This window comes from Canis lupus, chromosome 15 (genome assembly GCF_003254725.2).
Source record: "Canis lupus dingo isolate Sandy chromosome 15, ASM325472v2, whole genome shotgun sequence".
Lineage (NCBI taxonomy): Eukaryota > Metazoa > Chordata > Mammalia > Carnivora > Canidae > Canis > Canis lupus.
Window position 1 is genome coordinate 52716380 of NC_064257.1, and position 144179 is coordinate 52860558.

Consider the following 144179-nt stretch of genomic DNA (forward strand, 5'->3'; position numbering starts at 1 on the left):
CTCTCCCCAGTAACACTCACTGAGGCAGAGAGAAGCATTTGACAAGAGAGCTGCCACCAGGCATTTGGGGGGTTGGGGGGATACATGGTAAAGGGTGAAGGAGCTGCTTCATCTTGAACTTCGCACTGCAGTCACCTGGGCAGTGGCTGGAACAGGCACCTGAATTCAATGAAGAGTTTGTTGTCATAAAGTCTCCACCTTATGAAATTGTAGCCTGAGACTGAAGGGTCTTTGAGATTTGGATTTCTTTCCTAACCCAAGGGAAGGGTCCAATCCCACACACTGCTGAGTAGGTTATAAAAGGATACAGAATACAAGAAGCCCAGATAAGAACAGGAGAATGACATTTCTGTCAGCTAAGGCCACATTTTAATCATATCTTAGAAATTTAAAATATTTAATAGAGGATCATACTATACCTGCAGCCATGTTGTGTGTATGTGTGTTTTTTTTTTTTCTTTTACAGTTGGCTATATTTATTTGTCCTTACATCAGCATTTTTACCTCAAAGTAATGTGATACAGTTTAAATGTAGGTAAATGGATGTCATTCATTAAATTCCACGTCAAGAAATGCTTTCTAGGGACACCTGGGTGGCTCAGCAGTGAGCGTCTGCCTTTGGCTCAGGGCGTGATCCCAGAGTCCTGGGGTGGAGTCCCACATCGGGCTCCCCGTGGGGAGCCTGCTTCTCTCTGCCTCTCTCTCTCCTTCTCTGTGTCTCTATGAATAAATAAATAAAATATTTAAAATGCTTTCTATATTTATCCCCAGCATTAATTTATTCCACACAGAAGGTGTTTGAAGAGGGCTAGAGCACCGCATAGTCATGGCTCTGTGCCAGAGCCTATAGCAGTGCCTGGCATTAAACAAGCACCTCATAATTGTGGAATGAATGAATAAGGTAGGTACTGTTAAGGAGAGAATCTCAAACCGGGTGGCCCTAACTGATATTTATGGACAGCATGTTGGTTTCCGCAGTGGGCATAAGAGATGAGGATGAAATCCCTTAAGGCTGTTTGGACAAGCTCTGTTGTACCTAGAGGTTTAGGGTAGAAAGAAATGTGAGTTTCAGTGTCATAGACCTGCCCTTTAATTCTGTGACTTTGGTAAAGTTATTTAATCTTCCCGAGCCACATGATTTTAATTTGAAAACAGGGAACCAATTTGGTGGCTTCTTGTAAGGATTACATGACACGGTACAGTGACTGACCCACGCCAGCAGCTGATATTCAACAGTATAGTTGGAGCAAAGAATTGCGAAGTCATCCTCTTCTGATTTGTAAGCTGTGTTGGTTTCCAATGTCACAGTTTTATACTGGGGCTGCTTCATTATCAAGCAATTTAATAACACAGCTCCATTCCTCCTCCTTCGCCTCGACCCCCCCCCAATCTCCCCTTCAGAAGCTTTGACCATACTCATTCCTTCCCCAGACCCACAATCTTTGCATTTGCTTCTGAGCCCTGCTCAAGCCACTTCTCTAGTTGAAATGTCCCCCTTCTCTTCTCCATCTAGTTGCTCACTATGTGTGATGGCTCATTTTATGCACCACCCTGACTGGCCATGGGGTGCCCAGATTAGACATTATTTCTGGGCAGGTCTGAATGAGATTAGCATTTGAATCAGTGAATTCAGCCAAACAGATTGCTCTCCCAGTTGTGTATGGGCATCATCCAATCCATTGAGGTCCTGAATAGAAAAAAAGGCAGAGGAAGGAGGAATTTACCCCCTTTCTCTGGCTTCATTGCTTGCGCTGGGACAGGTCATCTCATCTTGTCCAACTCTCAGGCTGGGATTTACACATCCTCAGCGCCCCTGGTTCTCAGGGCTTTCAGATTCTGACTGACTTACTTATACTACTGGCTTTCCAGCATCTCTGGCTTGCAGACTGAAGATCATAGGACTTCTCAGCCTACATAATTGTGTGAGCTAATCCTTCACAGCCTCCTCTCTATTTATAAATAAAACAAATTTTTAAGGGGATCCCTGGGTGGCTCAGTGGTTTAGGCCTGCCTTTGGCCCAAGGTGTGATCCTGGACTCCCGCATCGGGGTCCCGGCATGGAGCCTGCTTCTCCCTCTGCCTGTGTCTTTGCCTCTCTCTCTCTCTCTCCATGTCTATCATAAATAAATAGATAAATAAATAAATCTTTAATTTTTTTTAAATATATAAATATGTGTGTGTGTGTGTGTGTGTATAACCAAACTGGCTCTGCTTCTCTGGAGAACCCTGATTAATACATCATCTTTAAGATTTACCTTGTTCGGGATGCCTGGTGGCTCAGTGGTTGAGTGTCTGTCATGCTCAAGGCATGATCCTGGGGTCCTGGGAGGTTCTGCCTGGAGCCTGCTTCTCCCTCTGCCTGTGTCTCATCCTGCCTCTTTCTCTCTGTGTCTCTTTCAGACATTCATTTATTTATGAATAAATACATTAAAAAAAAAAGATTTACCTTGTTCATGAAGATTGTCTAACTACTTGTTAGGCAGGTACTTGTTTCACATTACTCTCTTCTGACTTTGGCTTTCTACATAGTGTTTCTTTTGCTCTGACACTTATTCCTCTGTTCTTTTTTTATTGTTCTCTATTTACTGAGTGTGTAAATATTTTGGCTCTGAGGGTGCAAACATTTTGGGTGCAAGGGCCATGGCTAGCATTTAGCACAGTGTCTGACACATAATAGGTGCTTAATAGATGAATATTTGAATTGATCAATTTGAATATATTGGTGATGTTTCTCCCTCAATATTCAGAACTGTTCAGGTCATGTAACAGGTGATCAGTATTCTGAAGAGCATACAAGAACCTCACCTCGGTTGGCCCACTTACATCAGCTAGTCTGGAGCAGGTTGTGTATTTGTGACCTCTCAGACAAATTCTCTATTTTCCTTCAAACTAGAATCAGATTGCAACGTGGTTTTCCTCTACTATTTCCAGCAGATTCTGGAGTGCCTTCTTTCCGTGGGTGAATGAATTGCTCTTCAGCAAAGAGAGCTGAAGCCCCCAGGAGGAGCCATTTTTCTTCTAAAGCATTTCTCTGCCTTCGGTCATCATAGGATTAGCAGAACATATTGAAAAGATTATTTTTTATTAGCACCCTGTGGTGTCTCTATTGAGACTATCATACATAAAATGACAATAGAAACTATGAAATGCTGGCCCTTTAGGACAGAATCTATTTTATTTTATTTTATTTTATTTTATTTTATTTTACACAAAAGGCAGTATAAGGATCTGACAGCAGCAGGCAACATTTTACTTTTGTGACAAGTGCTTGCTTATCCCCAAATAGGAGTGCCCCAAAGCGTGGGGACAGCCATCCAGAGAAGCTAAAGTCATCATCTTTGAAAAAAAGATTTCTTTTCATATGTATAGTTTTTATCTGGACACTGATTATAACCCTATAGTTTGATTCCATCACATCCCACTGTGTTCTGTGACATCCGTTTTTTCCTTCTGTTCTCATCTGGACCTATTTCTCCAGTTTTAAGTGTAGATTCATTGTTGTTAAGTTTCAACACAAGGAGAACTGTCAATGCCAATTAAATGATCCAAGCAATGATCCTGATGGTATACAGGTTCAAATCCCACGTCAACTCTAGTCAATTCATAAGAACTGCCGGGTGTGCTGGATTGGGAGAAATTTACAGGTGGTCTGTGGGCCCCACAGGAAAGAATGTCATGATTAATCAGAAGTATCTGCCTTGAGAGAGGGCGGGTGTATTTATCCTCTGGAAAAACATTTTTCTCTCATGCCAAAGACTTTAGTCACTAACTATTCTGACCGAAAAGCCCATTATCTTCTTTGCATCTTACAACTTTAGGTACAGTGCACCAAATGAATAAAACTGAAAGCGAGCATCTTGTCATAAAAAACCCTCATATATCCATGTGGCAAAAAAATTATAATATATAGAAAGTATAAGATGAATAGTGAAATTCTCCTTCCCTGTCCTTTCATATATTGACTTCTGGAACCTCTCTTTAATGCAAATGCTAACCACTCTTTGGATATCCTTCTAGAAAAATGCTGAAATAGGATTGAACTAGAAAAAAAAAATTAAGCCTATTCCAAGTTGCCAGGAGCTATGCTAACAAATAATCTGGTTCCTACTCTCAGGAGGCACACAATCTAGGTGGATAAAAATAACACTTGAAGGGGTGTGGAGGGAAGCCTTGAGGGAGCAGGGAAGCAGCCCTGAGCTGGAAGGAGTCTGAAATCACTCCAGGGGCCAAGCTGCTATGGCAACTCTGCCTTCACCTGTGGATGTACTGACTTCCCTAAGGAAAACTACACCGTTCACCTGCTTTCTGCCAGAGATGAATGATGGGAAGGCACGAGCATCTGGCACAGGAGGTAGGAAGCCAGGGAACACAGGGGCAGCTGGGGGAGGAGGAGCCATGTTACTGTGCTCCTGGCCTGAAGGGCAAGATGCCCTTGATTCCTCAGACATTTCTGCACAGTCTGTTTGGGAGTAATTACGTGCGATATGAGGCCCTCGGGTTTAAAATACATTTGTAGAGCCCCTGGAGTATTCATAGAAAACACCCTTTTAACCTTGACAGATGAGCACTCTGCAGAAGCCCCTTTCTCCCATCGTGTGGAGTTGGCCTCCTCCTTCCAGGGTCCAACTGCCAAGATTTCTGCCAGCTTCTGGTGGTGGCAGTTGTGCTCTGATTCTGGATTATTCTGAGAAGCCTTTAGGTGTTCACATGCTCAACTCTTCCTCTTCTGGGCAAGGCGCTTCCAGGCTTCACTCCTCTGAGCAGCTGCCCCATAGTGGAGGAGACAGTTGTTTAGCCAGTTGACACACAGTAGCCACGAGGATCTTCACTGGTTTTGTGACCCACAGGGGTATCATCACACGTGACTACCAGCAATAATGAGAACCGACTTTAGCCCCTTTTCAGGAAATTTTTTTCTCTTTCATTTTATTTCCACTTAACCACTGGACAGGTTTAAAGCTCTACCTTGTAACAACAGTCTCTTTAAATATAAGGAAGAGAAAACACCTTCTGTAAGTGCTTGTACAAGCCTGGTGTGGGCACATCCTTAGATTCCAAGGCGGACCTTTAACGCTGACTCAGCAAAACCCACCAGAGGAGGTTAACCTTACCTGGACTGGAAGAAATATTATTTCTAGGGCATCTGCTTCCTTGATTCATCAGGAAGAAATATCGCACAAGGCTTGAAATTTCTCTACCTCTTTGTTATCATATAACCAAAATCCTCAGAAGTTCCTCCATAGTGGTTTATGTCGAGTAGCCTGATCAGATGGAGGCCAGTGGTGCAGGTGGTGAAAGAATTCACCTAAGGCAGAACAAAGGAGATAGAAGTTTACTTCCTCATTAATTTTTAACATTTTATTTATTTAATTATTTGAAAGAGAAAGAGCGAGGGAGTGAGCACAAGTGGGGTGAAGGGTAGGGGTAGAGGGAGAGACATAAGCAGACTCCCCGCTCAGTGGAGAGCCCGATGTGGGGCTTGATCCCAGGAGTGAGATCATGACCTGAGCCCAAGTTGGATACTTAACGGAATGAGCCACTCAGGTGCCCCAGAAGTTTATGGAATACACTACAAGGGAGCAGCTGGCAGGACAGCAGAAGAGAGACTGTCTGCCAGGAGGTGGTAGTAGGGGGCTATAGGTTGGGGATAGGGGAAGCTAGGAGCTATGGGAAGGTATGGAATTTTAGTTTTTGGGTTCCTGTGCCTGGTTGTAAGTCACCCATTGGTCAGCAGGGCCTATGGCTATTTTGAAGTGGGTCGCCCGATGGGCCTGCTTGCATTGGTCACTGTGGACCCTCTTACTTCGCTCAGCTTTCTGTTGTTCAAGTCTGTTGCCTAAAAGCGGCCTCTACAATTTAATATAAAAAGCATACAGTGTCCTCATGTTAAATTCTATTTGCTTAGATATTTTGTTAGCATAAATGTATGTTGAAGTCCTACTATGAAACTTAATCGATAGTAAGACAGAAACATTTCTTTGTCTTACAGATCTTCTACTCTGAAGCACTAGCTTAAAACCCCCATCACTAGAAAGCTCCAGGTCTGCTCGGTAAGGTGCTGTCACCTTTCTAGATAGGTGCTTTGAAAATAGAATCCCTACTGTCTCTTCTGAGTGGAGCTGGGATTTAATGGAGGTGAAGAGCAAACCTACAAGATCAAAGTCTCCTGGACCCCCACTAGAGAACACCATGCATAGAGAGAGAGGACTACAGCATAAAAGCTTAAGAAATACTTTACACTGGAATGCTTGGGTGGCTCGGATGTTGAGTGTCTGCCTTCGGCTGGGGGTGTAATCCTCCTTCCAAGAATCGAGTCCCACATTGGGTTCCCTGCGAGGAGCCTGCTTCTCCTTAAGTCTATGTCTCTGCCTCTCTCTCTGTCCCTCATGAATAAATAAAATCTTAAAAAGTGTATATTTTACACTTATCCTCAGTATTCACAGCCATCTAGGTGCAGGTTGGTGGTGTTTATATTAGTGTGGCATTCCAGAAGTATTGGACATGCATATGTTTATGGGGTCATGACTCATACATATATCCAACCCCCTTTGCATTTTATAGGCATTTCCATTTCATATATTCAAAACTGAATTCAGGGTTTTTCCTAGGTCCTCGAATATGCCATACTCTGACTTGCCTCAGGACCTTTGCACATGGTATTTTACCTCTTTATTTCCCTCTTAGCTGGTTCTCAGACACCTCTTCAGATCTCAGACTAGAGGTCATTTCCTAAGGGAGTTTCTCTCTGACTTTAATGACGAAGCTTCCTAAGGGAGTTTCTCTCTGACTTTAATGACGAAGCCGGATCATCTTTTATATATATATATAGTATGATTATTTGATTAATGTCTGCTTGCCTCAAAAAAATAGACAGTAAATACTTTGAGGGCGGGATAATATCTGCTTCAGTTCAACAAATAATATTGGCTATCCCACTGATCAATTTCTATGATTCTTTCAAATCATGGCTTTTCTATAGGGTCAATCCTGTGCTTTGCCTCTTTCTTCGAGCCTCTTTCTTCGAGCCCCCTTTGGGGTTTCTGCATAGGATGATATATGAAGCTGAGTTTAAATGGATTTCTCTTCAAGTGAATGGATCTTTGTTATTCTTTCATAAATTTATGAAAATAAAATAGCAAAATGGTGTTTAGGTGGATTGAAACTCTATTAGTTTTTCTGTAATTTTGCCAATAACCCCCACTGGCTTGTGGTCACTTTATCTGATCCAGACACATGTATATGTCTCATCCCACGATGAACCAGATAGTTCTTTATTACATCCTGCATCTTCTGCCTCATTTAGCCATCCTGCAAGCATGAAACACGGCTCAGAAATGCAGCAGAGTGGAAATGCAACTGAAGATCAATGAAAATGTACAATCATGACTATGACATGATTTAAACTGAATATATTGCTGTCAAAAGGTCACTGTATTATTTTGGTTGATGTCATTTCTATGAAATTCAGTCTTTAGCAGCATTAAAAATTTCATAAAAGAAAAACCCGCTTAGTTTCTTTTGTAAAATGAAGGCAAGAGACAGGCATGAGCCCTTGGCTTACTCAAAATATTTGTTATTACTTCTGAGTCTAGCAAAAAAGACTGTCAATTGTTATACTTCATTTCAATTAATTACATTGCTGGAGATCACTTACCTAGATCCATGTCATTTTTTTTTAAATTACATTTCAGCTACCTGTGTAATGAGGAGAAGAACACTTAGCATTTTTCAAACTTGTCTGAGTATTATTTGTTGAATATATAAATATGTGCTTAGTCTCTTTTCTTGAGATAAAAGACTTCTGGTAGGATTACTCACCTAGTTTATGACATCCACTCCCTGATGCTGATAGTAGCTTGATTATCAAATCAGGTCATGATGCTTGGATTATTTGGGAAATAATTTTAGAAGTCATTCAGTGGAATGATTCTACAGATAAAGAAGGATCCCAACAGAGGCATGAGGTGTCAGAGAGAGGCAGACATGAAACAGCTCTAATGATTATTCATGTGTATCTTCTGAGCAACATTTATTAAATTTGCTTTTATGTGGTTCAAAGCAGTTTGAAATTTGACCTCTCATTATTGTTTTGATTTTTATTCCCAGAGTTTATCTGTGTGCAGGGGAGTTATAATGCTGAGCTATCTGTCTGAGGGTAATCACAAGCACCTGAAGAATAAGAACACAGAATGGAAAAGACTTTGGATAATGCTCTCTCACCACTCCATCCCCTCTGCAAAGCCACGTAACTCGTTTGATGTGCTATTCACAGTACATGGATTTTTTTCAGGTCCCTTGGAGATGATGTCATAGTGTAAAGCTATAATGCACTGAGAAATAAAGGAACAATAGATTTCCATGACTTTAAAAGTTTAACTTTGGGAGGAAATAAGTGAAACAAAAGGCAGTTTGCTTACTGTCCCTCCCCAAATTTGAGTTTAGCCTCACCCTGGAAGTAAAGTTCAGATCATTCAGCTTTATAGGTCTGTAGAATGCCTGATGCAGCTATGCTCAGGGTAGTAAAAATCCTGATGAGAATCATACATTTATTCCCATTAGGGCTGATAATCCATTATTCCAGGGTTCTGAGCTTTAGGCCAATGTAGCATTGGTGATCTCTTGTTCATCTCATGTACTTTTATGTATTTCTAGTTTATCGTTTGGTCAACGAAAATTGCAAAATGATTTTTTTCTTGAAATGTATTGATGGGCATACATTTCACATATGCAGGGTTCATATGCAGAAATAGGGTCCATAAGCACAAAATTTCCTAAAGAGGTCCTTTGTGGTGAATAGTTGTTGAATCCTTGAGCCAGAACATCTGCTTACTATGGTGATGAGTGATACGAATTGTTCCTGAGATCTGGCCAGTCCAAAGGGCCACAGAGTTCTGGGCAGATTTATTTTATTGAGGGTTAGCTGCAGAAAGTTGATTGTATTTCAGACTAGACTTTGAACTTGGCCTCTGTGTCAAGAGGAAGCAAACCAAGTTGTAGCACGTAGCATCATGCACAGCTGTGCATTCTGAAGGGGTTGAGGAGCAAGGCTTAGTAGGAAATGTTGAGAAGCATTTCAGAGCCAGCATGATAGCTCTAGGGCAGCATGTCTTCTCTCATCTGGAGCTCCCACAGCTCTGCAGGTCTCCCTTAGCTGAGCCCCGTTCCTCCCCACTCCCCCTCTCCTACCTACCCCCTTGCATTATTCTGAAACCTGCCCAGGATTTAGTGTGGCCACTTATTAATCCTTATACTGCAGCCAAAGACAGAGGTGATCAAGGGTGTCCTGGCAGACAATCAAGCTTACTTTTTATTTTATAGCTGATTGTATTAAAGAATATTGCCTTTAAGTTTAAATAGAATTAATCAAAGCATTAGACACTTGGTTGTAAAGCTGACAGGGATGCCAGTTGGAAGATCTGCCTTGGTGAAATTATGCTAAGAAACATTATATATCACCTGCAGTTTTTGAAATTTGCAATACTAAAGCCAACCATATGTAAATGAGGGCAAGTTGTATAACTTTCTCACTTAGGTTTCTTTTATTTTAATTTAAATATACAGAGAAGTAACAGAGAATCTTAAACATTTTGCTATATTTACTTTTGATTTTTTTAAATAAAAATATACCCATTAGAGATAAAGCTGAAGACCCTCTTTTCCTTCCTCAAACCCAATATAATCACTTTCTTCTTAAAGATAATGACTTTCAGGAATTTATAATATATTTTTCCAGTCCATTTTAAAGTCTTTTAACTATTTTTATGGAGTATTGTTTTGAATGTATTTAACGTTTTACATGAGCTATATGTATTATTTGTTCTATTTTACCACTTGCTTTTTATGTTCTGCATATGCATTCACTCAAGGAATATTTATTTTGTGTTCAATGTTCTGTGCGCTACTGTAGATGTTAAGGCTAGAGAGTAACAAAATAATAAGAAATTAACCTGCCCTAAGTGGAGTTTATGTATTATTTGGAAAAGGACAGATAAGTAAAGTATGTTGGTCAGTGAGAATATTATGGAGAAAAAAAATAGAAAGGGGAATATGCAGAGGGACGGCTCAGGCAGTCGGGGCAGAATGAGAGGAACCCTGAGGTCATCAAGGGAAACAGAAGCAGCAAGGTCTAGTGTTGCTTAGAAGTGAATGGCTGGGAAGCAGACTTACTTGGAATTCGAAGAGCTCTGGGCCTTCCTTCTGACTGGACGAGATGGAGGTGTTGTTAAGATGGAACCATTGATGTGTATTGAACCTGGTTTATAGACATGAACCACTGTGGAGCATTCCATCATGTCACTAAAGCACATTTTATTTATTTGTTCCTTTATTGATAATAATTTTGGCTATTTTTCATCATTTATTTCTATTGTTGACAGTATTGCTCTGAAAAATCTTGTTCACTTCTGGTATTCATGTGCAAGTTTCCCTGGGCCCAGAAATGGAATGACTACCATTTTTGTCATCCACACTTTCAATTTTATATACATTGCTAAATTGTTCCTCAAAGTGTCTGTTTATGTTTTTCCAAAAACATATAGGTTAGCATACAGCACATAAAGCCATTTCTTTACAACCTTGCCCACACTAGGCATTGTCTTTGGAGCCTCGAATGGGTGCAAAATGGGGGTGCATTGCTTTAATTTGATTTCTCCCCATACTAGTGAAGTTAAGCATTTTCTCATTTATATCTTGACCATTACATTGACATTTTATGAATTAGCTTTCAAATATCTTGCCTATTTTTACACTCATGCTGTTTGTCTTCTGAATGATTTATATCAATTTCTTATACATTTTGGATACGAAGCCTTGATAATACACTCTGCATGTATCTTCTCCAAGTTTGTTCATTGTTATTTATCTTTGTCTATACTGTCCTGAACTGTACCCAGGTTTTAAATTTTAATATAATCTGGTTACTAATATTTTATTGTATAATTGGAACTTTCAATGTCTTAAGAAACTTTCAATACTCCTATGTCACAAAGATATTCCTATCTATCTACCTACTTATTGTTTAACATTCAAAGTTTGATTTACTCATTTAAGGTTGTGGTGGTGCATAGCCCAGAGCCTATTTCAAGCACTGTCTTCTGACAGCTTATAGCATAGTCTGTCCCTCAAATTAATAAAGAGCTGTTTTGCTCATGATTCAGCTCCCTCTTCAGAGATAGCCCTGTATTCAATTACTAAATTCCTGTGGAAGGTCAAAAATCCGGCTCCTGGACTCAGTTTGGGACTTCTCTAAAAGGCCAGTCCCCCCCTTCCAAGCTCGTTGCGGGACTGACTGATTAAATTCTCTGCAGCAGTGCATCACAATTTAACTTCTCTACCTGCCCAAATTTGTTTCCTTTCCTCGTTATCCAATTTATTCACCTTATTATTCAGATCATGCTAGTTTCCATCTCGGAGTCTGTCTAGAAAACCTGACCTGTGACAATGGGCACAACTAGTGGTCCTAGAAAACAGATTCAAAAGTGGATTTTGGAGCTGAATCATCCATCACCTGGCTGGCAATGATGACTTATGCCATAGATGAAATAATGACAAACCCTGGCATGCAGTAAACCTTTTAAAGGTTTAAACTTTAAACTTTTAAAACTTTTAAAACTTTCACTGGGGGGAAGGGGAACTGAGGCTGGAAGAAAATACATTGGTGGGTACAACCTTTCAAGTAATTGAGAGATTCAGGAGAAGCAGTAAGGATTTACAAGGATTTGGGACTTGGATGGTGTTGAGTTTAGCTAAACCACTCCACAATAATGCCGCCCTCACGCAGAGGAGCCTTGAATTTGAACTGACAGGGGCTTCTGCTGTGTGCTCAAGCCTTAGCTAGTAGCCCACAGAGGCACAAGTAAATGTAAATTTGTGATATGACTCCTGTCAACTATCCTTGTGATAGCATTCCGCTGCCGCCTAGGGCCTTCCGCCTTGCACCCCTTAGATAAGATCCCTATGGAACTTACCAAACCCCTGCTCCTTTTGGTTTGAACTGGCTAACCCACCGTTAGTTCAGGAACCCCAAAGTGCTCCACTGGCGGACCCTAAGAAAGCCATGTGTCCAAATCCTGACACTGTGTTCTTTCTGCCTGTACCCTGCCTTGACCTCCCCGGGGCCCATTACCTCTTCTAGGACCTGTGAATAATAAACTTCTCTCTTTAATTTTTCTTTGTGGTCTTTTGTTGAAGGGTGGCTCATCATCCCAACACCACCCCCCACTCTACTTAACAAATGTTAATTTAAAAAAATCACAACAGATCACTGTTCCTTAGGGTTATTGATAAATAGAAAAAGACTAAGAAAAGCTGAAGACCTTTAATCACCAATGTAAGCCTTTGTGATAGCCAGAGGATGCCTTGGGCAGTATATAGGAGATTCTCAGCTTTTGCAGCTGGAGGTTAGAAAAAGCTAAAGATTAGGCCCCTAGTTTAATGATAGTGGAGCTCTAAAGAAAGCTGAAATCTCAGTCCTGGGAAATCTACTACACCAAGTTCAGGGCAGCAGTTGAGGAGTGGGATTCTAAGATTTCAGTTAATGCATTCAAAAATCTTGAATCCCTAGATTCTCCTAAATGTTCTAAACCTGAAGAAGTGGCCCACTCTTTGCTGAGAGTCTAGTGCTCCTTGTTTATATTAAGGTCACGCAGACGCCTCTGCATTGGTGACAACAATCACCCTCCTTAAGATCTCCCTGGTTCCCTACCCCTTTGAACTTCATCACTTGCTAGAGTTAAGTCAGAGCAGGACCTAGCAGGGAAGTACTGCACCTGCTAAGGAGAGAATTGAACTATACCTCAGACAAACCACAGGACCTACTCAATATATTTTAGCAGGAGATGAGAGAGTTTGTCTGATAACATCTTGAGAGTTCTAGATGAAAGAAGATGGAGAACAAAGTTGGATAAGGGAGACTTTAGTGATATGGGACTGGTTTTCTATGATAAAACTTTAATACTCTGACAAGGGCTTCAAGAGTCAGTACTAACAGACTGCTTAGATTATAAGCAGAAAGAGTTGAGGTTCCCCAGAAGAACAAAGGTAGATGTAGCTTTCTCGACATAAAGAAAAGTCATTTTGGGCTCCCAGCCATCTTGTGAAGAATTTAAGGACAAACAGCTGCTATCAGGCCAGGAGATAATCTAATCATATTTACAAGTGAAGCTTGACCTGATGCATATTTGCGAGTTTTCTCTGCAGGATCTAAACCCCTTTGAGCCCTCAGATACTCTACCAACTGGAGCCAGAGAATTGATGACGCTCTCCCTTGCCAGCCCCCTGACTTTGACCTGGACTGAGCCACCCTAAGGTGACCTCTGCACCAGTTCTGTGCTATATTTCCCATTGTACAAGCTCTTTCATGAATATTCATGATCCCTTAACTTAAAATTTCCCCAATTTTGTGTTCAGGGAGACACTGCTTTGGGAAAGATCCCTGGTGTTCTCCTTTACTTGTTGCAAGTAAACCCTTCCTTTTCCAATTTTCTGGCTTGGTGATCTCTTTTGGCTCAGCACCCACCAAGAGTGGAACACAGTTTCAGATAACAAGACGGGTCTTGAAAACTTAGAAAAGGTGAGGTACTGCATCAGGTGAAGCAGAATGCCAGATCCACTGGAGGCAGTGGAAGACAAGATAAGAAAAGAGGTGAGCACGCTAAGGAGAATGTACTATACATGGCTGGAAAACCCATCAGCAACTATATTCTATAGTAGGGTCCAGAGTACACTCTATTTATGGAAGCAATAAAGCATACACTTGTAGGAGGGGCCAAAGTAATATTGGGAAGCCCACTGGCAATGTCCTCTGTAGACCATGGCTGATGGTAAGACTGAGCTCTTTGACAGCAAAGGAGATTTTACGATCCTAAAGTAACGACAGGTCAGGTGCTCAAACTTTAGAAGAAAGATGGAACAATTATAATGAATAAGTGTTATAATATTTGTATTGTCTGATTATTACCATCAGAGCATATGCCTCATGTAATAGTCACTAAACAACCATGTAGACAAAATGACATAGTCATTTTTTTTGTTAGGGCATACCTTAGAACTCACTCAATGGAAGCAAAACTGGAATTATCATTATGATAGGGATAGATAATATGCATAGGCCCCAAAATATGGACTTTCTCTCACCCAGGCTGACTAAACTAATGCTATCAAGTGTCCAACTTGTCAATAGTGGAAATCAACAAAGGGCGAGCTCTCAGTGCTGGAACCATCTTTCTAGGAAACCAACCAGCTTTGGTAATGGGTTGATTATATTAGACTTTTTCCAACCTGAAGGGGTAGTAATTCATCTTAAAGGGATTGACTTGTTTTGCCTTTCCTGCTTATAGGACTTCAAGCTCCATTACCTAAAGACTTATTTTTAGTTATTTTTATTTTTTTTAAGACTTATAGACTATTTCAGTCACTGACAGATATTCTGCATACAATTGCTTCAAACTAAGGGACTAACTTTATAACAAAGGAGGTGCAGCAATAGACATGTGACCATAAGATCCAGTGGTCCTGATGAGTTTTCATAGCTGTATCCCTCCATAGGAATTATCCTTAGCCAAAAGGTGCTGCTCCCCAAAAGGTTCCTCCTCATCCTGGGGGCAGGCTGTTTTGCAGTTCAGGATGTCTCTGAAGACCCTTCATAGGTCCAAAGCTCCCAATGCAGTTAGGGGAAACCTCTGTTGCAACTGAATTAAAGTTCAATTTCTCTCTCTGTCTGCTTCTGTTTCTCTCACTCCCATGAACCCTCCCTAGTTACCCTGTGGCACGCAAATTTAGAAGTTGTTTCTGCAGAAACTGACCCACAAGATCTTCATTTAGCATTTATTTTTATGTGCTGCATTATGAGGATCTGTTATTTTATTCCTTACAGAAAGCTTAGTGCTCTAAATGTATTTACTGAAAAACTCATCAAAAGATCGAAAGGCCCACGGATATGTAGTGCCAGTACTACTGCACATCAAGTTGTGTATATATGCCTTTCCCTTGCCTTTTCTATTCTATTGATCTATTTGTTTACTTCTGTATTAATATCACATAATCTTATTTATTTATATATATATTTAAAGATTTTATTTATTTATTAATGAGAGACACAGAGATAGAGAGAGAGAGGCAGAGATGCAGGCAGAGGGAGAAGCAGACTCCCTGCGGGGAGCCTGATGTGGGACCCGATCCCAGGACTTTGGGATCACGCCCTGAGCCAAAGGCAGATGCACAACTGCTGAGCCACCCAGGCATCCCAATGTCACATAATTTTAATTCCTACATAATTATAATAAATATTATTATCTGTTAGGGCAAATCTCCTGCCCTTACTCATTTATTTTAGATTTATCTTGTATAATATGTCATTATTATGCCACATGAAATTTTAAACTCTGGTTTCAAGTTTGTGAAAACACTGTTTGGATTTAAATTAAGAATAAATGGAATTTACAAATTAATATGTTAAAAATTGACAGTTTTTCCACATTGAATCTTCTCATCTATTAACATGTTCTAAATATATAGACTTATAGTTTCCTTTTATGTCCTCCCTTTGATTCTTCATGTCTTTTCTGATATTCCTACTTACTTTAGTGTTGCTGTTTGTTAATAGTGCCATTTCTTTTCCTTTCTTTCTGGATTTTTTGTCCTCCCTTAAGAATTCTGCCCAAGATCTTCACCCTGGCAGTTTACCTTTTGAAGGTATGCATAAGGGACTTATCTAACAATTCTATATTTCTAGATATCCTTTTTTTGACCTAGTGAAGAACAAATACTGGGGGATAGTCTGGTTCATTGCAGGCTGGCAGAGTGGTGAGATATAAAAGGTAATATGAGTTAGACTCACAGAGCATGAAATGCCACATCACTAAGCATTTTTCAGCAGCTGTACTGAATGAAAAAAAATTACATTACCTTGCATCCATCTTGGTTCTTGAATATTTTGCTGTATTGATTTAATAGTGGCCCATCTTTGATTTTGTAAAAGGAAATTGCTGAGCAAAGAAAACTTACATAAAACCAGATAGGTGTCACCTGCAGTGAAATGAAAGATTTCTTCAGAGATCCTAGGTTCTGTGTAATTTTAGAGAAGCTGATATTGTTTAGAATTGATGTGTGTGGAGAAAGCCACTCCCTACCACTCTTTTTGATTTGGTGTTGAAATCTTTCAAAGAGTGAAGATTAGCACGTTAAACAGCTGAGCAGGATTTAGTGGTGGATAATACAAGAAGTGAAAAGATCATTTTTTCCTTACTATTGTAGAATTAACACATATGGTTTAGATTCTGATTAAAAATATCATATGTAGAAGGAAATCTTGAGTCAGATTTGTGCCGACTTGGAAAATATTTTGTCATCTTCCTTGAGGTGAGGAAGAAGTCGGAGGCTTTGAAATACATACATGGCTGTATAAATCCTGTCTTAAAGTTATTTGGAATTTTACTTTTGGTTATGATAGAGTATTAAGTTTATACTTATCTTACTATCAAAAATGACTAAAAAACTAGGCACTATAAGTAACAGCTGTTTTCAGACATGGAGCCAATGTCAGTTAAAGACTGTGATCTCCAGAAAGGGAAAAAAAAGATTAACCTTATCATTTTATTTTCTGAGATTTCTTCTTGGAAGAAATTACTGGTCAGTAGCACAAATAAGGAAATCAATAGTCTTGCTGAGTTGAAGAGACAAGGATAGGAATTCAAGGATTTTGAGGCGAGCTACATTTTAAAGGGATGAATGCTATAGAGGAAGGATCTATGCTGAGAAAAACCTTAAGAAATGTATACAGAAATTCCATTAAATCTTTGGATTGATACCATTTTGCACATGCATAGGGCATGAAGCCAGGTGAAGAAATCCTAAGGAAAGAATAATTATCAAGGAAATATTAATCTATTTTCAGAGCTTATACATGATTGGAAATTAAGTTTCTACTCTGCAGAATAGAGAAAACTGACTGAATACACAGGGAATTAAGTAAAGACTCCAGATGGTCACCCCTTAGTCATGGGCTAAATGGGATCTAGAGAAAAGACTATTCTGGTACCATCCTTAAATGTAATTAATAGCAAACCTCAAAAAAGCAAAAGGAGAGTTAAATAACTTAACTACCTGCCTGGAACAAAGCCCAACATTTTTTAAGGAAATACAGTTTTATCAAGCATTCAAAAATGTAAGAAAATACAATGTCTACCATACAAACAAAAATTTCTAGATATGCAAAGAACTAAGAAAACATGACCAATAAACAAGTGAAAATTTTTTTTCAGTAGAAATGGTATTTGAGCTACAAAGATGATGCAATTAGCAAAGACTTCCAAACAGCCATTATAAATGTATTCTATGCACTTAAGAATTTAAAGGAAAACAACACGACAAGAGGAGATATGAAAGATATATAGAAGATTCAACAGTAACTCTAGTGATCAAAAATGTCCTATCTAAAATGAAAAATTTTGATGGCTTAATTAGAGATTTAGAACAACTTTATTTTCTTAAATTCTCAAAGTTTGAAGTTCAAGATCAAGGTCTAATAAGGATGTTTTCTGAGATCCCTCTTCCTGGTTTGTTAGGTGGTCCCCTTCCTGTAGGTGTCCTCACATGGCCTTTTCTCCACACATTTCGGGAGAGAGGAGAGAGATTGCTGGTATCTCTTCTTCTTGAAAGGATTAGGGCCTTACCCTTATGATCTCATTTAACTTTAATTATCTCATTGAAGGTCCTATCTCCAAATACAGTCACATTGGAGGTTAGGGCTTCAACATATGAATTTGAGAGGATGGTGGACACAATTCAGTCCATAACAAGTGGGTATCTGGAGAGAGAATATTAAGGATACAATAGGTGTTTGGAGCATTTTGATACTTAAAGTAGATTTCTTAGATATTAATTGTGAAGGGAGAAGAGGCTGTCAGCTATATATAGTAACCTAGTAGATCTATAGCATACTCATAACTGTATGCCATTTGTCTTCTATTTGGAACAAAAATTAAGGTGAATTAAAGATAATTTCAGACTAACAAATATTAAATGGAGTATTTATTCTCAACTGATTTGCACTATGTTAAAGAATATTCTTTAGAGTGAGTTAAAACTTGGTTGTACCAAAGAAATGTATTTCAATGGAAATAGTAACCAAGGAAAAACATAATGACATATTTTTAAATATTAAAAAATTAATTTAAAAATTCATAGTTTAAAATATTTTTAAAGAAATAACTAGTCAGTGCAAAAATATTAACATTTTATTGTGGAGTTCATAAGGTATATACATATCTGCAAATAAAATGCATGGCCATAAGAGTAGGATGAGGAAACTGAAAACATGTAACTGTAAAGGCATTACACATTATTAGTTTAAAATTATTTAATGGTAGACTATGATAAGTCTTTATATAGTAACATTAGATCAGACATTAAAAGACAAAAAAAGAGGTAGAATGAATAAGCTGATAACTGTAATAAAATGGTATAGTAAAAAATATGCAATTTTAAAAATACAAAAAAAAAAAGTAAAGAAGGCACAAAGAAAAGAGATGAAACAAATAGAAGAGAAAGATGCTTTATTTTAAGGAACTGGTTTACATGACATTGGGGGCTGGGAAGCCCAAAGTCTGCAGAGCAAGCTGGCAGTCTAGAGACTGCTATTGTAGCTTGAGTCCAAAGGTAGTTTGGGGGTAGGATTTCCTCTTCTTCAAGAGACTTCAGTGTTTTTTTTTTCTTTTTTTTTTCCTATATCCTTCAATTGATTCGATGAGGCTTAGTCACATTATAGAAAGTATTCCGTTATGCTAAAAATTGACTGATTTAAATGCTAATCTCATTTAAAGAATACCTTCACAGAGACATCTAGACTCATGTCTAATGCTTGCTTTGGCAGCACATATACTAGACTGATGTCTAGACCAGATATCTGGATGTCATGGCCTAGCCAAATTGACACATAAAATTAGTTATCCCAGATAGATTTATGCCCAAACAAAATGATAATCACATTAAAATGTAAATTGGCTGAATACCTCAAATAAAAGGAAAACTGCCAGATTTCTGGGAAAACAACCCAGCCAAATGGTATCTATAAGACACACTTAAAGAAATGGGCTTAAAAGTTGAAAGGCGAAAAAAGGTATGCCCTACAAATACTATTTATAAGAAAGTGGAAGTAACAATATTAATATCACATAAAGTCAACTTTAGAACAGTAAATATAAATATTACCAAAGATAAAGGATATTTTATAATGACAGTTTATCAAGAAGATATAATAATCCTAAATTCACCTGTACCTAAAACAAAGCATTGGTATATATGAGGCCAAAAATTGATGGGAGAAATAGATAAATGCACAAATGTCATTAAAAATATTAATACTTTTCTATCAGTGATTGACAGAGCAAATGGACAGAAAATCAGACATAGAAGATTTGAAAAGCACTATAAATCAGCCTAAATTGAAGGATAGATGAACACTTCCGGTAACATACATAATCTTGACCAATTAAACCATGGTGCTCATATCTTAATCCTATATTTTGTGATTATCAAATGTATTGTATTAGCAGTACCATGATTACAAGGCAGAGTTGTTTACTAAGAACTTAGAATTAGGGACGCCTGGGTGGCTCAGCGTTTGAGCATCTGCCTTCAGCTCAGGACATGATCCCGGGGTACCGGGATTGAGTCCCACATCAGGCTCCTTGCATGGAGCCTGCTTCTCCCTCTGCCTGTGTCTCTGCCTCTTTCTGTCCATGTCTCTCATGAATAAATAAATAAAATCTTAAAAAAAAAAAAAAAGGACTTAGAATTTAAACCAGCAAAGTGGGAAGAAATGCCTAAGAAGATTAAAAAAATGCAAAGAAATTCAGTTAATGGCTCCCACCATTCAGCAGGGGGCATCTTATTTCATTGGTTTTGGGCAGAAATAGTTTCCCTCTGGAAGTTATCCACTGTTCTGAAAATTTAGAGCTAGCAGTTTACTAGGTCTTAAATTCTCTGGACTCTTTTCTTCTGGAGATTCTCTGAGGATTTCAGCTTATGGCTTTGAATAGTGCCATCTTCCTCATTTTTAGAGTTGGAGAAAAGTCACGTTTTTGCCCAAAGGCATTTACGCAAGGATCAATCCCTTGCTAGGTCTTCTCCAATGAGCATGTTCTCCCATACAATTTTCAAAATTCCCAATCTTTCAGTCAAAAATCATATAAAAATAATTAGATGGTTTCTTGGGAGAGCAGTTTGTATGTATGGACGATATAGCCAAATAGCACTGGCTAACTTATTATCACAATCATTAGAATGGAGGAGAGTGAGATCCTTTGCTGAGTTACTGTATACAATTAATTTGTTTTCAATTAATGACTGTTGGAAGAAGAAGTATTTTATGAAAACTGAGAGCATTAATAGAACTTTTAGATCTTTAATTTTTTATACTAGGTATATTATGGTTGGCCTTGACAGAGAAAAGTATTTTACTGAGAAACAAATCTTTTTATAGAGAGATACTTCATTAGTCTTGAATATAAATATGATTTTTTTAAATCTGAAAAGAACACAATCATTGAAACATTTTATTAACACATTTTTTTCCTGTGGTTAAACTCGGAAGGCTGAACTCTTAATTTTTCAGATTATTTTTAATCCTAAATTTCACAAATAAAAAAGGCTCACAATAGTGTTGAGATAAGTAAAATTTGGAGAGATCAAGCAAACCTAATTTTTCCTTTTGTGCTCTTTTTATAACATGAAGATACAAATCTTTGTGTTACTAATAGCCATTTAGGAAAATCAAAGACATTTTGAACACACACACACACACACACACACACACAAATTACTTTTTGTTTTAATTTGAATTTGGAGTCTGATTTAGATAGTGGCAAAATCCACAAGAATTTTTACATGAGTCAAGGTATGATCATAAGCAACAAGGATCTGAAGGCAAGAAATAGCTCCAGGTAATATCTTTTTAAAAATAAGTTATAATGATTAGTGGGAAATTTTATAAAAACGATACAACAGTATGTCAAAAAGCACAGAATATAACAAAATATTTTAGTAATAAAAAGAACCTATCTGGGCACAAAAAAAGCAAAAATTCTAGTTTGGGTCTCTTTATATATCATTTATGTAACAGTTTGTAGTAAAAGATCCATAAGCCTTTTGCCTCATGAATAAGCCCATAATATTTTATTCACCTTTGCCAAGCATTTCAACACATTTCGTTCATTGAAAAATTATTATTTGTAGGTGTTACATTGCTGGGAAAATCATGTTCACTTCCGTTCAGACGTTAAGCCATTGAAATTATTCAAAAAAAATGTTTTCCAACCACAGTGGAAAAAAATTAGAAATCAGTAACAGAAGGACATTTGGAAAATTTACAATGTATGGAATTTGAACAACACATTCCTAAATAATCAATGGGCCAAAGAAGAAATCATAATGGCAATTAAAAAATACTTTGTGATGAATGAAAATGAAAACACACTACTGAAATTTATTGGATGACATCATAGCACTGCTTAGAGCACATTTATATCTGCAAATGCCTGTAATAGAAAAGATTAAAGATCTCAAGTCAATAAGTTAACTCTCTGCCTCAATAATCTAGAAAACGGAGAGACAGCTAACCCCAAATTTTCATCTTCTGACTAATGGTAAACAAAAGGTGGTGTATAGTCATAGAATGAAATATTACTTAGCAATATAAAAAAACTATTAATATATGAGATAACATGGCTGAATCTTTAAAGTCTTATATTAAGTGAAAGAGGCCAGTCATAAAAAGCCATGTTTTATATGTATCCACTTGCATGAAATGTTGAGAATTAGATACATCTATAGAGGCAAAAAGGACATCAGCGTTTGCTGGGCTGAGAGGAGGAGAAAATGTGGAGTGACTACTGATGGATGAGCAGTTTCTTCTGGGGGTGATGAAAATGTTCTGAAATTAGACTATTGTGATGACGACACCATTCTGTGAATAAACACCACTGAACTGTATACCTTGCAAGGGTGAAGAGAGCAGTACATGAATTAGAGTTCAACACACTTGTCATTAAAAACAAAAACAACAACAAAGAAAACTCCCAAAACCCAACAGAATCTGCCCCTAGAGGCTCTGATTCAGATTTGGGGTAGACTCAGATGATTCGTGTTCTGTGGGGAGCATATGAGCTACTGGTTATGCTCTTGTGCCTTCAGAGGACTGCTGTCAAAATGCAAATACAGTGTCTGGGAAAGGTAAGATAATAAACTCCTGCTAGTCCATAGATATGAGTTAAATTATGAGGTTACTATCTGTCCTGTGGGCTCTGAGCCACTGAGATCCAACTGTGAGAATTTTAGTGGTAAGAAAATAAAATATGAAAAAAAAAAAAAAAAAGAAAATAAAATATGGTTAAGATAAATGGCAAATGATGGGAGGTGTAAAAGGGGGTCCTAGGAGATACCCTCTGCAGGGGAAAGGATTCTGGGCAAAGTCCACTATTCTTACACTAACCTGGCTCCATCTGCCTCTCAAGAATTGGGGAAAATGATAGCTAATATGTATTAAGCACTTTACTTTGTAGCGGGCGATGTTCTAAGTGCTTTTTTGTGTGCTAACTTGTTTAACTCCCTACAAAAACCCATGAGATTGATACAATTTTTATTTCAATACTACAGAAGAGGAAACTGAGGCAGCAGACTAGAGTGATTTTCATGTCACAAGTCACATAGCCAATGCACGAAAGAGCCAGGATTCAGACTTAATAGTTTTGCTCTAGAACCTTGCAACCGCCACGCTGTGTTACTGCTTTAATGCTACGTGGTCATCACCAGCCAAGAAGAGGGTAAAAGGAGAGCCTGCCAGTTACTTTATCCGTGGCTTCTAGAGGCCATAATAAGGCTGCAGGTAGTTCAGAGAGGTTGCGTGACACAATGTGGCAGTAGAAATAATCATTAAATTGGATTTGGACCATCTTGAGTTTGAGCTCTAATTCTGCTATTACTGTCGGGGACAATAGGGGCATTTGAGCTCCATAGGTCAGAATTTCTTGATATATAAAATTAAAAAAAAAACAACATCTTCTCTGCCTTCTCCACTGCCTTGTGGTGAGATTCAAACTCAGACGACAGATCTCAAAAATCTCCGTGAACCTCAGTGTTTCGTATGAAGGTGGAATGAAGGTAAAGTGGTGGATTAAAACCGCAGCAGAGATCCAACTTCTAGATTATTCCTGGAGGCATTTGGATGGATTAGCAATCTGGGAAAGAAAAAACCTATCTCTTCAGACCAATTCTTAATGTTGAGGGGTTTCTATTATAGTTTGAGGAATGCTGGCTCTCCCCCTGCTGCCTGGGAGTAGCTAGGCCCTATTTCAAATAATTGACATTTAAGACACTTCTACCTAAAAAATTCGTTTTAGGTATTTGGGAGAAACGTTGGTTTGGCATATACTCAGCCTGTGAAACTTTCACCTCCACAGAAAATCCTTCAGAAGCCTGGCAGTGGCAACAGGTGTTGCCTAGGTGAACAGACTGAAAAAAATCTACCCATCCTGACAGCTCACTCAAGTTGTAATATCTCTCTTTATTCAGGTGGGGGCTCATCTTTTATGTTTGTTACATACAGTTCAAGAGGGAAGAGGAGAAACAAGGTTTGATTTTGATTTCAACTTGCACTGATTAGGGGGCGGTGGGGGACTTTTTCTGAATGCGCTGTTAGGGCGGCTGGCAGATGTCTTCTTGACATTGGTACTGGAATTTAGAGCATTTTGGAAAGTGTTTTCAGTGGCTTTCTGGGAGCTGTGGGGTTTCACAGCTCCTGAACGTGCTACTTTAACGTTTAGTTTAGTTTGGGTAGCCTTCTTTTGAAATGGTCGCAGAGAAAGCTCCGAGGATCATTTTGAAGGAGAGTTGTTGTCGAAATGTAGTGACAGGCTCATAAAACTAAAGGTCATAACTGTGACCAGTTGATCATTAAAGTGTTTTTCTGCCTCTGGGCAGACCAGATCCTGCATATTTGCAGCAGACTTTAATGCTGATGATTTGAACAATGACCAAGTGCCTGTGCTTTTTATTCCTGTGTTCAGATGTCGTGATGTACAAAGGAAAAATTACTGAGCTGGAAGCCTGGAACTTGGGGTCTTGCCACCTTTCTGCTCTAATGGGCCCCTTTACTCATGTCTATCTTTTCAACTGTTATGATAGAAACCTCTAGATAGATTTCTGGGGCTCATTGAGGAAATTCTTTTTCCAGGTTTTTTTTTTTTAATTTAGGTTTTATATTTTCTGCCTTGGCTGCATTCATTAATTATCAGGTTGATGTAGTTTAAAATAATCTAGGGCACCTGGTGGCTCAGTGGTTGAGCGTCTACCTTTGGCTCAGGGTGCGATCCCAGGGTCCTGGGATCGAGTCCCACATCGGGCTCCCTGTGTAGAGCCTGCTTCTTCCTCTGCCTGTATCTCTGCCTCTCTATGTGTCTCTCATGAATAAATAAATAAAAGCTTAAAAAAAAAAATTAAGCTAGTGCTTGACCTCTGTGCCCAGAATCTTGCATCGCACATGTGATTGTTACTCCAGCACCACTGCTGGGAAGAGAAGTTCCCATCCTCTAAGCTCTGCTGCTTCTCCTCTGCCCGCTCCTTACTGGTCCCTCCCAAGGGATGGGAGAGTGGGTTTACTGGCTGGGATGGGTGGGTTACTGTGGCTCCAAGGTGAGTCTTGAGTGACCCTCTCCTCTGCTCTTCGAGGGAGACACAACTGGGCTACTTTCCCCTTTTCTTTTTCTTCCAAACATGTAGCTTAGCATCCATGAGGATTCATGTCCCTTTGGTTCCCGGCTCCTCATGCCACATTAGCCTGGTCCCTGGAGGCATACTCAAGGTTTACTTTTAGAAGAATGTGAGAGCCCTACTTAGGCTCCTGTCTGAGTCACATCCTCCATATGACTAGTCTTCCCTTCCCAGAGCTCCCTGGGACAGAGGGATGAGTAATAATAGCTCAGGGCTCAGATATTCCTGACTCTCTTGATATAATATTTTCAGAATAAAATCAAACATTTTTGTAACTCAGAACAGCAAGTGTTCCACACTTGCTCATCTGACTGACTTTTGCTTTTGCCTCCACTACAATGGAAAGCATACTGACCTGGCCATCCTTCATTTTATTCTCTTCCAAGCTCTACCTCTTATCCTCTGTGCCCTGGGCCCTTAATTTCCTCAATTATAGAACGAAGGGGTTGAGTTGAATCCTTTCAAGGTCATCTCCAATCTTCAACATTCTCTGCAACTGAAAATGTCCCTTTTGTGAGTTCAGAGCCCACTTAGGACATTTATTTTTATTTTTAATCTTTCCTCTGAGTTTCCTTTTGAGTCTCTGTCTCCCTTGTTCAGTCTCTGTCTTTTCCTTACACACACACACACACACACACGCTTAAATATCAGTGAATTAAATACATTTTCTGTGAATGGAGAACAAATTTTACATGACATGAAATGCTTATGGGGAAATGGAAGAAAACACCCAGAGTAATGCAGGGCTTTTAAAAAGCAGCTTCAGGCCAGATCTCCTGGTGCCAGAGGAAGTAGATCAAGCAGCCTCTAATAGGCCTCATTTATAGCCTTTTCACATAACCCAGGGTACCATATTTTGTTAAAGAATGAGCCATGCTGCACTCTGAAAAGAGCTTAATGTTTCTGTGAATGACATAATTAAAATGAAGATTCGCATCAATGACTTAATCTGGGCCATTGCTTTATGAAGAAGTTCGGCAAGGATTTAGTCAGAAGGCCTGTGGAGCGGAGAATAAAAAATGAAAATATGGCTTGGCCCTGGAGGCTTTAGAGTCATGGGAGATAGTTGCTGCATCCAAGCTGGATGAAACACTTCTGCTTGGAAACACAGAGGCCAACTGGACAGAAGAAAAACTGGATGGAGTCAAGAAGCGTAGAATCTGAGACAAGAAATGGAATATCTCAGAGCCAGTCCAGTAGGCTCCATCTCCATACCTGGATAGCCCAAGAGGAGAGCTTGCAGGAGCTCAGCATCTGTGATGTAACAGAACAACAGCAAAGCCAGTGGCAATTCAGCACTTGTTCTGTGTACGTCTCTGCCGTCAAGTCTTTGTCTCCTTTAGTCTTTGAGTCTTTGCATTTTTCAGCTAAGCTGTATGGATGCCGTCTTTCAGGCAAGGACACAGAGACTTGGGGACATTATCTGGCACACCAATGTCACAAAGTGTCTAAGGAACAGAAATGAGATTTAACATGTAGGGTCTGACCTCAAAGGCTCCTGTTTTGACATCATTTTTTGTGCGTTAGAGGGATGGCCTCCCTGGAGGAGGAAACTGCACTTCCTACCAGGCCAAGAGGAGTCTGAAAGCTTGATTCTAGAAGATCTGCTTTTGTAACAAAACACCTTTATAAAGGCTAACCATAGAGCTATCTGACAACAGGATTTGTGTATGTGTTTAATCCCAGAGCTTTCAGGGATTAGACTGATTGTATTGTTTGTGCCGATATTCCATATTATCTTCATACTCTGGGGGGGATATATTCTTTGCTCCGGCAAACCCTTATTTGATCGATCTCACACCACCTCTGTTGAGTACCTGGTGTTGGGTGTATTTTGCTATATCACATGTGGAGGAGAGGGGATAGGGCAGTGAAAAGTGGTACAGAGAAACCAAACTCATCGCCAATTTTATCATCATCCCAGAGGAGGTTCTGTTTCATGTACAAATTGTGTGGCGTCACAATGGAAACAACAAACTGTCAAAAACAAAATAATCATTTCCATTCCATGGAGCTTATCTTCCAATTCTAATTATTATCTGGAGAATTTAAGGAGCTTTGGCCCAAGTCAATAGAATGTTAGTTTTGTACTAATTTTTTCTGCACGTTTGAGAGATCATTATCCATGAGTCTCTCATGTTTCTATGTCTTATGACCGATGTGCTAACTGCCCTCTTAGTGTGAACTACCTTTTAGTGTTTGTATAGAAAACTGCCTTGAAAAAAAAATAGCATCTTTCAACAAAGCAAAGAACAGATAAACTTACTACAGAGGGGAAAAAAATCTCTGCAGAGCAAAGGACAAATATACATATTGCTGATTATAAAAGTTAGGTCTTCTTTTCTGGAATGCAAACCATTCTGTATGTAGCCATTTTGGGGGGCCGTTCGTGTCCCTTCTGTTGGACTTGGTATAAGAAGGGAAATGTAATTACGCTGATGCCCGGGCTGCCTGCTATGTCATAAGTAATGGAGTCCTTTGCTTGTGATCGAGAAATCGGGTTTCCTCTGCCAGCATCCATGAACTGCGCAACCTGTTAGCTCTTTTTTTTCAATGAACTTTTGCATTTGAAATGGGCTCTGTGTGGATGTGAAAGATCAGTTTCTTAAAAGTGGATACAGGTAGAACTACACAAATAAAGAAAAAATTGAAGTCTCAGGGAGCATCTGAGTGGTAATGTAAATAAATTAAAGAAATTCTTCAGGGCTAAACCCTCACCTAACATATGTTAGGCATATTATTGATGTTTGTTAAACTGAATTAAGTAAAAGCCATTTTGCTTAACTCAGTGCATACAAGATACTCATGGCCAGCATCTAGTTAAACATTTACAAAATTTGTCAACTGGATTGATGGAAAAAACTAGTTTCTAGATATGGAGAGACAGAAGAGAAAAAAAGAACAGTATTGTAAAAAGATTGTGAAAGGCTGGGAAAATATAATTCTGAGGAAGGGCTTCAAGCCCAAATATGATTTAACAATAGAGTAATCAATTTTCCCAAAGAACATGAAACTTCTCTGAACCATTCTTATCACTTAACAACAGGAAGAAGAGGGTGATGCTGTAAATAAACCGTCTGTGTGCATGTGGCTATACCTGCATGTCCTTCATATTTGCAGAACTAGACTCAGCCATGTTATCTAGGTCTGTGGTTGTGACTGATAAGCCAGTGCTCAGGCAGCTGGGCTTGCCAAACCTTTAGTTTATGGCTGCAGGTCCTCTTTGTGGAGGCTTGTTTTTACTTGTAAATGTGTGCCTTTGTTAGGAATCTGACCGCCTGTACCCAGAAAAGGTTCCTTCCAGCTCCATTCCCAGCACCCAGTTGATGCACCCCAAATTAGTCTCACACTTCATGGTCCTATAGGCCATCTATACAGCGTAGGACTTATAGACCTGATTTCAGCAGCTGCTGATGATTTATTATTATTATTATTTTGAGAAGAAGGGTGGGGGAGGGCAGAGGAAGAGAGAGAATCTTAAGTAGGTTCCATGCCCACTGTGGAGCCTGCCACAGGGCTCCAGCTCACAATCCAGAGATCATGACTTGAGCTGGAATCAAGAGTTGATGCTCAACCAACTAAGCCCCCCAGGCACCCCTATTATTTTTATTGTCCTTTATGCTAATGGATTTATTATTTTTTTCATTAACTTTTATGTTTATTAACTGTCCATATCCCAGGTCTCTCTTTTTTTTTTTTTTAAGATTTTATTTATTTATTTGAGTGACAGAGCAAGCATGAACAAGGTGGTAGGGGGATGGGCAGAGGGAGAGGGAGAAGCAGACTCCCCTCTGAGCAGGGAGCTGATGCGGGGCTTGATCCCAGGACCCTGGGATCATGACTTGAGCTGAAGGCAGATGCTTAACCACCTGAGCCACCCAGGTGCCCCAATATCCAGGTCTCTACTTTTTAAACTTTATCTTTTACAAAAATATAATTTTTTTTACATACACATGTATATGTAAACATATTTAACATGTTGTGTGGAGATGTATGCAATAAAAATGCCTGCAATAAAAATTCTGGAAGCTTCCTTTATACTTTCTTCCAATAAGTACCCCTCTCTTCTATCAAAGGTAGTCAGTATCTTGACCTCTAACATCAGAGAGGAGTTGGTCTTTTTTGAACATGATGTAAATGGAATGAGACAGTATGTATTCTTTTTTGTCTGGTCTCTGAATTAGAATTTTATCTGTGATGTGTACCTGTATTGTTGCATATAGCCATGTTCTAGTATGCACACACATACACACGCACACGCACACATACCCCACACCATGCTTTATAGAGTCTACTGGTGATAGACTGTTGGGTTGTTTCTAGCATTTTGCTATTATGGATTATACTGCAAGATAACTTTTAAACATCTTTTGGAGCACATGTTTATATCATTCTGTTGGAGATAGAACAAGGAGTGGAACTGGTAGATATGCTACATATATGCGCTGTTAATTTTATGTTTCAATTTGACTGACCATGGTGTGCCCTTAGTACATATTATTTCTGGGTGTGTCTATAAGGGTGTGGATGAGATTAGCATTTGAATCAGTGGACTTCGTAGAGCAGACTGCTGTCCCCAGTGTGGATGGGCATCTCCAATCCACTGAGGGCCAGAATAAAGCAAAAATGAATGGAGGAATTTACCTGGCTTTGCTACCTGTCTGCTTGAGTTGGGGCATCTCATTTCATCTTCTCTGGTCCTCAAACTGGGATTTTTTTTTAACATTTATTTATTTATTTATTTTTAGAGAGGGAGAGGGAGGGATGGAGGGAAGGAGGGAGAGCAGGAGGAGAGACAGAGGGAGAGGATCTTTTAAGCAGACTCCCTTCTGAGCACAGAGCCCTACACAGGGCTCCATCAGTATCAGGATTATGAGATCATGATCTGAGGTGAAACAGAGAGTCAGACACTCAACTGACTGAGCCACTCAAAGGCCCCCAAACTGGGATTTAAACCATCAACTTCTCTGGTTCTCAGGCCTACCTATAAACTTGGACAGAATTACCCCACTGGCTTTCCTGGGTCTCCAGTTTGCAGAAGGTGGATTTGAGGACTTCTCAGCTTCCATAACCACATGGGCCAATTCCTTATAATCTCTCTCTTTCTCTCTCTCTCTCTCTCTCTCTCTCTCTCTCTCTCTCACACACACACACACAGTTCTCTTTGTTTGGTCAAGTTGTTTAACCTCTGCTATTTCTGGTAATATTTAATTAAATATTGGAAAACAATAGAGGTAATTGAGGTTCTAGAAGATTTTAACTTCCTGCAGCAAGAATGTATTTTTTCTTCTAGAAGGTAAGTGTATATTACTGTAATGTATTTAGCATTTGACCTGATGTGTAGCTCTTTGTGAGGTCTGGCTTGTTTTTACATCATTACTACTCCAAGAGTATAGATTTTCTGAAGTCCCAGCTAAAAACCTTGGTTGTTTAGCATAGTCTTTCCTTCTGGGGCTACCAGAGTTCATAACAACAGACAAAACAATAAATAAACAGAACAAAAAGACTACCCAGTTAATTTTGAACTTTGAATTTTTAATATTATATGAGATGCACTTATCCTAAAAAGTTGTTTTTTATCTGAAACTCAAAGCTAGTTGGCATCTCATATTTTATCTGGCAACCTTACTTCCCCCTTAGTGGGCCTGTTCTTCGATATCCCATTAGCCAACCCCATGAGACTTTTGGCAGTTCTATTCAATTTCTCTTCTACCTCTTTCTTTTTTTAATATATTTTATTTATTCATGAGAGAAAATAGAGAGAGAGAGAGAGAGAGAGAGAAAGAAAGAAAGAAAGAAAGAAAGAAAGAAAGAAAGAAAGAAAGAAAAAAAGAAAGAAAGAAAGAAAGAAGCAGAGACACAGGCAGAGGGAGAAGCAGGCTCCATGCAGGGAGCCTGATGTGGGACTTGATGCCAGGACTCCAGAATCAGGCCCTGGGCCAAAGGCGGTGCTAAACCACTGAGCCACCTGGGCTGCCCTACTTCTATTTAGCTTCTGAATCATGTGTTGGAAATAGCAACTACCTCAAGGAGAAATGTGGTGCTGAATATTGGGCTCACCCCTAGACTTTGCTTAATTCTTGATCTTGATCTCTTAAGTCTTCACATAATTTTAACTGTCTGATATTTTCTAGAAAATGTGTAAACATTTTATTTTAGATATCAGCAATTGGAACAGAACTTCCATGTTGTTCAAGATTCAAATTTTAAATCTACTTATTAAAATTACTATTTCTGGGGCACCTGGGTGGCCCATTCAGTTAAGCATCTGCCTTTGGTTCAGGTCATGATCTTGGAGTCCTGGGATCAAGCCCCATGATGGGATCTGCACTCAGCAGGGGGTCTGCTTCTGCCTCTCCTTTTGCCCTTTCCCCTGCTTCTGCTCTGTCTCATATAAATAAATAAAATATTTTTTAAAAGTTACTATTTCTGATTCATGAGCATCATTAATGATAATAATAATAGAAGATAGCATATTAAGCACAAAATGTGTCTGTCAATATTTTAAGTATTTTACATGAATTGACTAATTCTCACAAAACTCTTTGAGGTAGGTACTATTACTATGTCCATTTTTCAGATAAAGTTTTTTAAAAGCCTGAATCTGATGTCTGTTAGAGATTGAGGAGTAGAGCCACAGAAAATTTAGAAAACATTTATTGCTCTCAGTTGGAGCTTGGCACAGTGCCTAAATAATCACCCCATAAATAAGAAATAATGGTCACTGGACAGTTTGCCACTCAGGTGGCACAAATCACATTAGCTAATTGAATTTAATTGGCCTTGGGAATGCCTACCTCATTTAGGATGCTGGTCTTTCAACATTATTATGCTTTTGTGTGTATTTCCTCAGACAATTTTGGAACCGTGTTTTTCAAACCCTTTATTATTATTATTTTTTTAAAAAGATTTAATGTATTTATTTGAGAGAGAGTGAATGAGAGAGAGAGAGAGAGAGAGAGAGAGTACAAACTCAGAGAAAGGCAGGCAGAGGGAGAGGGAGAAGCAGCTTCCTCATTGAGCAGGAAGCCTGGCAGGGACCTCAATCCCAGGACCCTGAGATCATGACCTGAGCTGAAGACAGATGCTGAACCAACTGAGCCACCTAGTGCCCCAAACCCTATTTTAGCAACAGTAACACAATAACCCAAACACGTCAATGGTATCTATTATGGCCGAAGAAAGTTAGAGTGACACAAGCTACGCAGTTATCTTTCTTTCTCTCCATTGTGAACTTAAAACTATCTAGAAATTTCTGAGTTCTGGAGCAGCATGACCTCTTGAAAAATGTCCACTCTGACTCCAACCAGATTGTTTGAGAAATTTCATAATAGTAAAATATGATTCCAGCTCATGGTCATTGTTGATTGATCCAGGAGTGGAAAGCTGGCACAAATTGAGCCAATTTGAACTCTTCTCTAGCATTTTAGGGACATTAGTTGAGGAAGAAGCTGAGTTTTTAGAAATAAAGAAGCCAATTCTTGGTCCCACCTCACATAACTTGGATTTTTCTCATAAATTTGGGAGTTTCCTGCTTGGAAACATTGAATATTTACTTAATTGTACTAAAAGAATTTAAGCAGAACTCTGTTATGAAGTCTTTTGATGGATTTTAAGCCTATTGAGGGCCCAGATCTTGTGCTTTTTGTACTTATACCCTGTACAGTGATGATCATAATTGCTCTCATGTTTGCTGAGGACAGAGCAAGAACTTGGAAGAGATGAAGCTGCAAGCCTTACTTATAGGAGCAATTGGTTTAAATATAGAAGGTTTTCCTTATCAATGCACTGGGTCACTGGTTCTTCAGTTAACTTCAGAGGGTGTCATGTAGTCTTTTTGGACTAAAAAAAAAAAAAACACCTTTTTTGGTATTTAAAATATAGAAGAGAGATGACAAGAGATCAAACAGAAAATAATATAGGTTCACAACTGCAGAAAAAAAATCTCATCAAAACAAAGAGAGATAAACATAAGCAGAGGTGAGAGTTTTTTTTTTTTTAAATAAGAACCATAAAAAGAGTGTGCATAGAAATCTAAATCTTCTCAGAGAAATAGAAGCTGCATCCAATAACATCCAATAGAAGCTCCAACATTTCTTCTCCAGGAAATGCTGGTGGCTAAAAAGGAAAGAAAGACAGAAGGACAAGAGGAAGAGCAGCAGAGAGGGAAAAGATGAAGAGAGGGAAGATATTTAGAAACTACAAGTCCTTCAAAACTGTCATGCAGTTTGAGAAATCCTCAAAGCAGAGGTGACTTGAAGTAACAGGTGATTCAAACAAGGTGGTTTCAACAGAACAGTGATATTATCGAAGTGGGAGAGGTAAGTAAAACTCAGGAAGAAGCTGGCAGCTCTGCTCTTCATCAGCAAGTCATCTTGGGCACGGATTCCAAAATGCTGAGGGTTGGGAACATTGCTCATGGGTCAATATGATGGAATCATTTAACCAACGACATTTATATGTGACACTTTGATGTCCATGAACACGAATTTGGAGCTGGAGAGACCTGAATTTAAAACCCAACTTTCTGCATGCCTTTTCATCTATAAAATGTAAATAATAAAGTTTTTTTTTTTCCTTCTCCATCTCCATCTTCATCTTGTGATCATGACTGAGAGTAGCCAAAGCCATGAAACTGTCTTTGAAAACAACATCTTGGGGAGCAAGGGCAGGATCTTTGATGCTTTATGTAGTGGGGTCCCATTCTCTTCGCTGATAATGGGGATGTCAAACCCAGTGTCCCCTGGTTCTTAAAGACTCCAATTCGAACAGTAATATTATGAGATTCTGACCATACAAAACATTTCACATATGAAGTGCATTTGTTCTGAGGCTTTCAAAAACGAGATATAAAGTTGACAGAATTTATCAAAATGAAATAGTGCAGACAATCTGTGCCTCCTGCTCCTTGTTTTTTACATGCTTTTCAATTTCTGGGTCCACAGAGTATTTTAAAATGAACTACATCAAACAGTACAATTTCGGGTCACAGAGGCTAAAATAACTCTCCAAATAGGGGAGTGCTAGTTCAGAAGAAGAAAAAGCTATTTGGAAGAAAGAATAATTCTACTTGAAAAATGGACTAAAACAATCAGAAACAAGGCCAAAAGAATGTATACGTATTTCCTCAGGCAGACTGTGTGGGCACATTATTTGTCTTACTTTCTCTTTCAAGAAATTAGGAAATTAGCCAAAGAAGAGATCTGCTTTTTTATGCTTGACCTTAAGAACTACATATATATTTAAAATGGGCGTACCACCATCTTCTTGGAGGAATTCTACAAACGTTTTGCTTAAAGAATAAGGCACGGAGTGTTCTGTCCACTGAATAACCTTGGTTTTTGTTTGGTTAGTTGGTTTTCCATGATTACTTCTTCCACACCCACCTACAAATTATAGTAGAAATGTTGATGCTGCCTTTGTGCCTGCAGTCTTCCCGTGACTGGAGAGAAGCACGGAAAATCAAGAATATCCACTCAAAAGGTTACACGTCTATAGTGCCTTCATTTTTCAAATGTGTTTTTGGCATGAGACAGCAACACTTTCTCCTTACTTCAGTATGTGACTGAGGAAATTGCTGTTTAGCTCAGCTCTGCTGTCCAAGATCCTTTCCCGGACTATGGTATCCAGTTTGGACTATTCTGTAAGCAGCACAAATGTTAACTAACTAATAATTAATACAATGGCATGTATTAAGATAGAGGGAAGGGAAGAAACTCTTGCCAGAGAAATAACTACAAAGGTGGTTACTGTGGTTCCTTCTTCTAACGCATCCTGGAAATATTGAAATGTAGTTTGAAGCTAATGTTCCAATAAATAAAGGGATCTTTTGATTGGCATGATTAGCTATCTTGTAATATAGTATGGACAGCACATGGATAAGCATAGCTGGGTGAAATTCTATCCAGCCAAAAGCAGAAATGGTATTGAAGGTGTCGATTTACTAGCAAAGACCAGGACAGCATGAACCTGCACCTTTTCTTCATGTGCTTTTATGTCCTTTACTTCTCTTTTCCTATCATCTGTGCATGGAATGGGCTCCCCAATCAGAGGCCTATGATTAAATAAATTTGGGAAACTGCATATGCCAGGCATACCCTCTTGGATATTTCGAAGGCAGAGCAGAATGTCAAAAGATTCTAGGAGTTCTGTGTGAAGAACATATTTAACCCAGCTTGTTTCCCAGCTATTTGACTACAAATCGCTTTTGATTGCTTTTTTCTCACATGATATTTACATGAAGAGTAGAGTGGGGATTTTTTAAAAATTAAAATAGCAGTCAGAAGCTCTGGATTTTAAACTTTTTTTCTCCTTCTACTTTGCTGGTATTATTTATTTATTTATTTATTTATTCATTTTTCTGTTGGTGAGACAAGAGCTCCAAGAGTAGTATTAAACATTGAGTCTCTGCCAAGTTCCTGCAGGTCTCAGAGCTTGTCTGTGTTGATAGCTCTCCTTCTGCTTGGGGTGTAGCCTCCTGCCCCCCCAAAGTACCTGCTAAGGCAGCAGGTGGGACACTTTATTGTTTTGTGCCTCCTCAGTGCTCTAACCCAGGGGTCAAAAGTTGGCTTTGGAGACCTAAATGTAAATATTACTCATTATTTATTAATGGCATCGTCTATACATTCACAGAAAAATTATCCAAATTTTTTTCTGTTAATTATCTTTGACCTATCTCTTTCCACTGCCTCCTGCTTTTTTCCTAAGTCACAATTTTTAAAAATTTCTGTTTATAAGTATCTGTAAGTTAAGGTAATGCTCACTGGAATAACAGGCAAACTGTCAAATCTCATCTATTACTCTCATACCAGTTTACTTCTCTGCCCATAAAATTCAAAGTAGGTCCCTTTACATTGTGGCTCCATGATCTTCTTTGTTTGGCCTCCAAAATCTTTGCAGAAAGGAAAGAGAAAGGAGGGTCACATTTGGATGTTTCACAGGCCAGGTCTGAAAGAGGCACAAATCACTTCAGCTCTCATTCCATGGGCTAGAATGCAGTCACACAGTGCACCAGCTGTAAGGAAGAAGGAAGATAGCCAAGTTATCTGCCTGTGGAAGAGGGGAATGGGCCCGCTTCATCATTGGCACCAAGCATCTCTAACCTGAGAAGTGGGGGAAGATTGCATTTCAATTATTTTGGGAGGAATTTTAAGTTGCTAGCTGAATTAAAATGAAAGATGAACCACCATCTTTAACTAATGCCCTTACATGTTTCCATGTATAGCTATTTCTTTTTTTAAAGATTTTATTCATTTTTTCATGAGAGAGACACAGATAGAGGCAGAGACATAGGCAGAGGGAGAAGCAGGCTCCCTGCAGGGAATCTGATGCAGGTCTCAATCCCAGGACTCCGAGATCAAAACCTAACCCAAAGGGAAACACTCAACCACTGAGCCACCCAGGAGCCCGAGCATTGCTATTTCTAACCCAAAGAATTTACCAAGACCAATGTGACAAGCAACACAAAGATTACTTGGTGAGCTTGATCACAGTTAGATAGGTGATGAATAATGGAGAAAAGCCAAATATTCATGAATATTCATACACAATTCTCTGAAAGAGTCATCCTTATGTAAGCAATGAGCACACTATAGTTGTGTTTCGTTAAAATTTTAATGAACAGTTTAGACTTTTAAAAGCTTTGTCTTATCATTTTTATTACAAAACCTGTATATCTAACTTCTAAACCACCTTCCTGACAGCAATAAATTTCAAAACCTTGCCAAATGTTACATTCCATTTGCTACCCTTGCCATATTGCATTCTTAAGAGGCAATTTTGTAATGAACCCCAAAGATTTAATATACTTATTAAGAGGGAAAATTTTTCAAAGTCACTACCTTTTTGAGTATCCAAAACTTTCTCTGGATTCGGAAAAATAAAAGAAAAGCAATGTTATAAATATCTTCATAAAACAAAACATAATGTTTTGAACACAGGATAATGTGTTCTCCTTCTCAATGTAATTGATAGTATTAACAATAACAATTAATAAGGAAAATTGGGGTTTTGGTTTTTAAGAATCTTTACTCAAGGTTCAGATTGATTTATTTTTATTTTTATTTTTATTTTTATTTTTATTTTTAATTTTTTTCTTTCTAGGTTTTAATATAAATTCCAGTTAGTTAACAGAGTGTTATTAGTTTCAGGGGTAAAATTTAGTGATTCATCACTTACATACAATATTCCGTGCTCATCACAAGTGCCCTCCTTAATCCCTATCACCTATTTCACACAGCCTGTCCTTCCCCTTCCCCTCCAGTAACCATCAGTTTGTTTTTATAGTTAAGAGTCTGTTTCTTGGTTTATCTCTTTCTTTCCCACTTCTACCCATATTCGATTGTTTTTTTTTTTCTTAAATTCCACATATGAGAGAAATCATTTATTTGTCTTTCTCTGACTTATTTTGCTTAGCATAATACTCTCTAGCTCCATCCACATCTTTGTAAATAGTCAGATTTCATTCTTTTTGATAGTTGAGTAATATTACATTATATAATTCATATATATATATATATATCACTTCTTATCTATTATATATATCACTTCTTTATCCATTCATCAGTTGATGGACATTTGAGCTCTTTCCATAATTTGGTTATTGTAGAAAATGTTACTATAAACATCAGGGTTCATGTATTCCTATTTTTGTATCCTTTAGGCAAATACCTTGTAGTGCAATTGCTGGATCATAGGGTAGCTCTATTTTTAACTTTCTGAGGAACCTCCACACTGTTTTCCAGAGTGGATGCAGCAGCTTGCATTCCCACTAACAGTGTAAGAGGGCTCCCCTTTCTCTACATCTTTACCAACACCTGTTGTTCCAGGTTGATTTTAATAGCTGCCAATAAAGTTGCTTTCAATAGGAGTTTAAGGTTCAATTATGCAAATTACTTTTTTAAAATAATGATGCTTAAAATTTTTTATAAAGATTTTATTTAAAAAAAAAGATTTTATTTATTTATTCATGACAGACACACACACAGAGAGAGAGAGAGAGAGAGAGAAGCAAGCTCCATGAAGGGATCCTGATGTGGGACTCGATCCCGAGTCCCTAGGACCACAGCCTGGGCTGAAGGCGACACTAAACCGCTGGGCCACCAGGGCTGCCCCTGCTTACAAAATTTTTGATTGACATTTCCCTTGGCTATTCCTTCTAGCTTCTTCTCTTCCTTCCAAATTTCTACCAATTCCTTCCAAAGTCCTTCCAAATTTCCTTTTCCTGACTTCTTGAATAAAAGACAATGATTCTTCCTCTAGGAAATATCTTCATATTTTAGGATTAAGCATAAAGATTAAAAAACCACAACAAAATGATTAGAAGAAAAGCAGAGTATATGTGATTTCTTAAGGTATATCGACTAAATTGGATTTTACTCATTCCATTGCTTTTCTGAGTTTGTTCATACATTGGCCATACAAAGGCCAAAACACTTTATTCCCAGACATCTTGGCTTATGCACTCATTATGAATATGTTTTGTCTATTTGGGTGGACAATGTTAGAGATATTACAGCCATTTTAAAGCCAAGTTGTAAGGTTGGCCCTTTTTCTGCTCCCATTAGCCACTATGTGGTTTATGCTGAAGAGAGACTGGCATTACCAATATGCTATTAATTGACCAGTGGTATTACTAAGAAACTTATTCAGAGACCTGACATTTTACTACTAGTACTACTACTATTTATTATTATTATTATTATTATTATTATTATTATTATTTTAGCCAGAATTAATTTCTCTGTGTGTTCTATGTTGAAAAAAAAAAAAAAACCCTAAATTCCTTTGGGAAGTCTAACCCTTCAAAGAAGTGGAGAAAAAAGCAGCTCAGATTTATTGTATTCTTCACTTCAACCTCAAACAAAAAGTATGTTTGTTCTATGCATTTTATATTAATGTCATCTGCTTCTTGCTAGGTAGGGTGTTCAAGACAAGACAAAAATTTGGAATTTTTTAATAATGAATTCTGAATGCAATTCTATAGTGTTAATGATCATTTATGTAATGGTAATTCTCTAAATAGACACACATTAACTAGCAATTCAGTTTTCAGATCATATTTGGCTTATCAGAATATAAGTATTGCTATTCTTAATTACCTTATCTTTTAAAATCCTAAAGGAAATGGAATTTACTAATTTAGGAACATCTCTTCATAGATAATTGGCTCAAAACTGAGAACTGACTGGTAGTTATATGTGGGAGATTTTAGGCATTGTTAATGTTTAAAAAAAGGTTATAAAGATAGAGTGTCAAAACATAGCAGGAAAATGATTGGAAGCATCTTGTGACTATAAATTATTTAGAAAGTAAAATTCTTTTTGTTATGAGCAAAATATTAAATATTCATAGTACAATGCTCATTTATCAACTATAATCAGCAGTATATAAAAGTGTTGTGAAATGATCAGAACATGTTAATTACCTAATTAAATACAAATTTGACTAAAATGAAGTGTAGCATGTTTAATTTAGACAAATTTAAATGTAATTATTTCAAGCTTAGGAGCTTTCACCAAATACAAATTTCACTACTCATTTATTCACTCATCCATTTATTATGCAAAGACTTATTTTTTTTTTTTGCATGAGATCAATGTTTTAAGTTTTCTTTGATCAATCTATGAGCACCCATCATGTACCAGGCACCGTGCCAGTGGCAGCTGTTACAGAGCAGTGCAGACAAAGGAAGGAAGGAAGGGACTAGCCCATTCTTGACCTTCAGCTTTCTGTCCAAATGTTCCCTCACAGGCTACCCCGACTTCCAATATAAATTAGGTTTCTCAGTAATTGCTATGTCAGTGCTTGTATGATTTCTTTGTAGGATTTATTATCACTTGTTAATTTGTCTACTTGTATATTGGATCTCTGTTCTCTGCAATGTAAGCTTTATGAAGGCAAGCTGCAGACATATCTTGTCCATAGCAGTATCTTCAGGACCTAAAATATATTAGATGCCCAATAAACAAGATGAATGAAAAAGAAGTGTATTAGTTGAGGTAGCATGACTTGGAGGCTTATGGTAAACAACCAGCCAGTCTATAAGAAAAAATAATGTAGACCCATCCAGCTGCAAGAATTCATATACATAAATATTATAGAGATATATTTTATATATTTTTAAAGATTTTGTTATTTATTTGAGAGAAAGAGAGTGAGAGTGTAGGGAGGTACAGAGGGGCAGAGGGAAAGGGACAAGCAGACTCTGCTGAACATGGAGCCCAATGCAGGGCTGAATCTCAGCACCCTGGGATCATGACCTGAGCTGAAGGCAGATGATTAACCGATTGAGCCACCCAGGCACCAAAAATATATTTTAGCGCATGTTATTTGTGTCCCTTCCTTCCCATTATATGTTGAAACCTAATCCTTTGGGAGATGCTTAGTTTATGAGGGTGGAACCCTCATTAATGGGATGAATGCCTTTCTAAAAGAAACCCCAGAGATCTCCCATTCTTTTTGCCATGTGAAGACACAGCAAGAAGATAGTCACCTGTGACCCAGGAAGTGAGCCCTCACCAGACACCAAATCTGCCGGCACATGATCTTGGACTTCCCAGCATTTAGACTGTAAGAAATGAATGTATGGTGTTTATAAACCATCTGGTCTATAGTACTTTCGTTATGACAGCCGCAATGGACTAAAACATAGAGGTCTACATGAACATGCGTTATGGACATACACATTAACCCACATGTGTAGGGGTAGGGTACAAACTAACATCAATCATGTTCACACATGTCATGGAGGTACATGGAGGTACATGGTAAGAGCTAAGGAAGCACAGGCATGGATCAATTAACTTTACTTAGAAGAAAGCAGTTGGCATTTAAAAATATATATATTTATTTATTTATTTATTCATGAGAGAAACACAGAGAGGCAGAGATACAGGCGGAGAGAGAAGCAGGCTCCATGCAGGGAGCCCGATGTGGGACTCGATCCCGGGTCTCCAGGATCAGGCCCTGGGCTGAAGGCAGTGCTAAACTGCTGAGCTACCCGGGCTGCCCAACAGATGGCATTTTATTTGGGTCTTCAATGACAAGTTATAATTTTTCAGGTGAAAAGCATTCAATATAGAGCACAAAACTGGGAATAATCTAGAGGGCTAAAAGTGTGATATAAACTAGAGGCCTGTAGACCTAGCATTTCAAGTCTGAAAGAGAGGCCATCAAAGCCCTGCTCCTGGGTAAGATCACTTCCAAATTGCTGTTTTTGAGTCAACTGGAAACTATTTTACATTTTGTTGCCCTTAAGAAATTTTTTTTAAAGGTCCTCCTTAAAACTATCACAATCTCTTCTTTTTGTCGACATGTGGCACAAGCCTGCAAATCTGGATCTGGTGAGAAGATTCATGGTGGAGTGGCAGAGGTAGTACGGGTCACTTTTTGGTGCCCAAGGTTTGCAGGGGAAGCACACTGACTGCCTGGGGGTACAGTAGGGGAGAGAAGGAATGTGGTGGTCACAGCATGAAGGAGGGAGTAGCAGCAATGGTAATTACAAAGCCAAGACACAAGGGTATTCTCCTGGGAGCACTGTTTCTTAAGGGTAAATAATGAAATTCCACCCAGTGGGCAGACAGCAGCTTCGCAGAATTATGTCTCTGGGAGGGTAACCTGCCCTTGCCCATTTGTGCTACATTGGCTATAAGTGAGTAAAATGAAGTGAATAAATGAGTTCCAGCACTTTGAGTGATAACTGGGATTTTCTAGAATTTATAGCTTTCTCATAGAATCCTCAAATTAAGTACATGCAGTTTTTCATAGTAAGAACACCTCAGTCTGTGTACTGGTTTCCTGTGGTGGAGTCTTACCCTGATTTAGTTGAGTCACACTTAAATAGTGACCTCAGTCCTTGTATTAGGAAAAATTCATTATGAAGCTTGCATATCTGTTAAACACAATCCCAATGACTGAAGTACTTTTAGAATAAACCATCAGCCAACCTGTAAGTATTTTTTGAATGCATGCTCTTCATTTGTTAGTTTATTCATTTAATTAGCTTTTCAAATTCTAGACAGGCCTCTTTTCTTTTTTTTTTTTTTTTCTGTTTAGCACTTTATCAGGTTTTTGTTTGGTTGTTTGTTTTAAACATAGGAAGTAGTCCTTAAAGAAGGTTCAGTGTAATGCCTTTGAGACACTTATGGACACATAGAGTTGGTAATTACATTTTTTTTTTTTTTTTTTTTTTTTAGCTAGAATGTATCTATGACCATATGGGGAATAGTGTGGAAGGCATTTCATTGTCTTTCTCAGAGAAAATAATGCACAGAGTTCCTCTAGGATGATAAGCTTCCAGGAAGGAGAGTGCACCCTGAGTAGCTTGGAAATTAATGACTAACTTGGTCTAGAAAATTTTGGATTTTGGTAGAGACATTTTTTTCAAGAAAAAAAAAAAAGAAAAGTTCTATGGAATATATATAGTAATGCTACATACTCGTATATTGTAAACCTAAACTCAGAGCAAATTGTTTTATAATTTCAAAGTGTTCCTTAAATTTATTATTAATAAATTGAATGAGTTGATTGAGGCAGACACTTGTATTACTCCTGAAATCAGGTAAAGAGAAGCACACCTGGCTATGCAGATATACCAAATACTGCAAGACTTGTTTTCTACTCTGAATTAGGTTCATTATAGAATCCCAAAATTTTAGTTGACTTTGGTATTTGATACACCTTTAACCAAACCGGAGCACAATTGCATAATGTATAGTGACATTTCCTTCATTGAGTCAGAAAATTTAAATAAAAATGATACAAAAAGATCTCATCTGTGTCTCAAACTAAATGTTAGAGCAGCTCACTCTTCACTCTTGTTTGATTTTGCCCTCCTACTTCTCAGGACACATCCAGCAACACGTGGACACGTTCGTCAGTTGTCATTCATTGCACATAATTTCAGTCAAGCATTGTAAGCTTTAGGCATTTTTGCTCTCAACTAATGTCTCTCTGTTTAATTTTGCTTTCGTTTTTGGTCAAAAAACTGAAGACAGCTTATTTGACCATGCTCGTTGGTTTCTCCAGTTTGTGATTTTTAGATTTGTCTACGAATGTGCTACTTTTGGCCATCTCAGATAAACATTCCACCTGAACTTCTCTACATCTGAGAGAACTTCTTTTTACCTGTTTCACACATTTGCCACCTGGTGAGCAGACCCTGGGCAAATTGCTTCCTCTCTGCAGGGTGTAGACATTGCCAATGTGTAGAATATTTGGTGTTTTCAATTGCTTTAGTAATTTTAGGTTTTCTAATCATGGATATAATAAAAGTTGAGTTAATTAAGTGATATCTAAATTATTTTTAAAAAGGAAAAGTACTAATGTACTTATAACCTTGAACTCTGTTAAAAAATACTTGATAAAAATGGAAGATTGCCATAATTTTTCAGGATGCAGTGGCACTGAAGTTTGTCTCTTGAAGTTCTTAGATAACTCCAGTATAAATCAACCCACTGCTTCCACATTCTTTCCCAACTACATTATAGCTGTGAGTAAATGGTCTTACACATATGAAGTAAGATTGTAAAACTGTGCCCTCTGTTTGCTAATTCTGGGAGATTTCATGTTGTCACTAAGAAAGTTTTTCAATACATACGTTAACATTGCTGGACTGAGATGAACAGGCATGAAATATTTTCTGAAGACCATGAGGGATTTACCAAAGTTTTTTTTGTGACCACAGTCTCTTGAGAAGCTTTTGTAAGTTCCTGCAGGTCAAGAGCTGGAGGCAGGAGAACTCAGAGCTGCATGGTCAGAGATAACCACAAATCCTTCCTTCCTCTGCATGTCAGCAGTCTCCTTGGCAACCCATATTCTCTCGTGCCTTTAAAAATTGTTTTTGAGTAGAAACAATTTGGGTTGTTTTAGCAATGCAGATAACTAAAGCCAAGGACAAGAAATAAGCATTTTTCTCCCTCGTAGGGAAAGACCTCTCCTATGAACCTAAGTTAGCCATTAGTTAAGCATTTCATTTACACTTACTGCATTCTATAAGATCACAGGGGCTTTCCTGCTGAAGTCTCATAAGCTAAACTTGAAAATACTGTGGAAACCCACATGACTTCTGCCAGAAAAGGACAATTCAAGGTTCATTATAGGAACTAATTCCAGGAAAAATAAACCAAGAAGTAAGTGGTGGCCCATTTTCTGCTTTGTTTTCTGTTTAGTGGAAGAAACCATAATCTTGTTAGTTACCGCTTAGAAAATGGAAGAGCATGGCATTACAATCATTTCCTTTTTTAAAAAAAGATTTATTTATTTACTTTAGAGAGAGAAAGAGAGAGAGCAGAGCAGGAAGGGCAATCTCAAACAGACTCCCCAGATTGTGGCCTGATGTGGGGCTCATGGGATCTCATGACTCTGAGATTAGGACCTGAGCTGAAACCAAGAGTCAGGCACTTAATCACCTGGGCCACTCAGGTGCCCCTATTTCACATTTTTAAGAGTATACACATTTACCAAGTCTGCAAATATTAAATTTGAAATTACTGATATAAAAAGACTGTGTCAACCAGTTTTTTTTTTTTTTTTTGTCTTCAAAGTAAAAAAAAGTCAAGTAGATAATGATTATTTACAAAATCCTTGCCAGATAAGAGTACTAACAAAGTTACATCAATATTTCCCCAGGCCCTGAATCCACCGTAGTGCAACATCTTCAGCATTACCTGAAACCTCTCGTAGAATTATGCTGAAAACTGGTGCAGCCACTCTGGAAAACAGTATGGGGTTTCCTCAAAACTTTCTTTTTAAATTTAAATTAGTTGAGTATGTTTTGTTTTTTGAGAAGCAAATAATTCTTGATGAAGACAAAATTTGATATGAATAAGGATGCTCTTAACCCACATGCTATCTTTGAGTGATTTTTTAAAAAGCACTTGTTCCTCAAATAAAATATATCTTAAGTCAGTATATTCTTTATATAATAATTATATATAATGTATAATTATAGCAATTGTGTAATTGTCATACAACAGTTACAAATGGAAAATAATTCCGAAAATACATTTTTGAACATAAAAAATTAATCACAGTGATTAGAAAGTCAATGTGTCTAGATATAATAATCTTCACCATAAAAGAGTTATTCATCTGCTTTTGTAGATAGAAAATTCCTTTTGGTAGTGCCAATGCTTAACTGCTCCATTATTGGATTTCTATGTAAGTGAATGTTAAATATAAGTCTTTCTTATGACATTGAAGTCTTCTGTACCTTCTCAATAATAATTTTGAGAAGCTATGTTCTCAACTGGGGAACAATTTTGCAAAGTTAGGTACAAATGAAAGCTTCAGAAATATTCACTAGTTTAGTGAACTATTGCAGTAAGTATGTAAAATACTTCAATGTGATCCTTACTAAAAATCAAAATAATCTGAATTTTTTAGTTCCTTATACTTTGACATATAGCAATAACATAAATTCTTTACTGTGTTCAATAATTTTTATTGTTAGTTCTTATATTATTGCACTAGCTTTACATTCATTATAATTCTATTATTTACTTGTGTCCTCTAAACAATGAGAAGACCATGATACTTTTTCAGATCATAAATGCAACCTTACAAATGATATAATTTTATCCAATACAGAAAAATAAATTGATTTTTAAATTTAGTTTTGAATTAATGATAAACTGGTCTTGGGATATATAAGTGAAGTGAAATTTCTTCTTTTTTTTTCCATAGTATTTTCTCTTTGAAAGCTAGCGAAATACTTGGTACTAATTTATTTTAGCATCAATAATATATTTTCGCAAATAATATCACTTGAAATAATTTATTACTCTCAATGTTTCCAAGGACAGCATATATAGGAAATTTTTTAGCATAAATTTGCTTAAAATATTAATTTTACTTAAAATATCATATCAAATTGGTACTAAGCCAAGAAAGTTATAAGTGGACATTTTCTAAAGATATCTTGTTTGCATCCTAGAATCGATATCTTACTATCAACAACTTCTTTAAAATAACAGGCCTAAGTATTCTACTAAGTAACTTTTAAGGACTTGATGATATCATCTTGACTTTTCCATCATACATTCTATGGTGAGTTCACATTGTCAGAAATGCCTTTCAACAAATACCTAGTGTTCCATTGGATAGCAATAAGGGATATCAATGAAGTCAAGGGTATTTTTTGCTGAAAGTTTGGAGAATGACTCAGCAAGATGGTGGATTAGAGGTCTCAGCCCTTGTACCCTTACAAAAACAATGATTTTATAACTATTCATGGGTGAAAAGAATTGTGGGAGAGCTCTGGAATGTAATTGAGAAGAGCACAAAAACTAAGAATGGCCCGGTAGAAAAGCATAGGAAGCATTATTATGTAAGTCATCTAATGTCATAGGCTAGCATAGCTCAATGTTAAAAGGAATCCCCTGAAATGAGATTCTCCTACATCCCCTGGTGGATAAGGAGAAGAGGAGGATCCCAGCAACCTTCACCATTAAGGGCTGCAAAAGGAGTGACTATACTTAGATTAGACAGGAAAGACTTTAAGTCAAAAACTGTCTCTGGAGACAAAGAAGGTAATTATACAATGACAAAAGCTCAATTCAATAGGAAGATATAATCATTATAAAATGAAATTTAAAATGATCAAAATTAATCCAACCAGAATGGAATGAAAACTGAAATCAGGAACAATAACAACAACAACAGCAACAAAAAAAAAAAAAAAAAAAAAAAAAACCAGAAAAATTCATAAATAAGTGAAAACTAAATAACACATTTTATACTAGAAATTGTAAATCATGAATAAGGAAGATTTTTAAAAAGCACAGATCAAATGGAAAGACATCCTGTATTCATGGGTTAGAATAATTAATATTATTAAATTGTCCAAACTACTCAAAGTGATCTGTAGATTCAATGAAATCCTTATTAAAACCTAAAGGCATTCTTTATAGAAATATAAAAAAAAATCCTGAAATTCATTTGTAACTACAAAAGACCCTGAATAGCCAAAACAGTCTTGAGTAAGAAGAACAAAGCTGAAGAAATCATACTTCCTGATTTAAAAATACATTATAAAGTTACGGTAATCAAAAGAGTAAGATACTGGCATGAAAATAGGCATGTACACCAATGGAACAGAACAGAGAACCCAGAAATAAATCCACACACCTACAGTCAACTAACTTGAACAAAGTGACAAGAACGCACAATGGAGAAAGGATAATATCTTTAATAAATGGCTTTGGGAAACTATCCACATGAATAAGAATTACATCAGAACTTTGTGTTAAACCATATACAAAAGTCAACTCAAAATGGATTAAAATTTTAAACATAAGATCTAGAATTGCAAAACTACTAAAAGAAAACTTAGAAAGCTTCTTGGCATTGGTCTGGGTGGTTTTTTTGAGATATGATACCAAAAACAGTCAACAAAAGCAGCAGAAACAAAAATAGACAAGTAGAACTATATCAAACTAAAAATATTTTGCACTGCAAAGGAAACAACCAACAGAGTGAAAAGGCAACCTATAAGATGGGAGAAAATATTTGCAACCCACATATCTAACAAGAGGTTAATATCCAAAATATATAAGGAACTACTATAGCTCAATAGCAAAAAGCATACAAATGACCCCATTAAAAATTTGGGTTAAGGATCTAAATAGACATTTCTTTAAAGAAGAGATATAAATGGCCAACAGGTACATGAAAAGGTGCTCAACATCACTAATCATTAGGAAAATGAAATCAAAGCCACAATGAGGTATCACTTCACACTTGTTAGAATGACTAGTATCAAAAAGACAAAAGATAACATGTATTGATGAAGATTTGGGGAAAAAGGAACCATTGTATTACTGTTGGTGGGAATGTAAACGGGTTCAGTCCTTAGGGAAAACAGTAGGGAGTTTTCTGATAAGAAATAAAAATAAAAATAGAGCTACTTAATGATCTGGCAATCTTGCCTCTGGGTATATATCCAAAGAAATTGAAATCAGTATCTTGAAGGGATATCTGCACTCTCATGTTTATTGATACATTATTCACAATAGCCAAGACATAAACAAGGAATATTCAGCCTTTAAAAAAAATGAAATTCTACCTTTTGGAAAACTATGGATGGAGTTGGAGAACATTATGCTAAGTGAAATAAGCCAGGCACAGAAAGGTAAATACTGTATGATCTTACTTAAGACTTTATATAGATAATATGCAAAATATACATATCATGGATATAATATGTAGTTATTAGAGAAGTTTTAGGTTCACAGCAAAATTGAGAGGAAAGTATAGAGATTTCCTATATACTCTCTGCTCCCAACATGCACTGCTTCTGCCATTATCAACATCTCCTACCAGAGTACCACATTTGTTATAATTAATGAACTTGCATTGACAGATAAGTATAACAAAACATCAAGTCATAAAATAAATAGTTTTATTTGTCAGTTACATCTTAATAAAGCTGAAAACAAAAAGAGATATTTTTTTCCTGTTGTGTTTATAAAAATCACTTAAAGAATACACTTACCAAGAAATAGAAAATGTCATAACAGTTTTTACAATAAATTTTCTTTCTATTACTTTTTTTACAGTATGTTAACAGCATCATCATATTACTAGTTCCTGAATTTTTTCCTACATTTTTATCTAGGTAAGTCTTTGTAAGTACTTTACAGAAATATATGCAATCCTGCTTCTGTTGTGTTATTAGGCAAAATTATTCTCAGATCGAACCACTTGCATTGTGTTTTTTTGTTTTTGTTCTTTTAAAGGTTTTACTTATTTATTCATGAGAGACACACACACAGAGGCAAAGACACAGGCAGAGGAAGAAGCAGGCTCCATGCAGGGAGCCCGATGTGGGACTCGGTACTGGGACCTTGGGATCATGCCCTGAGCCAACCGCTCAACCGCTGAGCCACCCAGGCATCCCAAACCAGTTGCATTTTGGAAGTTAGAAGTCTAACTCTCCTGTCTCTTTCACATTACTTTGCTCAGAAGTCATATCCACAAAATTGAGTAATATTTAGAATCTTTCACATTTTCAGAATAAATTTAATATATCATACCTGCTATTATTTAAATTATTCATTTTTGTGGGTGTTTGGGTGGCTCAGTTGGTTAAACATCTGACTCTTGATTTTGGCTCAGGTCATGATCTCAGTGTCATGGCATCAAGCCCCAAGCCAGGCTCCGTCCTCAGTAATTAGCATGCTTCTGCTTGAGATTCTTTCTCTCCCTTTCCCTCTGCACCTCTGCCCACTTGTGCTCTCTAAATAAATAATAGGGGCACCTGGGTGGCTCAGTGGTTGAGCACCTGCCTTCAGCTCAGGGCGTGATCCTGGGGTCCAGGTATCCAGTCCCACATCGGGCTCCCTGCATAGAGCCTGCTTCTCCTTCTGCCTGTGCCTCTATCTCTTTCTCTGTGTCTCTCATGAATAAATAAATAAAAATCTTTAAAATAAATAAATAAATAAATAAAATCTTAAAAAATTATTTTTGTAATTTATTGCCTGCAAATAAGTTATATTTGTTGTTGATGTTCATATTCTGTACAAACATTTTCCTATAACATCACCAAATTTTGGTATGGTTTTTGTTCAGTATTGGTTAAGCATTTCTTTGTAATAAACAACCACATGATTTAAGTGTTTCACAAAGGTAAGCATTTATTTTGCTCTAGTGACTGGATTCATAGGGTATTTGATCTAGCAAGGCTCAGCAGGCTAGCTCAGCCATCCGTGTGGCTTGCTCATACATCTTCAGGTTGGCTGTAGTTGAATTACATAGGATGGGCTTGCTTCGGCTAGGTTGAATGAATTGACGCTGTACCATATCCTCTTATCCTTACTCTTGAGGCCAATGGTCTAATCTGAGAATTCTTTTCCCTGTGAAGGCAGAGGAGCAAAATAGCATGTCTAATCACCAAGTGCTTTTCAAGCCTCGAGTCATGTTGAGTCCATTAACATTTCATTGGTTGAAGGAAGTTCATGGCCCTGTTTAAATTCAAGGGACAGGGAAATATACTCCACCAAGGGAGGTAGGGGGAGAAGGAGAAAATATCTTTGAACAATAATCTAGTCTACCACATGCCATTTTAAGAATATCCTTATTGGTATAATCAAAATTTTATAGATGATTCACTAATGTTAGACACTGTTTCACAAAATTGAATCTTAAATATCAGACATCCCATAGCAGTGTCAATATTGTGCCACATTTTCATGTAGTCTACTCTGCAGAATCCAGAGTTATAGCAGTTAAGTCAGAGTTTCATTTTGAAGACTTGAGATCATTATTATATATTTCATTTTCTTCATGTCTACTGAGAATTTGTGATAATTGCTGCCAATCTTTGCATCCATTCTCATTATTCAGGTCATTCTTTCCCTATCCCCAAAGGGTCTTCAATATAGACACAAATACAAAACCCCTGAGAATTAAAAAATGTTGACTTTTTTTCAACATTTAGAATAATTCATGTATAATAAGTTACCGATTTCTACTTGCAATGCCTTTTGAGATGTTATTTACAACTTGTGATCGATAACTTTAAACAAGAATGTCTTCTAGTTGTATATTCTAGTTACATGGTTATGTATCTGGGATAGGAGAAAGTACATTTGGTGTAAATAGATCATCCATTTCTTTTCCTATCAGTTTTTCTTGAAATTCATTAGATATGACTGATATAAACTTGTGTCTTACTCTATTAGTGGCATATCTGTGCTACAATTTGCTGAAAGTAATAGCTCTGAATTGTTTTTCTTTTTCCTGGCATTCCATCACATTTCTCCAAATATAGGAATAATATTCTTATAGTTCTATTCTAACAGATCTGCTTTAATTTAATCCTACATCTGTGGTGAAAGAATATTTAACAACATAGTATTTTATCTTAAATTTTATAGCACTTTAAAATAATATGCATCTAAAGGTTATTTAAATTTGAAAACAATTCTATATTACAAAGTGAAATAATCATAGCAACAAACAAATAATGTTATGCTATACTAACCAAACCATTACAGAGTAATCTCTAATGCATATACATATAAAACTTTAAAAATATACTTTAGTTATTAAATAGTGACTTGTATTATAAAAGTACTTATATGTTTAATTTAAAACTCAGCAATGTAATTATAATACAGACTAAGAGTATATATGAGCTATAATATTAAATATCAAATTTGGCCACAGTACTAAGAACAATGGGGCCTCTAAAATTTTTTTAAGGTACAATGATGACTATATTAACTTAAAATACAGTTTCTTTGTTTGGAAGCATAGATTATTTGAGATGTTAGATCAAAAAATGTCTTTTGTTTATCAAATGTGTATATATATTATTAGAATATATACATATATAATATTAGAACAAGACACTTCATTTCTTTCTGCCTGATAATTGTCATAATAATGATTTGTTAGAAAAAAACATTTTGTTGCTATTATAATTTTTAGAGTTAAAAAATAATAAAAATATTTTAACCTGAAAACATTAATAATGTGCACACCGTGAACTGCAACTTCTAATGTGGCACTTTTGAGTTCACATTCTAATGGGAGAACAAAGAGGTGATTAAATGAACAAATAAATAAACAAAAATATCAGTAATATTATTAATTGACAAACACTGTAAGAAAATAAGACTGGATATGTAATAATGTTTTATGGATGACACTATATGCTTGGTCAAGGGAAAGTTCTAGAATGATGTTGTTTTATTAAGATCTGAGTCATAAGATCTAGCAAGAACTAGCAAGTATACAAATTCTTAGGTGAGAATTATTTGTAATATTTCAGAAACAGAAATAAGGTCAATGAAGCAAGAGCATAGTAAAAGAAGGGGGGAATTTTGGGAGAAAGAAAGGTACAAGGTGAAGTTCTTCTTCAGGTAGGGTCTTAAATACCAGAGTGAGGTCATTGATTCTTTTTTAAGTTTGATGTGACATCATTGGAGAATTATAAGCTGGAGTATCCTGCTCTGGTACATAGTTTGAAAGATCACTTTGGTTCTTGTTGTGGTTAGCTAGGGATGCAGGAACAGTGGAAGCAAGGGAGATTACTGCAGTTGTTCAAGTAAGTGATGACTGAGTCTTACATTAAGATGGTAATACTGGAGAAAGATGGAAGAAGGAGGATTTGGGATTAGTTTAAGGTAGAGTGATAAAACTTGTGTATATATTTATGTGACAAAGGGAAAAAGGTGATTCCTAGGGTTAGGGAATGAACAACTGGGTAGATAGTGTGCTATCAACTGAGACTGGGAGTCTGGGAAGGAGTGGTTTGGAAATATGAAGAATAAATAATTCAATTTAGACACCTTATATTTGAAATATCTTGGAAAAAATATGTGCAGATATTTTGAGTAGGCAATTGTATACATGCATAAGAAATTCATGGAAATATCAACGATAGATAAAATTTAAAGTCATCATCATACAAGAAATATTTGAAGCCCCTGGCCTGTATGAGTACTTAAATGTGCAAGAAAGGGACAAGGATACTGACAGATCTGGGATGTGGCAAAATTAGAGGTTGAACAGAGGATGAAAAACTAACGTAGGAAATTGAAAAGGAATAGGCCGGTTGGAGGGAAACAAGAAAAGTAGAGACAATGAAGAAACAAAAAGGAAGTGATTGAGGTAGTCAGTGATCAGTTGTGGTGAATGCTGGTGAATGGATGAGTATAAGCAGAGCTTCAGTGGGACCCTTGGACCTGGCAAGGGTCAGGACAGTTTATCTGCCCCTTTGGTGTGAGCAGTATTGGTGGAGTGGTAAGAACAGAAGTTCAGCTCAAGTGCTCTGTAGCTAGAGCTGGATTCTATGGCATGGCCAAAACTCCATGACCATTTTTTCCATCATTAGGTGCTATCTCCTGGCATCATACCTCTTCTCTACTTTGCAATTTTGGGATCGGGATTCTACAAATTACATTATGCAGTTTCCCTCATCTAGTTACCTTTTACCAACAAAAGTCCCTAATAGAAGATGACAGGGGAGAAGAGAGAAGTTCTTATTTCTTCTTCTGTCTCTGTTTCTAGCAAGGGTTAAATCCAGCTTCGGCCACGGACCCCTTCTGTGGTTCCAGCACTAAATGGTACAGGTAGCTCTCAGACTCCTAGATTTGGGAAACATCATGTCCTCTCTTTTGTTTTTACAGCCTGATAGGTCTTTAGCTCTTTTCCTACATTACTAATGTATGGGTCACCTCTCCACTCCCTTTTTGTTCTTTCACAAATTTTCTGTATCACATTCCCTTCATTTAAAATATGTGATTGGTTTGTTTTCCCAATGGGACTCTCACAAATACAACTGGTGAACAAGCGCTTCTTCAGCATTTCAGGCCCAAGTACAAAGGCTACTGGCAGATTGCTAAGTAACTTCTCCGAGTTCATGTTAATGACACTGGTCAAGGAAAAGCCACTCATTGGACAGAGTGCTGAGAACACTGCCTAGGAAATGAATCAGCAGAATGATGCTCATAAAGTTTCTTATTTAAGCCCCTGATCAAGTTGTGTTGCTGTACGAGTCCATGGATTTGTCCAAGGTCTCCAAGTATTAGATAGCTGTTGTTCCCAAACAACTGTGGAAAGTTAACCATCTCAATCCAGACAACTGTCTAGATCACTGTTCCTTACTGACAAGATTGCTCTCAGGTTGGCACTATAAGAAGGGGGCATGTCTTCCTCTGGAAGCAGGGTCTAGCAGGACCCAAGATTGGCATATTCTTTCTCTGTGGAAGCACAGAGGAACCCACACCATCCCATAATTTCTGCTGGGCCTGGTTCTGTGAATTTCCTTTTTCTTTGAAGAAAAACTATTTTCAATCTGTTCTATTTGATGTTTCATCATCTCTCCTGAATCTTAATATAGACACATGAAGACCCAAATAGGGCCAAAATTAAATGACTGACATGTTCAAAATTATTAATAATTAAATATATGAAATAATAATAATAATAATAAATTACTTTAAAGCTATTGAACTGTCAAAATTTTAAAAGCTTGATAATGTTAAGTGTTGGTGGGACATGGGGATGTGTTGTAGGAACAATGTGGGAACAGTTAGTCAAATTAAGTGCACATGTTCTCCATATACCACCCTCTTCTCGGCATTCATCCCCAAGAAGCATAACTTGCTTTAAATTTAATATAGCCAAGTTAGTTATACAGAGTTATACAGTTCCTGTATAACTGTTATGATAGTTATACTAGTTATACTGTATACTAGTTATACCGTATATTACTTATACAGTTCCTGAAAAAGTCACAGAGGTAAGGAGAAACAAAAATGTTCTTTGAGAGGTCAAGATAAAAGAAGTAGGTATATAACAAGAAGGCTGAAGGATGACAACAGTCATGTGATTTTGAGGGGTTGCTCTTCAAGCCCAGTCTATTGTAGTCACTGAGTGTGTGGGGGGTGGAAGGAGAGGAGAGATGAAAAAAATAAAGGTTCTTTGTCTCAAAAGACATGCCATCTAGTTTGGAGGAGATGTGTGTGCATAAAATAATGAGAACAAGCCAATAGTGTGTAATTATCTGCCAAGAAAATAGTGTTGACCTCAAGGGCAAGAAAAATCAGAAATGGGAGAAAATAAAGTTATTCTGAGTAGCTAGAGAAGCCATAAAGGAAGATGCCAGATGAGATATGACAGACAGGGAGTGTGTGTGTGGGGGGGGGCGGGGGTGTTTCAGTTAGGGGTGCGTGTGTGCAGGTGTGTGTTTATTTGTGTATCTGTTGTTGGAGACATAAAGAGTAAAGGATTTAAATAATGATTAACTGTAGAAATTAAGCAGAAGTATTTGTCATTTATTTTCTGGACAGCAGAAGGCTGTTGAAATTTTGTGAGTTGGGGACCAATGTGAGAATAGCAGTGTTTTCGTCAGGTTGCAGAGTGCAGGATAAATTGGAAGAAAAGATGGTAGAGAATAGTAAGGTCCTGTAAGGAGTCATTCTGACAATCCAGATGTGAGGTAATATGAATGTAGACAAGGGCACTAGCAATGCAGTAGAAAAGAAAGAACATTATGAAATTCAAATGCACTGACATTAGCAATAAGATGATTTATGATTATATGTGATGAAAAAATAAGGAGCAGCAATCATTTTACCAAAAGGATATAAAGATTAGAATGAGAAAATGGTTTTTGATGAGAAATGATGAACACGCTATAAAACAGAAGAATGGCTTTTAAAGTGTGATTTATGAATTATTATAGTTCCTAAGAAGCATTTCAGGGTTTCTGAAAGTCAGAGAAGATAATTTAAAAATTAACTATTAACAAATTTTAATATAAAACAACACACTTAAATGCACAATAGATAAATTTTAACTTATTGGTAGATGCCGATGGCATAAATAGGAGCCTTCATGCTACCTCATTCATTATACAAACTTCAGAATAAAAAATGCATTTTTCCTCTATGTGCTCAAATTCGGGTTTCTTACAAAAGTATTGCTGAGAGGCTGCTGTTTTTCAATGTCCTTTTCTGAATTTAGGTCAAGCTATAGAAATACAGCTTAAGTGTTATCCATTTTATGTGTGTGTGTGTGTGTGTGTGTGTGTGTATCATATTTAAGGATTTCACAATAAGTATTTGCTATTGCATTAACCTCAATCTGATAAAATATTGGGTTTCTATTTAAGATATATTGTAGAAAGGGATCTGTTTTAGAAAAATTTGAAACTACTGGTTCAGAACATAATTAAGTCTGAAATTTTAGTGGAACACAGTTGAAAACAACTTTTCCAAAACTGTGAAAGTGGGATCGGAAGGTTCTGTTGGTAATTTTGAGACTAGTGGGTAGATTTGAAAAGAGCTCACATAGTCGAAATTGAGAGTGAATGAGCTTTCCTAGGGTAACAGGTGTTTCAGGGAGCTTTTGAGGATATGGAGTAGGAGAAGGAGCAGGATCCAAGGCTGGAAATTAAAGGAAATCAGGGGCCTGAAGGTGTACTAGTTCTTAAGTGTATTAGATTATTGGATCTTAAAAAAAAAAAAAAAAAAGATTATTGGATCTTATTCTGAGAAACCAACTAAAAGAGTCTCAATCTCAAGTGAAGATTCTAAAAGGAATATCTAGACAATAAAGATCAAATTTCATAAGAGGCTGGTGAAGAATTCTAAAAAGTCTGGTACAAGCGGAGGCCTCCCCAAAGGAAAGCAAATGCATTACACTGCTTCTATGAAAATGTGATGATCCAAAAGAAAGTGTGACTAGCTAATATAACATTTTTTCCAACTGATGAGAAGGAAGGAGAAAGAGACAGAGACAGAGGAGGGAGGATAGATGAGAAAAAGAACAGAGTGATATTCCACTATACAACACAAGTTAAGAACAACAGAAATGAGGGAAATAAAACTGGCAAATATGACTGGATGCAACTAAAAAAGAATAAATGAAAGAAGAGTCAAAGCGTAATTGAGCATATCAGAAATTTATAACAACTGCAGTTTGTTTCGTAGAGCATGACAGAAATTAAAAGGTGAACTCAGGGAGAGACAAGAGTGGATATTCAGGTCTCCCAATAAGGCATGTAGAAAAGGAAGAGGAATTTCAATGAAATGAGTCTGTTTCCCTTTTTCATGCTGTAGAAATGACTTTTATTTCTGCCCCAGATGTTAGGAACACTTATGCTCCATTAAGGATCCCAGGCAGCTCTTTTCATAGTTTATATATTTTTTTTGCTCTCAATTTTTCTTTCTGATTGGAGGAAATGTTTTATCTTCTATTTTAATAAACTGTGTAGAAAACTTGCTATTGAATTCTGGCCTCTTTCCTGTAAAAGGCTAAGAAGTGATTGCATTGAGCTTTGGACAAAGTAAACACTTCTCTTTCCGTTTATTTAATTTTGGAATCTAGTTGCTTTTTTCCTATTGCATGAAGAATCAGCTTGCACGGTATATGTCCGTATATAGATTCTATTCAAACAAACATACATTTTTAGGTACAGAGAAAGGAGAGCACAATTGTACAGAGCATGTCCCTGTGGGTTTATGTGTGTATGAATATAAAATCTGGGGGTGTTGGTGATGATAAGAATAGGTTCTTTCATTCAGTAAAGTTTAATATGACACTTTCTAAGGATGGCATATTTCACAACAACACATATACACATATATTGATTCCATTTAAGCCTTGTCTAAACCAACCTTTGATTTCGAGACTTTCCAATCTAAAAAATAAATACAAAATACGCCAGTGCCATAATCACACTAAATTCCCTCAACTTTCCCCTAAGACATGCTCACAAAAATAACCTCATCTTGGAGCTGGAAAAATTGAGTCAGAATGATGAATAATTTTTTCAAGGATCTAATACAAATTTCTGAAAGTATGCACCAAAACACCCCACTAAGTTTCTGCTTTCTTGAACCCACTTGCAGTTCTAGCAACCCTCCAACTGCTAGAACCATTTCTGACTCCAGGCCAGAGGGATTCATTTAATGTTATGATCTGGGATAAGCACACTTGGAGCTAATCTGGTGCTCCTTTAGTCACTAACTCTGATAACATTTCTGGACTGAGCCTCCCCAAACCTTCAGTCAACTGCTCTGCCATTTTTAGTTTCTCCCAAGGATGGAGTGGAATTCTTGCCTTGAATCCCAGGTGAGTGTTTGGATATCCAGCTTCCTGCTGCTGGACCTCTTGCCACCGTGGTTCTGCTCTTTAGGGAGGCATGCTGCTGTGTCTGTGGATGCTGTGGGCCCCAACGATTGCCTGGTTGGTCCAAAGCCTCTGTTTTTGACCCAAACCCACCAGAGCAGTGGTTTTAGAGCTCTGAGCCCAGTATTCAGGCCCTGACTTCCACTCAGCTGTGCTTTGGGTTTCTGCATTCTCCTGGGGGCTTCCGCATCCCACACTGCCTTTCAGTTTACCTGGTATCTCCTGACATTGATGGAGATTATCACTGAAAGCAAATAATATTCATTCTTTGGTTTTGCATTCAATTCTACAGATTTAGAATTCAGGATAATAAGAATAGAGGCTAGTTAACAGAGGTTAAAGTTTAACCTTAATATCATATTAATGAAGACAGAAATGTGCTAAACAAAATGCGAAGACATTAGGCAGAAATTTCATGAGAGAATGAACTTTCCACAGACATTTAAGCCCTTTTCGCCTATTTGTATGAAATACTAATATCTTATTTAGGAATCCCATGTACTCAACAAAGCATTCCTTCTAAGGAATACTTTTCAAGTGAGTTTCACTTAATTTACTGGTTAACAAGATTGTATGTCCTTTAAAATTGTGAACAGATATGTTTTATTGATTCTTCTCAAACATCATGCTGTTTCTCTTCACTTAGAATTAGCAAGACTTACTGAAATAGTTCAAAATGTTAATCATGCAAATATTTATACATTTGTGAGTTTATAGAAACAGATGCCATAGAAAATCCATAGGAATTAAAGCCTCAATTTGGTATAACTGCCAAAAATATATATTTTTTCTACACTCCATTGAAAACCTGTAGTACTTGAGCAGTGTTAAAAATATGTTTGACCCAATTGTGTGAGGTTCAGAATATGGCCGACTTAAAATTCAGCTCTCTTTTCTTCATATTCTTTCTGGGCCCTGCTTCCTTGTTTTTGAAGCTGTACATTAAGAAGGGACATAGGGGAGTAAAGGAGCCCAGGGAACTGGAAAGTGTGTGCATGAGGTGGCATGTGAACCCCTGGTCTCATGGAGATCTCACAATGACTCCCTGCATTTTGTAGTTGAGGACCCTTACTGAAGCTCCCAGAAATCCACAGAGGTGGAAACGGGACAGGGAAGGAACTAGCCTACCCTGAACTCAGAACATGTGCCAGGCGCTTTACAGCGGGACTGTTTGCTGGGTTAGCTAGACTCAATGGTGGAAAATGACGAAGTAGCTTTATTACTGTTCTGCTACTGCCCTGAAAATTAGCTCTGTTGGTTTTCTTGTCTCTGAAAGTTAAACTTGAGTATGTACCACAGCTTTGAGGTTACTCAAATCTCATTTTCAAGTATTAAAAACCTAATGACTACTTAAGTTTCAATCTGTCCTCAGATTAAAATCTTCTCCTCTCCCTGTGTTAGAGTTCTCAAGTGAGGTGGAAGGAAGGACTGATTTTAAGACTCCTGGGTCTTCACCCCCAGTTCTCACTATCCAAGGTCATGACAAATTCACCACATGCAGACTACTGTCTTGGAAAGGATATTTTGTGCCTGAATCTCTCTGTAAAGTGTTCTGGACTACATTTCCTTCCTGTCAGTTTTATCAATAGGATCAAAATGCCTCACCTTTGATTGTTTTGGATCATATTCAGTGTTTCTTTTTAAATCAGGTGCAGAGCATTTCATTAACTAGCCCAAGGCCACAGCAAATGGCTTTCCTGGGATTTGAAACCATGTATTTGGAATCCAGAGTCCAAGCTCTTCTCATTGCTGTATAAGACTTCTCTGTGGGTACAAACACAAATAAACAGTAGGTTTCATACCTTTAATTTAGCCTTTTCCCTCAATCAAGGTTGTTATTAGATCACACCTTTAGGACAACTATCAAGGAATCAACAATAAAAAAGTGATTTATAAATCAATAGGTAAAATATTCATTTTGTTTATTAAAAAATCCAAAATATTAAATATTATATATGAAATAGATTTATATGTTTAAGGATAATATTTTAAGAATAATATTTTAAAACTAAAAACTGGTTGGCTAGTGATCAGAATATAGATGGAGGGCTTTAAGGCCTGGAATATTTGGACGTGTTGAGGGTAATGCAATAGTTCTCTAACAAAAATAACCTACAATGGTAACAGGAAGAAATATTGGTTCCCAAGGTGTTCTTACAGCTGTTAAGGGCCATTAATTAGTACAATAGTGTATACATGCAGCCCTGTAACTGTGAGATGTGGTTGGAAGTGGAGAAAAGGAGCCGGAGCAGAGGTGGCTGAGAGGTCTGACTGTTGCTAATTCACCTCCACTCCAAAAACCCTCGGGATTATATTTCCATTCCCTGCCTGATATAAACTGAGATATTGCATTACCAGTGAAGGAATATTTACAAGTAAAAGTAGATCTGCTCTTCTCAAAACCATTTCCTTTGGATTGTTTGAGTTAGAGAAAAGATTTTTGAAAACTTAGGATAACAAACAAAAAGATTGAGAAAAACTGCCTGTTCCGAAGATAGCTATCCTTCTGGCTGTCAGGTTAAGTCAGAAGTTTCCTAGTCTTCCCTCACCTCTCCACTTAAGTCCCCAATCAAATCTTTTGGTCCAGTATTGAAAGCTGTTCTAGAGGCAAATATTAAGGGGGTGAGGATCAAGGTGGTAGTGACCTAGTAAATTATCATGACCTGTTTGAGAGGTTGGGGTGAGAGTGATGGTCCCAAATGATGTATTCATTTATCTGTAGTATTTACAGAGGGGTAATCAGGTTAGAAGTGCTGGCCATAGCATGAGTTTTCCCTTGACTGGCTGGGAGGAAGTCAACAACTATGTGATTATTTGTGACAACACTGAATAATAAATTTAACGGAGTTTGTGCAGTTTCCAGAGCAGTATACATCCTCATTAAAAGTACCTCTAGGGCAGCCCGGGTGGCTCAGCAGTTTAGCGCCACCTTCAGCCCAGGGTGTGATCCTTGGGCTCCCTGCATGGAGCCTGCTTCTCCCTCTGCCTGTCTGTGTGTGTGTGTGTGTGTGTGTGTGTGTGTGTGCGCCTGCCTCAGTAATAAATAAACAAATAAAAACTTTAAAAAAAAGTACCTCTAAAAAAAAAAAGTACCTCTAAAAAGACAAAGATACCTCAGGACATATATAGTGTTTATATCAACAGTAATGAACCAAACATTGTTCGTTTAAAAGAAGCAGATTTTTTTTTCTTTTTTTGGCTGGTGGTTCCCCAAAGAGAACAGACTAAATATTGTAGCTACAGCAGTGCCAACATCAGTTCCTATACCTGGCACACTAGTTTTTGTTGCTAGGGTTGTGATGAGCTGAGAAGAAGGATTTTGTTGATGTGGAGTCAAGATTCACTTTTTATAGGTTGAAGTTTAGCATGCATTATGTGACAGAGATTTAAGGACCAGAGGAGCCTGTAAGATGAAATCTACCTTCTGAAATGGTGAAAGGAGCAACTATTACATTATTTTAGGCAGAATCAGGTAGAAGGGGACAGATCCAGGAAATGAACTAACTTCAGAACTGTAGCTGTATTAGTCGAGGTTCTCCACAGAAATGGAACCAATAGGATATAAAAGGCGATTTATTATGAGGAATTGGGTATGCAGTTCTGGAGACAGAGAAATCCCATGATCTGTAAGCTGGAGATCTCAGAGAACCAGTGGTGTAATTCAGTCTAAGTCTGAAGGTCTGAGAACCAGGGAGTCAATGATGTAACTCCCAGTCTGAGGGCAAGAAAAGATGAGATGAGATGTCCCAGCTCAAGCAATGAGGCAGAAAAAAGGGGGAAATGCCTCCTTCCTCCACCTTTCTATCAGGCCCTTAGCAGACTAAATGATGCACACTCACACTGGAGAGGGCGATCTAATTAATGAGCCCACCAATCCAATTACTAATCTCACCCAAAAATACCACAGACACTCAGAAATAATATTTCACCAGATACCTAGGCATTCCCTGATCTGATCAAGTTGACACATAGAAGTAACTATCACAGTAGCTAAGAAAAAATAAGCAAGTGAGTTTGTTTTTCCTTAAGTGACATGAGAGAAGACCTTGGGGGGTAAACAATAATAGAACAAAAATAATGGAGAGTATGTTGAAAAACCTTTATTCAGTTAACAGAGAGCATCAAAGTATAATAATAAGCAAGATTAGAAGTAAGCAAAGAAAAAGCATATCAAAGAATCAGAAAATCTTGTTCTGTTGTCTCGGACAGAAGCAATATATATCTGCAGTAATCAGCTTGATCAGAGTCTTGGGAAGACACTCTTTACTCTCTGTAGCTTCTGTTTCTGGCAATTTTTGAGAACCCTGCTGATGGAATAAGCATCGAGTGATCTAGAGAACATGGTGTATGTGTGTATTCTTTATTAAGAAGCCTGAATCTAAGGATCATCCTGGAATCTTGATGCCATATCAATTGCTAATAGTACATGATGTTCTTTTCATCATGGTTTAAGGGCAGAGTTCTTTGATCTCTGCCCTGGAGACCAACTTTTCAGGATTCAGATTATGCAGGGGCTGCATAGGCAGCTGTTCTGATAATAGAGCTTGAATCTGTTGGTGATAAAGCTGGAGGTATTGTATGAGCCCTTTGTAGTGTTTAATCATATTGAGATTTCCCCACACATGGGATGGCTTGTTATTGACTTGGGAATCCTTAGAGGGAGTTGGTTTTGCTGCTGCTGAGCCTAAATGCTCTAAATTTCAGGGGTTTCTGAGAGCTTTTCTCATAATAGTTTTAGAATTATCTATTTTTTCTCTCTAATTTTCTTGTTTATTTTGGATGAGAGGGACAGAGGAGTTTCAAAATAAAAGGTAAAAATTTACAGTTATCTAATTGACTCCCCTGGTTCTCAGACCTTCATTAGATAGATATCTAATCTAATGTGTGCCCCTGTCACTGGAGAGATAAATGAGTCCCCTGATCCCCACCAAATGCCAGATCAGTAAAAAAATCAAGCAGCAATAATAATAATTATTATTATTATTACTACCATTATTATTATTATTATTATCATTATCATCATCATCATAATCATCATCATCACCATTAGGACCATAGCTCTCTGGCAAGGAAAACCCTCAATTCACCCTAAGATTCAGTAAACAATAACCAAACATAGTCATAGCTCGTTGCTTTGGCCATTAGTATAAAGTCCATTTGGGGGTCTTCAAAGGGGCTTCAAGGCTTTACTTCTTTTTTGTCTCCACTTTTATAGTTTCGCAAGGATCATGTCATTGCCAAGTAGGACACATATTAAAGAAAGCCTCAGCAGTACCCTGAAAATCAGGCACCTATGTTATTTTCAAATTGTTTACAATCTATCTCTGTCACTATGGGGTGGTATGAAACATTTTTGCTTAACCCAGCTTGAAATCCTTTGGTTCTAGAGGAAGTTTTGACTGCTGAGTTGTCCCCATGTACTCTGCATCTTAATCTTCGAGTACGTTTTTCTCTGCATCAGTGGTTCGTCTCTGACGGTCAACGATGACCTCTGTGAGTCCCTTCAGTGTGTGCCTGCTTGAGTGCTCAGGGGCACACTCGCTCAGGTGAACGGTGCTTGCTGATACAGTGGTCAGCCCGCTGTGTTTAATCTTATTTGTTCAGAGTCAGAAAGCTCCCAATAGAGGACAGTTGGTTTTTGGCCAAGCAGCAGAGACAGGAGGTTACACAAGCACCACAGAAATTTTCATATCATCTGCTGAATTTGAAACTATGCCTCCTTCAAGCAGAGTACCTCCTTCCTTCCTTTGGGTTTCTCAATCTGGAAGAAAATCTATTAGCCTTGAGGTCACATGGCCAGGGAGAAAAATGAAATTTCAACTTACGTACACATTTTGTTATTAGGGTGGTCAACAAAGCACTTTGAATCATAATAATGTGTTATCTTGAGATAAAATTATCTAGAGTTTAAAGGAATGTAAATGCAAGGTCAAGGATTAAAAGGAATGATATAAAATTTCTGACTGCTAAAACAGCCTTAATGGATTATTAGAAAATGTAAATATCACACTACTGTGTTCTTTAGATTCCTCTAGATACATTGAGAAGAATAGTACAATAAAGTCATTTTAAAATATTGATATTTACAGTGTGCCAGAGATTACATCTTTTATAAATATTTACATTCACAATAAAAATTTTGAGGTCAACTTTCAGATGGGTCAGGTAACACTTGCAAAATTCTATTAGAGTGTTTAAGACTAAAATCTTTGAAGGCTTCAAACTCTAGAGCATTGATTTTTTTTTCTTTTTATTTTTTTAGAGCATTGATTTTCAACTCAGACTATGCATTAGAATCACTTGGGGTGGGGGTGGTGACATTTATAAAACACTGATGACTGGGTGAATTAACAGTTTCAGGGTAGGGGCAGGGCATGTAGCCAGTACTGAGGACCATGGATCTAGAAGCAGCCCTAATGCTGCTGATGTCTCTACTGGAGACTACAGTTAAGATCATTCTCCTGCAGGGGCACCTGGGTGGCTCAGTGGTTGAGCATCTGCCTTTGGCTCAGGTGGTGATCCCGGGATCGAGTCCTGCTTTAGGCTCCTAGCATGGAGCCTGCTTCTCCTTCTCCCTCTCTCTCTGTGTGTCTCTCATGAATAAGTAAATAAAACCTTTGGGGGGAAAAAAAAAAGATCACTCTCCTTTAGCCACTGAAGCCTGCTGGGCTGGTGCAGAAATGTTTTGCTGCCTGTCAACTCAGCTGGGCTGGTGCAGAAGCGTGTCGCTGCTTGTCATCCAAGAAACTTAGAAAATACTATTAATCAAATTGTTATAAGAGTAAATTTTGACTAGCAAACTATGTTTTTGGAAAGGAGTTGTTTTTATTTTATTTTATCTTATTTTATTTTATTTTATTTATTTTATTTTATATTTTATTTTATTTTATTTTCTTGAGAGAGAGAAAGTATATGTGTGTATGCATGAGCCGGGAGAGGCAGAGGGAGAAGGAGAGAGAATCCCAAACCCCCATCCTCGGGGTTAGTCCCAGACCCTGAGATCATGACCTGAGTTGATAACAAGAGTCAGACGCCCAACTAGCTGAGTCACTCAAAAGTGAATTTTGAAATGAAATATCCTGAAATGTTAGTAGTGATAAAATCACCTGTCGGAATTGGGATTGCAGATAATTTTTTCTATTTCTTAATAATTTTCTTTTTTAACCAATGGATATGAGGGGATCCCTGGGTGGCTCAGTGGTTTGGCACCTGCCTTTGGCCAAGGGCGTGATCCTGGGGTCCTGGGATGGAGTCCCAAGTTGGGCTCCCAGCATGGGGCCTGTTTCTCCCTCCTCCTGTGTCTCTGCCTCTCTCTCTCTCTCTCTGTCTATCATAAATAAATAAATAAATAAATAAATAAATAAATAAATAAATCTTTAAAAAAATGGATATGACTTTTTTAACTAAAAAAATATATACTCCGAATTATGAGTGTTACCCTTAAAAATAAATTTTCTGCATTTAGATTCAGCCCAAAAGGCCAGTCACAAGTAGTAACCTATGTTATCAAAACTGCTGTTTGTGATGCTGTGTCTCTCATTCCATATGATCCAACATTATTAAATGAAAACAATGAGGAGTTTTTAGATATCCTTTCCTCGGGTTTCACTGTGATTATGGCTTGATTTATTAATTAAGGAAAAAATAATAAAGAGTATAAAACATGCCACTTCTCAATATAAGTCCATGCATTTATCAATTTGTTGCTCTTCACTATAATTATTTCAAAAGAAAATTTTCTACCTGTTTTTTTTAATCTCCATCAACAAAATTATTTTCCTTTCACCTAATCCCAAAAGGCTATTTCTTTAAAGGATGAGTTTGCTATGCTCACTGCTGAACCAGGAGCTTACGAAGATAGGGTGGTTTCCCCTGGAGGTGATCTATTCTCCACATGGCACACTCTAAAGATACATTGGATTTTGTTCATTCAAACAGAATATAAATCAGTTTCAAGTCAAAATGATTTAAGTCTGAAATAAGTCAAAATGCCTATTTGCTGTCCTGATCTTAAATTAATCTGATTAAATTTAATCTTAAATTTCTGATTTTTCATCAAAATAAATAAAGGTGTATGATATATACGTATAACATGCACATACACACATGCGTACACACAATGAAATGCTGTGACTAAAAGCTAACAACACTGTCACAGGGATTTTTGTGGCTAGTTCATTCTTTTGGTCTCAGTTCAAGGGTTCCAGAACGTCCTTTGTGAGGGCTACTACTTTGAAATTATAGTCTATGTCCTTAATGCACGCTATTTTCTAGGTCCCCAGATTCCAGGTCTTTCATGACCCTCTGTTTTTCTTGGTATACATTACTCTCGTGAGCTAGAGAAAGAGGGTGAATGGGGTGAACATGTACTTTGAAGTCATACAGATGTGAGTCAAAACTACTTTGTATAACTTATTAATCAAATGGCCCAGGGAAACTTACTTATGATGCTAGAGCCTCCATTTCTTTATTCTTAACATGAGAATAGCAACAGTGATGATCTCATCGAATTTGGAGAGACAATTCTTATGAAGGACTTAGTAAATAGGCAAAAAGCATGCAGGCCTTCTAGTTCTCACCCTGTCTTAGTCTATTTGGGATGTGACAACAAAAATTCAATAGACTGGCTGGCTTATGAAAAACAGAAGTGTATTTCTTAAAGTTCTAGAAACTGCGAAGTTGAAAATCAAGGTGCTGGCAGATTCAGTGTCTGAGTGTCTAGTGAGAATCTGTTTCCTGTTCATAGACACATATCTTCTGGGTGAGTCCTTACACAGCAGAAAGGAAGAGGGAGTGCTCAGGGATTTCTTTTATAAGGGGATTAATTCCATTCATGAGGGCTTTACTTTCATGACTAACAATCACCTCCCGTAGGCTCCCACCTCCAGATACCATCAGATTATGTTAGGATTTAACATAAGAATTTGGGGGTGTTAGGATTTAACATAAGAATTTGGGGGTGCACAAATAAGCAGTTTATAGACCCCTCTTCCATTTTTATAAATACACGGGTTTTAGATAATAAAAGGTAAGAGTATTGTCTCACGCACTCAAAGAAGAGGTGGTGTGGAAGAGCAAGAGCAGTTCTTATCCAGTGATGATGGAAAGGTCAGGAGACACCCCGGCCCTTTGGCACAGATGCTTCCAAGTTTCACCTGTCTGCTTCTTGACTTCAAAGATGGGAGCCTTCAGAAATCGGATGAGATTTTTGCCTGGGGACAGGGTCAAAAGTAGAGACACTACCAGATTGGCCAATTCTTCCACCATCGCTCACTAGGCATCTTCTCTCATCTTGCAAATCCTCTTCCTTTATGCTTGCTCAGTCTCTTCTATTAAAATTCTTTTGTCTTCTCTCATGCATGCTTACTGTTAGAGTAACATAATTCAAAAGTATAATTACAAAAAAAAACCCTAGAGACATTTTAGAAAATAAGGAGCAGGATCTATTTAATGTCCCTTGTATCCCACTATACACTGACTGTAATAAAAATTAAAAACATCTCAACCATAGCATGACAAAGGCTCATGCAGATGAGGTGTGAGGTGAACATTATTACATGATCACAAGAGCCTCATTATTTACCTAGAGCTTAAACTTTCCTTAATTTTACTCCAAACAATTTACCCAGGGGTGATGCAAGTATCAGTAGGAAAATATGAATCATTTAAATACCTACTAAAGAATCTCGATAGAGATACTGTGAAAAAACCCTTGAGGTTCTTCAGAGGAAAAAAGCATTAAAAATCATAAAGTGTGCCATCATTAAAATGATTAACCAGTGGGAAAAATTAGCAATATTAATATTGCTATGACAGATCCACAAGTATTTTTTTTCTGTACTACAACATACAATATGTTCCCATGGATACCTTTTGCTTGCCTGAGCAAAAGTAGTGCTAATAAAGAGTATGCTTTTCATATTGGCCTTGATTATTTAAATGCCAAATGCTAAATTATAGATATTTAAGTGATCTAAGCTTCAGGAGTTGGAAGCAGCCTAAAAATTCAATTAAATCCTAATCATTTACTTTACTAATTACTGAAATAAAATGTTTTCCTTAGAAATGAAGTCACTAATCAGGGAAAAGGATTGCTAACAATTTTATTTTGATTTAGTCCTATTTTTACACAGAAATAGGTTTGTGGTTTTAAAAAGTATGAAAGCAGAGTAAAGGCAAAGCTCATTTCATTTTTTAAAACATACGACTTCATTTCTGTTTCATTTACAAACTGTTTCATAGTAAGCATGAACACAAATACAATTACTTCCACTCCAAATCTTCACTGGAGCTGGTTTAAGGGCAAAAGGGTCTCTTGTTTTTTGCCTTTCTTGCTTATTGCATCTTTATCCCAGTGTTCAGGATATTGGAAAGTAAGAAAGGAGAAAGACTCATGGTGATTCTCATGGTGATTTTTTTTTTTTTTTTTTTTAGGCACTTCTAGCTCAGGTTGAGTTTGAGGAGACCTTGAAAGTATAATAAAGATACTTATGAAAAGATGGTAGATGAAGCAAGTTGAGGATAGGGGCCTGGATCATACTCATCATTGGCTTGTCTATGGAAGAGAGGAGTTACATAAAGAGTGAAGTTTTCAGAAGACAGAAGAATATAATTCAGGCACATATGGGGGAGAGCAAAAATGAGATGGGACTGTGATGGGATGACCTTTGTCTCTTTCTGCCTCCCTTCTCAAAATTCATATGTTGAAATCCTAACTCTTCCTATCTCAGATGGTGAGTGTATTTGCAGACAGGGTCTTTAAAGAGGTAAGTAAGGGTAAGTGAGGGCACTGGAGTGTGACCTAATTCAATGACTGGTATCCTTTTAAGAGGGAGATTAGGACACAGACACAGAACAATGACCAGGTAACGATAGAAGACAGACATCTATAAGCAATTATTTCTCAAAAGAAACCAATCCTGCCAACACGCTAATCTTGGACTTCTAGTCTCCAAAACTTGTGAGGAAATACATTTCTGTTGTATAAGCCACCCTGTCTATGTTACTTTGTTAGGGCAGCCCTAGCAAACCAATATGGGGGGCCAATTAAGTTAGCAAATTGTTGCATATTCTGTGATAGGCCCTCCCTCCAAAACTCTTACCCTAAACCTGACTTTACAAATTTTACAAAGTTCTTGAAGTCATAAAATGTTTGGATCTGGTGAAGCAGAGGAGCAAAGATGAAAACAGCGTGAAAACTGAAGTTACATGCAATACTACTCAGAGTCAGGACAATTGCAGAAAATTCTCAAGATGGGCCTTTCAGCCTTTGGGTAAATATACTGAAGCCATAGTTTTCAACCAGGAAGTAAAATGGGAAATTGCTGAACTCTTTGTGAAGTTACAATCTTGAGACTGGTGTTTAACTTGTGTTCCATTAAAAAACAACTTCTTAAGTAATTGGAGTCCAACATGAACCAATTTGCCTGAAGAATTGTGCTCTTCTCAGGGGAATATTATCCTGAACAGAGGTCTGACGGTTGGAACCATGAGAGAAGAGGAAACAGACACCAAACTCGCCAGATGAAGGAAGTGGCTCTTTAACATCAAAGGATGCTGAATTGTCATGACCTGGTGTTCTCAACCTTATTTTGAAGTGGAGCCTTCAAGCATTTTGAGCTTGATATTTGAAAGTAAGAGGTAAAATTATTATTAATCTAGTTAGTGGCTTGAAACCATATTCTCTTGGCTGTCACCAACATTACAAGATGGGACATGAGAAGAAGCAGCTCTCCACATCTCACCCTTCAGTAATGAATGAACAGAATGAAACTCAAGCAATGAAATATTCCTCATTGAGTTTTAAGCCAGCTCTTTTTTTTTTTTAAAGATTATTTATTTACTTATTTACTCAAGAGAGACACACACAGAGAGGCAGAGACACAGGCAGAGGGAGAAGCAGAGTCCATGCAGGGAGTCTGACCTGGGACGCGATCCCAGGACTCCAGGATCACTCCCTGGGCCAAAGGCAGACACTCAACCACTGAGCCACCCAGGCGTCCCACATCAGTTGTGTCTTAATGACACTGAAAACAATTGTCTTACACTAGGTTTGTGGTCTGAATGATTGTAGGCAGCATAGCCTCCACACTGAAGTTGGTTTGACCTGACAAGAACTTTGGGTGAAGAATACTGTTTCTGTTGGACTGTGTAGGTACAACATATTTATGATATACCAGATAAATCTGTATGCTGTCCCTTACTCTCCTCAATGTGATATTATATACACTATAAAGCCTTACAAAGGGCTCCTTGATGAACCCCAACAAATTGGTAGAGAGCAGCTCCATTTAGAGCATCAGAGTGACTATGTTTGAATATGGGAAATTTGTACAATTGTATTAGACTGAACTCATATAAGTCAAGGTCACCATTCCTCCAGGACTTGAGAACAGCTGAGTAGAAACACGACAATCACAACCATTAAATATTCTAGGTATTGCAAACCATGATTCAGTTTTTACCTTGAGCTTCTGTTAGCTTTAACTTGGAAACCTTTTTTTAATTTTTTATTTTTTTGAGGCCTTTGTTTTTAGAGATGAATCTGAAAGTTTACTGATCTTCCTCTATTCATTTTAGGGTATTGTCTATGCAGCCAGGTATTTACAAAGATTCCATATTCTTCTAAGTAAATAAATGCTTATAAACTTTTTTTTTTTTTAATGATAGTCACAGAGAGAGAGAGAGAGAGAGAGGCAGAGACACAGGCAGAGGGAGAAGCAGGCTCCATGCACCAGGAGCCCAACGTGGGATTCGATCCCGGGTCTCCAGGATCACACCCTGGGCCAAAGGCAGGCACTAAACTGCTGCGCCACCCTGGGATCCCGCTTATAAACTTTGAAAGGCAACAAAGCATAATGGAAAAAACAAAGTAGGCTTTGGAGTTAGAAACACCACTGTATCCTTGCTTTGGCACTTACTCAGGGGTTGAATTTGAAAATGTAATCTTATTTTCCTCATTTGTAAAACAAGAATAGTAGTCATCCAGTTCTTTGGGTTATGATGAGGAATGTTCAACTACATAATGTTTGAAAACACTCTATCATGGCAAGTGCATATTAAACACAAAATAATTGATAATTGTTGCCATAGACTATTGATTTGATCCATTTTAGTATACCAGTAGGTCTGATTTGGGGATTTTCTCTTCTTCTTTTTGATTTGGTACAACCACTGTTTTCAATTTTTCTCAAATGACCTTATGTTGTAGATTAAATAAACATTAAAGTCTTCTCTTAGTCTATATCACAGCAGAGAAACATTGGCATCATTACTCAAAACTGTTTGTTCAGTGCCACTGAAGCCAGTTTTCCACATCTGGTCTCTGCAAGGTGGGAAGTGATGGCAAAGCTGTGTGTGTCCCCTAGGGTTAGATAACATACATTTGGTTTCTGCCTGCCTGCTCTGTGTCCAGACAGACAGAATTTTGGTAGTCTTTAAATTTCTGTCTTTAAAGAGGGAATTTGGTTAAAAAGGAAAAACAAAGACACTGCAAACGACCTGAAGACAATGACAAAAGTCAACAAAAGCAAAGCACTGTGTTCCAAGAGAAACCTAAGTATGAAAAGCAAACAATGGAGCTCTGAGTTTGAGAGAGTCCTAGAAAGACTGGTTTGAGTCGAAAATGAAACAGGTGATAAACATGGGCTTTTGGATATTAGTCCTTTGCCTACATGTTCCACCTAATTCATAGTTATGAATAAGAAATATCTTAACTATAGCCTTAAGATGAGAATAAGGTGACTCTTAACAATGGAAGAACAAAACATCAAGCACACTGGGGTGTTAGTGGGTTAAGGATCTGCCTTCAGCTCAGGTCATGATCCTGGAGTCCTGGGATTGAGCCCCATGTCGGGCTTCCCGCTCAGCCCAGAGTCTGCTTCTCCCTCTGCCTCGCAGCTCCCCTTGCTGTGCTTTCTCCTCTCTCTCTCTCTCTCTCTCTTAAATAAATAAATAAAAACTTTAAAAAAGGGGATCCCTGGGTGGCTCAGCGGTTTGGCGCCTGCCTTTGGCTCAGGGCACGATCCTGGAGTCCCAGAATCGAGTCCCACGTCAGGCTCCCAGCGTGGAGCCTGCTTCTCCCTCCTCCTGTGTCTCTGCCTCTCTCTCTCTCTCTCTCTCTCTGTCTATCATAAATAAATAAATAAATATTTAAAAAACACTTAAAAAATTTTTTAAAAGAACATAATATTTATTGAGCACCTTTGAATTGGGAGCATACTGTTAGTTCTGTTCCTTCACTCATTCATTTCATTCATGTTTTATCTCATGTGCTAGTCACTGTTCAAATATGGCTTGCTTTATCTTTCAGAAATTGAAACTCTGAGAAATAATTAACTTATTCGAAGTTACACACTATGTGGCAGATCTGGGATCGAAATTCAACAGTTTGTCCATAAACCAAACTCTGCACATCATAGCGTATGAGCTTATTACAAACATATAAAAGTGTCAGATCTCAGAGAAATGCTATAAAGAAAAATTTCTTCTCCTTAGTAAATCCTCAGTCCTCCAGTAACAGACAGATCTCCCTGTGTTTTTACTTATTGGATATATTAGAACTAGATCTGTGAGTGAGAGCCAGTGGGTTAATTATCACAATCTTGGTGAGAAAAACAAATTTGCTATGATAAATGTACTTTGAAAAATTGAGCTAAAACAGTTCTTTCTTTCTGCAAAGAAGAAATGCTAACAAATACACTTTCTGAAAAAAAAATTTGTGAATTTCAGCATCACAAATCATTTTATGGAAACATTTTGATCATCGCATTCAGTATCATGGGGAATTCCTTATATTTCTTTAGTGAACAGAGTTAGAAACTCAGCTTTATGATGATAAAATAGCAAATAAGTAAAACTTTAATTTAAATGCTATGGAAATTGGTTTGTAAACACTCCAATCTTCTTAATTCTGGACAAATATAATGGTTAATCTAAAGCTTATCTTTTCTAAGTGCTAGTACAAATCACATTTTTATCATGATGTCTTAGTAAATTTTTCTCATTAGCTGTTAGTTGAAACTTATGACATTGGGCTCTAATAGAATTTTTATTATGAACAAATTAAACATATTTGAGGCTCTAAAAAATATTTTATAACATATGCATCTGTATGTATAAAAAAAACTGCATCTATTATCCATCTCTGTATCTATGTATCTATTCATCCTTTATCTCCTCTCCTTCCCCCTTTCCACACTCCATCCTCTTTTCCTGCTCTGTAATAGCCCACAAATGTCCTTCTCTCTTTCTTTCTCTTTGGATTTCCCTTACTTCTTCAATTCTCCTTTTAATTTTTCCTCTTATTTTTATTTTTTTGTTTTTTATTCACTCATTTCATTCCCTGATACAGATTTACTTGAGGGTTTTCTGCTCTTATTTATAATACTATGAGGTAGCAATGCAAAAAGTACCCAATCCGATGTTAACTAGATATTCATGGATTTTTGTTCCATAAAAATCTTTTGACATTTTTAGCAAAGAAACATAATTCTTATATCTAGATTTCCAAAGATAGATTTCCAAACTCCGCACAAAGCATGTTCACAAGGGATAAGGAATTTCATGATTTAGTAAGCAGCAGGAGAGGGAGGCAATTTGGAAAGAACTATCTAATTCTCAAGGGGTTTTATGCAGCTTATGTCTGAGACCTGCTGGGTTTACAAATTGGTTCGTGGATTCAGTGTATAACCTTAGGAATTCTTCTAAAACAAAGATAATCACATGCCAGACCTTCTAGACCATCCAGGATCAGTAGGTGAGATCCAAATACCCATAGATTGACTTCAGTTAAAAGGTTATATACATTTTATTCTTAGCTATTACATGAGATGCTGATATATGGAATTGTTGTTGTTAATAGTATGAATACTTGAAAAACTTCTAATATCTCTAAGCTTCAGCTACTTTCCTCTCCAAAATTTTACATTATAGGGTTGTTGGATGACTAAATTAGATAATGTACATGGGTGTCTCAATTAATTGCTTGACACATCAGTAAATATTACTAATACTGATGATGGTGATGAGAAAGTCAAATTCAAAGCTCTGGTACCCATGCTAGTTCTTCATATAATTAGCATTCCATGCTCTTAGTTTCAGATATCCAGCTTTCCAGATATCTCCAAGTGGATACTCCATTGGTATCTAAGATTCAAATTTACTTCAAACAAGTTATAAACTTCTATTCCTCTTCCTTTTCACCCATGTTATCTACTCACCCATCATCTCCCCCTTCCCAAACCTGTGCTCCTGACTGCATTCTTATCTTGGTGCTTGGCATCCCCACAATGCCATGAATCTGCTCACCCACTCACAGACATGGTGACCTCCTGGGCTTCTCCCTGACCTTTCCTCCCACTCCCCACCTCTCCCATATCATTGAGTCACAAAGATCTACCTAATTTACCTGCAAATGAAAATAATGACTGCTTCCTGTGTACCCCTTCCTTAGTAGGCACTATTATACTTATTTTAGCTCCATATCACATTTAATCTTTTCAATAGTTCTTCTGTTTATGAATGCAGAAGTAGTGGTTCACAAAGCCTCCAAAGACTGCTCATGCCACAAAGCCACATTGCCCCTTGTAAAAATCTCTTACTATCTCTTGCCATTTTCCTTTTTCTCCTTTCCTATTTCCATTGGCCTATTTCAGAACTTCCTTTTTCTCACATGACTTTCTACAATAGATTCTTTGTGGGTGTCCTATAGTTTTGTCTCCCTGTGATCCATACTTCACAAAACACTTGTTCAAACATGCATTTTATTTCTTATCACTTTTCACCCATCAGTTCTCATCCAAAATCTACTCCACAGTAGATCTTAACTACTTGGGGTTCCTAAATAGGCCATATATATTTTTTAAAAAATTTTTAGGCTTCCAGAGTTTTGCATGTGCTATTACCAATTACTAAAATATCTAACTTCTCCCCTACCCTGCTCAATATCAGGTGATCTCTGTGAGAGGCCCTCAGCTCTGGCTGTATGTTAGGATCATCAAATATTCTCTTAAGGATTTTTAAAAAATGCCTATGCCAAAAAGAAATGTGATTTAATTCTATAGGGTGAGGTCTGATCTTGGCATTTGTTCTGAAATCCTCAGAAAATTCTGATGATGTGCTCAGATGCTCCTTCCCTTTATGTATTGTGATTGCTTCTACTGTATGACATTGATCACCTCCTATAATTTATTTTTAAGTCTAATTTTCCAAATAGAACATGAACTTCTAGAAGACTTGAGACCACATTATTCATCTTTGCAGTCTCTGCACTTACAAAACAAATATTTGTTGAATTAATGACTTTGTTGTCAGGTTTTTTTTTTGGCAAATTTATTGTGCCAAGTAGAGACAACACCTATAAGACTTACATTTGTACATTGATGAATTTTAATTTTTCTCTCATTCTGTAGTTTTAAATTTTAAAACAGTCTAACTTATGTGAAATTTAAAAATAATAATTATTTTGAACAATTTTTTTTAGAAAGACTTTATTTATTTGACAAAGAGAGTGTGAGTGCAAGAGAGAGCATAAGTGGGTGAGGTGGAGCAGAGGGAGAGGGACAAGCAGATTTTGTGCTGAGCAGGGAGCCCAACTGGGGCTCAGTTCCAGGATCTGGGATCATGACCTAAGCCAAAGGCATATGAGTAACCAACTGAGCCACCCAGGTGCCCCTAACAATTTTTGTTTTTAAAGCAATAGAAAAATCTTAAGGAAACTAGAATAAGTAATCAAATGTGTGTTCTGGGTGAAAAAGTTGATTAAAAATTATCTATACTTATGTGAAGAAAAACACCAGCTCTTCTCATTGTTCTCTCCCCTCTGCAATGTTGCCTAGAATTTATCACTTGTCATATTGGTCTTTTTTGAAGTCTCTCCATTCATGGTATTTATTATAAGAGCTACCCCAGAAACACTTATTATTCATTCACTTATTTGTATGCTTTAATTTAACATTTATGATTATGTATTAAGAATTATCCTTCATGTTGGAGATTCTGAATTGAAGAGCTCACAGTACTTCTAATGCTTTCAGTTCTAAACTGAAAAAAAAAAAAAATCAAAACAACCCAGCTCATCATTAGCTATGTTGATTGCTGCACCATTCTTAGACTTTCTCAACTAAGATTTACATTTTAATACATTTGACAGCACACTAAGTAATATGCCATCTTCAGTGAGAATTGTGAACTCTAGATGTTTTATTATGCAAAATACAAATTTCAAAGAGCAAAATTTTTATTTATTTTCTATGCTTGTTAATTTTTTGGAAGTAATTAATTTTAGTGCAGATGCATTTTTTTATTTTCTTAGCTCTGCTGTACCTCAGATAAATATTCAGATGCATTTCCAGTAGAAATTTGCTAAGTTTGAACAAACAAAATCTTAGAAATTAGAAGAAAATGCCATATATGTTGTTATAAAAAATGTCTTGTGATTAGAAATAATGATCTATCAATAATTAAACTTTCAAGGAGACAGCAGGACAAAACCACACAAATTATCATCTGAAGAAGTCTACTGATCATGTTAACTTGTTTCCCTGTGCCTTGTTGGTGAGAATGAAAACTGGTGCAGCCACTGTGTAAAAAGTATAGAGATTCCTCAAAAAGTTAAAAATATAGCTACCCCATGATCCAGTAATCACACAACTTGGTGTTTAGCCCCCAAACACAAAAACTCTAATTCAGGGGCATACATACATTCCTATGTTTATTGCAGTTTTATTTACAATAGCCAAATTATGGAAGCAGTGCAGGTGTCTACTGATAAACAAATGGATAAAGAAGAGGTGGTATATATACACAATGGAATATTATTCAGCCATAAAAATGAAATCTTGCCAGATGAAATAACATGGATGGAGCTAGAGCACATAATGTTAAGCAAAATAAGGCAATCAGAAAAAGACAAATATATGATTTCACACATATGTGAAATTTAAGAAACAAAACAAATGAGCAAAGGAAAAAAAGAGAGAGGGAAATCAAGAAACAGACTCCTAACTATAGAGAGCAAACTGATGGTTACTAGAGGGGAAGCAGGTAGGAGGATGGATGAAATGAGGGAAGGGGATAAAAGAGCACACTTACGGTGATGAACACTGACTAACGTATAGAATTGTTGAATCATATATATAGTACCTAAAGCTAATATAACACTGTATGTTAACTATACTAGAATTAAAATTAAAAGTTTAATAAAAAAATAATAAAAGTAACAAAAAATATTTAGGCCAATTGACCCTTAAAATTTATGTTGACTCTAGCCATATTCGCCAGTATCTCCTCTTTCACCTCAGTTTTTAAATTTTATTTTGCTAATATCATTTATTTTTGCATGTAATTTTTTTACTGCTGACCATAACTAAAGAACACATTCATAATTTTAAGAACCATCTCAAATTTTATCTCATATATGGAATTTCCCCCAACTCTCCAATGTGAGTAGAGTGGATCATTTCCTCCTCAATTCTCTTGCACCACTCAGCTTATTATTTATTCTAGGAACTATTACTTGTGATGTAATTATTGGCTTAGGCGAATGTCTCCCCTTCTTGGAATATAAACTATATGAAGATAGTTTATTCATCTTTGCACATCCAGAATCTGAAGCAGTGTCAGAGACATGGTAGTTGATTCAAATAAAAATAATTATTACAAAAATAATAATTATTATTATTATTACATTCAAATATTCTGCAACTACTCCCCACCCTCCTCACCAAACTTTACCCTATTCTTTATAAGTCCCTGAAATCTTCAGTTTATCTAGCAGAAGCCATCTAATCACTATGTAGACTGTGTATACTGGGCTGTCACACTAGATATATTAGGTTGACAACTACAGTGCCAGGGTTGATATGCTCAAGCTCTATTGTTAAGTTGACTTCATAGACTCTTTCCAAGGAAAGCTGTACCAATCTGAGACTGCTGCTTCTCCTGGCTCACATTGTCCACAAAACTGCAATAGTTAGAGTAGACTTTATTTCTCTGGATGGAGCACTAGCCATGGCATAGTCCTGGTTTCCTAATTTATTTTTTGCAGTGTAAACTGGGAGCTAAATGGGGTGGAGGACTTCAGAATTCAGTTTAGTGGACAAAAACATACACCATGGAAGTTAAATGATCCCTAAATCCTAAATTGAATAATTGATTGAAAAGTCATTACTCTTGGGGTACCTGGGTGGCTTAGTTGGTTGAGCATCTGACTCTTGAGTTTCGGCTCAGGCCGTGATCTCCAGTGTTGTGGGATCAAGCCCTGAGTCGGGCTCCTGGCTCAGTGGGAAGTCTGCTTGAAAGATTCTCTCCTTTTGCCTCTTCTCTCACTCGTGCTCATGGTCTCTCTCTTTGTCTCTCTCTGCTCTCTATTTTGCTGAATTTAAATCTTAGAATTTGTGCTCTGAAATCCTATGTGACTTGGATTTGGCCTTACTCTAATAGCTAGTTGATTTTTCCTTTCTTTTCATTTGCAGTCTTCTTATAGTTTATAGTAGAGTTTTGCAAATAGCTACCATAATTTATTATCCTATGTCCATACCCTTTGCTTGTGCCTTTTCACACTGACCCTGAGCTTGTCCATGTGACCTATTGGCCAATAGAACATTAGCTAACTTGAAAGAAACACATGTTGAAAGTACTTGCACACTGGGGCTCACCCTCTTTCTGCTCTTGGAACTCTGCTGCTATGTGTGGAAAACTATGCTCCAGTTAAATGCCAGTGTGAAAGGCCATCCTAGGTAATACACTCCCCGCCGGCCACCTTGCCAGCTGATTGCAATGCTTAAGAGAACTCAGTAGAGATCAGCTTATTTTCTGTGTGTCATAGATTGCCAGGCCAGATCAAAGAACCACTAGAGTGACCTACAGACTACAAAATAGTGAACTAAAGAAATGGTTGTTGTTTTGAGTGACTGTGTCAAGGCTGATTTTTTTTTTTCAACCAAAGCTAACTGATAAAAGGTAGTGATATCTAGACTTGCGAAGTTTCTATAACAACAACAACAACAAATACATGACAGTGGCTTTGGAGACCATTCAGGGGGCAGAAACCACAAGACATTTCGTGAAGTCTGGAAGATTGGCAAGCACACTGCTAGTGGAGGATGGAAAGATTGTGACATGTGTTATTTTATCTTATGAAACAACTCACAAAACTATTGCTTGGCATAATTTGGAAGATAAAAAATGTGGACATTGGCAAGATAATTTTCAGAAAGACTTTAAAATTTCACTGGCTTCTTTTGGTTGTCTATGATAATTTATAGGAAAAGAAAGATGAGCTAAAGAAAGAGCTGATCAGCTTGCAAGAAGAATTTATGTAGAATATAGAGGAGCCAGGATGTGCTTGATTAACTGTTTCTCAGTTGTAGTCCATCCAGCCAGTAAGAGTCCCAATGTAAATTAAAACCTAAGACGTGTTAAAAATACAAGACACTTCCAGTAAAACATGGCCTCTGTATCAAGATCAAATCAAGGATATGACTGTTCATATTTTTAGAGTCCGATATTTGTTCGGATTCTAAAAGAAAGTTGAAGTGATGTCTAGTGAACATTCTCACTCAGACAAAAGGGCTTTGAAGATTCTAAATAACATGGCCTCAAGAAGCAGCCCAAAGTAAAGAAGATCCAAAAAAAGAAAGACCTATCATGAAAATAATTGTAGAAATGACTTGTTGTTAAAAGATGTATAAAAGCACACGAATTTTTGAAAGAAGTGACATCAACAAGAAGACTGCTAATTTAGACTAAAAAAGAAACTCAGTCACTTCAAATGGAAAAGAGGTCTCTGGATTCCTAAATCTCTGTTGGAAGCAGACTTAGAAAACTACTCAACCACCAACTTGGGCCATTTACTTTATACAGAAAAGGAAAATGTCTCAGAGGGAGGAGCCAAAAGCCCAGCAGGCAGAGCTAAGAGTTATGGAAAAGAGATTATTTGCAAAATGGCTGGTAAAATTCCTATTCTACTCCCCGTGCTTCTTGGTAGTGTCCTCCCACACTGTCTTGGGCTTGTCATGTGACTTCCATTAGTGGATGTGACATTAGCAAATTTGATCTTAGTAGAGGCTTGAGAGTACTTGCTCATTGGAACATGACCTTTTCCCGATCTTGGATCTCTGCTTCCTCTGGGTGAAGAAGTGTGGCCAGCCTATTAAATGAGTGAAACTTGGTCAATCACCCTTGTCCCTCTGCATGTCCCTGCCAACCACTAGACCTCTGAGTGAGCTTCTGTTAAAATATTGAGTCATGGTCAGCTACCCTCCTAACTAACATGTGGGACATTTCTGAGGAAGTAAGCTAGTACCAACCAGGCAATCTACAAAATCATGAGCTAATAAATGGTTATTGCTTGAACCACTAAATTTTGGGGTAGTTTGTTGCACAGAATAAGCTAAGTGATGCACACCTTGTCTAAGACATTTATCATATTATATTTCTTTTTTTAAACCAAAGAATAGTTGATGCACAATGTTACCTTAGTTTCAGGCGTACAACTGTGATTTCAGGTGTACAATTGCAATTCAACAAGTTTATATGTTATGCTATGATCATCACTAGTGTAGCTGCCCTGTCACCATACAGCACTATTATAATATCATTGACTATATTCCCTATGCTGTGCCTTTCATTCTTTTGACTTATTCCACATCATATTATATTTTAGTTAACTGCTTAGAGGTCTATAACCACTACTGTACTATCATCACCGTGCTTTAATAGAGCATATCATGTCTTAGTCACTTTTTTTTCCCAAGCAACTGGCATAGTGTCTGGGAGATAATTAGGAAGGGAAATGTGATTGCCCTTGAAAAATATAAAATATAAAATATATAAAATATAAATATAAAACTGATTATGTTACTTCTCTAATTAAAATTCTAAGCTCTTTGTGCATACACACAATAAATACTTTTAAAAACACAAGTTAAGCTTTTTTTTTTTTATTTTTATTTTTCTTAAGATTTTATTTATTTGTTTATTTATTTATTTATTTATTTATTTATTTATTTATTTGAGACACACAGAGAGAGAGAATGAGAGAGAGAGAGGCAGAAACACGGGCAGAGGGAGAAGCAGGCTCCACACAGGGAGCTCGATGCGGGACTCGATCCTGGGACCCGAGGATCATGCCCTGGGCCGAAGGCAGGCGCTAAACCGCTGAGCCACCCAGGGATCCCAAGTTAAGCTTTTAAAATGCCTTTTTGTTGACAAAATTAATGATTCTTCACCTCCGCATTTCCTAGCTCTAAGATGCTTACTGAATTCATGAAAAATTATTAACAGCTCATATATATCTGGCATTTGATGTGCTAACATTCTAACAAGGAAAACAGGATTTAAATCAAATGCAAACACAAATATAAAAATAGGTATTACTAATGCAATAATGAGCATATATGTTGAATTCACAGACCAGCATAAAAGAGCACGTCTTACCTGGGAGGGAGCACAAGGAAACACTTCAGCTGTACTCAATGTTGCATTATGAGGCCATACTGGTTGGGAAGAAAAAGTGAGAAGAGATGCAGTCTTGGCAGAAGAAGCATGGATAGATCCCAAGGGGCCGGAAATTGTAAGGAACACAGGGGTACAAAGCATTTTGGTTGCATTGTAGGGGTGAGAGGGTCAAGTGCAATTCTCACCTACAGAGGTGAGGCAAAGACAGGTTACAACAAACTGCTCCTGATACACATGGGCTTGGGAACACTCTAGTGGGTTTAGTTGGAGGGGAAGAAGCAGAGGTGCGCCATGATAGAATGTTTGTGTTAGACTAAATAGTCGCAAAGTAGTAAAACATGATATAGGTCCTATCTTTTCCCATCCATCCAGATGTAAACGTTAGAATAAATGAAAGGATCAGGGATTTTGTTCCCTTTTCTGAATAAGAAACAAAGATTACGGGATTCCTGGGTGGCTCAGCGATTGAGCATCTGCCTTTGGCTCAGGGCATGATCCCAGGGTCGGGGATGGAGTCCAGCATCAGGCTCCCTGTGGGAAGCCTGCTTCCCCCTCTGCCTGTGTCTCTGCCTCTCTCTCTCACTCTCTCTGTGTGTGTCTCTCATGAATAAATAAATAAAATCTTGAAAAAAAAAAAAGCCAAAGATAAAACTTTTTAAGCATGCACATCAACTTGGCATTGTTCTTAGTGGAATGAATCGAAGTTCTCTGGGAGAAGGGAAGATAATTTAGCTGATGAATTATCCTTGTCAAATGATTAATGCTGTGGTGTGCACTCAATGACTTAATTCAAATTTGTTGATACTCATGAAGTAAACATTCGGTAAATTTATAATTGAAATGCACCGTGTTTTTCTGCTTACTCTCCAGGCATGGAGAGTGTTTAGATTGCAGTTGTGATAGAAAATTCTTCCACAATTTGAACTGCACTTAAAGGGAACATGATCTGTGACTCTCTTAAAGGTTATTTCCAGAGCTCATACTTGAAGGAATTTATTGTGCTTTGTGTTTGTACTCTGCTCATTTTGTTTAAACCTGGTCTTTACTCTCTTCCACTTTGTATCTTTTTCTCCTTTAAAAATTCAACCTTAAATGTGCTGAGTGAAATCGGTAGTTTAATAAAACAGAGGTTGGATCGGATGGTATACGGTCTCTATCAGCCACAGCAAGATAAAGAGAGCACTTGCCTTCTCAAGTGTGACTAATGACCACACGCAACACAAAGGGAGCAGATTTCAAAAAGAGCACTGCAAATGTTATCCTAATGAATAGGAATGCCTAGCCATTAATTATGTTTTGCAATAGACACCCTGCTAAACATATCCTCAGATGCCACTCTTTCTTTATAGGGAAAGTCGCTTTTCTTTTTTTTTTTCTCCTTCCATCTAAGAAAGTCAAGTTCACATGTGCTGAATCACATTGTCTGAAGTGTTGTTACACAGGACAGATAACACAGTATAAAACTGACCTCTCTCAGGTAAAATGCCACCACCGTGGGTACATCCTTATGCTTACTAACTATCCATGAATCTCCTTCCAATACTGAGGAATCTAGGAAAGGAGAAGGTAAAGAAATTTTCAATGAACAAGGGAGAAAATGTCTATATGACCAGAGATGGGACCTGCTGGGAGAAAGGTGAAGCCTGGTGAGATAAAAACGGGGATCACTAAGGGGAGAAGTCCTGGGGTTGAATCCTAGAGGTAGTCCAAAGGAAATATAATTCTCCCTGGTTTAATTGGGCACTGAGGCAAAATAAACAAGAAATGTTTTTATATCCTATACCAACTATTATATCTACTATTCTGAGAACAATGCCAGAATACAATAGTGAAGCAACACGTGTAAGACTGGTACAACTTCTGGAAAATTCAGATCTCAGAGTCCTAAATTCCCTTCACTGGATCAGTTGCATGATCCATGACCTTTTTGGTCACTGCACCATCAATTTAGTTACAGTCCCTGTATCAAGTCAGAAATGTTTTTAGACCCGATTTTATTAATCCGGGGCCCATGAATAATGGATGGTTTTTAAACATCCGGGAAGCAGAGAGAGTGGGGATTTTTCCTTTCAGGCCACTTGCTGCTTTGATGAAAATTGCCTTTGTGGGAACAAACAAGGTAATGTGCACATCTATAACAGAACAAGGTAAAAGAGCTGCAGGAAAAAGCAAAATAAGAAGTATAATAGTTTAACATAAATTATGTCATTCAGGTATGGTTTTTATTTTAAAAATATTATAGAGCATCATGGGATGGACTATTCCAGTCATGTAGGGCACAATTATCATCACCTTTGGAATCCTTCATCAATAATAGTTTCAAGTTGGAAAAATAAACTGTGCTGTCCATTATGATCACGATTATCATGTCTTTGTTTACATTGGCCTGGCTTTTAAATAGGAAAATATTAATAAAAAGGAAGTATTTTGGGCTATCATCTAGTTTTTTTATATCATGTAGTTTTTAATTCAATTTACATATATGATAGAACACAAAAGTTACCAATTATTCTTATGTGGCAAGATATTTGACAGTTAGTACATGAAATATGGGTGAGGATGTCTCTAATTAGTTTATCCAGAAAATACATCAGATGGTGTAAAGTATTTTTATGAGAAAGAGGCTCAATTTTAAAGTCCTTGAGGATAACAGAACTTTGAATTCACCTCTAAAAAGTCCTGGTGGTGACACATGTCACATGACTATTTAGCCTCTTCCTAAAGAAGGAAGACCTCCATCAAAATGAAGCCCTGTTATGAGCAATATGCTTGTGCCTCAGGGCAGAAGAAGAAAATGAAAGCACCTGTCAGATCACAACATACACCTAAAAACTGCTGGTCGTGTTTTTTAAATGTAAACGAGTCAGGTTAAGGAGAAAATGGTGCTCCTGACACTTCAAACCTGTAACTGAATGAACTCCAGGTGTTCCTCTGTTATAGCAAGCTTTTTGTTGCAATTACTGTTTTTAGTAAATATTTGCTGAATAAATAAATGGCAAAGGCTGCAGATTATTAATAATAATTTTTATTTTATATAAATGCTGGATTTAATTTTCTAATATACTGTTAAGGATTTTTGCACCTATTTTCATCAATTATTATACTAATAATCATTTTCTTTTTTAAAAAAGATTTTATTTTTTCATGAGACACACAGAGAGAGAGGCAGAGACACAGGCAGAGAGAGAAGCAGACTCCATGCAGGGAGCCTGATGTGGGACTTGATCCTGGGATTCCGGGATCACACCCTGAGCTGAAGGCAGATGCTCAACCGCTGAGCCACCCAGGTGTCCCACTATTATTTTCTTTATCAAGTTCTGGTAATAAGGTTATGCAGGATTCATAAAATGAGATGAGAATTCTTACCTCCTCTATTTTCTGGAGGAATAGGAAGGGTGTGATTTCTTTCATAAACATTTTAATGGAAATCACCAACAAAAGCAAATGGGCTTTAAAGCTTTCTTATGGGAAGATTTGTGATAAAAATAAATTAATTACCTTTACTGGTTGTAAAGCTATTCAGATTTACTTATTTATTTTGCATCAATTTTGATAAATTATACTTTTCAAGGAATTTGTACATTTTATCTAAGTCATCAAAATTGATGGCTTAAAGTTGTTCATGACATTTTCTTAAATCCCTTTTAATGTATATAGGATTTGCAGTGGTGACTCCATTTTCTTTTCTGTTATTGGTAATTTGTGCTGCTTCTCTCTCTTTTTTTTCTTAATCCATCTAGTTAAAAGTTGATTAAATTGATCTTTTCAGAGAATCAATTTGGGGCTTTGTTAATTTTCTCTATTGTTTGTTTTCTATTTGACTAGTTTCTACATTTTATTATTTCCTTCTATTTACGTTGGTCATTAATATACCTTAGTCTTTTTTTTTTCTAATAATTTAAAGCGGTAGATTTCTCTCTAAACACTAACAAGAACAAAATCTTTTTTGTATGTTGTACTTTAATTTTCATTTGCTTAAAAATTTTTAAATATCACTTATGAGTTTTTTATCCATGAATTATGTAGAAGCTTAATTTATAAATATTTTAAGTTTTCTAGAGATTTTACTGTTCTTGATTTCTAATTTTATTCCTTTATGACCAGTGCATATATTCTGCAGGATTTTCGTCCTTTTTCAGTCTCTGGAGACTTTTCTTTAGCCCAACATGTGACCTATCTTAGTGAAAATACTATAAGCACTTGCAAATAATAAGCATTCTGTTTTTATTTAGTAGAGTTCCATAAATATCAATTAGATCAATGTTGTTGATAGTGTTCAGATCTATATCCTTACTGTTTTGTTTTGTTTTTCTTTTTTGCATGGTTCTTCCACCAATTTTTGAGAGGGCCACTAAAATTTATAATCATTAATAGAGACTTATCTATTTTTCTCTTTAATTTCTGTCAATTTTAGCTTCATGAACTTTTAATTTATGTTATTAGCTATAAATCTATTTACACTTATGTCTTTCTTATAAATTAACTCTTTTATGAATTATTTCTCTTTATCTCTGATAATTATCTCTCTCTTGATATTTTTTCAGTTTATCTAATTTTAATATACACATTCTGATCTCCTTAATCTTACTGTTTGTATAGTATAATTTTTCCCATCCATTTTTCAATATATGTTTTATTACATAGATTATGTGCTGGAGACAAAAAAAAAGTTTTCTTTTAACTGAAAAATTTTCCCTCTTCATTTTTGAAGGCTATCTTCACAAGAGTATAGAATTTTGGGTTGGTAACTTTTTTTTCATCACTTTAAAGGTGTTGATTCATTCTCTTTTGGTGTGTATTGTTTTCGTGACAGTTTTACAACCATTAGAATAATAATAATAAACATAATAATAATTCCTCCATATTTACATGTGATTTTTCTCAGAAAGCTTTCAAGATATTCTCTTTATTATTGCTTTTCAAAAGTTTATCACATAATTAGGAATATTATTCTTTGTTGACATTTACTGAAATTTTCAAATATGTAAATTCCTATTATTCACCAGTTTTGGGGAATTTTAGGCTCGAACTTCTTCAGAGATATTTTTTGCCTTGTTCTTTCACCCCTCTCCATTGGAGACTCCAATTACACCTATGTTAGACATTTTGATATTGTCCTACGAATTACTGAGAGTCTATTTTTAAAATATTTTCTCTATCAGATTGTATACTTTCTATTGATAGATTTTCAGGTTTACAGAGTCTGTCATCTCCATTCTGCTATTACATTCATTATTTGAATAATTTTTATTTTTGACATTGTATTTTTCAGTTCTAGAAATGTTATTAGTTTCTTTAAGGTTTTCTGTTTTACTGTTTAGATTTCTAACCTTTAGTTCTCTGAAACATAATTTCTTTTACATCCTTGGGCATAGTTTTAATATCTGCCTTTAACTTTCTGTCTCCTCATTCTAACATTTGGACCACCTAGAATCAGTGTCAGTTGATTGTTTTTTTTCCTTGAGGATGAGTTGTGTTTTCCTACTTCTTGATACATTGATTAACTTGAACTTGTAAATGTTATATTGTGAATATTTTGGGTTATGTTGTATCTCTCCAAATGAGTGCAGTTTTTTGTTTGTCTAAACAATTAATTTGGTTTGTTTCAAATGACAAACTGACTCCTGGGCAGCAGCATATATCTCAGTTCACTTCTTATAGTCTTGGCCATAGCAATTGGACACTGACACAAACATAGTGTAGGCATCGGCCAGGGACTTGGCAGTTTATATTCAGAATTTTAGGCTACCTCTCTCTGCCTGTCTTCTTTTGAGAATTTGCCTCTCATTTTCTAGTAATTGCTGTTGCCCCAAATTTTGCCTTCTGGCTCTTCAACCAAGAAATATAGTGGACTTTCTATTACATCTTTAACCATCCTTCCTGGCACAGATTCTGAAGGCCCTTCAGAGCAGAAGCCCTAAAAGAAAAATGGAAAATGTACCCAGCTCTGCTCCCTTCCTCCAAGTTGTAATTCCCCTCTAAAATTTGCTTCTGCCTTTCCCTTCCTCCTCCTCTTCTTCTTGCTCCTCTTCTTCTTTGCTTTCTAGAGAACTTCCATAGTTGTTTTTATCATTATTCTAGTATGTATAGTTGTTGTCCAGGAGGATCAGTCATCAAGAGCTTACTTGACCGTTATTAGAGGTGAAATGCATAGAATTAATATCCTAGAACAAATTACATTTTCTTTAGAAAGAAAAAGAAGTCTGTCCCCAGAACAAGTGTGTTAGGAAGTATTTAACAATTACCTAAATGTCTTTTTTTTTAAGATTTTATTTTTAAGTAATTTCTACACCCAATACAGGACTTGAATTCACAGCTCTGAGATCAACAGTCACATGCTCTACCAGCTGAGCCAGCCAGGCACCTTGTAACTTCTTGGCAAATATTTTTTTGTCAGATACTGTAGTAGAGCTATAAATTCCAGGTTCCTATAGTCACCATTATGGATACTCTTGAAAACTGATGGGACTTTGGCCAAGCTGTCACTTCAGATAAACAGATTGGGGGTGGAGAATCATAAATATTTTGCAATAATATAGGAAGTGCTTCTGTAGGTGGAATGAATGCAAAATAAAAACTTTCAGACAGAAATTTGAAGATGTCTGGATACACATGGAAAAAATCACCATGTCAAAGATCAGATAACTAGTAATCATCAAATATCTATGAATTCTCTATATTTCTATATTCTCTATATTTCTCAGCCCCCTTTTCATTTATATGAGGTTTATTTAACTAATTCTGAAAAACAAAATGGAAATGCAATGACACAGATCTTTTCTGAGCCAAAGTGTTTATGAGTTACTGAGCTGCTTCTACCTCCCCATGGCCCTGGGACCTGGGAGACCACATACTCTATGTGGCATAGGATTTATATTGAAGAGGGTTTCCTGACTTGTCATAGACTTTGCAGAAGCAAGAATTAAGGCTTTACTGTTATTATGGTACTGAGATTTTGGTGTTTTTCTGTTGTGTCAGCCAGCTATTTTTAACTTCTGGATATACCATTCTACAGTTTAAATTCTTATTTGAATTATAATTAGCAACCTTTTCATTAAACTTGCCCTTGGAAAATTTAGTAAGTTTACTTCTTATTTTAATTGCCTGATTTTTTATTTATATGAAGTACTCTCTTTCCCCCCTTTAAGAGTAGTCAGTTTTTGCATTGAAAAAGGAGAGCAAGAGAAAATAGTTTTACATTTTGGACTCTTAGAATAAAATGCATTTCCAATAGAAAACAAATTGCATTCTCCTGTTATATCATTGATCTATTTAACTTGGTGATAGCCAGGAAGTTTTTAAAAGTCTTTAGGCATTAATTGAAAATATTAAATTATTAAAGTGCAGATGGCTTCTAGAGGTATGTTATAAAAGTGAATGTATATCTATTTTGATGCTTTTAAACACTAAGTGATTCAGGGTCATGACATAACCAACAGAAACACTCTTACTTTCTTTTTTAAAAAAGATTTTATTTATTTATTCATGAGAGACACACACAGAAAATCAGAGACATAGACAGAGGGAGAAGCAGGGTCCCTGTGCGAAGCTTGATGTAGGACTCAGTCCCACGATCCTGGGATCATGCCCTGAGCCAAAGGCAGATGTTCAACCACTGAGCCACCCAGATGCCCCACAAAATGTTGCTGTGATAATGTAAAAGTTGTGGTACCACAGGCATAACTTTAAAGTTTGTGTCAAAATGTACATTTGACCAAGGTGTTACATTTTGATCTAGACTTATATAATTTAGGTCAAATCATTCTCTTGTTGCAATCCTTATTCAGTTCTGTCTCTTTTCTCTCAAATTACCGGGTATTATAAGTGGAGGAGTCCTATTACTACTGGTGTTGCCAAGAATCTATAGATACTTGGCTTTAGAGGTCTTCCTTCCCCATGGGCTTTTGACATTGTATGCCATACAATCATGCTCAAGAGCACTCAAAAATTACGTGATGGATCTAGAACCTCTTGACATCTTAACTCAAAGGAATTACTGGACTGTCTCTTAAATAAAGATCAAAATTAAGGAAATCATACACATCAGAGAAATGTCTAAAGAGCACTTCAAGGTGATGAGCCCAATACCAAAACTCTCAACCTCTTCTTTGCCTATGTTTTCTAAGTACCATTATCCAGTTTCACACCCAGGCAGCCTTGATGTTCTCAGCCCACACAGCTAGTCATTTAACAAGTCCTATCAATTTTACCTCAAAATATCTCTCAGGTATGTGCCGTTCTTTCCATCTGTGGTTGCAGCTCTCCATTTTAAACTAAGGGTCTAATTGTCCTGAGCTACTGTGATTAATCTGTTCCCAACAGCCTCCTTTGCAGGGTGCCTGAATGGCACAAACCAGAATTTCTACAATTGTTGCTGCAGAGGAATAATTAGTGTGTTTTTACTCACAAGCCACTGCTGTTCTTAGAGACTTCATTCCCCTTTTGGTTATGTTTGCCAGATTTAGGATCCTGCTATTTGGGTCTATAAACAAGATGCTGCTTCTAAGCAAAAGATTTTTGGGTTTTGGGTAAATGAGTTGTCTGAAAGTTGACAGGCCTGGGAGCTTATCTCTTAGACCTTATGATGTCCCTCTGGCTATTGATGTGGGAGTGCCAAGGAGTACTGTCACGTTCCTGTCCTGAAAGCATGTTTCCATGTGTAACAGGAAGTATTGGATAGATTGTAGAGGCACATGGTTTCCAATCCCGTCTTGTGACTGCAGGACACTAACACCACATTTTGGTGACTTAATGAAGATGAAATGAGTGTCTTTTTGTACATGCATTTTAATATTTTTCTCATCCTGAGTAATACCTACCAAAATGTAACAAGCAAATACTCTTTATTTTCATATCTCAGAATATATCTATAGTCAAGGATATTCATTATAGCCATAGTCAATAGAAGGAAATAAAATAGACTCACCTAAACCGAAAAAAAAAAAAAAAAAAAGGCAACTAGTTTAGTCCTTTTACCTCCACTCGGAGTGGGAGGGGCACTTTGTGGTCTGTGTCTGCTCTTGGAATTCAACATTCCCTTGGGTCAACTGTTCCTAGGTCCCTATTGGGGAAGAGGTTATTAGCAAGCCCTTTTGCCTCTCGCATGAAGCTAAGTCTTCTTGTTCTTCATCAGTATTAAAACTGGTTCTTATAGTCTCTATCTGGTGATTCTTGTCATATCTCAATTGGTTTAGGAATATGGGGAGAAAGAGACATGCTCTTTATTAGATCCTTCCAAAACCCAAAAGCATGCATATTCAGTGATCCTCAAGATATAAAATTAAGTGAAAAAAATAAGGTATAGATCAAGCAGTGGGTATCATTTGCACTAAACAGGAGGATTTGCATATATTCTTTCATATTCATTTAATGTCTCTGAAAGTTTATACTGTTGGTCCCCATGAGGGGAATTTTCAGGTAAAGGAAAAAGAATAGAGTCACTTATTTGTCACTGTATACCCTATAATTGTCACTTTAAAAGTGCATATATAACTTTGTTTCAGAAAAAAGTAAGTTAATATTAAAAATAAATGCATCCTAATTTATTTGAGCACAATCTGTTCTTTGATAGAAACGTGATTAATAAGACTCCTACAGGGACACTTGGGTGGCTGAGCAGTTGAGCATCTGCCTTCAGTTCAGAGCATGATCTCGGGTGCAGGGATCAAGTTCCATATCAGGCTCCCTTTGAGGAGTCTGCTTCTCCCTCCTGTCTACATCTCTGCCTCTCATGAATAAATAAATAAAATCATTAAAAAAAAAAAGACTACTACAGGTTACTTATTTAGAAACCTGCTACGTCAGGCTCTCTGCTAAGCATCATGATGGCCATCTCATTTCAACCCTATGAACCCTATTAGGCAGACATAGGTTTTACAATTGTAGGTGAGTAACTTGGGCTCAGAAAGGTGATTTCTGCAAGGTGACAACAGTGTTTATCAGAGCAAAAGAATAAATTTAGATTTTGTAATTTGAAGTCCATGCTCACTTCATTATATCACACTGGAGTTCAGTCTTAAAACTCATTTCATTTATTCACTCAGGAAAAACTGAATAATTCAATTCAGTTTTAATTTTAATTCAAGTAAATGGTGGCAAATTGGAACACTATTGCCCTGCCATCAAGTGCCTGAGATCTGTGTAATGCATATTGAGTACTTTATCTTGAGACTTAGAAAACCCTTGTGTAACCTGCAATGGATTTAGTAATGACCATTATATCTGAACTAAAATACTTTTTTTTTTTTTTTTTTTTTGATCAAGCAGCTAGCTTCCAGAGAAGCCTGGGCAAAATGGAGCACAGGATAGGACAGGTAAATAGTTTCTCTGTCATTCATAAGTTGGCTTGTTTGTGGGGTCATAAGGGCATTTGTGGCTTTGTTGAGGGGCTTACCACAGAATTGGCAATGTGAGACTACCACTAAATGATATATTGTGTTTATTTCATGTTTTAATTTAGAGTACACTATGTTTCTCTTGGTATATTAATGAACTCTAGGCCACCCTACGTTACAGAATTTCCCTCGAGGTTATACTCAGTTCCATTCTTTATCACTTCTACTTGCTGATCTTGGGCAATTTAATCTTTCTGTGCCTCAGTTCTCTTATTTTTAAAAGGGATAATAAGAATACCTATATCATAGGTTTTTGGTGAATATTATATGAAATAATAGGCATGTAATGCTAAGGTCACATAGTGTTTAGTAAATTTTACCTATGTATCATTACTATCTTATACTAAAATCAATCTTATATTTGCCTAAGACTTTAAAATTGTGATAGTCCTCCTATTTGTAGCAAGGATAATGTGAAAAATTAAAGGCAAGTGATCATGTCAAGTCAATCATATACTGAATAAATTACTTTCCATTTATGGCTCCTTTAATGGGACTTTAATGTACTGTGAACTCAAATCAATTTGAAATAAGTTTCATTTATTTCTTTCTTTGTTACTCAGTTTGGTAAAATCAAGAAAGAGCTTAAAATATTTTAGTCTTAGTAAGAGTTTGGATTAAAATGTAAGTCATGTAGTTGTCAAAGAATTGGAAATATATTACAATAAAGTTTTCATTTGAACTTATTGCATTATTATAAGTGTATTCATAGGTTTGGGTTCACAGGGAGCTGAATTGTTCTTCAGACAAATACTATGGATTTATTTTTCTAATTCTGTAGTATACACTGCTTACACTTCTGAAGGGGAAGGAGTCAGTGAAGTTTTATTATGGTAGCCAGAAGCCTCTAGAACACAACTCCCAAAGTTCCTATAGAGCTTTATAGATTCCCTCGATCTAATCAGTTCTGCTTATTTAGATCATTTTATTGAAATTTAAAAACCATATGTAGAATTCTTCAGTGGCACCTGTAATATCTGACTAATTCCTCCAAATTAAGAGATTGGATATGTAATATAGTTGAAGCTCAATGAAGGGTATTCATATTTATATTAATGATTAATCTATCCCACCAGCAGTTTATTGATTTTGTAGATTTAAAAAAAATTACCTTTCTGTTTTATTCCTATTTTTTACTTTTTCCTAGCTTTTATATTTTCAGCTTCATTGATTTCTGGCCTGATATTTATTTCCTTTCTGATACTTTGGGTCAGATTTACTCTCCTTTTTTTCGGTTCTTAGAATGGAACCAGGATTATGGATTTACATCTTTCATCCTTTCTATATAAACATTCAATGATATAGTTTTCCCTCTAATCACTACTCTAGCTTCATCCAATATAGTTTTATATTATATTTTTTCAGGTATTACATTTTATTTTATCTCTCCTTTTGATTTCCTCTTTAGCCTATAAGTTATTTAGAAGGGTTGTTTAATTTCTAAATATTTTATGTATTTACAATTTTCTTTCTGTTGCTAACTTTTAATTTGATTCAGTTGTAGACAGAGAACATACATTGTATGATTTCAGTCTTTTCAAATGTATTTAAGCTTGTTTTATGTCCTCATATATCATCTATAATGGAGAATGTTCTATGTGCACAAAACAAAAGTGTTCTGTTTTCTGTGGGGTAGAATGTCCCATTTTTGTTCCATATATGAAAATTTGGTCCAGTTGGTTGATAATACTGTTCAAGAGTTCTATATCCTTACTGATTTTCTTTCTAGTCATCATACCGTTTCCTGAGAACAGAATATTAAATTTCTAGTTGTAAAGTTGAGTTATATATTCCCCTTTTAAATGTCATTTTTCACTTCATATATTTTAGGTCTCTGTTTTCACATATATAGGCACTTATAATGGCTATATCTTTCTGACATATTGCTCTTTTATTATTATGAAATAACTCTCTTATCTTGTCATATTTCTTGTTTTAAAGTCTTGTTTTATATTAATGTATCACTCTGTTTCTTTTATGGCTAATGTTTTCATGGTAAATATTTTTCCACCTTTTCTTTTCAACTTATTAGTCTTTGATTCTAAAACGTGCTCTCCTTTAAAAAAAAAAATTACTTATTTATTCATGAGAGAAAGAGAGAGAGAGAGAGGCAGAGACACGGGCAGAGGGAGAGGCAGGCCCCATGCAGGGAGCCCAACGTGGGACAGGATCCCAGGTCTCCAGGATCAGGCAGCTAAACTGCTGAGCCACCCGGGCTGCCCTAAAATGTGCTCTCCTAATCAGCATTCTGTTCTCATACAAGTAGCATAACACCATTGATGGTTAATTATTCTTCACTCTTGAAATTTCAGCAAATGAATGATCATTTCTTTGGAATTTTTTAGATAAGGTGCTATTAAAATGGATAGAAGGACACTAGGTAGAAAACATAAATAAGTTCCGAAAACTTTGGGGAGGTGTATGTCTTAAGTTTGGAAAAACTAAGTATATTAAAAGTAAAAAATCAAAGTGAATAGTATAAATATGGTTAAATATTAGTAATTCACATGCATAATTAATTAAAGGAGAACAGACCTATAAATTATACCCTTTCATAATGTAGGAATTTTTGTAGGTTTTATTCAGAGGTTATATCCTCTTTAAGCAGGGCTGTGTTTGGCCAAGGGAAAACTCTCAATATGCTTTTTGGATGAATGAAGGCATCCCTCAAAGAAACCTTTTATAAGAAGAAACTATAGGAGTGTAACCAAGAATGAATAGTGAGTTGTTAGAGGAATGCTCAAACACTAGTAAGATGATTCTTATAAAAGTGTGAAAGCTACACAAAGATTTCTGATCTCCAGAGAAAGGAAATAAAACTCATACTAATTGGAACCAGTGGGTATTGATTACAAAGATTAAACAGATACTGGAATTCTAATTAAGATACATGTGTTCTAATCCTTGTTCTTTTTTTTTTTTTTTTTTTCTCCTTTCTTTTTACTTGGACAAATCAACTCAATTTTTGAAATTTGGGAACTGAACAACCATGTTTATAGTTTCTTCTGCTTTTAACATTGAAATATTTCTTAAATGGCATTATTACTTTTGCCTTTTATGCTGAAGGGAATTATTTTCAATGGAAAAAAATCGAATGAACATTTCCATGGAACTATATCATTTACAAAAATTACTTAGGATGCAGCCTACAAATGTAAATATCTGGAATCCATTGCCTGCTCCTTATGTTGACTCAGTAGCTTTCAGGTGGTTCCCAGAAATCTACATTTTTACTGATCATGCTAGATTATTCTGATGCAGGTGCCTTGAGGATTACACTTTTGTAAAGCATAATCTTGGTTAAGAAGGAAGTTCAGCCAAAGGTTGATGAAGAGGCTATCCAACACCATCTAGATACTCTAAACTAAGACTGTCTTCTAACAGATATATGGAAAAATAAATTAGTGGAACATTTACTATTATTATATATAGTAAATTTAAATACTTAAAAATTACTATGAATACATACTTTTTATTATTATTATTAGAAGTCTTGGAAAATATAAGAGGATTATTAAAAGTTGGTGAGCTGGGGATCCCTGGGTGGCTCAGCGGTTTGGCGCCTGCCTTTGGCCCAGGGTGCATTTCTGGAGTCCCAGGATCGAGTCCCCTGTCGGGCTCCCCACATGGAGTCTGCTTCTCCCTCTGCCTGTGTCTGCCTCTCTCTCTCTCTTTCTCTCTGTCTATCATGAATAAATAAATATATAAAATAAATATTAAAAAAAAAACTTGGTGAGCTTACTTGGTGAGCAAAGTAATGTTCACATAAAAGCTATTATATGAAAGAATAAATTTTGATAGTCCCCTAAAAAGAATTAGAGCTATTTGATTAAATATACAAAGAGAGATTTTTATCTTTGAAAAAATAACTTCTTGAACATCAAAATTGTTTAAATAGGTAAAAATTCAGGAGTTATTTTGACTTTAAGGGAGGTTTCTGGTTTCTGGTTATACTCCAGAGATCTCTGTTCTCAATTCTGTTCTCTATAGCATTATTTATCAGTCATAAAAGATAAGCATTATTAAAATATTTGGAAATGCTAGACTATTTTTATCTGATATCTCCATTCTTCTATTGATGCTACCTCCCTCATCCAATCAGCTAGGTAATCCTATGTTTGTTGCCATACGGAAGGAATGTATAACAGAGAAAAAGTATTCTTTATTGGCTCCTGAGTTTAAAGTTTATACCTTGCAAAAAAGAGAAGTATTCAAACAAGATAATGCCTTTGTATAAATACACAGAAGAACACAAATTCCAACAGCTTCTCCTGGTTGGAGAAGGAGGCATGGGTGAAGAATAGTGATGTGAGTTTTGATGATGGTAGCTTCTTCATAAATGGTACCTGGGCCCTGAGTTCATGCCCCACCAAGATGAGTGGAGGGAGTTGTGGCAGTGGGAAACTGTGTGCCCTTTCCTGATTGAAGTGTATGTCAATAGAATAGCTCTGGCTGCCTGTTATATCCAGGCAGATAGAAATTTCATGAACTCCTATCTCAGAGTCCACGAGCTCCATATTGGCAACGGAGCAGCAATCTGAACTGTGTGCTCGAAGAGTTGAGCATGTCACAGAAAGAGAAGTGTATCTGAAGGGGACTTCTGGAAGGGAACAAAGTATAGTACTTCAGGACCTGCATACAATAAGACCTAAGTTGTCATGAGCGTGAAGATGGCTCAACAGATTTCCACATGGTCAGATGACAACCTGAGCAGATGCGTTCCTCCCCTCCAGCCCCCCACCATCTTCCTCATATCTACTGACATCGTTCAAACCTTCCCAGAACTTAAAGGAGATTTTAGGTAATGTCAGCTGAGGGTCTTAAATTTTCAAAGATTAAATTTCTTCACTTGGGGGAAAAGGTTAACTTAAATTGGGCAATAAAACAATAAAGAGGCTCATATTTGCTCTATAGATGTATATGAAATTTAAGAAAGTAATGAAACTGTGTGAGACAGTAAATATGTAGGTGTTTGGCCCATGACCCCAAAATTAACAAATACTTGGAACTATGGGCCAAAGCTATCAAGATAATATAGAGATAATGTAAGCATAATATAAATATTCAAGTAGAATCTGAGAGCTTAGCTGCAGAGAGTGTAAATAGTGAAGAGCTTCAATGAACCTTACAATGCATTAATTAAATTATAATGACTAAAGAAAAGGATGGCCCTAATCGCCTACATTGGAAAGATAATCTAATCCTGGAGGCTGTGTGTAGGCAGAGTCCCTCAGTGGTGATTATGTTTTTGTCTTTTTTCGTTTTGATTTTGATGGCAGCTATTTGTAACGTGCTTTTGCTCTAAATTGGTTTGAGTTCAGAGAAATGTACCGAAAATGCAAAATAATAATAATAATAATGAGGTCCTATAGTCTATGAATAATATGACCATATGCCATATATCTAATTAGTTCAGGACAGTCTATTAACAACTGTTGTCTTAGTGATTTGCAAGTTTTACATAAAACAATGGGAAGAAAGGAGATTTGTTTTTTTCTGTAGGTAAGACAGTGCTCTGTGAAACTATTGACTCATCAGGTGGCTGTCCTGGAACACTAAGGGCTATCACTTTGAAGAGGAATTAAACTTTTCTTTGGTGTCACTGGATAGAATTAAGGCCACTTATGAAATACCTAAGAAGAGGTGTTTTAACTATGAAAAAAGAACTTTTTATACATTAAAGCTCTCTGCAGATAGAAAAGGTTTCCCCTAATTGAAGGGAGTTTACTGCCACTAGCAGGAGAATAAAAAGACCAAATGGTTTTTAGTCAGGACACTGCAGAGAGAATTCAAATATCAGGTGGATGGTGGGGCCAAATGAATCTATGATCTTTCCCCAAATTGATATTTTTATAGTATTTAGGTTTTGAATCATGCAGGGAATCAGACAAGGATTTGAAGAATAGAGAGAGAATGTCAGAAATCATTATATGTTACAAAGGCAGTTTCTGAAATGAAAATAGTTGAAAAAACTTAAGTATCTTCATGGTCTCACTTGTTGTAAACCAAAACATATTATTGCATTTCCTGTGCTACTTCTACCAAATAATGTAAAAATCTTGCCAAATACATTTTACACAAATAAATAATCTGAAAACCAGAAATACTCTTTTGATGTATTCAACTGGCAACCTCTGACAGAAACTACAGCCCGTCTCTGGAACTTCAGAGCCCCACCAAAAGAGGGTCCCCAGGTACTGCCTTCCTTGGAGAGAAGAATGAGGACATGGAACATCTAGCACTTTCTGTTGCCTTTGTATTTATGTCTAGTGGTATGCTTTCAGGAACAAGTAACAGAAATCCAGCTAAGCCATAAAGATACTTACTCTGTTGCACAGCAAGAAGCCCAGAAGAAGGCAGTTACAGGTTTGGTGGATTCAATGGCTAATGCTGTCTGGAATCCAGGTTGAACTCTCTCATTCTTTTTTTTTTTTTTTTTAACTCTCTGATTCTTTTTGGCTTTTCCTTCATAGCTACAACCTGGCTGAATAACACGAATAATCGTGTAAGCTGGATGAAGCAACTGCATAGATATTAGATATTGTTCACATATTATAATGTCTAAAGGCAAAGAAATATCTTATGTTGCCTCTTAAGATGGAGTAAACTATCAGAAGCCCCACAGCAGATTTACTTAACAGCAGACAACTCACTGGATAGTACTGCAAATGTGCTCATGGCAAGAAGAAAAAATTCCAGGTAAAGGAAATGGACTCGCCGGGAGTGGCTGGGTACTTAGTGGGTAAATGCATATTTAGGTTTGAGCAGATTCACAGTTCTCTCAGCAGGGAAGAAAAGTGATGGGGCACAGATGGATCTCAGGTAGGTACCTAACAATGTCTGCTACAATCCTCTCGTGCCAGGTTTCAATGTCTGCTCTAACATGAAAATAGCTGGGTTCTTAGGGCTGCCTTAACAAAGTACCACAGGGAAGCTTGTAGGGAGGTTGAAAGCAGCAGAACTTTATTGTCTCACATTTCTGGAAGCTGAAGTCTGAAATCATGTGTTGACAGGGCCATGCTGTCTCTGAAACCTGCAGAGGAGTCCTTCCAGGTGTTTTCTTACCTTCAGGTATTTGCCTTGGTTTCCTCGGTTTGTAGATACATCTCTCCAATCTCTGCTTGCATTATTACGTGGCAATTTTTTTCCCTTTTCCTTCTTTAAAGAACACCAGTCATATTAGATTAGGGCCCACCTTAATCATTTCATCTTAATGGCATCTATAAAGATTCTATTTCCAAATAAGGTCATATTCATAGGTACCTGAGTCAGGACTTCAGCATATATTTCTGGAAAGAAAAATTCACAATTCACAATTCAAGCCTAGCATCTAGGTAGTGATGCTCTTTTGGGGATCCCAATGCTATAAGTTTGCTTCTTCCTATATGAAACAATATCTGAAGTTTCCACCCAATGAGACAGCATAGTATATTGGAAAGAGCACTCAAAGAAGGTTTGAAGACTAATACTATTTGGGTTATTTTGAGAAGTCACTTATTTTCTCTGAACCTGTCATTTTCCTTACCACATAAGAACTCCCCAATATGATACTCTGACCCAAAGACATTACTTTCTGATCTCTGTGGAGCCATCTATGGAAATGAATTGATCTAATCATCACTGTTTGATAATATTAAATATTAGAATTATTTAATTTACTCCTTTCTAGTGTTATATTCATGCTGCACTCTGATTATAAAGTCTTTCCATATGATATGCTTATATAATACATAAATTCTTCTTCTCCAAAGTTGTTATATTTCTCAGTGTAATTTGAACCACTGGCCTTTGAATGTTATGAAAAAATAAGGATTTTTTTGTGTGTGTGTGTTTCCAAATTGTCAGTTGTAGGACTTTATGATCTTCCCTGTATTAAGGAAGATTCTACAAGGCTCTGTGACATTCTCATTTCCATTAATATTTAACACCTTTACTTGATTTGCAATTTGCAATTTGAGATGTTTGTGGATTAATAAGAGAAACGTAGTTATTGGTTGGGATATTAAATTATGAGCACAATAGGAAGGTGTTGTGGCAAATAAAGTCATGTTATTACAGGTAGAGTTTGTAAAGAAAAACACCTGGACCTCCAGTTACAGGAGCAGGATGGTTTAGAAGAAAAGATGTCTTGACTTCCACTGGCCTCTTAAACAAAGGTAGACAAGTCTAGCACAGAACCAGCTGAGTTGGCATAAGGTGAGGGGAAGAGGCATTATCCATGAATGAGATCACTTGTTCTCATACATTCTTGGAGAATCACAAGGATTTAAAGAAGCTCAGGATAAAATAGTGAGACTTGGCTCTGATGTTGGGTCAAGACACACACCCAGCTTTAGTGACTATGGTAATTAATGTTTATGTCTGCCTGATACGCTTTTCTCACCTTCTAATTGAACATGCCTCGCTGTTCAGGGGTGCATCTATAACATAGGCTGGAAATGTCATATTTCCCTACTCTGGTACACTAGATTGTTTCTTTTTAATGCAGCATCATCCCCCTGGGCAGGAAACAGCTATTAGCTGTTGGTCTCTAAGGAGGGCATAGACTACTTGTATCTACTTGAGACTTGGCTGAGGAGGATTATGGACATAGAACAAACTCCCAGAAGGTTGGGCTATCCAGCATGAAAAACAATGGATAAAGACTTCCAGAGGGCAGGATTTGTGTCTATTCAAGGGCCAGTTATTATTGCTCTAATATAACATATATATTCCTAAAATTCACAGCACTATGCAAAATCATGCTATAAAATCATGCTTGATAACAGAGATTATCAAGAAAATGAGGCTAGGGCCACACCCCTCAAAAACTTTGTTAGTGACATATATGAATCAAAAGATAAGGACCTGATAAAATGGCAGCACAGTTTTATATGTACTAAATGGTTAAGAAATTCATAGATATTATGGTAAATTCATCACTTTACCCTGAAAAAGACCCAAAGTATGCTTGTATACAAGTGGGCGTTGAAAGGCATGTGCGTTATTGTGAAGTGGTGGAAGAGGGTTATCTCAAATTGGACAGAAGATTCTAACACCAGATGTGGATGGATGTGGCTCATAACATGCAGTGAATGATGCTAACTGGTTGATGTTCAGAGATCTGAGTATGTGCAAGTGTGTGTGTATTTCCACAGTTTTCTTCAGCAAGATACAGTTTTCTGTGTTCGTCTAGTTTTTCTTATGGACTAGACTGTGCATAAGCAAACTTGAAATTAATGTTGTGTCCCACTTGTTCCCTAACATGTCAGTCATGTTGGAACACTCACGTTTTTAAAATAAGCATTGCAGCAGAAATGATTATATTCCTAGAATAAAGCACATGTTCTCTCCATCTAACTAAAGGTGTTTCATGGAAATATATTTGAATCAAACCTTTCTCATTTGATGACCTAACAGTTTTTGAAAAACTGATTCTCACCCCAAGTTTGTGTGAAAGCCATAAAACTAATACATTGGACACACATTCTGAGAATCGATTTTGTATTGTGTGACATTGCTATGATACGCTGCTTGCTTCAGTAAAAGTAGGATTTGGAGCACTGGCTGGGCATTGTGCAGACCCAGCTTAAAGCAAGATTTTTTTTTTTTTAAAGCAAGATTTATAATGCTGTTGCTGTGTGTTTAAAATGCACTTTGTGCTAAATTACTTTTTTTTTTTTGCTGAGGAAAAATAAATTAATCACAGAAAAGAAAAAGGAGAAATCAATTGTTAGTTGCCATAGTCAAAGATCAGATCAGTATTTCCCTTACGATGTTGATTCCCACATATTTCTAAAACTAAATCACCTAGAAAAATACTCCGCAGGGTGAATATTGCTTTTGTTGTCTTCATTCTGTCTCAGGAAAGTGGCAAGCCCAAATAAAATGTGTACTAGTCTGCTAGGCTGTCACAACAAAATACCACACACCAGGTGACTTAAACAACAGAAATATTTTCCTCACAGTTCTGGAGGCTAGAAGTCGGTGATCAAGGTGTTGGGAGGGTTGTTTTCTTCTGAGACCTCTCCCTTTGGCTTCCATTTCCCCCCTGTGTCTTCATATGGTCTTTCCTCTGTGTGTGTCTGTATCCTAATCTCTTCTTATAGGGATGCCGGTCATTGGATTAGGACCCACCCATATGACCTCACTTTACCGAGTTACTTCTTTAAAGGACTGGTTTACAAACACAGATTCTCAGGTACTGGGGGTACTTCAACATAGGAATTTTGGGAGGACACAATTCAACTCTAATGATATGTTGAAGTGAAAAACATTTTTAGGTTAAGTATGAGGCTGGACTTAGATTTAGAAGGGCTTAGGTCCAGGTTCTTTAGTCACCAATTCTGTGATTTGGGGTAGTAATCTAATATTTCTAAATTGTGATGACTAATTGTCATCATTTGTCTAAATCTAATTGTGATGGCTCTAATGGAGCAGGGTATCTCTCCCAAAACCCAGAAAATAGCTGTCCATGACTGAGGTTCTCACTTGTTCTCATCCTCCTTCTTCCCAATACTATTCCTTTCAGCCTGAAAAGCAACACACAGTCTCTACAGAGAGAGATGAATGTCTTACTGGAAAGTTTAGAGTAAATTTAAAAGAGAAATACAAATTAAGAAGAAAGAGATTAAAATTCTATTTTGCACTTTCCCTTGAATCTCAAGAAAGAAAACACTTAAAGACTTTTGTTCTTTCAAAGGAGGGCATGTGCCCCATGACCACTTTCTTTACTCCTGCCTTTACATCCAGCCTTAAGTTCATGTTTTTGTCCACCAATTCTTCCCTTTTCATGTCTCTCTGCTCTTAACTCAAGTTCCTTTGCACTGCAAAATTCCACTTTATCCATAAGAGTTGACCCACACCACCCACTCTGTCACCATGCCCCAGGACTACAGAAGATTCAGGAGCAGCACAGGACATTAGCCAGCAGTGTCTCAGCTCTGCAGAAAACAGAGGTGGAGATCATTGATCAGGAGATGATTGTGGGAAGGGGATTTGTTCAGTCTAATGTGCAAAGATGGACATTGGTTCTTTTTGATAGTCTACCCTTATACTACTCTCAATGTGTCGATTCTCCCAAGGAGAGATGTCCTTTCATTTTTTTCCCTGGGAAGCAGAACAAAACAAAGCAAAAAATAACAACTCACATCGAGGAGATTAGCAATGCTGCTCCCACTACCATGTAGAAAAAAATGTTTTCTTTCTTTGAATTCTTTTTTTCCGAGGGTGGCAGGAAGAAGGTGACAAGGGGAGGAGGAAGGGTGCTGCAGGAGTTGGAGTCTGCTATCTCTGTGGCTCTGGGAAGGGTTTCCATCTCAATTAATAAATAGTTCAACCTATCAAGTATCTATAACAATTCTAATTTGTACATACCTAATACCTTGGCCAGAGGATACTTTCAATTCCTTGAGATGTGAACCTTCCCAGCCTGGCTGTTTGCTTCCTCAAAGCCATCAAAGAAGAGTCTCCTCTCAAGATGGATGTTACAATCTGATATAATGTAATCATACACATGTAATCACATATTCTCATTACCCTTGCTATACTCAATGAGCCAGAAACAAGTCACAATTCCCACCCACAGTAGAGGGGAGGGTGCCATTGGAGGCCATGAATGCCTTGGTGGGGATCATGAAGCTGGGGCTACCTTAGAGTCTTTCCTCCACACGTACATACATATTTCCATGGGGTGTCTCATTTATTCATCACAATAGCTCTATGATGGAAGCACCATAAGTGCCTCTATTTTACAGATAAGGAAATTCTGGTCCTAGGAAGATAAAACAATTTGTCCATGTATATGCACTGGAGTTTTGATTCAACTTGAGGCATTTAGAAATTAAGGTTTATTTATATAGAAATTGAGGCCTTTATTGGGTTAGCTTATTACTTAATAATTAGTAAAAATCATAATAAAATATATTGCAAAACATCTTTTCACCTATGCTAGAAATAATATGTTTTAATAGATTATTAATTTATTTACTACATATTATTATTATCTATTCACACAAGTAGCAAATCTCTCAAGGTTAAAGCAAGTTTGAGACTGAAATGATCTTTTGTTGGAGTATTTGTTCTATTTTAGTGAAAAATACAGATTTCTAGTATTTTATTCACATATTCATATTGTCTACAAGACGGTGTATGTTACTGATACAGTTTTACACATAAAAGATATATTTAAACCCAGAGATTAAACTTAATTAAAATTTTCATTAACCTTGTTTCAGCAGACTTCAAATAATTTTTACCACATCTCTAAAAGGAAAATGAGGCAGGGAAAGACAGAAATGACCTGATCCTTAGCATTTAGTTTGTAATTAGCTATAGGTTACTCTAAAGTGATGCCATGGCACATATAGGTCATTGCAATCATGAGGAGTGAATTTTTATGTCATCATTTGAGTTCTATGAAATATAAAATAAATGGCTGAAAGTGAGGCCTTTGTACAGTAAATAACATGTGTTGCAAAACACTCGACTTACCAAAGTACCACGTTCATTAGTGGACAGTTGGTAGTATTTTGCCCAAAAGCTCAAAGCAGATAGCGGTAACCACTACCTCTAATACTAGCTTTCACAGATGGAGAGTGTCCACCCGCACTCGGAGCCTGGGGAATGTAGATATTGACAGGTCACAGTGAAGGATTGTCTATTTAAATATCTTCAGGGAAATATTTCATAAATAAATAGCATTGGAAAAAATCAGCATCATGCCCAACAGTGAGCAATAACTTAGGTATCATTGAAAGTAAATCTGGGATTGGTGAAGCGATTTGCTCAGGTGTATGGCAGCAGGTACAAAACAGAGCCAGGATCTCGACAGCTGGGCAATTAGACCCGAAAAACCTTTATCCAGTGCTTCTCAATCTGGTGCTCATAAGAATCACCTGCACAGCTTTCAAAAATTATAAATATTTTGGCCACAAAGGAGACTAATTAAATCATAGTCTATGGATAAACCATAGGCTAGGGATTAAAGCACTTAAATAGTTTTAAAAAGTACTTCTGGGAATTTCTAATGAGTAACAAGGGTTGAAAAGCATGGTTTTATCCTATATTACTGTCTTGCCCATATCACTAAATTTTAGCACCGCGTCAAGTTCCTCGACTACGGCTCCTTTGCTCTTGTTTTTATTGTTTGCTTTTTAAATTTCATAGTTAAAAAAATAAAAAGTGAATTTCATAGTTAAGAGGACATACACATTATGTATTTTGGGAACCATATTCATTCAGATTAAGCCACAGATGCAAATTCTCCTATCAACCATAAAAGGGATAACAAAATGTGCTTTTTTTTTTTTTTTTTTTAAATAGCAATGTCATCTTAGTTTCTACTTATTTGGTTTTACCTCCTTTACGTTACTTAAGGGAAAGATTTCATTTCTCCTGGGGTCTGAATTCATGCCAGTAAGTGGATATTTTTCTAACCCCAGTGCTCATGTCCTTTAATAAATGTTTTAAAGCTTCACAAAACAGGGATTTAAACTGCCCAAATCATTTTGGGATTAAGTCCAAGTTAATCATTTGTTCAAATGTCAGCACAAACTGCAATTTTAGGGCAACTTTAGGTGGTTCATTTACCTCCTTTCTGAGCAATAGATAAAAGAGTTTTCCTGGTCTTTTGATAAGAGTTTCACATTGAACTTATTCAAAAAAATAAGGCTTAGAACATGGAAACAGCGAATTTCTAACTGTCAATGGTGTTGAAGAAACCAAGAACCAAAGTTTGCCTTAATTAACTCTAGATACAAATTAACTAAGATATATTACTAGGCACTCTGCTGAATACTTTTAACTTATTGTCTCTTTTATTCCTCACAAATATCTTATTCTTATTTTTCAAAGGCTATTGTTTCCTCTTTATGGGTGAGAAAACCTAGGTCCCCAAGCCGGTGAGTAGCAGAGCTCAGATCTATATGGACAGGGATATTTGGGATATCATACATAACACTTAAAATATGTATATTTTTTCAAATCCCTACATTTAAATTTGTTTTGGGGAACCTGGGTGGCTCAGTCGATTAAAAGGCTGACTCTTGATTTTGGCTCAGGTCATGATCTCAGGGTCCTGAGATGGAGCCTGCACTGGGCTCTGTGCTCAGCAGGGAGTTGGCTTGGGTTTCTGTCTCTCCCTCTCCCTCTGTCCCTTCCTCCACTCGTGCTCTCTCTCTTTTTCTCTCTCAAAAGTAAGTAAATCTTAAAAAATAAATACATTTGTTTTAAATCTTTGAATCAAGGTATGTTTCATTAAGTACACAGTCTAAGAAGAATATTTTTATCATGTAAAGCATCAAAAGACTGTGGATTAAGGAAATTTCAATTTGGAAATTGAAACTATATTAACCCATTCTAAAAAAAGTTCTCCTTCAGCCTTAAAAACTCTGAGACATAGTCATATAGAAAAGGATTTTAAGAACAACAGCAAGAGTCTGGAAGAGTCTGTTTGAGGGTGTACAATTTGAGAAGTTCAAGAGATGTGAGGATACAATGAGAACTTTCTGATACTCAGTTATTGCCAATTTTAAATAATTACTTAGAATAACATAAAAATCATCCCACAATACTAAATCTAGCCATGACTGATTTTTGTTCATTATGACTAATTTATTACAAAGATATGAAATTGCACAGAATAGAACTGAATTATTCTGAAACTGTTCTCTAGTAGGCAGAAAATTTAAAAATATTTATTTTTTTGAAAAGATTTTATTTATTTATTCATGAGACACACACACACAGAGAGCAGAGATATAGGCAGAGGGAGAAGCAGACTTCCTGCAGGGAGCCTGATGCAGGACCCCATCCCAGGACCAAGTACCATTTGCAGATAAGCAAATTGTGGTTTCCACATTACAGATTAAAGAGAGATGAAGAAAAAAAAAAGAAATGATGCAAAGTTTGGTAAAATCTGCCCAAGTATTTGTTAATATACAAGGGAAATGCAATCAGTGCAAACTGCATTATGTAGAGAGGAAAGCAAACCATACGAGATGCTGAGCCCTAGGAAACACACTGAGGGTTGCTGGAGGGTAGGTGGATGGGGGAGTGGGCTAAATGGGGGATGGGCATTAAGGAGGGCACTTGATGTGATGAGCACTGAGTGTTATACACAACTGATAAATCACTAAATTCTACCCCTGAAACTAATAATACAGTATATGTTAACTAAATTGAATTTACATAAAGAATTAGAGTTTTTAAGAGCTGAAAGAAAATAAGATTACTCTAGATGAACATCAGTTAAACCTCAATAAAGAAAATAATTCTATCTGTATTAAAACCAACCTCAGCTCTACCATCTAATCATGCCTTTTAATATCCAAATCTTAAAAACCTTGTCTTCAGTCTGTTTTTCTCAGTATTGCTGAGAAAGTAGAGCGATCATTTTGCTTCATATTATAAGGGGTTTTAACGTTGCTTAAGACAGTTAATTGCACTATCCAGATGCTAGTGACTTGTCAGTGTTTACGCATAATTTTTGTTAAAGGCCTGGTCTAAAGTGTAGTTGCTACTGAAAGCAACAAGACAGTAAACTACCAGTTACTTCTGGGTAACGTTTCTAAGCGTGATACATATTAGTTTTCTATTTGTTGAAAGAGATATGCATTGAACTCAAACCAGTTTAAGGCCCAGAAGAGCATTTAACTGGTCACATGAGAAGGACAGAGGGTGGTACCTCTGCCCCTCCATTTCCCAGTGCTGCCTCCAGCTGGGTGGCTTCATTCTCAGGGAGACTCTACACCATGAATGTCTGCTGGGAGTTCAAGGAGTCCAGGGTTCCCATAGTGATCACATATCCCGGTTCACTTAGGACAGTCTGAGGTTGTAACTATTGTCTTGCACTATGAATGGTCTCCCCTTTCACTCGCAGAAGTGTCCTGCTTGGGTAATAGAGAATTTGGCCACCCCACCTTATAGCCAGTGTAACCCCAAGGCTTGTGACCTAAGTGCAGCACAACGTCAGTTTTGTCATGCAGACTCCCTTTAAAATTTACTCAGTGACAGTACTTTCTCCTACTCTGGTTGGATACTTAGCTCCTATGATGACTTTCCTGCTCACTCTGAGTGATAGGCAGTTCTGTGGTCATGTGTGGTGACGTGAGAGCCTCAATTTGGTTATAAGAATGTGTCTATTCAAGAGTTTAGTTTCTCTCTTTAATCTTTCTGCAAACGTTCCACCTCTCTTCCCCTTCTACCAAGAGGTTGGCAACTGCCCACCTTGGAAAAAAAGTGTGGTCATCTGCTTTTCTCCTCATTCACATCTTTCCTCATGGGTTAACTACTTTTTCAAACACTCCAAGATGAATATAAGGGAATAGAAGAGATGAGCGGGGTGAGGGTAGCTCTTAGAAGGCTGGGTGTCTTCACATGCTTCACATATGGCAGCTGGTTAAACCGAATCTTTTGTCCTTCACGTGCTTCTAATTTATTTGACTGGGGCTCACTGAAATTTCTTTTAACCTGGTTGATGTGTCTAGATTTTAGCTCATTGCTAGTAAATTCTTTGACTGTCCTTAGAGGTCCAGTATTCATATCCCACTTCTTGCTGCTATGCTCTCTTCACCTTTTCAGGCAACCATGTTGAGCTGGACCCTGAATAACTCTGAACTACCTCCACTCTCTTCTCTGTGATCCATTTTGGTTCACAAGAGACACTCAATGTGTCTTATACCTTGTTACACCCTTAGAGTTCCAGGTGGTCCCAATGTAACTCCCTCTATCTTTTAGCACAGGCTAATGTAGCTCTTAGATGTGAATCTAGCACTAGTCCTGTGCCTCCCAATTGGGGCAACTCTTTGAGAGGTCCCATGGAAGCCTCCTCCATAGGCCTAAGTGAAGGAGTTAGGTAGAGTTAAGGACTTCTCCCTTTTGGGTAGAGTTAAGGACTCACAGGATGGCAACAAAGATCTCCGAGGAAATTACAACATCCTACCTTTTTTTTTTTTTTAATACTTTGAAAACTTTTACAGAATTTGTCTGGTGAAGGGGTCAAAGTGTTGTTGAAGTTTTCCTTGACCATTTCCTTTATATAATAAGCTGGCTTGGGATTTTCACATTTCTTGTGTCTTATTATCTCTGGAAATTCCAGTTAAACATTTTATTACTTTAATAATCCTAGAAAAAACACAATTCTCTTTCCTCTAATGTGCAAATAATAATTTTCTTTGATCTTGTTTGGGACACGTCCCCATAGAGAGAGGGTAGTTTAATGGTTCAGTCTTGGTCATAATCCCACTTCTCTGATGGAGGAGATGGATCTGTATGTGTAACAGCTCTACTAGACGAGGCAGTGTGCAGAAGCATGGACTTTGAGGAAGCAAAAAAATGGCAGTAGTTATTTGTTTCTCTTAATTGTTTTCAAATATAATTCTATATTTTCAGAGATTCTTTTAAACTAATTGAGACTTTATTGACCAGCATATGGGCTATCTTGATGTATGTTACATGTAAACTTTAAACAAATATATATTTGATGTTTAGGATAAATTGTTCTATAAATGTCAATAAAGACAAGTTGATTGATATTGTTGTTTGAATCTTCTATGAACTTATTGATTCTCTCTCTACTTGGTCTCTTAAGTACTGAGAACGAGGTTGAAATAGACAACTATACTTGTGGATTTTTCCTTTTCACTTTAGTCCATTCAGTTTTTGCTTCACATCTTTTGAAGCCTATAGAAGCATATTAGCATATTATGCATTTAGGATTATTATAACTTTTGATAAACAAAACACTTCATCTTTATTTTAGAAGTCCCTCTTTGTCTATGCTAGTATTCTGTGTTCTTAATTATGCTTGTTCTTATTTTTCTTCTTTCTTTTTTTTTTTAAAGATTTTATTTATTTATTAGAGACAGAGAGAGGCAGAGACACAGGCAGAGGGAGAAACAGGCTCCATGCAGGGAGCCTGACATGGGACTAGATCCCAGGTCTTGAGGATCAGGCCCTGGGCTGAAGGCGGCGCTAAACTGCTGAGCCACCCGGGCTGCCCTTGTTCTTAGTTTTCATTAGCTTTGGAAACTTTCAGACATCATTTTTTCAAATGTGTGTGTGTGTGTGTGTGTGTGTGTGTATACATACACATTTTTCTTCCTTTTGATTAGTTTTGCTTGCTTTAACTTCAGATTCACTGTTCCTCCCGCCTACCTTTGCAGGGTCTAATTTCCTGGTAATTTCATCTTGCAAAATTTTTTTCAAATACTATATTTTTCATATCTAGAAGCTTCTTTTCTCATATATTCCATTTCCCTCTTAATTATGAATGTGAAAGTGTCCATTTACATCCCTGGGAATATTCAGAACACTTAAGATAACTGTATTAAGGTTTTTGCCTGCTAATTCTATCATATTTGCCATTTCTGTATCTGTTTCTATTATATGAACTTTCTGCTATTATGAGCCACATTTTCCTATCTCTTTGTTTACCTATTTTTGACTGGATGCCAGATATTACAATTTTTACATTATTGAGTGCCTAATTTTATTGTATTCCTTTAATTAGTGTTGGAATTTGTTTTCGTAGGTAGATGAGTAACTTGTGAGACAGTTTGATACATTCAAGGCTTGTTTTTTAGCTTTTTCCAGGGTGGCTTTTCTAGCTTTTCTAGTATCCTGTGTCCTTTGTTTATTTAGCCCCACTTCTTAGTCATGACCATTTTTTGAGTCTCAATTGACTGCCCTGTATATCAAGTGAGTCCTCTAAACTCTAGATAGTGAGAACACAAATGATTCTCAGCCCCTGTATGAGCTCTGAAGAGTTTTTGTCTTACGTTTTTCTAGTAATTCTTCTTTCCAATGCTTTTCCTTTTCTAGTCTCATGAAGTCTCATCCTATGTATGTACAGGTTACTGTTCAAAGACTCAAAAGACAGATTTTGTAACTCACTTAAAAAATTCCCTCTTTTTTGACATTCTATCCTATAGATTCTTTTTTTTTTTTAAGATTTTTATTTATTCATTCATGAGAGACACAGAGGGAAAGAGCGGCAGAGCCACAGGCAGAGGGAGAAGCAGGCTCCATGCAGGGAGCCCGACGTGGGACTCCATCCTGGGACTCCAGGATCACGCCCTGGGCCAAAGGCAGGCGCTAAACCACTGAGCGACCCAGGGATCCCCCTATCCTATAAATTCTTGATCCCATCACCTCCCCAAAATCTGAGCATTGTCTTCTCAGCTCAGTGAGACTAATGGACCATGTTTAGAATTTTACACTCTTCTCCTATAGTCTTGAAGTTTTGTCTAGGAAAAAAGCTGGTAGAACTATAAAGCTCATCTCATTTACTTATTTTCTACCAGGGACAACTGTACTGCACTACTTTCTAATCTGTAAGTACAGTTGTTTTCTATGTTTTGTTCAATTTTCTAGTTGTTTACAGCAGGAGGGTACTTCCAAATTTTACTTCCGCACAGAAGTGGAAATGCTGCTATCAGTAATCTTAAAATAACATGTCCTCTATGATTTTTCTTTTATTCTTTATAAGCCTCGCATATGCAATTAAGGAAGTGTTTTTTCTTTTAACACAAAAGGTGCTCACATCCACTTGTCATAAAAATTTGCTTGAATGCAGTTCATTACACAGATGATTTTCTAAATTTTTCTTCATCTTGAAACAATATAATTCCTCAGTGGAATAGACAGAATGATTTTATTTGGATTTTTTTCATTGTTGTATTTCTTATACAGCTGGCAAGATTAATTTTTCAGCAATTTGTGTGTCTTATAATGTTTGTGATTCTTTTATTTTGAATCAATGAAATCTTTGTCCTTATGCCTAGATTATTTTTAATATTCTAGGGAAACAGTCTCCTTTAAATCTGGGAACCTGAATACATATATTTGATCTTTTGTATTTTCTTTTTGCAAAATGCTAAGTTAAGCTTTTTTTGTTTTCAGAGTTCCTGTATTAGAGTAAGAATGTTAGTAACTATCCATTTTTATTCAAAATTAGAAAACAGGGCAGCCCAGGTGGCTCAGTGGTTTAGCGATGCCTTCAGCCCAGGGCGTGATCCTGGAGTCCCGGATCGAGTCCCACCTCGGGCTTCCTGCATGGAGCCTGCTTCTCCCTCTGCCTGTGTCTCTGCCTCATTCTCTCTCTCTCTCTCTCTCTCTCTGTGTGTGTCTCTCATGAATAAAGAAATAAAATCTTTAAAAAAAATTAGAAAACCTAATATTAAGTATTGACTTGAATATTGGCACATTGAATATTTAAATTATGTGATATAGATAGAAGCATGCATAGATGAATAGATTCTTATGACATAACACCTATAAATTTGAACTAATGAAATTATTTTATGATAATTCAAATAAAATCAGTAGCCTAATAGTGATGAGATTTACCAAAATGGTGAAAGACTCTTAGTAAAGTTAAGGACATAAACAAATTATAGTATCTCCTCAATTTATATGTTTCTGTATTCCTTAGAAAAGTCAGAATGTTTTAAAACTGTACAAAAAATACTTTGTACTTTTTATATGATAAAGAAGTAATTCCCAGGCTCAACTAAGTTTTCCCATGCACAATTACCTGTGGTACACTGTAGTACAAAATTATTGGTACACAGGATATTTATAGTAAGGATTTGTTGTGATAGTTCAGGATGCCTAGAATCCCTTAATCTTGCCTACTAAATGGAAATAGTGCCCTCCCAATCCCCATTCTTGTGTCCTTCAAAAAATCATCACAATTTTTTTTTTTAGAAGTGTCCTTTAGGATGGTATCACCAGCAGTGTGAAATATTATTTAAGAGTTAGGGAGAAATAAATGTTGGCATGTATTTATAATGCATCAAACCATTCATTCGTCCCTTTAAGTATCTTTCCTAAAAGAGAATAGAGAACATTCTTTTCACCAGGATATTGAGAAAGACATTGGTGAGAACAGCACAAAATTCCTTGAGAAACGTGGTGGGGACTATTCTTTGTAGAGCAGGGATCAATACGGAGAGGCTGCCATCAAATAGGCTTCCTGATTCCAGTAGGAGATGATGGGATCCTCAATGTAAGAAGCCAAGCAATAGAACTTAACTGTTAGAGGAAAGGTGAGTGTCCTTTCCGTAACAGGCATTTGTCCTAGAAGAGTAAGCTGAACATTTCAACCTTACTATAACTAGTGGCTAATCAGCCGTGGGATTCCTGAGACCAAAAGAAGTGTCATTCCTCTAATTTATTACCTAAGTTAAATTATATAACTTCTTAATCTCTGCCACATTGCTCTGCTCCCTACCCTCCACCATAAAAAGAAAAGAAACAGAAAAATAAAACTGGAACTTATTTGAGTCCCCATGAGGGGAAGCCATGGACTCTAACTCAACTCTTGGGCCTGAGTCAGTTCCTAACTCTTCAGTGAGAAGAAAGTTTGTAATCCATGGGGCTCAGCAGCCAGAAGCCATTGTGCTCCATTAATCACAGTCAAGGTTAATTAGAGTGATTTGGTTTAAGAAGGTTGGGTCACAGCCTCTGACTCCAGAGTGTACTAATCATCCCAATTTCTGAAGGTATGGTTGGTGTTGATCTACTTGGCAACTCTCATGGCCGCCACATTGCTTGTCCCTTCTGTGAAATGAGAGATACTGTGAAGTGCCAAGTAGCAGTTTGTGGGGCCCTCCTTCCTTGCCAAAAACGAAGACAAGGAAGTCTTAGGATATCACAGATATTAGTGCCACCATCAAACACAGAAAAATTCAGAAGCAGGGATTCTTCTATTTCCCCACTTAGTCCCCTATTTAGTCTGTTCAGAAATTGAATAAGGCAATAACTCCCATTACAGGTGATCACGGCATATTCCATTTATTATTTGGTTTTCTAGAGTAAACCAGAACAGCTTCCGGCACCTGGAATTCAGCTTTGGATATCACATATTTTATAATTTAATTGCAGCAAGTAGAGAACATCAGAAGAAGTTTGCTTTTGCCTGGCAGCTATAGCCATACCCCATCAGTCTCCTGCCCCTCAGAACTGTGTCAGGTCCCTGACTCTGCACCACAGTAAATCAATGGAAACTGATTATTTCAGCATACCACAGGATTATGCATGTGCTCACGTCACACTGATAGGACCTGCTGAGAAGAAATGTCCAGTACTCTAAATGCTCTACTAAGAATGAGAAATAAATCTCATGAAAATTCAGGGTCTGTTACTTTAGTTATGTTTTGGGGTCCAGTGGTCTTAGTTATGCAGAATTACTACCTCTTTATCATGTAAGATTAGTTGCATTAACTGCTCCTAAAAGTGATATACATCAGTCACTTGGTGGATGTTTTCAGATTTTAGGGGTAACAGAAAACTACATTTGGTCATATTTCCCCAAACAATTTACCAACAATCTAGAAACTGTTAAATTTGAATAGAGCCCAGAAAAAGAGAAGCATTTGTGACTAGATGACAGATGTGGAAGCTGATATCACTTGGCCCTTTTGATCCAACTGATCTAATGATGCCTTTATATGTCGATGTTCTGTAAAGCCTCCCCCAGGCCCCAACAGGAGAATCACAATGACAGCCTCTTAGGCTTTAAAGCAAAGTCGTCTTGGTCAAAAGTATTATTTTGAGAAACTGCTTTTGGTTTTTAATAGGAACTATGAAGAGAGGGACCACGTGACCACAGGACACCATGAGAACATGCCAACTGAGCTTCCCATCATGCACTGTTTGGTTTTTATTAATCCACTAAACCCTAAACCTGGGTTTGGTCTGGATACAATCATTGGAATTGCCTGGAGCAAGTTTAAATACTTGTCACGAAAGCTGCTGGGCTTCATCACTTTGTATCCTAGCTGCATCCAAGCCTGAGGCGGTGGCCACTTGACACCAGGAGCCACTTAATGTCCCTTTGGATCTGGAGCAGAGAAGCAAGGCCTGGGGGTGAGGGGTGGGGGGGGGGGGGGTGGAAGCTGATACTGAGTGCCTGCAGCATCTACTCGGTCTTCACTATTCAGAACTTGTAACTAAAATATTTAAAGAAACTGATTTTAAATGTAAATTAAAGGGCAAAGGTTCTCAAAACAAAACAAAACAAAACAAAAAAAACCTAGGGGTAACTCATCTAGTTCCTAGTGGTACCTCATCATCAAATAAATGTGTTAAAAGCAATTCTGTGTCCTGAACAAATAATGAATCTACAAGTTGCAGAAGCAATTGGCTCACATTCTTTATGTGTTGTGCCTACTTTGCTAATGGATGTCTCTCTTTCAGTACATATTTATGGCCTCCGGGAGAGTTCTCTAGGACAAAATGATGAAAAATGTAACTTTAATTTCCAAATTCTTCTGCATATTAAGCTAGCTCCAGTCAGGAGTGAAAAACTATTGTAGTCACCAGCTAAGAGATAGCCCTGAGAGATAGTCTAGAAAGAATTACTTTAGGTTGGGCATAATTTAAAATGGAACTTCTGGTTTTCACAAACTTTTCTGGAAAATGAGATGGCCAGAAACATGGATCTACATACATTTTTAGGAAATTTGCAATGACCTTTTGAAGTGAATAGAAGAATGAGAAGGCGAGAAGGAGGCTTGCAGGAGGAGGGGATTGGTGGATATCTGAGAAGGGCCTAGAGAGAGGATACTTGTGAACCACGTGAGTGCTTCCTTAAAAGTTGAAAGTAGGGCAGCCTGGGTGGCTCCACGGTTTAGCGCCACCTTTGGGCCAGGGCGTGATCCTGGAGACCCGGGATGGAGTCCCACATCAGGATCCCTGCTTGGAGCCTGCTTCTTCCTCTGCCTGTGTCTCTGCCTCTCTCTCTCTGTCTCTCTGTCCCTTTCTTTCTCTCTCTCTCTCTGCTTCTCATGAATAAATAAATAAAATCTTAAAAAAAAAAAAAAAAAAAAAAAAAAGCTGAAAGCACTCAGTGCTAAGATAGCCTGTTCTGCAGAGTGAATTCTTTCCGGGTGCATGAGTAAAACTCCCGCAGTGATGAGATGGAAATTACACAGAAACTCAACAACATGGACTGCCTTCGCAAACCACTGTACCCCCAAAGCTCCTAACTGAATCCAAATCTACACTCTAAACAAGCCAATAGGCCATCTACATCATAATCAAAATGACTATGAGGTGTATCCTTAATAAATCCCACCCTCTCCCTTACTACAAATGTGTCTATGTTAACCTTCTTCCTTCTGTCCTTCCCTCCAGTCTCAGATTAAGAGCTGTCTCTGTAGCTTAGGGATAATATCTCCCCTTTGCACTTTACCATATCTTAGAGCCTGGCTCCATCTATTATTCCTTTAACCCTCTCTTCAGGTTCTTCTCAATCACAATCAAGTTCCAACTATCTTTACAAAGAATCTTCTCTTGACACTGCGCTCCATTTCTAGACACCAATTGATATTTCTCCTCCCATACCCAGCTAAGTCCCATGAGAGAGGGCCTAACCTGGCTGTCCCCACTTTCTCAAGTCTCCCTTATCCTGCAAATCCAAAGGTCATTCTTTGAACTTAGTCTTACTGGATTAGAGCCATGTAATATTGAGTAACGACTGATGCCAGAGGGATAATTTCTACTTGGAAATGTCTTAGAGTATTTCACGTTGGACTTTGAAAAGCCCGTGCCATTTGCTTTCATTTCAAAGATAAGAAACAAAGCCCAGGAAAATTTATCAACCTATGAATAAATTTGAGTGAATTTCTTCTTGTTAGAGATCCTACAATGTGTGCTTCCAGGAATGATTTTCATTAAACTGTGAAGCTTAGGGTCCCCTAAGCCACAAAAGAGGTACCAGATCTGTATTATCCAGTTGGCTTTTGCAGGTACTGGCTCCACATATAATGTGCAATTCTTATTTCTTACTGTTGGGCCTGCCATGTCTGAATAAATGAGATTCATTCTCAAATATTGTACTGTATGATGGCCTTTATTGAATAAACAATTTGCTCAATTGTGCCCATTAAAACGCGGGACAGATTATGGTTAAGCCTATGCAAATAATTGTATTGCCTTGAAAAGTAAGGAGACTTAGTCAAAATATTTGTTTCTGAATTCTGAGGAGTCCGTGAAATCAGTTAGTTTAAAATTCAGTTTACGAATACATAGTCTTCTAAACTGAGGGCTAGAGATGGCTTAAGGAGAAAGTAAGAGGGCCTCTGAGTGTATTTCTTAGGAGACAAAAACATTGAACATGGTATCAGCAATATTCTAAATAAATAATCAACATGAAATATCATTCATCAGGGTTTTTTAGTTCTATGCAATTAATTTTTGACCCATCAGATCTTGAGTCAGCCCTCTGCTTTCATGAAGTTATATGCCTCTGCATTAAAAAAAAACAAAAACAAACAAACAAACAAACAAAAAAACGCTCTGGAAATCCTAACTCAGTCCCCTGGAACAATCTCAAAGACAAACTAGGCAAGTCAGCCTGGAAATCTGTGTGCAAGAGCATATTCTTTGAAGTATCAATTGTTGAGTATCTCTTATGGTCCTCTCCTTGAGGCTTGGAAAGTGTTCTTAGCTAAAGACAAAGATTCTAATCTGACTTTATAGCAAACCTCAAAGTAAATCTTAGAGCTATGGAAGAGACGTAATGACAATAGTTAATTTATTGCCATAACCAACAATATCAGAATAGGAGGCAGCAAAATCTGCTACTAGGGACAACATATAATTTTTATAAGAATTTCTTTAATGTTTCCGTAGAGCCTAAGGACATGTGGTCAGAGACATTATTAATAAACACCTACAAGGTCTTCTAATCCATGTTTTATCTCTGAAAAATGTATATTAGTAGTATTTTACCTGCACAAAATTATTCTTCAACAATTCTGTTCAGGGAAATCTTACAACTACTGTTGGAGCTAATTAAGAAACATGGAACATAACCAAAAGACTGAATTATTTCGGGATGCCTGGGTGGCTCGGCTGTTGAACATCTGCCTTAGACTCAGGGTGTGATCCCCGAGTCTCCGGATCGAGTCCCACATCGGGATCCCTGCATGGAGCCTGCTTCTCCCTCTGCCTGTGTCTCTGCCTCTGCCTCTCTCTCTCTCTGTCTGTCATGAATAAATAAATAAAATCTTTTTTAAAAAGACTGAATTATTTCTAGATCTCTTTTCTTTTAATAATGTGAATGAATAAATCTCATCTCCTGTTGTTTTCTTAAGTAATTAAGGGCATGAGACAGTCAATCTGGAGCACAAAGAAATTATTCCAGATTATCTATCATCCAGGCAGATTGCATAGGAGGTAAAATAAACAATTTACTATACCGTGTTATGGACAGAAAAAAAGACTCTAAACAAAGTTATCCTACTGGAAAGAAAAACATGTTCTAGATGCATTCATGCAATATCTGGGAATAAAAAGATTAGAAGCTTCTTAAAAAAATACCATCTGAATAAGCCCATCAGTCTGGGTGAACTTTGCCAAGAGTTTAACATAATTCTTCTATATCTCAGGTAATATAAACCAAAGCAAATAAATTTCACTTCTCTCAAATCTTCTTCAGCTTGCTGTATAAAATCAACTTTTGCCCTTCACTATGTTCTTTCATAGTTTAGGAAAATCTTGCACTTTATTTTAGAGTAAACTTTTATCTTCCTTTTAAAACAAGAGAAAACCTCATATTCCGTACACTATTCTATTTCATAAACACATTTGCTTCTGTCATAGGTTCAAATCACCTAAGAATTACAACATTTAGCCAAACTAGCTAACTTCTATTTAGCTCGGAAGTACATAATCAAGGACTGTTTTTTTTTTTTTTTTTTAATCACATACAGGTGATTCAGCAGACAAGCAAAATTCACCTGCGAGTCCCAACATCGCTTTATATGTCTGAAAAGTGACAAAAATAACAGTATACATTTATTAACAATATCCAAAGTGATAGCCATTCTATAATATACTAAAATAAGAATAAAAGTGATCTATATTAAAAGCTATGCCTTATGATCAAGGTATCAGTGTTGTTTCTTACTTAAAAAGTTATCCAGGGATCCAAAGATTATTTATTAACTAGGTTTAATATTAGTCCAAGATTGTAAAGTTAACTAAGGATCTTGGATATCATGTTTTAACCTGACACCTTACAAACATGATTATTGCTGATGTAAAGCAATTTGTCAGCCCTATGATCCAGTTTAGAGTAATACAATTTTACATTACCCATAATTATAAATATATTGTTATTTGAGCACTAAAACTCTATAAGAAATCTAGGCAGTTTAGATGAGCTAGTATCAATTGGTATCAAAATAAACACAGATCTGATAATCACATCAGGAAAAAGCCATATAACTCTGCTTTTAAATCAAACTTATTTAAGTAATGTGATTATTTATTTATTTATTTTTAATTTTTATTTATTTTATTTTTTTAAATTTATTTATGATAGTCACAGAGAGAGAGAGAGAGAGAGAGAGAGAGAGAGGCAGAGACATAGGCAGAGGGAGAAGCAGGCTCCATGCACCGGGAGCCCGATGTGGGATTCGATCCTGGGTCTCCAGGATCGCACCCTGGGCCAAAGGCAGGCGCTAAACCGCTGTGCCACCCAGGGATCCCAGTAATGTGATTTTTTAAAGTAAGTAATGTAATTTATATCAGGATTTACCTTGATTACATGAACTTGGATTCTTATAAAGGAAACAAAATTTAATGAAAAGGAAAGTTTTTCTTTAGAGTCCCGCACATGGAAATATGAATAGTTCAGCTTCTTTATTTTGTACAAACATGGGGAAATATGAGATTTATATTAGTCTTATTAGTCTCTACAAACCAGTTACAACGAAGTTCCTTTAATCAGAGGAACTTCAAAATCTAATTAATTGCAAATTAAAATAATTTCAGGAGAGAAAGGGAGGGGGGGAGAGAGAGAGAGAGAGACCTCTTGGTTGGTTAGTATAGTGTAATTGGCTCCATTAAGTGAATTCAGTTGGGCATCTTGTGGTACCTCCACAATCACTAAAGTGTAAAGTTAAACTAAAATTTAAAAAAATATGCCTCTCAAGCATAAACAACACATATTATTTAATATTTTATTCAACTTATTAAAAGATGACAGAAATAGTGGGATGATAGGTTTGATTCAAAAAGTATTTGAGGATTTACTTATTTACAGTCAATTTGATAAAGAAATATTAATATGTTTGCTAATTTAGTTATAAAAGTGCTTATTGTACTACAACAAAATAAGTTACAAACTTTGGGTTATCTTGCCTACCAGAAAGAAGTCATTTGTGGCTCTATTGGTCAAAAATATAGAAGTTAATGTGTAACCTCACCAAGTCTGAGAACTTTCATCAGTTGCAAATAGTGAGTTGAACAAAGAATATTTTCCAAGATAATAAAATAAACCTTTGGAGGCCCTGGTAAACAATACCACTATATATCATTGAAAACACATGTTCCTCATTTTTTTTGCCATATTTCACAGTTGTAAATACATTTCATAACATACCCCATAGGCACACCAAATTCAACAGATCTAAAACTAATTCCATTGTCATTCTTTCAAAATAGGTTTCTTTTTTGCGACTTCTTAATTTGGTTAGAGCCATCACTTAAACACTCAATCACCAAGATCAAGGCTTGATAATCAAGCTATCCCATCCCTAACAATGGCCAAGTCCCTACAAATAATCAGCTGCTTTAATAGATACTACTATTCCATAGTTTTTGAGGTCTGTCCTCTAAATTTCATCCTTGCCATTTTTTGTGTGTATTCCCCAAAGTCTCTAAGTCAGTGTTTTCAAACTTGAATGATTATCAGAATCACATGGAATGTGTCACAGACAGACTCTACAGTGTTCCCTAATTTTCCCTGAATCCTGGTATTCAAACCCTTCTGTAATCCTACTCTTGGGTGTGGGTACCATGGGTACCATGTGGATTATTTCTTACCACTAAAAGAAGGCAAAAGTGAAGGGATGTCCCCTTCTTCATGATTATGTTACATAAAGTTGTAACTTCCCTCTTGCTGGTAGACTCTGACCCTTGCTGGCTTTAATGAAGTAAGCCTCCATGTAGAGAGGCCCATATAGGGAGAGGAAGAGAGGAGCTAGCAACAGCTAGCAAGAAGCTGAGCTCTCAGTCCAATAACCCACAAGGAACCGAATCCTGCTAACAGCCATCTGAGCTTAGAAGCAGATCCTTCACCAAGACAGCCTCAGAGGAGACCCCAGCATTGGCCAACACCTTGATTGCAACCTCTGAGAGACCCAAAAGTAGAAAACCTGGCTAAACCCCCATTCAGTTCTTCAGTTCATGACTCACAGAAACTCTGAGATAGTAACTAACTATTGTAGCATAAAAGTTTGTGATAGGGATCCCTGGGTGGCGCAGCGGTTTAGTGCCTGCCTTTGGCCCAGGGCGTGATCCTGGAGACCCAGGATCGAATCCCATATCGGGCTCCTGGTGCATGGAGCCTGCTTCTCCCTCTGCCTGTGTCTCTGCCTCTCTCTTTCTCTCTGTGTGACTATCATTAATAAATAAATAAATAAAAATTAAAAAAAAAAAGCTTGTGATACTTTGTTAGGTAGCAATATGTAACTAATAAGGGGTCTTTTAAAAAGTATAGGACCTAGTCCTATGTGATTCTTTAAATTTGGGGTGGGAATCAAAGTATTTTGAATCTCTCCACGTAATTATTTTATTACAGTCTATCTTGATTGTAAACCACTGCTCTAAGACATATTCCACCCTCCCAAAAAACACTCTCATCTCTACCAGAATATTCTTACCAAAACTCAAAAAAAAAAAAAAAAAAAACCCACATCACTTTTTGTGTGCTTTAAACCATATCTGGCTACTATGTATCCCCCAGTATAATTTCGCAGCCACTCCTGCAGAAAGCATCCTAAACCACGCAGCTGGTTCCTCCTGTCAGATCCTTTCATATCTCCAAAGGTTTGCTACTGTTTCAACTGCTTAGAATTTCCATCCTCCATCCCAGCCTCCATCAAATAGTAAACTATTCATCCACAGGGTACAAATAAAATTTCATCTCCTCTATGAATCACATATCTGTCATAGGATTTACCACCTTGTGATATAATTAACTTTAATAATGTGTCTATCGTGTACCAGATTGTGGGCTTTTGCATGGCCTGGGCCCAATCTCATTAATCTCTGTTTACAGCAGCATTGTTAAAGATTAGATAGCCATCACATGCACACAGTAAATTCACGCCACAAAGTTGTTGCCCAATAAAATACAGAATGAATTAAAAATATGTGTTCAGCCCCAACACGTTAGCTGTTCATAAACTACCACACACACCATCTTGCTGTCGCCCTTATCCTTAACATATGCATTTTTCCTGTTAATTCAATTTTTTATAAATCAAATAATATGGTTGACTTTCACTAATTCTTTAGTACATATTTTGTTAAGCAAAGAATCCTTTTGAGAGCATGAAGTTATTATCTATTTACTTAAGTCTTTCTTGCTCTTAAATTATACTGAGTTTTCTGTAGAGCAGAGCTCCCCAGAATCTTGTCTTTCAATTGTATATTTGAACAAATACTTTTTCCCTTCTCTGTTTTTTCTGAATACACATCAGGACTAAGGTTTTAAATCCCCAGAGGAGAAGATGCTGTTGAAGTCTATACAGAAACTGATTCTAAATGTTTTTTTGAAAATGATGCAAGGACAATACAAGAATTTCACAGGTAACATTTGAATTCAAATCAACACCTTAAAGATCCATATTTTAAGTTATAGAAAAAACCAGCTTTTTAGTGCTCCTAAGAGGAAACACACATAGATGATTATAGAACGATGCCACTCCTGGAGGGTGGCTTAGATGCCCATTGTCAAGTATTATTTCCTTTAAGTGAAAGGGTCAATAGCATGGCTTTTTAGAGTTTTGAAGGTTTAAGAAAGGCAAGATATTGAAGACAAATTTTTAAATCATAAAATAGATGAAATAAGTGAGAGAATACTCAAGAACACAAATAGGCAACAATTTCATTGCCATTCTCCTGTTATTTTTGGCTTTACCCTGCTCCTGTTTCTTGTTTCAGATCAAGCTAAATCAAATGAGGATGTTTGTCATATGCTCCTGTTCCTTACTTAGATACATTTCAGTAATTTTTATTTTTATTTTTATTTATTTATTTTTTTTAATTTTTATTTATTTATGATAGTCACACAGAGAGAGAGAGAGACAGAGGCAGAGACATAGGCAGAGGGAGAAGCAGGCTCCATGCACCGGGAGCCCGACGTGGGATTCGATCCAGGGTCTCCCGGATCACACACACACAGAGAGAGAGAGAGAGAGAGAGAGAGAGAGAGAGAGAGGCAGAGACACAGGCAGAGGGAGAAGCAGGCTCCATGCACCGGGAGCCCGACGTGGGATTCGATCCCGAGTCTCCAGGATCGCGCCCTGGGCCAAAGGCAGGCGCCAAACTGCTGCGCCACCCAGGGATCCCCATTTCAGTAATTTTTAAACTAAACAACTAAAACTTGCGCTATCTGAACAAAAGAATAAATACAGTTTAGGAGTTGGGAAAATGTAACTAAACATTCCATGCATAATTACCCCAGAAATTAATTTAAATGACCTAAATCAGGATTGCTAAATATCAACAGCAATTTACCTGGAATTTACCTGAGTGTTCATTCAGAACTTTAAGAATCAAGGTTATAAAAAAAGAAGAAGAAGAAGAAGAAGAAGAAGAAGAAGAAGAAGAAGAAGAAGAAGAAGAAGAAGAAGAAGAATCAAGGTTATATCTACATCGATCAAATTAAACAAGCAGATGTTTCAATATCCCTCTTATCAAGGGGGAAATGAAGCAAATTGGTATTTTTTTTTCCAATTTAATTCTCTTGTTTGTACACAAAGAACGTTAAAAAGTGATTATTGTTTGATTTTGTTTCCCTCAGGGTCTCCAGTTGGGGAGAGAGGTGTTCATCAGGTAGTAAAATAATCATATAAAATGTGAAACGAAAGTATTATAAGTGCTGAAGAGAGACACGGCGGGGGGGGAGGAGGGCTAATTGCTCTCTGACAGAGATATTTGACCTGCTAGGCTTGGCAAGGGACTATTTCCTTTAGGAAATAACTTCTACTTACTGACTTCTAACTAAAAAATTAATTAAGCAAAGAGATGTATCCCCAAGAATTTACACTGGATAATTTATACCTACAAATGATTTTATTTATGGAAACAGGGTGTACCGTAACATTAAGTCTGTAGGAGCGATGGGAAGTGAAGAATTGCCCAGCAATTTCTGAAGAACAGAAAATGTCTGAATAATTCAGCTATTCTCTCCCTCTCTGCTGCTATCACCTATTCATTTATTTGTTCCCTTATTTATTGGCATATTAGCAGGACGCTCCCCTAGAATAGTAGTGGTCAAAACTAGATATACACTCACATGACCTGGGAGGCTTGCTAACTACCAATTGCATTCCTCACTCCCAAGAGATTCCTTGGCTGCAGGACCTGGGGGGGTGGGGGTGGGGGTGGGGGTGGGGTCTTGAAGCCTGCGTTGCTGTGAGGGACCTCAAATGACTTTGATGAAAGGAAGCCTAGCACCATGGTTTGACAAACATGGCCCTAGTTTCTGTGACCGTATTCCACATTTATATTTTCTCTGTTATGCTTATCTGGATGTAATTTTAGTATTATACCGAGGTTACAATATCTAATCCACTCAACAGAAGGCAATATTTACATTTTCTGTATGCTTTCCCGGCAACAGGTAAACTTAATTAAGTAATTGGCATCTCCAAACAAAACAATTTCTTTATCAGATTTGATGTGCTAGCAAACCAAGAGCAAGATGAATGAATCAGTCAAAACCCTTATTAGAGCTGCTTTTTATACTGCCACAAAAGAGAAGAAAATTTTTTAAAATGCCAGAGGACAGAATGACTAGAAGAATCCAGTACTCTATAATATTTGCTCTTACTTAATAGTATTGAGGGAATAAGTCAGTGATGATAAAGAAAATGTAGACTAAATCCCAGGAAATGGAATTCTCATTCAAGTGCGATCTAGATGTTAAAGGCTTAAACTGAACATCTCAGTAATTATTTCTAAGAGTCTCAAAAAAATCCTGAACGTATCACCCATGCATGACAATAGGGGTTTCTGAAGTTTAGGAGGCTCTGGTGCTAAAATCCCCAGATAGAAACAAAACCAGAAGCACATCCCTTTTATGTATTGGCTGGTGCTTATCATTCCACAGTTAGAGCACCTTTCTCTCATCTTCACTTTCCTGGTAAGATTCTTCCCATGGCTGGCAACTCAACAGGATTTATCTCTAAGGCTGTCCTGAGAAGAGGTTATGATGGAAGGAAAGAAAAGAAAAAAAGCACCAAAAAGAAAATTCACATACTTTACCTTTTAGACTTTTAAGGGGTCATGGAAGGAGGAAAGAAAGATGATGAAGAGAATGGGTGTATGCTAATATAACAATCTTGAACAGGAGTGGCATCAACATGGCCTCAAGGAGCATGAAATTGAGCAAGTTTATAGATTGAATTCAGGGGCATTCGGAATGGCCAGAGTGACTGAAAATGAACAGGATTCTGAGAGAAAGTGGTCTATGTCCTTTGAGCGTGTGATTTTACTTGTGTCCAGATTTGAATTTGGAGTAGAGTTTGAATTAGGGAAGAGACAAAGGTAACCAGAAAGCACACTAGTACGGGCATAGGGAAGGGGTCTAGATGCTGCTGAGAATGGGGACACGCAAGAATCACATGTGAGCACTGGAGCCCCATCCGGTGCCACTGAAGCAGACCCTGTCATCTGTGTATTTATAAAGTGCCGTGTGTGAGTCTAACACAACTCCCAGTTTGGAAGAGCTCCCCTGGGCTGTGGAATTCAAGGAAAAAACTATGTGGATAGGACAGTAAATCTCCTATTCATTTTAATGGATTTCATGAGTATCTGAATAGTGAATTCAGTATACTTTTATATGATGCATATTATTTTCATTAGTCAAAATTTTAATTTAAGAAAATTTGAGAAGAAAGATGAAGGAACAAAACCAGTTTGCATGGCATAAATATAGTTAGCTTTGGGGTTTATTTTCCTTCCACTCGCTTTTCACAATCATATTTTAAAATGTGATTATATTAAACATATAGCTTTTTTGTATTTAAAAATGAATATTCTAGGGATGCCTGGGTGGCTCAGCGGTTTAGCGCCTATCTTCAGCCCAGGGCGTGATCCCGGGGTCTTGGGATCAAGTCCCACATTGGGCTCCCTGCATGGAGCCTGCTTCTCCCTCTGCCTGTGTCTCTGCCTCTCTCTCTCTGTGTCTCTCATGAATAAATAAATAAAATCTTAAAAAAAATGAATATTCTATTGCACCAACATTTTCCATGTTATTAGTTTTCTTAGTTTTGATTTTAGTAGTTCTGTAACACTTGAATTAATATTATATTATGTATAGATATCATATTTCTGGATAAACCTAAAGTCACATACGAGACTTTAAATACTAGTGTATGATTTAGTAATCAACAAAGTTTCAGTCAATCTAGATGAACAAACTCTCTAACTCTACTGTACAACATTGTATCTGTAGTCAACAACCAACCATCTATTGCACATTTAAAAATCTAGGAGAAAAAAATCTATAACAGATGTTAAATGTTAAATGTTGTGACTATAATAAAATAAAATACATACATACTTCTGACTTATGCTATTGAGTGCCCCCCCACCACTACTTTCTTTTCTTTTAGCCTATATGCCCCTTTCTGCCCTTCTTCCTACCTTCCTGTTTAGGAGAAGCTCTCTGTTTCCCATGCGAGGGTGGGATGAAGCAGAACTATTCAAAGTACAGGCACTTGCATGTATTTTAAATTCTCTTTCTAGGAGAAAAATTGAGTGGCAATATCAGAGAAGGAGACAGAACATGAGAGACTCCTTACTCTGGGAAATGAACTAGGGGTGATGGACAGGGAGGTGGGTGGGGGGTGGGGGTGACTGGGTGACGGGCACTGAGGGGGGCACTTGATGGGATGAGCACTGGGTGTTATGCTATATGTTGGCAAATTGAACTCCAATAAAAAAATAAAATAAAATAAAGCAAAAATTTAAAAATTTCTCTTTCTAAAAGTGAGCAAATAGTTTCCCAGTAGTATCTTTCACTGAAAAATATCTTTCAAATTAAATCTTTCAAGTTAAATATTAAAAAAAACTAACACAATTAACTGAATGAAAAGAACTGTTCCTACGTGAACAAAATGTTACTCCCAGATAGACATGGCCCGAGGGCAGATACTTCATGAAGCCTTCTAGACCAAAGCAAACCTAACAAGCAGTGCCATCTATCAAGGAGTTAGGTACAAATAACTTTATAAGCATTTAGGTCCTCAATGTTTAATAGCCATTTGAAAAAAACAAATGCACAAAATTGAAAGAATGTAATATGTTTTCATTCTTAACTAAATCCAGTGCTGTTTACTAATGGGACATATGTGTGTTTATTGGGCCCTGCACAACCTTGCACATTTTGAAATCAATTTGGAAACTGCCACTTTCATTTCCTTTATTCACTGACTTTTCCCACAGTGATTGTTTCTTATCATGGCAGCCACTAAAAACCCAGCTTCCCCAAAACATGATGTCACTGGAAAGTATGTAGTATAATTTAATGTTGAAATTGTGAACTAAATTCAAGCTACACTTTGTGAGGCATCTAATAGATGTCAAGTATCAGTAGCCAAGACACATTACATATGGTTGTGATTTCTTCTAAAAATTTAAAATATTACGCGAGCTCCTATGTGAATTTGTTGTGGTAGCCAGGGCTGCCTTGGTGTAGTTTGGGAACAATGGACTTAGAGTCATCTGAAAATTTTCACTTCTCCTATATGTTTCGTAGCATATACCTAATGAAAACATTACATAGTATGAACTCATGTGCCAATAACTCTTCTTACAGAGAGGTCAAGTCAAGCACCAAATTATTAAATGTTATCATTAAATTTTTATAACAAAATTTATTTTAAAATAACATAATATCCTTTGATATAAAGTACATATGTGATTTTTTAAAAAAGATCTTATTTATTCATGAGAGGCACAGAGAGAGAGAGAGGCAGAGACACAGGCTGAGGGAGGAGCAGGCTCCATGCAGGGAGCCCGATGTAGGACTCAATCCCAGGTCTCCAGGATCAGGCCCTGGGCTGAAGGCAGCACTAAAGCACTGAGCTACCCGGGCTACCCACATATGTGATTTTTTACAAGATTTAATTAATTAATTGATTAATTAATTAGAGACATAGAGAGAGCACAAGCTGGAGAAGGGAGAAGCAGACTCCATGCCTAGCAGAAAGCCAGATGTGGGGCTCGATCCCAGAATCCTGAGATCATGACCTGAGCCAAAATCAGATGCTCAACTGACTGAGCCCCCCAGGTGCCCCTGATATTTTACTTATTTATTTGTTTGTTTTTGGTTGCGGAAAAGCTAAGGAATTTCATTGACTTTCACTGTCAGATCCTCTTAGCAATTTTACTACATACTTTCTCCCCTATTTTTCTTTTCTTTTCTTTTTTAAAGATTTTATTTATTCATGAGAGACAGAAAGAGGCAGAGACATAGGCAGAGAGAGAAGCAGGCTCCATATGGGGAGCCCAATGTGGGACTTGATCCTGGGACTCCAGGATCATGCCCTGGGCTGAAGGCAGCGCTCAAACCACTGGGCCACCCAGGCGTCCTCCCCACCCCACATTTTTTCTTAAAGGGTTTTCAAGAATAATCTAAAAATATTACTATGCTGTTCAAAATACATGAGATCATTAAATATGGTTCTATTTTTGGGGACCATAAGAAAACGGAACTTGGATAATAAGTTAAGGACAAGCTACTATATCCCAAGTAATGAGATACAAGGAATATTTTGATGATTGCCAAAGCCAACCTATGTAATTTTGAGAGCTAAGAATGTGCTCTTATTCTAAGAGTATTAAGAATGTGCCTCTTATTTTATCGTTGGTGAAACTGAGTCTCGGAAAGATTAAATGACATTTCCAAGTCACTCAGTGAGCGAACCAGATTCAATAAAGTGCCCCAGATCTTCGGAGACCAACCTCCGTGCAATAAAGCCATGCACAGAGCAGAGATCTCTACAGCTCCTCCTGGGCTAGTGAAAGCAGGGTCAAGAATGAACTACTTAAATATTGGAATTGGCTATCAGGAGATTTATGCTGTCAGATTGCCTGGGGTTTCTAAGAACAAATTTAAGTACTATTCACCTTAAGTACTTCATCAGGGGGGAAATCTACCTAAAGTTATGTATTTGCCCCCCAATCACTGTGTTCACCTAAGTGCAGATGTTGGAAGCCCCCCTTCTATTTTCATAGTGTACTCTTGTCCCAGGGCTTCCCCTGGCAGCGAAGATCTTAGCTTTTGCAATCTCTGGCCCTGATAATTTTATGAATTACAAGCCAAAGGGGAAATATTCACTGTGGAATTTCTGAGGCTGCTGTTCTTTTCCCAGATAGTCCCTCTTTAATGGATGTATTACACACACACACACACATACACACACACACACACACACACCAAATACATCCAAAATACATATAAGGCGAAGGGCTGTGTGATGACATTTCTCTCACGTCGTTCTCAATTCCTTTCCTCCCTGTGCACACATACCCTCCCCCTCTGCAGAGGTGGAGTATATCCTTCTTCTCTTATTTTATAATCTGACCTGAGAGTCTTGCTTCACCAAAACAATGTAGCCAAAGAAATGTTCTGGGTCTTGAGAGATTTGATCATAAGAAGCCTTGCAATTTCTGCCTGGGTCTCTTAGAGTACTTTTTTTTAGAGAGTTGTCTCTAGGGGAAGCCAAAAACCATGTAATAAGTCTGACTACTCCGAGATTGCCACGTGTGAAGAGAGATACATGTGCATCCTTCAGGTACCACATAGCAAAGCCAGCCCAGATCCAGACATGTGAGTGAAGGTACCATCTTGGAAGAGAATCTTACAGCCCCACCTGTCCAGTTAAGGCCACATGGATCAGAGATGAATCACCCAATTGGAGCATTTCCCAAATTTCTGACCCACAATGAGTAGCATGAAATAACCGTTTTATGCTCCTAGGTTTTGGGGTGCTTTGTCAGGCAGCAACGGAAAAAACCAGAGTGGGGTGATCATATGCTTTTTCAGTATCAGATTGGAGCATTGCCTCATGAGCCTAAAGATCAGGTGACTTGCCAAGGGACAGTAACGTACTTAATTTGGCTTATTATTTATCACTGATTAGAGCCCAGGCTCTGTGATGCAAGCCTATAGAAAATTAAGTTTGATTATTGTCCAGGAGACATTCTATCTGGTGCAATGCATAAGTTCCTAAGTTATGGCTTTTTTGCACAACATGCTATCAAACAGTTTTATACGTAAGGTCGCGATTCTATGCAAGACTCTTTCTTAAACTGACTAGCTATAGGTCTCTACCTTGGGCATCCTACTTTAAACCAGCTTCACTACTGCGCCGGTGCCCATAGTAATCAATTAAATATTTCATATGTACTCACTATATATTTTGTTTGCAAATAATGTTTTTGACTTGGAATACTTTACTTTGACGTATATAAATGATCGTTCTTCCCCAGAGGATTCTCATTGTCACAGTATCACACATCCTGGTTAACGTAATGGTGAAGAAAATGGTATCCCAGTGCTGGGTAAAGCCAAAAAAACGTTTTCTATCTAGATTTACACTGACCTGTATTACCTCCCCAACAAAACATTTCCCTGATTCTCCCAACACACACCACTCACAAAAAACAGACAAACAAAAAATTGACCATTCCTTCCATGTGGCCCCAAAGCTACTACGTCAGAGTCTATTAGAGAATCTTAATCCATTTATGGTACTTCCTTATTTTAAAGTCTATATAACTTTAATGGGTTAGAGCTAGTCAGTGGCAGGTCTGTGTGTAATTCATGGTTATATGGACACTGTCTGGCATGGCACCTGTAACAAATTAGATAATAAAGATTTGTTGATAGGAGTTGTGAGTAGTAAAACATTCATATGGATTTCATGCAATTCTTTTTTTTTAAGATTTTATTTGAGAGAGAGAGTGAGAAACAGTGAGCAGGAATGGGGGAGGGGTAGAAGGCAAGGGAGAAGCAGGCTCCCCGCTGAACAGGGAATCCCATTCCGGGTTTGATCCTGAGATTCAGGAATCATGACCTGAGCTTAACTGACTGAGCCACCCATGTGCCCCATATAACTCTTTTTTTATAACAAAGAACTGTAGGTCTGAATTAAATCCTACTAGCATTATTCAATTAATGTCTTAAAGTTTTTACTTTAATAAGCCATTTCTACCATCTCCAAAGTGATATTTAAAGATTATATATAAATCTTTGACTTCTCATCTCTCAAGAGATACCAATAGTAATTTCATGAGAGCTTTGATTTTGCTTGCATTCTTTTTGAGAAAAATTAAAAATTAAATTTGTTTTGAGTGTATAATTCAAAAAATATATATCGGGATCCCTGGTGGCGCAGCGGTTTGGTGCCTGCCTTTGGCCCAGGGCGCGATCCTGGAGACCTGGGATCGAATCCCACATCGGGCTCCCGGTGCATGGAGCCTGCTTCTCCCTCTGCCTATGTCTCTGCCTCTCTCTCTTTCTCTCTCTGTGACTATCATAAATAAATTAAAAAAAATTAAAAAAAATATATATCAAATTATGTCTCTATATGCTACAAGAATAAACACTTATTAAATAAAATTGCAATTTCTAAAAGGGTGCATGTTTCCTCTTTCGCCATGGACCTTCTGTGCATGTTTCAGATAATCAAATGAAAATTTGCATTGATTAAATTCTGAATTCCACATAAAAATGTCCCTTCCTTTGTTCTATGTTAAAATTTGAACTGTGAATCATTTGCATTTAAATGTCCTTTTAGATTTGATTCCTTACCTGCATCAATATCCATTTGGATGATCACTGGGAGATAAAAATCTCAGGAAAATATTGCATATAGTGCTTACAATCCTGCTAAATCACTCAAATTTGCAATTAAAACTTCAAAACAAAAATAAAAAACTCAAAATCCATAGAAATAAAAATCAGAGAAAATGATATTTATGCTCAATTTAGGATTTAGCGTACACTTCACTTTGAACGACTAGTTGCTTTTCTTGAGTGAGACACCTGCCTTCATAACATACTGCTGTCTACAAAATTTTAAAGAAAGTCTAGCCTATCAGCTTCATGAAATGGACTATTTGCTGACCATTTTTTGCCTATTCACACATTTACTGGTCCACTTGTTACAAATGAGCCAAGTCTATAAGGATGTCGAAGGAAGTATTACCTTTTCATCATGAGTGTGATTAGCCTGGTGAGTTTTTAAAAACTGAGTGATTTTAAAGACTTATTTAAAAAATTCAAACACTTCTAGCTCCATTCATATAAACTGGTCTCTCTTTTCTATGTCTACTTGATGCAACTTCTATCATATCTGTTCAGATATTAACATAACTCCCACTGTGCCTTTTCCTGCCTGAACTGAGAGGTAGACACACAGCCAATCAGAAATCTATTTACAACCAATTAATATTCAATATTGTAACCAAATGACCATTAGGATATCTAAGTTCCATAACTTTTACTATAAAGGGGTATTATTGAACCTTTAAAAAGCATTCCTATAAGAAGCACTTAATAAACCTGAGAAAAAATAAATAACTGAATTAACTGAACACTTAAATAAAGCCAGATGGAATTAGTTTCAAATATACTAAACACTGTAACTGTTAAGCTAATTTGATTATTAATATTTCCTAAGTAGGAACTTATTATTAGGCTTATTAAGCTATTAAGCTTGTTTGTTTAGTCTGAGTTATTTTATTAGTGTCTTTGAGCTTTTCTGACAGTACCGGAGTTTAAGAGAATTCCTTGTTTGTGTTTGTTGTTCTCTGTCTTTTGATGCTATAATCTTCTCTTCCGAGGCTGCTGTCCTGATTTATGGACCTTACTTCTTTCTCCTTCTGGAATTAGCTTCCACATTCCAGCTGCGCTATACTGTTTTGATCTGTTCAGGATTTAATTCAGTTTGGTATGACTTGAAAGTTATTTAATGGTCTTTCAGGGGGGCAAGGGGCGCCTGGGTGGCTCAGTCGGTTGAGGATCCGACTCTTGGTTTCAGATCAGGTCAGGACCTCAGGGTCTTGGAATCAAGCCCCACATTGGGCTCCGCAATCAACAGAGAGTCTGCTTGAGATTCTCTCTCTCCTTTTCCCTCTGGCCCTCCTCCTGTCCCTACTCTCTCTCTCTCACTCTCTCTCTCAAAATAAATAAATAAAAATCTTTTAATATATAAAAAAAAGGAAACCTTGACATTAAAGTGAGAAAAAAAACTAGCTTTCTGGCAGGAATGACCCCAGGGAATATAAAAAATAGTGAAAGGGAATAGAGGGGAAAGGAGAAAAAATGAGTGGGAAATATCGGAAAGAGAGACAGAACATGAGAGACTCCTAATTCTGGGAAATGAACTAGGGGTGGTGGAAGGGGAGGTGGGCAGGGGGTGGGGGTGACTGGGTGACGGGCACTGAGGGGGGCACTTGATGGGATGAGCACTGGGTGTTATTCTATATGTTGGCGAATTGAATACCAATAAAAAATAAATTTATTAAAAAAAAAAAAAGAATGACCCCAGGAGGACTTTCCACTAGGAATCAAAACATACGTTTTCTTTTTGGTGCTTTTAAAAAAAAGTTAAATTTAAAATTCAGTCTCTCAGTTTCACTAGCCACATTTCAAGTGTCCAAAAGCCATATGCATCTAGATGGCTATTTTATTGGACTTTATTGGACAGTGAAGATATAGAACATTACCATTATTGCAGAAAGTACTCTTGGAGAGCAATGTTTTAGATCACATGTATTTCCTTTCTGGCTTTTTTTTTCTGCTTTATCTTTTTATAATGGTTATAAGTTAAACAATGAAATTATTTACAATGTGAGGGAAGCTTCCTTGCTTTCAAAATAAATTTAGACTGAAAGAAATCCATATCATGATGCACTGTATCTAAAAAAAATGCATCATAAATGGTCTTCTATACTGATGTTATCTAACTTTGTCTTTTTAAACAAAGAACTTATCTGAAATTTCTTCCTCGTAACTGTAGAAAATACTGATTGTTCAGTTATTCACCATGTCTTTTACTTCGGAGTCTCACTGAGAATACCTACTTGACCCAAAGTGGAAAGAAAAGGTACTTATTTGGCAATTAATGTTTGGTTTACTTCTTTTATATTTATGTGCCCTGAGGAAGTCTGTGGGGTAGGGGAAATGGTGGTCGCGGCATGTTTTATGTACTTGAGGAGGCCCGTCAAACATTATATACTAATTTCAGAGGCTACGCTATTGAGGCCCACAGATCAGCCTGCATGGATCCATCTCTCTATCCATCTTGATTTTTTTTTTTTTTTTTGGCCTGCACAGATCTGGCCCACCTGGGGGGCTTGACTTTTTAAGAATTAATTTCCTTCATTTAAAATTTGGAAGATTTTTTTAAGAATATGGATTTTTGTTCTCTTACAATGTCAGATCTGACAACCCGGAATTTAGATTTTTGCAGGGCAGCTCAGCGGAATCAGCAGCCTCCTCCTTCAGAAAAGGCATGTACTTTGGTGATTTCAGGGGTGTTGTAACGCCCCCACTCCCTAACAGATTAGCTGGCGTATGCATTTATGTCATTGGCCCCAGCCAGGTAGGCATCTGAGTTTGAGTCTGCTCCTTCTTTGAGGAAGAGTCAGCTTATATTCTTCTTACCTGTGGAATTGCCTGGGGAGCTAAATGATTTGACGGACATGAGGGAAATCAGGGAGCAATAATCCTGTCCTGTCTCAGTTTGGATTCATCCAGATTTCACCACTGCTTCCACAAACTTCCATCAGCATCTTGATAGGGCTTATTAGCATTCATCGGAGTGGTGCGGTGTTACCGTAGCACACAGCACATGCAATCAAAAGGCCTCAGGTGGACCCCAATGCACAAAAAGGTCACGAGTTAACTGCCAAAACTATCCTAGATAATATGACGCATGAGAACATAACTTTGATTTCAACAGATCAGCCTTTCATTCAGTTCCGTACTTTATTGGAACAGGGTCAAAGAGGTCATCTAGTCTCGGAGTTGCAGGCGAGACGTCTGTGTTTTCTAAGACGCGCACATGTCTGTATGGGAATAAGATAAATATTTGTGTAAGCCTGCTAGGCTGCCTTTGAAAGCCAGTTGTAATGGACGCAAAAATGTCTGCAGAATCAATGTCAGTGAAGTCAGCCGAGCCCTCCAAAGCTATTAATCTGTGCGCTCATCTGTGCTCCTGTGTTTTTGTGCTTGTTATTTCAAGCCATTCCTGCGCTCCTAAACTTGCAGCTCCTTGGTTCAGAGTTCACTCTTCCCAGGTGCAAACGTATTAGGAAGCCTTGAACTTGTTGCAGAAGATTACATGTGTGAGCATGGAACGTGAGCAAGGAATATTTGCCCAAGGTAAGTGATATCTACAAAAATATTGTAAGTAGGACTGTGTAGAACATCGTGGGTAGTTCCAGTTCTGTTCACTTTCATTTCTTGGTAATTGAAAAGCCCAGACTGCTTTGTCTTTTTTTTTTCTTTGTCTTATAAATAATTTCTATGCTCCTGTAGGCATAATTCTACATTAACCAGAAGATCAACGTCAGATTAGGCTGTGTAAAGACGCTTACATGTGCAATATCATCAGTGTGGGCGAGCCCAGGTAAGACTGAGAAGCCAATATTCTTCAGGGGTTGCCATACTAACATTTTTGAAGGGAATGTTATTTTGAGTTGTTTAACGAGTCCTCCTCCTTCTCCTCCTCCTCCTTCTTCCTCCTCTTCTTCCTTCTCCTTCTTCTTCCTTCTTCCCTTCTCCTCCTCTTCCTCCTTCTTCCTCCTCTTCTTCTTCCTTCTCCTTCTCCTTCTCTTCCTTCTTCCCTCTTCCCTCCTCCTCCTCCTTCTTCCTCCTCTTCTTCCTTCTCCTTCTTCTTCCTCCTTCCCTCTTCCTCCTCTTCCTCCTTCTTCCTCCTCTTCTTCCTTCTCCTTCTCATTCTCTTCCTTCTTCCCTCTTCCCTCCTCCTCCTCCTCCTTCTTCCTTCTCCTTCTTCCCTCTTCCCTAGTCCCTCCTCCTCCTCCTCCTTCTCCTTCTTCCCTCTTCCCTAGTCCCTCCTCCTCCTCCTCCTTCTTCCTTCTCCTTCTTCCCTCTTCCCTAGTCCCTCCTCCTCCTCCTCCTTCTTCCTTCTCCTTCTTCCCTCTTCCCTAGTCCCTCCTCCTCCTCCTCCTTCTTCCTTCTCCTTCTTCCCTCTTCCCTAGTCCCTCCTCCTCCTCCTCCTTCTTCCTTCTCCTTCTTCCCTCTTCCCTAGTCCCTCCTCCTCCTCCTCCTTCTCCTTCTTCCCTCTTCCCTAGTCCCTCCTCCTCCTCCTTCTTCCTTCTCCTTCTTCCCTCTTTCCTCCTCCTCCTCCTCCTCCTTCCTCTTTCTTTTTATGTCAGAGAAATTCCAAGAGAACTAGTGTGGCCACCCTCACTTCCGAAACGAAGACAGGTGCACAGAGGGAACGCGATGTGCGCAAACCTCAGCACAGGGTCCTCGGAGAGACTTTGGTTTCCAGTGTCAGGCCTGTGTTCCCCTAGCCCAGCCCGGCAGGCTCTGCGGCCCCCTCCAGAGATGAACAAGGGGAAGAGAGACCGACCGCTCGCAAACTTCTACGAGGAGGGGCTCTAAATAGGGTTTCTGGCAACGCCCCCGCTCCCTGAGCCAGCCGGGCTCGGGCATCCCCGGGGGGGGCGGGGGGGGCTCACGGGGCGCGGGCGGCTTGGGTCGCAGCCGAGGAGCGGAGCGAGGGACCGGGAGTCAGATTCCCGAGAAAGGCACAGCGTGTCGCCTGTCGCCGCTGCGTTCCCGTCCTACGGAGCTTCGCCCGGAGCCCGAGCGCACGACTCGCCAAGCGCCCGCCCGCGTTGGAGGGGACCCGCGGGGGCCTCGCCGGGGTCCGCAGGCGCCCCCGCCCCCCCCCCCCGGCTGCAGCAGCGCCAGCCCCGCCGCCCCGCAGCCCCGCGGCCCCGCCGCCCCGGGAGGAGACCCACAGAAGGCGGGGACACCCCTCCGCAGGCAGGTCGGGGGCTTCCTCGGGCCCCCGCGGCGCGGGACCGGCCTCCACGTCGGCCCCCTCGGGCGTCGCCTTCGCCGCGGACGTGCCCGGGCGGGGGAGCAGCCCCTCGGCGGGCCGTGGCTCGCGGGGCCGCGCGCTGGGCGGGGGCCGGGGCGGGGGCCGGGGCCGGGGGCGCAGACGCCCGGAGCTCGGTCCCCGCGGTCCCCGGGGAGGCGCCGAGGCCGCCGTTGCAGGCGCGGGCGGGGTCCGCGAGGGGGCGCGGGCTCGGACCGCGGGTAGTGCGCCGTCGCCCCGCACCTGCTGCACCTGCCGCACCTGCCGCACCTGCTCCTGTCCGGGGACCAGCCCCCGCCCGGCTGAGCCCCAACCCGGGGCACGTCCTGGGAACGAGGACCCGCCGGGACGAAGAGCTCTGGTTCTGACAAGAGGGTATGGCCGAGGTCTTCCATGAGTGACTTTTTTTTTTTCCCTCTCATTTAGGGTGAAGGTGGGGGTTGCGGGGAAACTATCACCATTTTCTACTTTAGCTCGAATGTTCCTTTGCTGCCGAGGGTTCTTCTTCTTTCCTTGACCTTTAGAGACAGGGCATCATCTTTTCCGGAGCAGCAGGTTGTTACCATTTCTGTCTGTCTGTCTCTCTTTTTAATTTAATTTTTTAATTTAATCAAAAGGAGGTCCTATTGGATTCTCCAGGGCTGTTCAAGAATAAGTACATCGTTTGTTTGTTAGTTTGTTTGTTGTACATTTGTTTTAAGCATTGGCTGGTTTTGCACCCGAAGGGCTTACCCACTGGGTCGGAGCATCTGGTGCACGAGAAGGAGGCAAAAGTAAAAGCTTTAAAACGTTGCGCAGTGGGGGGCACATCGGTCGAACTCGGTGAGATGACACGGACGATGCTGTTGGCAAGGGGGAGCCAGAAGCTCAGACACAGGGAAAAGTGATCCCTTACCAGACCCTTAGGTGAATATTTTCAACTTTCGGCTTAGGAAGCAGTCATGTCTTGCATGTGGCATTCTAAGAGTCCACTCCCCTCTCCCTAGGACTAAGTGTAAGGTGTGTGGTGTGATTTCTGGGTACCCCCCCCCCGCCCCCGGGAAACACTCCTGGAAGATTTTTGAGATTGTCAGGGGGTTAAGTCTCACTAAGGCCAACCTGCGGCAATAAGAGTCCTGTTGCAAAAAGCCCCGCAAATGTAAATAGAGCAGAAATTGGTTTCCCACTCAGGCAATTTGAAGTTCTGTACTTCTGAAAAAGGAAACTTGAAGTCCTTTTCCTGCTCTACAAACAAATATTTCTGTAACAGAAACTCTGAGGGTTCCCTTGTTCAAGAAAACTATACTATTCACAGTTCTTAACTGACTTGACTGATGATGATGCTTTCTATTGCCTTGTTTCAAAAAAAGGGTTACTTATCTTTTATTTTTTTTTTGTGCTTTTGGGGTTTTAATCAGTCAGTTTCCTCCATGCACTCCCTTTTCCTCTTCCACCTTTCCAGAAGCCCAATCATAAAATCATAAAATGATACATTCTCCGGGGAGAGCTCTGACCTGGCTGAAAGCCAGCAGCAGTGTGCTTGAGAACAGTGATTAGTGCCCATATGCAAATTGGCTGTGGATCAATAACCATTCCTGCAGAGAAGTTTAAATAAAGGGGCTCTGAAATAGAGAAAATAGAACTGAAAAGAAAAACCCGAATAAGTTAATACATAAACTAATATCCTTCTATCTCAGGCTTACTCTCAGTTTAGCTTGTGGCAAACCTCAAACCCAGACCTCGTGGAGTCTTGTTAATCCTGCTAATGAGTTGTCAGGATTGACTAATTGGGTTCTTTAAAGTCTCTTTTAGGTTAGGGAAATGGTATTGCCTATCAAATATACACTCCAAGATTTAAATGATTAGTTTCACTTTTTTTTTTTCTAACTTCTAGAGAATAGAGGCAAATAAAAGAGAGGGTCTAGGCTCCTTGCAACAAGCTATTTGAAATTTATGCAGACAGAACCAGACTATATCAGTAAAACAAATATATGAGTATATGGAAATCTCTCTGCAATAAGGCTCTTATAAGTGTGTGTGTGTGTGTGTGTGTGTGTGTGTGTGTGTGTGTGTGAGCTTTCCTTATGGTATATACTGACTGGAAGTTTTTAATGCTTTAATCAGAGATTGATTTAAGAGAGACCTTGGAACAGCTTTCTTGCAGAGGCAGTTACCTAAGAACCAGAAAATAAGCACAAGGACGTCATTATCAGTGCAAGGATTTCTGTAAAGACAATCAGCTTAAGGAAAGGAATTGTTGCTTTGTATTTTGCTGACTTCGAGTATTCAGTAAAATTATGCTTTCCTTTAGCTTCACATTTGTTTTGCCAAATTATTAAGTACAATTAATGTGTTAGATAGTGTGCTAAGAATTAAACAATGGATGGAACAGATCCAGTTTCTGTCCTGAAAGGGATTGCTGTGGTGGGGAGATAATTGCACTGTGGCTTGTGCTTCTTGCAATAGTAGAAGTGAACACAGATTGTTGGGATAACTGAGAGACTCCCAGTTCAGAGCAGGGAAAGCAGAGAGGCATGAGAAAAGCTGATGCATTGCTGGAATAGGAAGTAGTTTAGTATGACAGGAGATAACATATGTATTGACATGTCAGGAGAGATGAAGCCAGAGGATGGGCAGGGATGAGTTCAAGAAAAGTTTTGTATGTCATATAATGGAGTTGAGATTATCTTCTCTAGGCCAGTGGTATCACCCTACATGTGCAGAACCATCAGTGGGAGAACAAATTGATGAAAGCATGTATGCATGGTATCTATCAGCAGATCATGCAAAACAGAACCTATTTGAAAATGTAAGTCATGCAGAGACATGACTACACAAGTGATGGAAGCCAAACAGGGGATGCTGAGGCCACTCAAGGATTAGCAAGAGCAGAGAGTCGATAGTACCTCCAGCAAGGGGGACACAGGGAGTAAGGAGGTGGTGTGACCAAAGCCCAGAGACCAGGGCCATCCACTGGAAATAGAATCACTATGGACTAGTCCTGTGGGATCCAGAGCCACAGAACAGCTGCTGAGTCATTGTCCAGAGGAGAGAGGGAAGGAGAAGAATACAGGGGCTTCTCCCTTTCTCTGGCTTGTAAGTTCCTGCCAATGCCTCCTATGACCAAACTCAGGCAGCCTCCGGATGACTTGGGGGCCTGGAAATATAGTCTGTGAGAGTTAGCCCTCCAAGAGGAAGGGTAAGGGATGGAGCTGGGGGCCCAACCAGGCGTTGTTCTGTGGGCTGAATAAATATGACTCACCTACCAATGTAGGTAGATGCTATTATGATTAATAAAAACCAAATTTATTTAAAAGAGGTTCTGATGAATGGTAGCAGCCTTTTGTCATTATGACTGCATTCAGAACTTCTATGATGTTGGGCTCTGGATGTTTTTACAAGCTTGAAAAAGAGAATTTCCTATTTGAAACCAGGAGGCTACATTGTTTTAAGCCACCTGGAGACATGGGTGAAGTGATATGACCCCATCTGAGTTTCAGAAAGACAATTTTGATGTCACAGTAGGCTCTCTCTAGTCAAAGGTAAGAGCCTGCGAGTGAAGGCACTATCCTGTTGTCATTCTCTTTGGCACATACCCTGATTCCTGACATAGGTTTGTGAATGCTTGCTGAATGCATGTTAGAATAAGTGTAAGCATCACAAGGGCGGAGCCATCTGGCATTTTGCAGGTGCTCATTTATTATTGTTAAGTGAATGAATGAATGAAAGCAAGAGATGAGGAAGTGAAATAAGTCAGAAGACCAGTAGAGTAACTGTGGTAAGAAATCAAGAAGGACAAAATCAACATGGTAGAAATGATGGGGACCATCGAGAGAGGTCTGTAAGGTCAGGCCGAGGGTTCTCTTAGGTGTGGGAGCTAAAGGAGTTGACAAAGCCTAGGGTGGTTACCTACTTTTTAACTGTACATGGCGTAATCCATAGGGATAGCATTGACTGAGGTAGGGCATGCAGAAGGAAAAGTCTTGGTGAGTGCAACTGGGGAAGAAAAGGGTCAGAACTTTTATATTTAGAGGTCAGAGAGAAATATACTTCAGATTCAGACATATTTTTCGTATAGATCCTGTGTGGGATTCTGCTGCATGTCAGTAGGAAGTTGATTTCAGATCATAAAAAAAAATAAATAAATAAATAAATAAAAGCAACGGTTTTACACAGGCTGCCTATTTTTAACACTAACCCAAACACTAGAAGAAATGGCTCTGGAATGGAATCTACTCAGTTTATCTTAAATATGTTATACTTCCAAGGTCCCAACACCACGCAAAGGGTTATACTTCCAAGGTCCAGACACCATGCAAAGGGTTTTAATATTTTTCTCTTTTTTTGTGCAATTTTGTTGCTATATTTATAAACTGAAAGCAGTCAAGATATTGCAGATGATTTTTTATCTACCTTAAAATTAATTTGAAGAGTTTATAGGAGTTCTAAGATTAACTGGCAAAGTTTCTAACATTCATTCCACTTAAAAATAGATTGGCTCAATTGGGTAGCATTCTCACCGTACTACAGGTATTACATTTTACCATCATAATATACATTTCAGGGACCTGGTTTAATTCATCTATATTTGTGAATAGACTTATTAATGAGCCCGCTTTATTAAAATGTTAAACTACGTGCAATTTTAGGGATCAGGGGATAGATATTTTGAGTCCTAATCAAAATGAAACCATTCCATTTGTGACATTCCTTTGTGTCACTCTTGTGTTTTCCTTGTTCCATATTTCTTATTCTTCTTCTTTTTTTAATTATAGGTTCTTGTTCTAGTTGCTGAAAATGGGTCCAGTAGGTGCAAAAGCTGATGAGAACCAGACAGTGGAAGAAATGAAGGTGGAGAAGTATCATCCACGGCAAACCACTCCTAGAGGTGAGCTGGCCCCTGACCCTGAGCCAGAGCTTATAGACAGCACCATGCTGATTGAGGTACGAATTATCCTCATTTTAGCCTATTGCTCCATCATCTTGCTTGGGGTAATTGGAAACTCTTTGGTGATTCATGTGGTGATCAAATTCAAGAGCATGCGCACAGTAACCAACTTTTTCATTGCCAATCTGGCTGTGGCAGATCTTCTGGTGAACACCCTGTGCTTGCCATTCACTCTTACCTACACCTTAATGGGGGAGTGGAAAATGGGTCTTGTCCTATGCCACCTGGTACCCTATGCCCAGGGCCTGGCAGTACAAGTGTCCACCATCACCTTGACAGTAATTGCCCTGGACCGGCACCGTTGTATCGTCTACCACCTGGAGAGCAAGATCTCCAAGAGAATCAGCTTCCTGATTATTGGCTTGGCCTGGGGCATCAGTGCTCTGCTAGCAAGCCCCCTGGCCATCTTCCGCGAGTATTCTCTCATTGAGATTATTCCTGACTTTGAGATAGTGGTCTGTACAGAGAAGTGGCCTGGTGAGGAGAAGAACATCTATGGCACCATCTACAGTCTTTCTTCCTTGTTAATCCTGTATGTTTTTCCTCTGGGCATCATATCTTTTTCCTACACTCGTATCTGGAGTAAACTTAAGAACCACGTGAGCCCTGGAGCTGCCAGTGATCACTACCATCAGCGAAGGCAGAAAACCACCAAAATGCTGGTGTGTGTGGTGGTGGTGTTTGCGGTCAGCTGGTTGCCTCTCCATGCCTTCCAGCTTGCTGTCGACATTGACAACCAAGTCCTAGACCTGAAGGAATACAAACTCATCTTCACCGTGTTCCACATTATCGCCATGTGCTCCACCTTTGCCAACCCCCTCCTCTATGGCTGGATGAACAGCAACTATAGAAAGGCCTTCCTCGCAGCCTTCCGCTGTGAGCAGAGGTTGGATGCCATTCACTCCGAGGTGTCTGTGACATTCAAGTCTAAAAAGAACCTGGAAGTCAAAAAGAACCATGGCCCCAATGACTCTTTCTCAGAAGCTACCAACGTCTAAGGAAGCTCTGGTGTGAAGCTTGGTAGATGAATTCTGACCAGAGCCGTCAATCTGGTTGAGGAGGGCTCCCAGGTGCATCCTGATTTCCCATTTAAAGGAAGAAACAGAAGATCGAAGTGGAAGCATCTGCAGTGTAATCAGTGGAAATCTGGTTGGCAGAGGCTAGGTAAAAATACTCATATTCAAAGATACAGTGAACAGTTTGCCTCCAGTTGCTTGGTTGGTAGGTCAAAGTAAGAGTAAAAGCAGAGAGAAACACTTGGGCTATTTTCCAGAATGAAGGAAGCCTGAACGAGGAATTGGCATTTTCAGCATTGCTAAAAAGCGGTGGCTAGACAGGTTGCCCTTCAAATCTTATCAGGGCTTCGACCGGGGGTGATGTGCTGTTCACTGCCCCCCTCATCTGATGAAAGGACTACCCAAGATCAATTTCCCTAGGAAACTGAGGGCTGTTTGTTGTATTTTTTAATAAAATTATTCTTCCTATGGACTAATCCTTCAGAGAGCATTACCAATTATTTGAATGACTTTCAGGAAATAAGCTGAAATTTGCTAGATAATCAGTGTTTTGACCAGTGATGGGGGAAATCTTTAACACTCCACTAGCCAGTTGTTCTTGAAACCAAGTGCACGTTTAGTGAAAACTTGCTTCAATTTAGAATCGAAGGTGGAAATTCTCAGAATTGTAGAAATGCAAACTGTCACTTAGTTTCTCATTTCAAGTTGTGACTGCTTTCTATAGATACTATATACTATTTACATAGCAGAAGAGTTGTATACTCAAAACCTTTAATCACTGCTAATTGTTCTTTTTTTTTTTCTTTGAACATGTGCTTTCCTGTGTTGGGACTCAATCTGTCTTCACTAAAAATTAATACAGATTGGGAGATAATATTTTTGTGGCATTTTGCAACATTTTGTGGTTATTTGTAAATGGTTTTTGTATAGATACATACATAGCTCTAATGTGTTTACAGAACAGTGTAGTGTTGTTTTTTGAAATTCATCTTCCATGGACCCATTCAGAATTAGTAAAACAATATAATTTCATCAAAATGCAACCCATCAGGTAAGAAATATTAAAAACGTTGTATTCGTTCCACTTTGCAAACGTTCTATTGAGAACCAATTTCAACATAAATTATCCTCCTCTCAAAATAATTAGTTATGTATTTTGGATAACTTATGAATATATACATAATAAATTTTTACTGATAAATAAATAGTGGCGTGTAGATGCTACAGTGTTTTTCATTGAATGATTTTTGTGACTATTATTTTTATTTCAATAGTACCCAGCCAAAGATGTTAAAACCCTAGTACATTTATGAAAACTCATTGAGATGTTAAAATATTTGTACTCGTTTGGAGGCTGTTAAAGAAGTTTCATTATAATCATATTTTGTCAGTATGGCTGATTTTGTGAAAAATTTCTTAAATTTTAAAAAAGCTTCAATATAAATATTACATTTAGTTACAAACACTAACTTTATGAACTGGAGAGTTTCATTTTATGGATATATTTAAAATTCATACCATGGCTCTTGCTGAATTATTTCCAATGCCCTCTTGGAATACTGAAAAAGAATGGAAACAGTGGAAGACTAATTAAGAAGAAAACAAAAAATAATATACACGTAATATATCGTGAATGGAGGAATTGATTTTTCTGTTGGACTTGACATAACTGTTCAAGAAGAAGCTTTTTGTCCTCTAAATAGGAGTTACTTTGCTTAAGATGCTAATAGATAACTGTGGTTAAAGGTTTTTTTTTCCCCCTCTGGGAGAATTCTTACCTTGTAGGTAATGTGTATGTATTGTATCACTAGTTGTAGTAGTAAATTATTAGAATCTAATTAATGATCCAATTAATATATGTGATCTAATTAAT

The 144179-nt window shown here is 37.7% G+C and overlaps 1 protein-coding gene and 2 long non-coding RNA genes across 3 annotated transcripts in view; all 3 read left to right on the top strand.

Annotated features, from left to right (window-relative positions):
- LOC112654754 (uncharacterized) overlaps positions 1–8366 on the top strand; it is an 11910-nt gene extending 3544 nt beyond the window's left edge. The window contains exons 2-3 of the long non-coding RNA XR_003133329.1: positions 5990–6050; positions 8107–8366. This is a non-coding gene — a long non-coding RNA (uncharacterized LOC112654754). The remainder of the gene's footprint in view (positions 1–5989; positions 6051–8106) is intronic.
- Positions 8367–40258: 31892 nt separating this feature from the next.
- LOC112654411 (uncharacterized) lies at positions 40259–114146 on the top strand. Its single transcript, XR_003133019.3, has 7 exons — positions 40259–40332; positions 44392–44483; positions 45698–45810; positions 48321–48379; positions 91135–91181; positions 97736–97961; positions 113825–114146. It is a non-coding gene; the product is annotated as an uncharacterized LOC112654411 (long non-coding RNA).
- A 22395-nt stretch (positions 114147–136541) lies between these two features.
- NPY2R (neuropeptide Y receptor Y2) overlaps positions 136542–144179 on the top strand; it is a 7719-nt gene continuing 81 nt past the window's right edge. The window contains exons 1-2 of the mRNA XM_025439225.3: positions 136542–136738; positions 141118–144179. The exon at positions 141118–144179 is cut by the window's right edge and continues 81 nt beyond it. Of these exons, the coding sequence (XP_025295010.1) occupies positions 141140–142288 (1149 nt within the window). The 5' untranslated portion in view covers positions 136542–136738; positions 141118–141139 and the 3' untranslated portion in view covers positions 142289–144179. The remainder of the gene's footprint in view (positions 136739–141117) is intronic.